Source organism: Lissotriton helveticus, chromosome 10 (assembly GCF_964261635.1).
Source record: "Lissotriton helveticus chromosome 10, aLisHel1.1, whole genome shotgun sequence".
Classification (NCBI taxonomy): Eukaryota; Metazoa; Chordata; class Amphibia; order Caudata; family Salamandridae; genus Lissotriton; species Lissotriton helveticus.
The window spans coordinates 557,257,231-557,401,409 of NC_136071.1; positions in this window are offsets into that span (position 1 = coordinate 557,257,231).

Consider the following 144,179-nt stretch of genomic DNA (forward strand, 5'->3'; position numbering starts at 1 on the left):
GCTACTGCTTTCTGGCATCCAGGTAATCCAGCTGCCACTGGGTCTAATGTAGAGGAAAAATATGCCACTGGATGTCTGGTTAAGCCATGAATTTGGGTCAGGACTGAAAGTGCACAATTGTCTCGTGTGTCACAAAACAGTGCAAACTCTTTTGAGTAGTAAGGCATTTCTAATGCAGGAGCTGTACACAGACATTCTCGTAATTTCACAAAAGCAGTCATGCTTTCGTCATCCCACTCCACAGGGACTTAGCTCCTTTTTTTGTCATTTTTATCAATGGTCTTACTAGAACTGCAAATCCCACATTCGATTGCCTGCAGTATCCTACGACTCCAAGAAACATTCTGATTTCTTTCTGGGTATTGGGCAGCTCCATGTTTCAAATTATTCTGATCCTTTCTGTGGTAACTTTCCTGACACCTCTCTCTATCTGGTGCCCCAGATATTTTACTGATGTGGTACAAAACTGTAGTTTGTCTGGCGACACTTTATGTCCACCTTCACCTAAATGGTTCAGTAAGGCAATGGTGTCATCAACACAGTCTTTCCTGCTTTTAGACGCCACCAATAGGTCGTCTATATATTGCACCAGGACTGATTTTCCGGGCAATATTAGAGATTCAAGGCATTTTTTTAGAATTTGATTAAAAATTGAAGGACTCTCTGTGAACCCCTGAGGAACACGATTCCAGACATAGACATGGCTGTCGAATTCAAATGAGAAAGAAATTTGCTATCTGGATGCAATGGAATCGAAAAGAATGCATGACGTAGGTCAATGACGGTAAACCATCCAGCATTCCATGGTATTTGGTATAAAATCACTGCAGGGTTTGGCACGACAGGACAGCAAGGAACAACAATTTTATTAACCTTGCGCAGGTCCTGTACGATCCTGTACTTACCACTTGGTTTCTTTATGCCAATTATGGGGGAGTTACAAGGACTGCTCAATACCTCTTGCAAAATGCCTGCTTCCAGCAACCGTTTGACTTCAACAGCAACCCCTGCTTTCACTTCTGCACTTTTTTTATATTGCCGAGTATTTGGGTAGTCTGCATCTTCTTTTATTGCTATTTTAATTGGGTCAACATTTGCCATTAGTCCTACAACTTTTCCAGTAAAATCCCATACTTCCGGTTTCACTGTCTGTTGGAGTTCTTCAGGTAAGTCTTGTATTGTCAATCGTTTAATTTCTGTGTCGGGTCTTGCTAACATTAATTTGTAAATTCCGTCTTCATCTGGGGTCTGAATTTCAACACCATTTGGAGTGCAAAAGATGGTACAGTTCATTTTGCACAACAAATCTCGTCCTAGTAGGTTCACAGGACTTTCTTTTTTTTGTAGAGTTTTATATAGCGCGAACTAGACCCGAACCGAATCAGGGATCAGAGCGCTTTACATAGCACAAGTTACGTTTTTACATGAGGACACACACTTCCATTTTTTTTTTTTTAGGCACGGGGAGATTAAGTGATTTGCCCAGAATCACAGGAGGTTTTGGCGTCGTTACCGAGACTCGAACCCAGATCCCCAGGTCCGAGGTCGAGCGCTTTAGCCGTTAGAATGCAACAAATCTATGCATTTCTTTAAAATTCCCTATTTTTATTTCCAAAGGTTCTGTAACTGGGGTACTAATTAGCTTATTAGAAACGCCCACTACTTGGATCGCTTCTCCGGAGAGGGGTAGGTTTGGAACGTCTGCTGTTCTCACAGTAGAACGGGTAGCACCAGTGTCCAACAGAAAGGTGACGTAATTTCCTTCAACCTTTCCTTCAATATATGGCCCTGACTCGTCCACCGGCAAGGAGGCGCCAAGCCCGCACTCCTCGTCCTCCCCCCTCAGGCACCGTCAGTAGGGTTCGTCATAGAGGAATGTGTCATTTAACAAAAATTGTGAAGTTGCTGCATTCCTATCCTCCCTTCCTTCCCAAATTTAGGTGTCTTCACCCTGTTGTGCTTTGCTCCAATAATTCGGCCTAGGTGCACGAGGCAACTGATTCTGTTTTACCTGCTGCTGGGTCTTCCATGGTATCTCATTCTGCGTCTGTGGATTTAAATCATTAATTTGCACATTACCATTCTGCACAGCCTTACACTCGTCCCTCCAGTGTCCCACCTTTCCGCACCCGTGGCAGGGAAACTTTTTTCTCGCCTCTTCTCTGCTCATTCTTACCCTCAGCTTTCCCCCATTCCCGGGGCCTTGACTCTGATTACTAGTCATTTTGCTCAACTGCTGCTCCTGGTGCTCTGCCAATTTTACCTGTGCCCACATGACCTTTTCTTTCAATTCTTTTCGTTTATTTTCTAACTCATCTTCACAGTACTTAGCATATTTAAGGACTTCGTCAATTGGCTTAGCCTGCCAGCAGATTTTATTATCTTTAATCCACTGTGAAATCTCAGACCTTAACCCTAACACAAATCGATATATGAAGTGGGTCATATCTTTCATTTCGATATTGTCCAGGCCGCTGTACGTCTTGAACACCTGTAACAGTCGTTCATAGTAAGAATGTACAGTTTCATCCCTATTGTGAGTAGTTCTTTCTATTCGGGTCCAATCAGTCTCTTTTGCAGGCACCTTTCCTTTCAGGTACAACGTCACCTGATTATATTTTCTCATGACGTCCTCTGAAGGTGCCCCTGTCTTTGGGTCTCTGGGGTATTCTTCACTTGGCCAATCAACAGTAATTTTACATTTTGTCCACAAATCTACCGGAACTACAATGTCAAAGAACCCATCCAAATCTTTCAGAAGGCATTTTGAAACCTTCACAAATCTCTCGACCTGTCTGTACCATTCTACAGGTTTTTCTCGCAATTGTGGGAAGTCATTTGTAAAGGATACAATATACTGTCGGGACCATGGAACATGTACATATCCTCCACCTGGCACTTCTCGCATAGGATATCATTTTTCCACCTTTTCTGCTTCTTTTAAAACATATTCAGAGGTCATTTGTTTTGATCTAATCTCTTCCTTTTTCTTTGCCCACCTGGCTTTCCATTTTTCTAAATCTCCCCATTTTTGTAACAGGTTTAGTAATTCTCTTATTTGTACCTTTTTCCCTGACACGTTCATATTTTCTAAATCTTTGTCTGAGAATTCTGCTCTGTAGGGTTTTTGCAACACTTTAGATCTGCCAATGTCTATTCCCATACTAGCTGTGGTGTCCATTAGTTTCTCATGGTACACTCTGGTATTTCGGGTGATACTTTTACAAATGAATAATAATTCCTCTTCACTAAGGGTGTTCAGTCTGTCCAAACCCACATTCCCAGCCATCAGTTCCTCCAATTCTATTCTTAGCTTATATATATCTAATAGTTTTGGCTGGGGATTTGGTTTTTCTAGTTCTCGGGTCCATCTGTCGATTTCTTCAGGAGTCACTACCGTAGCACTTCTGGTACCAGAAGATGACTCAATCTGAACTTCTCTTGAACTAAAAGGAGTGTTCTTTCTCTGTGAACTGCCTTCGGGTTCCCTTATTGGCAAGTCCATTAGGGAAATCACAGATTTACATTTACTTGCCTGATCGTCTATTACCATGGGCTCTTTTCTCGGCTGTATTACAGATGTGGTTATAACTGGAGCCTTTGGACTAGCTTGCTTATCCCCGTACAAGGAACAACTGGGCCAATAGTTACTGGGATTGTCAGGGCTTCAGGACTTGTATTTAATTGGGAGATTTTCTGGATTAGTTCAGTTCTTTGTTTAACTAAAGCCTCTCGTTCTCTATCCTGTAGTACTTTTTCCATGGAGGTTTCATGTACTATCTGTCGAATCAAAGGAGGGTTATAACTCGGGGCACTTGGATTTGCCATACTTGCTCCTTCATCATAATTAGGTTTCAGAAATGGGTTTCTCATACTTAGGGATCTAGGTTCCTCATTATAAGGTGGTGGATTCTTCATTAACAAATCCTCCAGATAATCATCGTCTGAATAACCACTGGTCATTAAATGTTTTGTTTTCTCTGTCCTTTTCCTTCGGATAAAATTTACTTAACCCTTTGTCAATTCTGGGTCTGTCTCGCTCAAAAGCCTCTATTTCCCATTCTTCTAAGGCCTCATATTGCGTCAGTCTAGGTCTGGGATGTAAATCATTCATTCGGGTCCTTAAATTAAACAAAATTCTCCCATTAAATGTACCTTCTAAGGGAAATGCTAAAATTCCGTAATTTTTAGTATATTCCACCCAATTTTCTAACCATACACAAGCGTGGTAGCCTCTGTCAAACAACATAAATAATTCGGTGGTGGAATTATAACTCCTTCTCTAGTTTTGATAGGCTTGTCTTTTTTAAATAATTCTTTACTTTGTCTACAAATGTCATTTTCCTCTTACTTCCGTACATAATGTTAGGTCTGCCTCTTATCGACTGATCTCTAGCAAAACCTTGATATCTTGGATCAGGTCGAATTTCTGGATGAGTTGGATACCACATATAAATTTCAAAGATCACTTACTCTGTTTACAAATTACTTCCAATACTAGCGCGTCTTTTATTTTTCTGTCACCAACCAAATATGCGGTTTCAAACAATTTCAACCAATGAGTAAAACGAGTTCCCACGCTCCTGTATTCACCCCTCCTTTACAATGCTATCTCAGCTACACACCCGCTGTTTTGACCAATACCAGCGCGGCACTGAGTGACGTCAGCGCAGCTCTGCAACTGACTCCCTCCTTCAAAAGGTAATGGAAAAAAAAAACCTTGATTTCTACCTTTAAAGTGCAAGTGCTTTGTTTAATTTACAACGCAAAACATTCGCCACTGTACTCGAGTGTCTAGAAAGAAAAGATTTGTTTCACTACAAGTAAATCCCTTCTGTTTCCTTTTTATATACTGCGAGTAGATCTCTTCTGCCTACCCTTCACACAAACATTAGAGAACCTGCTACTCCTTTGGACTCATCCACTCAGGGATATATACTAAGGCCAAAGGTTCACCAGCGACCCCCTTTGCTATCAATCAAGCTTAGACAAACCTGCTACTCCTTCCGTGTGACCCTTACTAGGTTACATCACAATAGAAGTTTTGCCAGCGAACTCTTTGCTATCATTTATTCATACATTCATACAGAAAACCCTAATTAGTGCTTCCAGTTCTGCCCAACCATGCACTAACCTTCTTGCAAGTAAGTGACCTCACTGCGACGTGGCTTCTATTTACCACTCGCTATTCTGCCCCCGGGGATTCCAGACAAACATATAACAATCACAAACGGGTTTTGTTAATACATAGATCAATATAGCAGCACATCAGAAAAAATGTAAAACCTTTCATAACATTTCAAACAATTTACATTTGTTCGATCGATTATTATTTAGCAGCATTTTTTTTTCACAGTTAGCAGCAGTTTACCTATCTACCTATCTTAACTAATCCCTAACCATAACTCTGCTACCAGAAAAATACTGATAGAGCGCGCAGGTCACCCGACTATATTTTTACCATATGCGCACTTGGGCCCTGTATTCAGTTTACCATAATTACTTATTCGGGTAACCTACACTCTTCTACCAGTCTTTTAATCCTAACTGATTCCTGTACCATCAACTTACCAATCCTTGTCACTGGTACCTATGATAACAATGGATCAGGGAGTTAGTTGTAAAGAAAGGCAGTCGAATAACATTTATAACATTATGCACTCATGTAATGACCACAGACTCGGGAAGTTTTGAAAACCTTTATCTAATCTTCTTCAATTGTTGTGAGTAAAAGGTTTACAGCAAGCAAACTATCAATAACCAAAATCATGAAAAGCGTATAGCCATGTAAAAGATATATGATGCCAACCATTTAGAAGTCGAAAGGGAAGGTAAGAAAAAGGATCATACTGAATAATCAGGAAATCAGACTTGAAAAGGTATTTTCTAAAGGACGGGAAAAATAAGGAACATGCTAAAAGGTCACAGTGTAATCGCCTTTAAGGGAATGAGTAAGAAGAGGGGATATGAAATTGTAATGACGAAACTGATTTACCATGTAGCTTATAGGGAGGTAAGAAAATGGAACACGCTAATAATTCAGAGCAACCACTTTAGTTCAGCTAAAGGAAGGTAAAGAAAAGGAACATCTATATTATCATGAACAGTTCTTTATTTTCAAGTCTAAAGGATAGGAGAAAAATGGGTCATGCTAAAATAGCAAGGTTCACGATTTATTATTCTCTCAAGGAAGAAGAGGAGAGGAAAAAACATATGCAGTTATGACTCTAGCAAGTTCCGGGAAGTGTAAGAAAAGGACGCAAGTGTGTTTCCCTCACAGATTTATATTTACCTAGAATGGTGTGGAGACCAACCCTGGCCACGGGTCAGTTAAGGACAGAAACCCCGAAAGTTGCAAACACCTGTAGGCCAACAAGTGCAGGTCAGAGACAGGACAGGAAAACCAGATGTGGATCAGAACCGGGCCACCAAAGTTGAGACCAGCACCCGCAGTTGAGTTGCAACGCCTGCGCTACACCCTTTCTGCAGCTATCAGTCAGTACCCCGATTGGGTTATCGAATTCCCCAGCAAAGTGCTTAGTCAGCACTTTAGGTCCCAAAACCCCGATTGGGTCAGCGAGTCTTCTGACAGAGGGCTTCGCAGCACCTCTGTTCTCGATCAGCTATTGAGTGCGTTGGGTCAGTGACAGGTCAGCTATTCGGACAAGTCGGACAATTTCTCTAACTAAACCTAGGCTAGTTATACTATTTTCCAGGTCAGTGTACCACCCCCCAATGTTGCAAGTGTAAATATCCCCAATTTCGATTGGACAAAGGAAAAGGACAGGTCATCATACCACTTAAAATTTGAGCTTTCTCAGGCTCCTCATTTGAATTTTCGTACACGCCCCTTGAATTTCAGGTTCTCATGACATATGCTTTACACATAACAATGGTGGATTTAACATTGTATACATTGTAATAATTTTAGTACACTGCAGCTTCTTCGACTAGGTGAGAGTTGTCTTCCCAGGCGCATCTTGGCTGGAGTTGCCATCTGGCTGGGATTCAAAGGTCACTGCTGTGGAGACTCGCAGATCTCGCGCAGACGCAGTTTCAAGCAAGATGGAGTGCAGCAAGGGACAATAGGCCATATTTCGTAATGTACCATGAAATGGAAAAGAAACAATTTTAGAACACAGAAAAAAAGAATACACTATATACCATGAACTTCTACTCTATACCCATTACTTTATAATAAACAATAGCATTAGGGTTAAGCGGAACGAACAGCTTTACAAAAGCAGCAATGCAAGCTTCTTGCATGTAGAACACAAAGCAGCTATTTTAGCTCTACTGCGCAAGTGCAAACAGTTTCCCACCAAGACAACGAATACGTCACATCACATGGGTATGACCGACGCATGCGCAGTCTAAATTTCCGCGTAGCAGCGGCCATTTTAGGTTGCAAGCGTATTAGATTAGAAAACACATAAGCAAGCGTCACTCGGACACCCAAAAAAATGTCGGAAAAGGGGCAAATTAATAAGACAAACATATTGATTAGTTAATTAACGTTATTCGAGGTTCATGAGTCAAGCAAGTCACTTTACCAGCGAATCCTTGCTCCATCACAGCCACATCACATATGGTTCTCAGTTAAACAAACAAGTAGATGGACTGAGTGTTCTATTTAATGCAGGTCTTCTTCTGTCAGTGTCTGTTTGAAACGAGTAGCATGGTGCAGAGCGGGCGGGCCAAACTCCGGAGGAAATGTGTAAAGCATCTGCGCAGCACACACAGGCGACACACAAGGCACACTACAAAAAGAGACTCCACACCAGGTTAGGTAAAAAACAGCATGTGTATTGTAAAATAAACACATCAGAATGGAATCACAGGTGCAGATATACTGTGCCAGCCGGCACCGGGGAATAATTCACAGGGGGACTATATTCAGGGCAGCGCCAAACGGGCCGCTGCCAGAACCATCACAAGTCCAAGGATAACTGAAAGTCCATCAGCAATAACTTCTCACTGGCCGTACCTACTGGTAAGTAGACATGCACTTGGCATAAATCACTTTAGGCATTTGTCAAGGTAGGCCTAAAAATGAAACCAGCCACGTAGGCATTAGGGAAAAACAGTAGCATAAAGGCATTAATCATGAAAACACATTATGCATAACTTCAGGCATAAATCATCGTTGCCGTAGCCTGGAATGGGAACCTCAGGTTAGGCATAGTACGCACAACACCAGCATTGCAGCCTATGGGGAAAAGAAACCATTGTCACTAGGCATAAAACACACAGTGGTCAGGCATAAAGCCTGAATCAACACCTTAGGCTTACCGTAACAGTGGACCTGAAAACACAAATACATTAGGCATAACGGTTGAGCATATTCTGCATATCATTAGGCACACCATGCTCAACTGGGGCCTAAACCATGGGAGAATTAAAAATCACCTTAGATTAGGCATTTTACGCAGGACCCCCAAAAGGTAGCATTAGGGTAAAAGCATTGCCAGCATTAATGTATTAAGCATACAAACAGTATGAATAACCTATTAGGCGGGAAAAGCATTAGGCATCAACCTGTGGGCATCAACAAAGTAGCCATGAAGCATTCTCATTAGGGCAAAAACGCTAGGCAACATCACCTTAGGCATTAGCAGATGCATAAGGCACCTCCTGCGGTACATGGGGCCTAATCATATTAGAATGGGGCATACACATGAGGCATTTCAACATTGCGCACATTAGGACAGAACATTGGCATAATGGTGCATCCCTAGTAACCCCCAAACATCCTGTAAGCATTAGAGGGGAAATAAACCATTAGCGATATAACCACATGCATTAGGCATAAGCAACATTAACAGTACACTTTATGTAAATACATCTGGAATAGCTGCCCCAAGGTTGCAGATTCGCTTCTGGTGCTACTGCTCCTGGGGAGCCCCTACTCGGGGGCTCTCAAATTACCAATGGCCCAAATTCAGCACTGCAAACCGGAGGGAAAAGCATTAGGTATCATCCTAGGTACAAATGCATTATGCAACAATAATATGCAAGAAATCACATGGGGCAATAGGCCTCGCCAGCATACACACAGTTTGCCCCAATCGAGGGCACATCACTCTGAAACTGGCCCTAGGCCAACTGGCCTTTCTCCGGGGCTCAAATGCCCTCTATCCTGCAAAGTCAGGGCTGGCTGCAAAAACAGCAAAAGCAAAGTGCACAAAGCACAGGGGCAGGGCAGGAGTGTCTCTCACTCCTCTCTCTCTTCTCCTGAGGAGTACATTGCCCCCCAATACGTCACAGCTGCCCACTGTTAACCAAGCAGGCAGAGGGGAATCCCACACGCCGGGATCCCCTCGTTGCTCTTTAGAATCCCAGCGTTGCAGACGTCCGCTCCTCTTCTCCTGGACACAGTTGTGGTGCCTAGGCAGCAGGCAGAGCACAGTCAATGCAAATTTGGCACTCTGGCAGCATCCCAATGCAGCACACACGCAGGGAAATTGAAATATAGCGCTTTCACAGCACAGCGCTGCAGGCGTCAGCTCCTCTTCCCCTGGCACCTTGAATATAGCACTTGCGAGGCACTAGATCCCACTAGAAGCTTCAGGGACAGAAGATAGTGTACCTCTTCTGGTAATCAGGAAACCAGTGCCCACCAGGCGCTAGAGTGTAGGCAGAGCAGCACAGTCAGTTCAAATATGGCGCTCACCAGGGGCTAAGTGACTCACAGTACCCGGGGTCCCACCCGTGGAAGTAGCGCCCACCTCGTTGTAGTGCAGGCAGTCAAAGTATAGCACTCACAAGGCGCTAGGGCAGCAGAGCAGGCAGGCCAGGCTGGGCAAGATCAGCAGACAGTGGGTACTCATCAGTACAGGACAGCAGCTCCTAGAAGCAGTCATCTTCCATAAAGTGGCACTCGTCCTGACACAGCAGTCTTCACTCCAGCAAAGGCTCTCACTGGCCCTGTGGACAGCAGAGGGGTACAGATGGGCTCAGGGGCCAGCACACCGGTCCATGTGGCAGTACCGCCTGACAGAGTGTCCCTTCTCATTCCAGTCCACCCTCAGTCTGAGCACATGGCATCTCTACTGCTCTACATATACACCAATCCTCCCACCTACCAGAAAGAGCTGGAACTTCGAGAAGGTCCGTGGCAGTTCCAGCCTCACTGTCACTGTGGAGGGAGTGTAGAGCACCTTGTCACTTCAAACACTAGACCGCCAACCCTCCTCAGGCAGGCGGCACAAGCAGACAGAAATGGCGTCCATTTTAAAAGTGACATTTTACAAAGGTGCATTTCTACTATGATGGAATTACAGGTGCATACACCATTGCATAACATTTAACATTTGTATTTCACATTCATCAACATGACATGTTCATTCCCACAAAAGCGAAATAATTCAGGAAAAAAGGGCCAAGTCCAATAGTGTCTATGGTAACAGATCTCAGCAAATAGGGCACTAGATATTTTGTTTTTCCAGAAATTATGAGAGAATACAGATGTACAGCAGCAATATATTAACTAGGTGTTACTAAAGACACAGAACACTCATTATACAGTTTTAATGAATCATGCTGTGCAAATCATCATATAGGAAATGATACATAAGATAATGAGAACTACTAGGTGTAGGAGTCAAAAGGCATCCATATTGGTAGAGAGTATAGTTTAAGAGTGCTGGGTCTGAAGAAACACAAACTCAAATTTAAAATATAACACAGAGCTTGGGGTTTGCTTCATTAATAAGAATTTATTTCTAACCAAACTAACCTTTTTTAAGCAACAATGGGATAATGAAAGACTGTGCAAAAACATCAAGTTCTAATCTATACCTTGCAGTTTGCATGCAGCTCTTTGATTACAGTTTATTGCTCACTAACTACATTAGGATTGTCATTTTTGAACTGCATGTAACAAAATGATATCTCTGACAAAAGAAGGAACCCACTGTAAGGAAATGCTTCTTTTTGCATGATCACCCCCAAAGGTTTGGACTGATGCTGCTGTTTTTTTGACTCTAAGAGTGCACTGAGGCCTGCTAACCAGGACAGGCCTCAGTGCCAGTGCTCTGACCCTCAAAAGTATATGTTTGATTGGCTTATACCAAACTGGTATAACTTTACTTACTTATTAGTCCTTGGTATAAAAATAACCCCTGCTCACCCCCTTGGTAGCTTGGTACAAGCAGTCAGGCTTATCTTAGAGGCAGTGTGTAAAGCATTTGCACATAACAGTTATACAGTGTAAGCACTACAAAAGGACACCACACCAGTTTAGAAAAATATCTAATAACGATAAATATCCACAATACAGTACTTCAGTTATCACAGTATCCTTAAAAACAGTTAGTTGATGTCGATAGCTCCGTCCAGGGCTATCACGGCATTGTGAACAAACAAAACCAAACAGTTCTGGCTGACCGCGACATCGCGGGTCAGCTACGGTGTCGGGAAGACCCGCAAACAGTACCTTTTAGAAATGCAGGGTGTTGAGGACCTCTCGTTGAGCTTCCGAAAACACGGCGTCCACCGGCGCCGGTTCCGGAGGTCGGTGCAGGAGTGGTCAGGCCCTCGAAGTCACACTCGTTGTAGATCGATCTCTTCTCTGGTGAAGTTAGGAGCGCTGGCTTCGGCAGGCATCGGGTGCTGCGGTGCGAAGTGCAGTGGTGCGGCGTATGGTGCCCCCAGGTCACTGTGCGAGCAGCAGCTCGGAGGCGGCATCAGATGGCGTCGTCGGTGAGACCAGGGTCGCTGTGTGAGATGAAGGCGGTGCTTGTCACGGTGCTGGCAAGTCACGCAGCAGTGGCGTCGTCGGTGCTGAAGCCCTGTCGTAGGCTTATGAACTGGAGTCGATGACACCGGCGTTGGTAGGCCAAGGCTGCTGTGCGGGATGAGGGCAGTGCGTCGTATGACTTTACGAGCGGTGCCCTTGAACCACGGTGCAAACAGCATTGTCAAGTCCGGCATGGAGCTGCATCGTCGGAGATACCAAGGCGTCGTCGTGAAGTGAGGCGGTGCGGAGTGCGGTGCCCACAGGTCACGGTGCATGCAGTGGCCCAGTGGCGGCATCACAGGCATCATCGGTGGGACCAGGGTTGCGGTGCGGTGCGGTGTTGTGGCGGTGCTCTCTGCAGTGCCAAAGCTTCGGCGTGAAGCGAGGCTGTGCGAAGTGCGGTGCTCACAGGTCGCGGTGCAAGCAGCGCCTCAATGGCGGTGTCGACAGGCATCGTCGGTGAGACCAGGGTTGTGGTGCGGTGTTGCGGCGGTGCCCTCTGCGGTGCCTTCAGGACACTGAGTTGGCAGCGGCGTTGTAGAAGGCGTCGGGCTTGAAGTCTTTGCTGTTCCTGAGACTACTTGAACAGGGGGCAAGCTCTACCTCAAGCCCTTGGAGACACTCACAAAAGTAGATTGAAGAAATTTCAGTCCTTTAACTGCCCAAGACGGAAGCAGCCACTGCAGGCCAACACAGGAAAGCGCACAGTAAGGTGGTAGTTCCTCCTCACAGCTTCTCCAGCTCATCTTCTTGGCAGTCTGCTTGATCCCAAAAGAGTTTTCTGAAGTCTTTTCTATCCCTGAGACTTCCAACAGGAGGCAAGCACTACTTCTAGCCCTTGGAGAAAATTCTAAAAGCAGGATGATGAAAGCACAATCCAGTCCTTTCCCTACCCAAGACAGAAGCAACCACTGCATGCCAACCCCACAACACGCAGCATAGTGGCAGTACTCCTCCTCCAGCTTTCCCGGTCCTTCTTCCTGTTCTTCCTGGCAGGTTCCTTAGTTCAGAAGTAATCTAAATCTCTGGGGTCTGTGCGCCAATATTTATACCACCAAATCTTTTGTCCTCTGGAGGCCTCTACCTAGTTCTAACCAGTTCTAGGTGCATTCTGCCAGTGTGCACTTCCTTCCTTTGTCAGTGTGGGCCAGGGTCATCAGAGGCACCACAGGAGGTGGAGCCAGCATTGTGGAAGGCAGACACAGCCCTATTCAGACCCAGGTGTGACTCCTCCCACCCATCTATGTGCAGGTAGGTCTATTCAGCCCTGTGCTGACTCACCCTGTCTCCTGGAGTCTCCCCACCCCTGTCACTCACAAACCAGACAGACAATACACAAGCTAGCAGAGGCAGGCTGTAAGGTTAGGTAAGAAAATACCTACTTTCTAAAAGTGGTATTTTCAAGCACAGAATGTTAAAACCAACTTCACTAAAATATGTATTTTATCATTCTGAGTTCAGGCATACCCGGGGTCAGTTAGGATTATAGGATGTAATAATCAAACTGCCCATTCTGGCCTATGGGGGACAGGTAGCCCTGCAATAGTGAAAAACTAAGAAGGCTGTAATTCACTATCAGGACATGCCACACACACCAGGGCATGTTCTACCTTTTACATACAATAAACCCTGCCCAAGGGGGTACCTTGAGCCTATTAGTCAACATAGAGAGTCCCCTTTGGATACCCCTGCTACTACTATAATTCCCAAATAGGATAACTATTTTCGGCTTTCCTGATTGTTTTATTGTCCTCTAAGCAGCTGCATTTTCAGATTGTGGGCGGCTTTGGACACCGAAGAGAGTTGGTACTCATATAAATTCCGGTGCCGGTATTAGTCTAAAGGAAGATACATATCGTGGCATGTTGAGCTGATTGATGCTCCTAAAAATATCGATATTCTCAGATACTGTATCTCTATGTGGGACACTTGTATTTTAATCCTGAAGAAGGTGCTGGCTCTTTATTTCCAAGCCCACCGAAACGCATCAATGCAATTCCTGAGTTAAACTGCATTAAGTTTTTGAAACAACCCCTCCTATTGCGAGTCTAAACGAATGGTGCAGTGTGATTGTGTTTTGGACTAGTGCAGTTCTCTCATTGCTATCGTAATTATTTTCCTTTTTATTTATGTTTCCCACTGTATGTGTCTAATTCACCTATGACGAGTATTGTATTAAGTACTTTTAACGTGTAATTTTTTTTATTGAAATAAATTGTATACTTTTTAATGCGATACAAAAAGGGATGATGGACGGAGCGTTTGAGAAAATCAAACACTCACCCCCAGTCAACTGATCTGGGTTTAATCCATCACCATTCTTTAGCTCACTCAGCCACCCCAGTTCAGACATGGCCATATGCAAATCAGTCTGACCCTGTGCCTCATGGGAACAGTCCAGCCCGAACTGCCGAGCCATGTCTTCCCTGGACCGGAAACAAGCATCCTGGGACCGGTTTCGGATTCACTTGTTCACTTGGCCACTGGATTCAAAATAGCCTGGCTGATGAGGATTATGCTTGTTTCGGTCCAGGGAAGACATGGCTTGGCATTTCGGGCTGGACTGTTCCCATGAGGCACAGGGTCAGACTGATTTGCATATGGCCATGTCTGAACTGGGGTGGCTGAGTGAGCTAAAGAATGGTGATGGATTAAACCCAGATCAGTTGACTGGGGGTGAGTGTTTGATTTGCTCAAATGCTCCGTCCATCATCCCCTTTTGTATTACTTTTTAATGCACCTTTTATTGTCACTATTTTTATATATGTTCACTCTGTGCTCCATTTCTTGATTTAAGTTGAATGTTGTGTTGGTACACATTTATGCTTTGATACTGTTTACCAGCAAAGGATACTAGTGTAAGCCTATCCAAAGGGGACTCTCTATGTTGACTAATAGTCTTTTTGTACCCCACCCCTTTGGTCTGTGGGTCCCTCTCTTTAATGAGAGGTACATTGAGCCTACCAGAGGGGCGACTCACATGTATGAAAGGGAAGGTTTAGGGACTTGCAAGTGTGTGCACTTGCCAAATCGACATGGCAGCCCCAGGCTGCGCACAGGCTCTGCATTGGCAGGCCAGAGTTATACTTTACAGGCTAGTTGCGTGGGTGGCATAATCCAGTGCTGCAGCCCACCAACATCATTTGATCTATAGGCCCTGGCACCTGCAGTGCACTTTACTAGGGACTGACACATAAATCAAATAGGCCAATCTTGGAAACACCAACCCATAACACAGTTTACACAGAGAGCATATGCACTTTAGCACTGATTAGCAGTGAAAACACCAATCCATAACACAGTTTACACAGAGAGCATATGCACTTTAGCACTGATTAGCAGTGGTAAAGTGCCCTGAGTCCTAAAACCAACACACACACGTCAGGAAAAAATAGGAGTAAAAAGCAAAATGTTTAGGGATAACCCTGCAAAAAGGGTCATTTCCAGCAATATATATCTAAGTTACCCTTACCGCAGGCCTATTGAGTCCTAAGGCAGGGTGCTGTATTTTTTAAAGTATTAAAAAGTAGGACATGTCCTATTATGGATCCAGTAAAAACCCCACATTGTCATTTTTTCTTGCGGAAACACTAGTAGCCCCATTGGCGAATGCACGATTACATGCCGACAAGTGAACTGTGCTAACTTCTGAAAGATACCACTAAAGTTGGTACATGCAGGTATCAAAATAATTGGTACATTAAGCCCAACTTGATGTCCAAGTAGAATTTAATGTAATGTTTAAAGAAATGTAACTTTTAGAAAGTTGCCACTCTGTTGCACAAGGTTTTCAGTGGCCATTCACAGATGCTGGCACCAGACAACCTGCTGACCTCCTGGAGAGAAGTGTGGATGACTTCCAGGAGTGGGAACAATAGGTGCCTGCTGTTGGAAGAGGTGTTGCCTCTGTCTGGCAGCAAGACACATATAGGTCGATTCCGATCCGGTAAAATGCGCTCCGAATCGTCGTACGGAGAGTTTTTTCCCCATACGAATCGTACCCGTAGACGTCCCGTACGTACGACGAAGTACGATCCGTACCAGGTGCCAAACTCCGTACGAGTCGTACAGGACTCCGTACGACTCAGATCTCCGTACGAGTTTCACTCGGAACCGGCTGTACGCGACATCACTACGGTTCGCGGCTGGTTTTTACGACCCAGCAAGTACGATCCGTGTCGGGTACGCGCCGTACGACCCTTTTCCTACGGGAGCCGAAAACAGTCGTAAACGCAGAGTTCGTGCCGAAACAGGTACGAAACGCCCCCCCCCGGGTACGGCACGTACCCCCCATGATCGCAGGGGTACGCGCCGTACCCCTGTGATCATGGGGGGTACGTGCCGTACACCCAGCGTACTTGGGGTACGCACCGTACCCCATGTACGGTGGGTGTACGGCACGTACCCCATGTACGCTGGGTGTACGGCACGTACCCCGCATGATCACAGGGGTACGGCGCGTACCCCTGCGATCATGGGGGGTACGCGCCGTACGGTGTGTAGGTGATCGTGCGCTTTTCCGTACGAATCGACTTGTACCGTACGAATCGCGCCCGGGTCGGACGATCGGGATCGGAATCGTCCGGTCGTACGGCGTCCGTACGAGTCGTACGGAAACGGCTCCGGATACGAATCGTACGGACGGGGATTTTACCGGATCGGAATCGACCCCATAGTGTGTAAGCCAAACAGGTGAGGTTTAAAGAGGAAGCCACCTTTGAAGGGTAAATTGTGGACACACATGAGATGGGCTGCTCTTTTGTTCAGGTAGATGGGTTGCCATCAGGGTCAGAGAGGGGAGACCAGTCGCCAAACCTGTTTTATCATTGGCGTGCAGCCCTTAGAGAACCACACCTCTAAGTTGCATTACCAAGCTCCAAACCCTGAGAGAGGGTTATGCCTTCTTGGAAGTGGGCAGAATAGTGCACTCTGGGATAGCTAGATGCCACACACTGCAGGAAGTCATCATGAGGTAGGAAGGGTCCCAGTACTCCATTGGTTAGTAATTGCTGCATCCCCTGAGGGCACTTTATGGGCATATATATGGCGCCCCTAGCACCCAGGCCTCAGATCGCATCTGGACTGGAAAGAGGACTGAAGAGGGACTGCCTTTCTGTTCCCTTGACATTACAAGAGAGGCAACACCAACCCCTGGATTGCACATAATGATCCTTGGGCTAGCAAAAAGAGCACTGTACCTGTGGTGCCTGCGTCATGGAAAAGACACTCCCAAGCTCCAGACAGAAGAGATGAACTCCAAGAGTCAGTTATCTGACTTCCTGTTACAGCGCCAAAGCCACAAAAGATGACAAAGCCTGTCCTGGCTAATCAGGAACCACAATCGGCCAATAACCCCTGACTGCCGACGTGCAACCAGGAAGGCCAAGTCCTGATGCTCAAAAGTTGCTGAACGAGGTGTTGGAGTGCAGTTTGATCACCCAAGATGGACGTTATACTTCACCAAAGGGAACCCCTGGTTTCACTGTGACCGGACCCCAGGAGTTCAGGGGCAACTTGAATTTTGCTGGACCAAAGAGGACTTCAAGGGACACTGACCCCTATGGTTAAAGTTGCCTCACCTGGACCATGGACCAAGGTGTAGCCCCGTAGCCCCAGTCGATCACACAGCATCCTCTGCATCATACATCATCTTCAGCAGCCTGTATCAGGACCACTCTGTTAAAGTCAATGGCAGAACTCCCATAGAGCCTGGAACTGGACTTGAGGCTACTTGTTCAACAAGGCAACTGTCCTACAACTCCTTACTAGCCCGCAGGACTTTCCTCCTCCCTGCTGGAGTTGGTCATCCAAAACGAGCCGAAGTAGGCGAACACAAATTTACAAAAGTTTTACAGAGTTTCTAAACTTTCTGCTTACCAATGCTTGTTACAATTTACGTAAACATCTGCATCTACGGAATCCATTGGTTGATTTTGTTGTCTAAAAATTCTTAAGAATAAAATCTATTTTTATAAATTTGTGTCAGATTTCTTTCATTTTTTTATTTCTTTATTTTGTTGTTTTGGAGCTCAAAATGCTTTAAATTTTGTTATATAATCGACAGGAACAACTTGAAGCTTTAAGAAGATTTATTGATAGCAGCACAGCAACAGAGAATGCAGCTTCTTGGCATACAGGAACAGAATAACTGACCTGATGCCTAGTAGCCAGAGGTGTTCCAAAGAACACTCAAAGAATAATAACAGGAACTTAAAGGTACAGTGTAAATTACATGTGAGAGAAAATGTAACACACTTGTTCCTTTCTTTAATCCGGGCTGATCGAAGCCACAGCATTCCAGGGTTTAGCTAAGGTTTAACAAACTAGCCTGGTTGAACCCAAGTTGGAATTGTGAGTGTATTACATGGTGAGGGCAGACGAACATATCATATAACACACCACTGTCCTCAAGCCCACTGTCTGCATAAATACAATTCTGTGGTCTACATAGTGTAGTGGTTTGCAGCAGCCATATTAACCCTCTGTACTATGTTATGATGAGTCAAAAATGACACTAGAAAAACTCACATCTCTCTCCAGCATGTCCATTAATGATCAGGGTTAATTTGACATTTTTATTGTTACATGAAAATTGCCAGACACATGAGCAACTTTATAGCAGGTGCTTTTAAACCCTTACAATATTTCAAAAACACAGCAGCCACCTCTAGCCAAAGCTCTGCGCCTGGTGCAGTGGCACCGGTCGCACCACCCTAAAGGTGGCACTGCTTAGCTGTCTGCCAGAGCCTATGTCATCAACAACACCAAATACATACACCACTAGGGGTTTGTGGCAGCTCTATTCAGCCATTGGTTCATCTGGGACAGCCCCCTTCTACCAATGCTTGAAGATATTGGGGTATATTATCAAGGGGTTTTATCTCCGCTTTTTTGGCTTTAAAAGCCAAGAAAGCGGAGATAAAATTATCTCCCTATTACCAAGCTGTCGCTAACACCAGTTAGCGACAGCTAATAGGAGATAGCGACCATCATGGGCCCCACTTTGCATGTCAGTGATATTTATCACTAATGATATGCAAAGTGGGCGTGCCAAGATGTTAGCGACTGGAAACAGTCGCTAACATCGCTATCTCCTATTACCAACTTTTGGAGATATTTGCGCTAAGGGCGAATATCTCCAAAAGCTAACACCTGCCCTGAGCAGTTCTTAGGCATGTTATCCAATGGGAGGTGGATAACATGGCTAAGAGCATTTGCTCGATAATGCATGAATATCGCTGACTTTTTAGCGATATTCATGCATTGCGGGCGTTTTTTATCGCATTTGCGATAAACCTTGCTAATAGCAAGGTTTATCTGCGATAAAAATCGCCCATGTGCGGCGATAATTTTTGTCTCTAAACAAGTTAGAGACAAAAATTATCGCTAGTTGTTGATAATATACCCCATTGTCATTCACATTTGGATCAGCCCAAAGGAGTACTTTAAGTCTCGTTTTTAGCTATTTGCTGTTATGTGTTAGCCCACAGTGCATGAACTGTGACACAAAACTTTGATGTGCTGAAATAGAGGCACAAATGAGACCCTAAAGGTGCTCCTAAAAGTTGATGTTGCACCATCGGATTTTGCACATGATTGTAATTTTGCTCTTAAATGTGATTTGTGCTCCCAAATGTTTTTCACTTAGAAACTGATGTTGCACCGTGGATGATTTTGCACCATGTTATCAACCAAACTGTAGTGGCATAGAGTTGCCCATCTTTTACACCAATCTGAGAAGTTATTGCTTCATTTTATTTTAGGACTAAGGGCCACATGTGTCATTATTGGAAAAAGTGATTACCAAATTGCGATTCTCTGTGAATCGCAATTACGCAATCGCTATTCCTAATGTATGAAACTCCATGACTTTCATTTAGCGATTCCTATTGAGTCGCAAACTGACCTAACTCTCGAATATTAATGAGGTAGGTCACAATTTGCAACCCATTAGGAATTGATAAATTCACTGTGATGGTGCCTGTTGAGGTCAACAGACAACCATGTCCCTGATTGCTTTTAAATAAAGCAATTTTTTTAATGCTGCCTGTTTTCCATAAAAGAAAACTGGTTGCGTGTAAAAAAGAAAAATGAAAAGTTTTCTTTTCATTTTTTAAGAGCAGGTGGTGGTCTTTGGAATCACTGCGTGATCTGAAAAAAACGTTTGTGCTTCTATTCCCGAAGATCGGTTTGCAACCGGTAAAATGCATGATACATGTGGTCCCTAAGTGGCTTTGCACCTTCATGTGATATCACTCTCCTTCTGACTTTTACTCAAGCCTGAATTTGCCCCTAAATGTGAATTATTGGTTTGAAAACAGTGTCCACACTGATGCTGATTCTGCACTAAGGGAGACTTAGCATGCAAATGTGATTTTCCACCTAACTGTATTTTTGCAATAAAATATTTTTGCACTTAAAAGGGCCCCATCTTGCTAAAATTCCATCAAGGATGAATTTACACCCAAAGGTTATTGTGCACCTACATATGATTTTCCTTCTAAGTGTGATTTGTTCTTCTAAGAGTATTCTTGATGTTGTACTAGGATGATTTAGCGAATTAAATTGATGTTGCACCTAAATATTATTTTGTTATTAAAATAATACTGTTATGCTGTTTACATTGCCCCAGAGGTGATTTTGAACTCCAGAACATGATTTTGATCATGAGTGCTTTGTGCTTCTCGACTTTTTCAAAACTCTAGCTGATTTTCCTTCCAAATGTATCTTGAACCTAAAACTGTTTCCAACCTACTGGTTGATGTTGCACTAAGGGCCATATTACATCTAAATGATATTTGTGCTGCTAAAAGTGCTTCCCCTCGCCTCATACTACTGACCAAAGGGTTATTTTGACCTTAATGTGATTTTGTTCCTAAGTGTGATAAAATTCTTCTTACTTTGCACAAAGGTTAATATTGCACCTAAAAGTGGTTTAGCACCTAAAAATGAGTTTTGCAAAAAAAATGTTTAACACTCATGCTGAAGTTGTGCCAAAGTGTTATTTTGCACCTCAATTTATTTATACTGAAGCACAACTTTTATACCTAATTTACAATCTTTCTAGCACATTTTCTCTCTGTACTCAGTTATACCATGAGGCTGCTTTTTGTGGGTACCTGAAAATGATTCTGCTTCTAGGGGTGACTATTCTATGCATTTTTTGTCTGATCCTATTATGAGCCCTGTACGAAATTGGGTTATAAGTTGAGTGTGGTAGCTACCCACCTCAAGTACTAACCACAATCCCTGCTTGGGTGACCCACTACAGTCACTAAATTAAAGTGGACTCAACCCCCTGGTAGATAGGGCATAGAACAAACAGGTTTAACTTAGAGGGAAAGTGTAAAATATTTATGCAGTACTAAAGTAGCTATAAAGTAAAAATGCAAAACAAAAAAAATCCCAAATTAAATGAGAAAATAGAGCAATATTTAATAAACAAAATGACACATATGTAATGAGGCGAACCAGAGATATGAATGTTAACGTTTTAAGTAGAGATAGAGCCAAGAAGCACAAAGTGCCAATGATAGTCACTGGTCGGTATAGAACAGGACCTAGGCGCAATTTGATGCTGACCGCAAACAGATGCACTAATCCAGGTTCATCCTAGGCAAAGATTTTCCCATCCGACTTTGGTACTTTAAGTAGCAATCTACCACAAGAGTGCACTTCTGAAGCCCCCTTGGACCTCAGGGGAGGCTCATAGAGACCCAAAGGGAGGCAGGCAGACACCAACAGGAAGTTCCTGCCCAGGTCTAGTTGCCAGAGATCAGTTGGACAGTTACAGGAAAAGGCCTCTTGTAGCTTGTTGTGTCCCTGTAGCTTTATCAGGAGGTCAATCTTATATCTCTTGGAGTTCATTGTTGTGTCATCGGTACAAGAGGGAGAGCATGTCTTCTCAGATCTCAGACAGCAGGTTTAGTCCTCTTCTGATCTTCTACAGGCCCAGGAGTGTTCGGAAGTGAGTACCTGGAGATGCCACATTCATGCCTGGCACAAACTAGTGGGCGGTAATGACCACTGGGAAAGCCCTTACCAAAGGGCTAAGGGTTCCCAGGGCTAACCCTACCCATATTGGGCATTTTCAAGATGGGTGAATTCTTCAGCCACACTAAACTTGGGCTCTGAGGGCTGAGGGTGTGTGTAGTTGTATAGTATGGTAATCCGAGTATCTTCCCACATCTAACACTAAAATCCAGTTTTAGACAGTCCCGGCAGGACCTCAAAAATACGGACACAGAAATCTGGTAGGACAAAGCTAAGCTTCCAGCAACCAAACAGTGCATACACACACATTGTTTTACCATTCTGTTCCTCTCCTTTGAGGTACACCCCAATGTCATATGAAAAACTTCAACAGATCTGTCAAGCATGACTTCACACTCCAGCAAGATATGACACACACTGCGATATCAACACGAGGCCGACTCTATTGGAGGCTGGACTGGCTGTGGAGACAAATGAAGGATGCAGGTCTCTGTATTAGCTATATCAGCTTGTGACAGAGTAGGCTTTTTTGAAGTTACTCAAGTATTTCCGCTCAGTATATATGCCGTTCTGTCAAGTGCACAACAACAACTCCCCAGAGCCTAGGCATTTTGCCCCTGTTTTGGGAGCAAGTTCAAACCTCAGTCACACCAATTGCAACACTAATTACTGGCAGGCAGAGAGCAAAATGCAGATATAGCTTCGAGGGATTGCAGCCTGGGCAAAGGTGAATTTTTTAAAATAATCTTTCCAAAATATTTATTTCAAATTCGACTTCATCAGTAAATTTACCTTGTAATAAATAGTTTACAAAGTCCAAAAATTAAATGTGTAGCAGTCAGAGCTCTGTTCAGAGTGTCACGGAGCAAGCAGGAGTTACTGGGGCCAACCATGGGTGTTGAGACCTTTTACTCCTGATGTACTATGGATCCGGAGCAACTGGGTCAGGTATCCCTTTCAGTGCTTTACTTTCAGCGGTAGTGCCGGTCAAGCAATCCAAGGCTTATCGAGGAGAAGTAGACACAGGGGATGAACACAGGCTTCAACTCAAAGTAAGCAACAGTCTTCATGGCGGCCCCACCTGGAATACGGGGTTGCCGACTTCACACTGCACACAGTTGATGACTTGTTTGGGGCAGCAACAATCAGAGCTCACTTCACAGCGGTCCTCCTCTAGCATATGAGGGTCATCGACTTCCCCTGCACATGGGCAATGACTTGTTTGATGCAGCAGTAGTTTCCTTTCCTCACACCTTGCTAAGGGAATCCATTCACCAGGATTCCCCTCTTGACCTTGCTCCCTCCAGCACTCTCCTCTTGCTCACAGGGCACACTGGTCTTGGCAAGCAGACAGGCACTGGTGCTCCAGGCTCCTGGGCAGGTGGTTTTGGATTCCCTGAATGGCACACATGCACCCAGTGCATGCATATAATACACACGCAGTACACAGCACTACATCCTTCAGGTAACACACCACTCAGAGACACACATAAACCCAGCACATGCAGATACTATACAGACACACTGCACAGTACTGCATTATTCATGTATTGTACCATACACAGGCACACATACACCCAGCTTATGCATACCACATATGCACTGCGCAGCACTACGCACCAAACCTATGGCACCCAAAGGGGAGTTAGACACACATCAAGAGAACATTAAATGAGTGAGTCTATAGGTCTCTATGCAGTGACACAGGTAAAAAAGCACCTGTTCACTACTGCTGATCACTAAACAGTATGCTACCACCACCGCGCTCATGCTGCTTAACTCCCGGCAGAAGCAGTAGGACATATTTAACATTAACGTTCACATGTGCTACTTTTAAATACTATGCACCTTCCTTCAATGGGCAATAGGATTCAAATAGGGGTGACTTATAAATATTTAAAAGGAGCGTTAGGCCTGTCAAATAGGGGTTATTTTGACAGGCTGGATTTCCAATTTAAAACTGCGGGGCCAGGCAACTGGCGGCAGGCCTGCAGCCCACAGGTGAAATTCAACTTACTGGCTCAGGGTACACTTTGGGCGCTATATTCTTGGGACTTATAGGTAAGTTAAATATGCCAATTTGGGGTACAAACATTTTGTCATGTTAAAAGGAGAAGCACAGACAATTTGCCACAGGTCAACAGAGGTGTAGTTCACAGAGTTCCAATATGTGTACCTTATTCAGTGACAAATACCATAATCTCAGACAAGATTCCATTGAAGGTGATCTAGTCCTTTATTACTAAGGATATTCTATGTTGGACCAATACAATATGATTTTTCTTCGTAGTCGAAGGACACAAAAATCCGTTATAGGAAAAACATACTATCTCAGGTTATCATAACCAGATATGTGATCTACACATGAATCCGTTTGAAAATGGAGTTGACTACAGCACATTATTTCAACAGCATCCGCTCCTCCCCACCCCATTAACACCCAAACACTCCCCCTGGAAGAAAACAGTGCAATGTCAGCATAAGCCAAGGCAATCTCGACCGTGACCTAAAATAAAGATACCCTTACACGGAAACCGTCTGAACATTTGTGAGGGACCAAAACTACACCAGATGAACGAATCTCAATCTGACTCTCCACAGAATAAATCGACCACCCATAGATATGAGTCATTTGAGAAATGTGATTATTTACCTCAAACATCGTTACCCATTACTCACAACAGCAAATTCTGTTATTCAGACACAAAATGAACTGCTTGGCAAGAAACTGAAAATGACTCTGCAAACCATGCTTTTCATTTCTCTGGTAAGAACTCTCCTACCAGTAACTGCTCTCCCATACCACTGATTACACCTCACCTGACACACTTACTTCTAAATAGACAAACATGCACAAAAACTCTAGTGCTTCTTAACTTTTGTGTAGGAGATGGGTTCCAGATTTTGATTCCATTCAACCAGGCCCACAGCAAGCACAGGCAAAGCTATCAGGTCTGGGTTTAATGTGCGGCTCCATTCAGACACAGGAATGCTTGATTCCGGCCTTTTTCTATGCTTCCCATACCTGTGTTCTCTTCTTACTCCCCAAGCTTGCAGAGCTGCAGTTTTTGATTCTCTAAGCTTGTGCTGCTGTTTTCATTCAGCAACTGAAGCTTGGGTAATAAAAACAATGGGGCACAGATACAAGAGAGACACTGCACACTTTGGTCACATATTTGTGCAGGCCAGCGTTTGCCTCCATTAGCACATTAAAGCAGAACTATAGCCTTTGCCAAAGCTTGTTCTTGTCTTCAAACCATAATATAATTTAGATTAATCCCCTCCATTTGGTCCTATCAACCTTTTTCCCTTCATTTATAGGCATACACTGTTTCAAGGGATGCTCTTGTTTAGCATGCACAAAGGCACAATAAACTGTAATTTAATGCTTGCTCCTGTTTTCATAAAATGTGCTAATATTTTTTAAGACTGGCCCTAAAGAGCTTTCACCCTCATCAAAAAAGACCTAGCGAGAAAGTGGAAGTACTGGAAGTTTGTGCACTTTTGCTATATGAGATCATTCTTTAATCAGCGTACCATGTTATACTTTCATTTAATTATCACTGCAATAGGTGTACAGGCACTGTGTGGCAGCAGAGCTGCCACATGCTTATAGCCATGGTTAGTCAGACACAAGAAACTCTTGCTGCACAAGGTCTGCAAGGCCTACAAAGAATAATGCTACTTGCACCAGGTTTAAAACAACCTGTGTGACAGCAGCATATTACTGCCTTTAAAAGGCATGACTGAACTTTGTGACAGGTACCCTCACAAATTTTGTGTAAACAGTTTTTTAGATGCAGTACCGCATGTGTAGTACAAAACAAAAGCATTTCCTCAAGTGCCAGGTTGCAGAGAAAGTGTTACAGCAGCACAACTACATGAATGAGGCGCACTATGATAGCCAAGGTTCTACCTCCACATGACAATTAATGGTTTATGCTGCAACATTATTTTAACCTTACATGTAGCAGTAGTGTATTTTGGGGGGTTGAATGTGTTAAATTGATAGGGCCATATTTAGAGTTTTGGCGGGATACCCATCACAAATGGGGCAGATATTGCATCCGCCATATTATGCATTATAGCCTATGACCCTTGTAATGCAGTGGTACATCCGCCATTTTGAGACAGAGTATCCCAGACGCCGAACCCTAAATAAAGCCCTTATTCTTCAACATTGTACCAGGATGTGATTAATCTCCAAATGAGTCAGGCTTGAGGAAACTCAATATTCTGAAATTAAAGATTAGTGAAATCAAATAATACTTTGTAGATTTATATTCGTGTTCGTGGGTTTAAGACTGAGACTTCCTGGTAATTAGCAAATATTTTTTCTGTATTTCTACAGTCTGTCTTAGTAAGGGAGATATTACACAGAGATTCCAGGAAGGTAATTAGTGAGCTAAGGTAAGTTCCTTAGCCTCATAACAATATCATATTTGCGAACTGTATTGCTGTTGGCTACATAGAGATCTTAGGAGTTGACCTTTTTTTCTTTTCTTTTTTTTTAGGAAATGAATTATGATGTGAATGGGATAACAATTGACTTTGTATAGTATATATTGTTCAGTGTAATTATTTGTGTAACACCTCTCTGAGATTAATAAAAAAAAAGAGACCTTAGGAGTTAAACATATTTAAAAGATAGAAAATGTCTTCATTTAAAAAATGACACTTATGGGAACTGACCCACCCCTCTTGCTATAAGAAACCTTGAAAATAAATCGATTTATGCTGACCAAATGAAAGACTTTTGCTAAGAGAAAAAAAATCCTTATGTTTCCTCATAAATGTATGGTATTTGCGTATTCAGATGAAGTGCCCTGATTACAAGAAATGCCCATTTATTTGTACTTTGGAAGTTCTAGCCATGGTCCATCTACGGGACAGAGGCTGTAAAGTGCAAAAAGTTGCATATAGCAAAAAGGTCCATGGAACTGCTATCTGACCTTTCCGTTCCAGATTGGGGCATCCTAGTCATTCTCGTAGTGGAAGATGCCCTTACTCTTCCATGGAAAGCCAGAGGATCTATAAGGAAATAGTGCTAGGAAGGGTGAATCGAGACACAAAGCCTGGAAATTTCTAATAAAAGCAAGCACAATAAAAGATTTGAGAGTCTTCTGTCAAGTGGTCAATTGCTAGAACCTTCTAGGAGACATACCCAAAGTAGAGACTCTTATATCAGCTGAGAATTGGGTGGAATATTTCTAAAAAATCTTTAGCACAAATGATCAGAATGATTATGTGGAAGGGGGAGATGAAATTTACTTTGCTCAGGACTTGGAATCTGCAGTTGCCTTTAGCCGAGCAATCGAAGTCCTGGATGTTATTCAGGCAATAAAAAGCAGCCCCACTGAGAAAGCTCCAGAGCTCAGATAGGATTCCATTTGAGATATATAGGTAATTTTCACAATTTTGGGGGCCCTTTATCACCAATGTCTTCAGATCTGCAATAGTGGGACCACTAGTTAAGACTTGGCAGGAGGCGATTATCGTCTCTGTCTCTAAAAAGGGAGATAAGAGCCAACTCCATTGCTATAGCTCAAATTCTCTGTTGGATAGCTCACTGAAAATCCTGGGCAGTGTCATCTTAGCAACATTAGAAAATTGGGCAGCTGAAACACAAGGCCTTTCTGATGTCCAGTTTGGGTTCCGTCCCGGCTTAGGAACAATAGAGCAGACTCTGAACTTATTGCTGAAAGCACCAAAGTACACAAAGCAAAAAAAGTGTGTGTCCATCTTGCTTTTATGGACCTCACATGTGCATTTGACACAGTGAATAGGTCAAAACTTTGAGCTATTATGGAACAATTAGTGATAAACACTACAATTATAACACTTCTCCCTAGGCTACATGCCCGTACTTCAGCAAGAGTCCATTATAGTAAAGAAGGTGACCTTACAGAGAAATTTCCATCAGTAATGGGGGTAAAGCAAAGCTGTATCCTTCCCTCCTTTTGCTCGTTTTGTACTTTAACGGGCTTGAGGATTATCTGTGCAGTACGTGGAAAGACCTACACAAAATTGTATCGTGTCATGTCCCAGTTCTACTCTATGCTGAAGATACTTCAGCGCCTCATCAGAGGTGTGAACCGCCATACAGATGCAACTACAACACAGTAAACAATCTGTGTACAGATAGGAGCCTCAAACAGCCTGGATCCCTGGTTCTGTCATGAGCTTTAGTGGTTATTTTGCCAGATTCATTTTCAGTCTTAGGTATCTTCCATGCTAAGGTAGGTACTGGTCACATATTCTGGTCAGTTAAGCAAACAATTAGATGGACTATGTGTCTTGTTCATTGACTGATCCATCTCCATTGGGTATTCACAGTAATGGAGCTCCAAAAATAAGTTATAATGGGATCAGTTGTACAAAGCCAGTTTGTGCTTGCAACCCCTGCATTGCTCAAATAATACGGTTTATGAACACAAAATGTTTTTGTTGCATTTGCTAAACCCAATTTGCAAGTAGGCAAAGCCTCTCCAGCTTTCAAAAAGTGCTTTGCAAGCAATTCTGAATTGCCATTATGAGGGTGTGTTTTAAATAAGGCGTCCCTTACTAATTGTGAGTCACAATATTGTATATCATTTATTTTCTAACATAATTGAATGAATGAATGACTGGATTTATAACGTGGATACTCGAAGAAGTGTCCCAGTGCTCAGAAACTGACATTCTAGCCAGCTGGACTTACAGTGAGGTAAACAGAAAAGTTTTTCAGGCTTTCCGGAAAAGATTATCATTTTTAATGCCTCCGAGACTTACTGAGTCTATGCCAAGCCCGGGAAGCTAGGACCGAAAGGGATAAATCCACTCTCCTGGAACAGCGATGGGAAGGATCACTGTCAGGAGAGCTTTGGCTGAATCAAAAGTTCTCCACGGAATAAGGCCTTCTTCTCTCCGAAGGATACTGTGGACCTGATTTATGGAACGTCTGATGCACTAGAGTCCAATATTTACACATAATCGTCTATTTTATAGGGAGCCAATAAAGTATGCACAAATGAGTAGTCATATAAATAGTGCTTCGAGGTTTCAATAAAATATGTGCTGCAGCATTTTGGACCACATGAAGGTGCTTAACTAAGTTATCTGGAAGGCCCAAGTAAAAGGCATTTGCATAATCCAGCCTAGAAGTGACTAGAGCATGGATCACCGTACATTGGGCCTCAAATGGCAGTTATGTTATGTTATGTTATGTTATAACAATTTGTTATGCGCACAGCGACTCCAGCGAAGGAGCATCCCGGCGCAGAGACACGGAGCAGTCATAACACAACAAGGCAAAAATGCTACAAAAAAGTGCTAAAACAGGGGGGCTAAAATAGGAAAGTTTTTATGGCTCTACGAAACGACAGCAAGTCCTCTATCAGCCGAATTTCAACAGGGAGGGTGTTCCAGATTGACGCAGCTCTCACCCTGAAGGAACGGCCTCCCATCCTGCTGAGCCTAAATCTGGGGACAACAGCAAGGGCCTGACCTTGCGATCGAAGGTTGCGGGTAGGGACATAGAAAGAAATAGAGTTGGCCAAGATCTCAGGGCCTATGCCTCTAAGGATTTTAAAGGTCAGACACAGGACCTTGAAGAGGATACGCTTCCTAACCGGGAGCCAGTGCAGGGAGCGGATGACATGAGACACCGGGGAGAACTTAGGAAGTCCAACAATGGCTCTCGCCGCGGCGTTCTGCACCCGCTGCAGGCGTGTTAACTCAGCCTGGTTAGCCCCCGCCAGCAGAGAGCTGGCGTAGTCCAGACGAGAGATGACAGTTGCCTGGACCACAAGCTGTCTAGTCGGGGCATCGAAGAACTTAAGCACCGGCCTTAACCCTCTAAGGAGACCGAAGCAACAGGCTGCGATTTTTTTGGTGTGCCCTATAAATGTGAGACCAGCGTCTAGCCAGACCCCAAGGTTCTTCACCTCCGACACTGGGGTCGGAGTGGGGCCAAGCTCCGAAGGCCACCACTGATCGCCCCAAAGCTCCACTCCCTTCCCGACAACCATCACCTCTGTTTTTGTGGCATTAAGCTGGAGACAGTTACTTGTCAGCCAGCTGGCCACCGCCTTCAGACCGGACTGAAACCTGGGGGCATCCTGTTCCGCATCCCCGCTGAGAGTAACCGCCAGCTGTGTGTCGTCGGCATATGAGACCATGGTTAGGCCCCACTGCCTTGAGACATCAGCCAGCGGTCTCACGTAAAGGTTGAACAGCGTGGGACTCAGCGAGGATCCCTGCGGAACCCCCATGGCCAGAGGCTGGAACCCGGACTTGAACGGAGGGATGGCAACACAGAAGGAGCGGTTGTCTAGGAAGGAGCGGAACCATTGCAGCGCCAGGCCGCCGATACCAGTCTCCTCGAGCCGCCCAAGGAGGATGCTGTGCGATACAGTATCGTATGCGGCGCTGAGATCTAACAAAATCAGCGCCGACGTCTGTCCAGCATCCAACCTTGCGCGGAGATGTTCCACCATCACCAGAAGGGCAGTCTCCGTGCTGTGACCAGCACGGAAACCATTCTGTGTGGGATCGAGGGCATTGGACCGGGCTAAGTGTTCAGACAGGGCCAGATTGACATGGGCCTCTGTCAACTTAGCTGGCCAGGGCAGCAGCGAGATGGGACGGTAGCTTTCCGGCTTAGACGGGTCAAGAGATGGCTTTTTAATAATCGGAGACACCACCGCCTGGTTCCAGCTGGTGGGAACAACCCCAGTCTCTAAGGAGAGATTCACAAGAGAGCGTATAGCCACACGCCCCACAAAGGTCTGATCTCGAAAGAGGGCAGGCCTCACTGGATCGGATGGGGACCCAGATTTAACTTGCGTAGCAAGTTTATCAAACCCTTCCAGGGTGAGAGGGGGAAGAGTGAGAAGAGCGGGCTGGTAGGGTGTCCCCTTGGGGCTACCCAGTGCTATACCCGTACTCGGGAAAGTCCGATAAATAGACTGGACTTTACCCAAAAAGTAGGAAGCGAGGGACTCACAATGTGTGACAGAACTCTCAGCCGTAGAGATAGGCCGCTTAGACATAAGATCTTTCACCGCCTTGAAGATAGCCTTCGACGGGTTAGTGCTGTTCCGGAATTCCTCGGCATAAAATGCCGCTCGGGCACGACAAATGGCCCGGTGATAGAGCTTGACGGATGCGACATAAGTAGCTTTTAGCTCAGCCCCATATGTCTTCCGCCAGGCCCTCTCCGCCCGTCTACAGGCTCCCTTCAAAGCGCGCAAAGCGTCGTCATACCAGGGGCTTGACACTCGAGGGTTGATCTTCGTTGTTGCAACAGGTATCAAAACATCCAAAGCCCTAGTGAGCCAAGAGCAGAAGAGATCATACCCCTCCTCTACGTTGTTAAATGGGCCCAAAGGTTCCATTGACAGGAGATGGTAAAAGTCATCCAGCCTGAGTTTACTCCAGGGTCTCCTGGGTACCTGCTTGGCTGGAGAGATGGAAATGTTGGAAGTCATAGGGCAGTAGATGGATACCAGAGAATGGTCAGACCACTCTACAGGAGCCACCAACGTGACTTTAGCCTCGGTCAAGTTGGTGAAAAAAGGGTCAAGAATATGTCCCCCGGAATGGGTAGGCTGGGAGACCAGCTGTAAGAGTTGAAAGGCCTCTAAGTCTGTAAGAATACTACGCGCTGTCAGACAGGATGGGGCATCAAAATGCAAGTTTAGATCGCCCAGAATGGAAAAATTAGCACAGGCAGTGACCAAGGTGGCAACAGTGTCCGGGAAAGCATTCCTGAACGCTACATCACTGCCCGGCGGACGATACACCACCATCCCAGAGAATGTAAATTCTGGGCTGACAGAGACTTTGAACGAGGCGCTTTCACAGCCAGCGATCTTAAGAATGGTCCACACACAGGAAAAACTAGATCTCACTATCAGGGCTATACCCCCACCTCTAGATAGCCTATTCGCAGTATACATGGAGTAGCCGAGAGGGCAGACTAGATTGGGAATGGCAGTGTCGGATTCCTGAAGCCATGTTTCGGTTAAGGCCAAAATATCCGGGGCTTCATTTTCAATCAGGTCGTACACATTATGTTGATGTCTAAGGATCGATCTGACATTAAGATTCAGAATCCGCAAAGAAGGCGGTAGCCCCCTATTGTGCCGAACGGCAGAGGGAAGAAGCCGAGAGAGAAGCAGCGGTGGATCAAGCGCTAAACCATTACAGGGACAGCGGTAAGGGCCGCATAAAGGATGAACGGGCTGTAGAGTGCAATGACCGCTCACCTTGCCAATGGAATACAAGCGCTCCCTGGAATAAGTAAGCAGTAACTTGACGAATTTCTTAAGTGACTTAAGGGTAGGGAAGCAGGACTCTACCTCCCTCGAAATTTTAGCTTTTAAAGGCACGTAATGGTCAAGTTTAATCCTAAATTCTGCACATCCAGTGCAGGGGGGAAGAGGTAGAGCGAGATCTCTAGGCCATCAATTATTTCACCAGTCAAAAAGACAAAGTCAAATAGTAGAACTTATGTTTTATCTGAATTACCCTATAAGTTATTGCCCTGCATCTAATTGAAAATTGTTCCTAACAGCAACCTTTAAAAATCCAAAGCAGCCAGTTTGCCGTTCTCACATATAAGAAGGAGTTGGGTGCCTGTCCGCACCCAACCGGGCCCAGGGACCAGACCCCCTGCCCCTTCACCTTCAGCCCTCTTCCCCTACACAAGGGAAGAACTAAAACAACTGAATAAAGCCCCAGAGTTAATTTGCATCCATTCTATCTCCCTGGAGAAGTCGCAGGGCAAGTGTTTACACTGCTCATATGAATTTTCTCCACCATCTACCCACCCTTCCACGGCAGGGAACTTTTTCAATTTGGCATTGCTTAACTGTAGATCCCTGCCAAAACACACCATGGAAATCTCAATGTTACTACAAGACACAGAACTAGACGTTCTGTTTCTCACTGAGACTTGGCTATCTCCAAACTCAGATCCAGATATTGTACAAGCGCTCCCCCTGGCTACCTGATTCAGCATCTAGACAGAAGTAGCGGGAAGGGCGGTGGGATCGCAATAATTCATAAAGACCACTTGATCTGTCGCATTCTGGACAGCCCTCTACTAGATTGTGGAAATGCCTATTTTTCTATTGAATTCACCCCCTCACTTACATTTATTGCCATTCTCATATATCGCCCCCATGGAGCACAGGGACAATTCTGCAGCTCGCTACTGGAAACTGTAATAAATCTTGCTAGTACTTGGTCCAATTTTACCCTTCTCTGAGACCTTAATCTTCATTGTGACGACTCCTTGGAAAGGTCGGCTACTGACCTAGCCCATGATCTTGCAGCTTACCAACTACACCTAAAGGCACAGCAAGCAATGCATATCAAGGGACATCTCCTTGACCCTATTTTTTCAAGTATAGCTGAACTAAAATGGAAGGACCCTAACCCCCTTCCTTGGTCAGACCAATTTTTAGTCCCCTTCTCTTGGCATACACCTATCACAGGCTTTCATTCGCTAGCAACACACACCCAAATTCGTCCCTGGCCCAAACTGTCCATAGAGGACTGGATCCGCGAATTGGAATCAACCAAACCCAATCATGACACCGACCCTTCTTTAGCTAACAAAAAGTTCTCCTCTTGGATTGAGCATTCACTCGATACAGTACTACCCAGAAAAACTATATTAACAAAATTGACTTAATAAATCTCCATGGTTCACCCCTAAACTTCGTCTCTTGAAACAACAGTGTAAAAGATTGGAAAGAGCATGGAGGAAAGACTTCTCAGTTGACAAGAAATCCGAATATAGGTCATCCATCGCATCATACAAAATAGAAATAAAAGCAGCTCAGGCCGCTTATAACGAGGAAAAGATCTTTTCCTCTTCTAATATTTCGGATCGCAAAAAAACTTGAAAGTCTCTGATCCTCCTGCGGCCCCTGACTCGTCCGGAAGCCGATGCAATGAATTAGCAGGTTTTTTTTCTATCAAAATTCAAAATATCCTTAGAAATCTCCCACACACAGACATTGAGCACACACCCATGCTGTCTGACCCAGAACCTCAGAATAACAACCACCTTTTAGAATCATACACTCCACTCACAGAGGAATTATTTTTTCCATCTTAGACTCGATTAAAATCGGGTCACCTCTCAACCCTGCCCCCCCTAACATTCTGAAGTTGGTAGCAACCACGGTCGCCTCTCCCATAACTAATTTAATCAATGTCTCTTTAGCATTGGGTACAGTCCCAGAGATTGGAAAAAGGCAGCGGTGAAGGCTTTATTAAAAAAAACACACTTAGACCCCGCCGAATTGGGCAACTATTGCCCTATTTCGCTACTCCCCGTAATTAGTAAGATCGCGGAAAAATATGTCAATCGCATACTCTCCGCACACCTGGAAACCTTTAAACTGCTTCACTCCTCACAATCAGGCTTCCGCCCCGATCAAGGCACCGAAACTGCACTGATAGCGGTAGTGGAAGAATCAAGAAAGATACTTGACTCGTGAGGATCTTCGGCCATTATCCTCCTGGACTTAAGTGCAGCTTTTGACACAGTGAACCACCGCACCTTGGTTCACCGTCTCAAAAAGGTGGGAGTGACAGATACGGCCTTATCATGGCTACAATCGTTCCTGGAAGAAAGACACTTCGAGGTATTCAAAGGCAACACCTTATCCCTTCCAGTTCCACTGCAATGTGGAATTCCCCAGGGCTTGTCCCTGAGCCCTACTCTTTTTAATGTATATATGGCCCCCCTTGCAGAGATCTTGGCCCCTTTTGGAATCCACATAGTCACATATGCTGATGATACCCAGCTAATCGTGGCATTGAACCAGGCGGAACAGTCACCCATAGATCTGTGCTCTTGTCTCAAGGAAGTTGCCAGCTGGATGAGCTCATCTCACCTAAAGCTCAATGGTGACAAAACGGAGCTCATGTTGCTGGGTAACCAAGCAAGCTTCAACTCAAGCACTATGTGGCCAATCTGCATGGGTCCAGCTCCAGCTATTAAATGCTACTGACATCACAAAAGCATATCTGTCAGAACTGGGAGTCTCTAGTTGGCAATGGTATACACCTTTGACCAAATAGGGAACCTTGCTTCTAAGTCTGGGAAAGGAGATTACACTACTGGATAACCCCTGCTCACCCCCTTGGTAGCTCGGCATTAGCAGCCAGGCTTATCTCAGAGGCAGGCATTTGTGAACACATACAATAATACAGTGAAAACACTACAGATGGACACAACATAGGTTTTTATAAAAATAAGTATTCTTTATAAAGACTTAACACAAGACCACAAACTGCAAAAATCCACAATACTGTACTCAAAATAGACTTAAAGATGGTAGAAGTAACTTAGTTCAAGTTGATGAAAAATGCAACACATTTCTCACAAAAGTACCTTGATGCGTAAGGCAAAACAAACAAAAGGTTCGCAGGGATGGAGATGCGTCGGTTCCTTGCTTCGGGGGAGACGATGCGTCGCGCCTCATTGCCTGTGCAGTGTAGGGAATGCCTCTTGGTCCTTACGGGAGAGAAGGTGATGCGTTGATTCTCGTACTGCATTCCTGTTACGATGCGGCAAGATGGCGCCTCGATGCGATGCGACGCGGCAATCCGGTGCGATGCGATAAGATGTCGTCCTCGATGTGATGACGTGAAGACGATGCATGCATGCCCGGCGGCGAACTCTGTAGCTTTGGAGCAGTGACAAGCTCTGCGACACGCTTCTCCGGTGATGCGACGGCGACCTCTGTGGCGGCGACACGCTTCTCCGGTGATGTGTCGGGTAACACTATGACGAAGACACGCTTTTCTGGTGATGCAGCGGCGACCTCTGCGGCGGCGACATGTTCTCCGGTGATGCATCGGCAACAGCTGCAACTGCGACACGCTTCTTCTCGTATTTGCACGTGCTTCGATTCTGCATTGCATTATACATGACCAAATGTATGGGCCTCTCATTCAGATATTTAAATATGTTTAAGTGTATTCTCAATGTTTTTCCGTACAGTTCACTATTGGATTCCACATTGTTGTCATTTTGCTTGAACAACTTACATATTACGACTCTTTTCTTGGTCCTATACTTTTGATGCGTTTATTTTGCGTTTATTTTGGGGGACACTTTTTTTGTTGTTGCCATGATCTTCACTCTTATAAGTGTATATAAAATTCCTCTGATTGATTTAATCCAAACTGAGTCATACTTCTTGCATTTACGATTTGTCTGGATTCTTTTTGTCGGTGGATTTTCTCCCTGTTGCCTCCTCTTATGTTGGATTGTACTGTCTCAATTCCATAGAATTTAAGACTTTTCCAATCGCTTTTGTATACAGCCTCCATATGCTTTGCTACTGAATTGGTTCTATCTTTGTTTATTGACGCACGTATGCGCTCAAGAATCCGTTTCTTCAATTCACATGTAGTGCTTCCAATATATCTGAGCGCACATAGGCACTCAATTAAGTAAATTACGTATTTGCTTTTACATGTGATTAGTTCGTGAATTTTCCAACATTTCTTGTTTGCCATTTGAAATTCTGTGGTCGGTTTGGCAATTTGGCAAACCTTACAATTGAAACACTCCCCAAAGCCTTTTTTCTGTAGCCAACTTTCTGTGCATCAGTTGATCTTTCAAATTCCGCGCTCTGCAGTAAGTTACAATTGGATGATCCCCCACAATTTTTGACAGAGTGTTATCCAACTTAAAGTTTTTCCTATTTTTCCGTAGTATTGACATTACTGCTTTTGAGTCTTGCGTGAAATCTGTAATTAATTTGATTTTCCTCTCTTTTGTTGGATCCTCATCAGAAGGAGGAGATTTTTGTTTCAGACATTCTTCTCTGGGTTTTTCATTAGCAAGAGTCCATCCTTTATTGATTACACTTATGTTATATCTCCTGTTCTTGAATTTTTTTTAGCAATATTACTGTGTTTTATCCATTCCGTTTCTTCGCTACAAATTCTCCGGATCCGGAGGAATTCTCCGTAAGGTATGTTTGTTATTAAAGACTTTTGGTGGAAACTGGTTGCCTGCAATGTGGCATTTGTGGCTGTGCTTTTCCTGTGGAGAGTGGTTTGTATTTTCTTTCCACTTATGTCGATTTTTGTGTCCATGAATACTATCCTCTGATTACTCAATTCAAAAGTGAATTTCAGATTGGTCAAGCTCTCATTCAGGATGTTAAAATATTCTTGAAACTCCTTTCTTGTTCCATTCCAAATGATTAGCAAGTCGTTGATGAATCTCATCCAACTGGCTTTTTTTCCCACAAATTTCTGATGTTTGAAATTCCAGGCCACCTCTTGTTCCCACCAACCTATTAGTAGGCATTCGTAGTTTGGACTGAAGGAAAATCCCATTGCGGAACCACTTTTTTGGCGGAACATTTTGTCTCCAAACAGGAAGATGTTCTCTGTTAAGCATTACTTCATCGTATCCCCAAGCATTTCATTGTGTTTTTTTAGATGAATGCTCATTTCACACAAGAAATAATTGCTGGCTGTTAGGCTTGCATCATTTTCAATGGTGGTATAGAATGAGATAACGTCCATGGTTATCATTTATTATGTTTCTTTCCACTCTATTTTCTGCAGTATCCTCAATGCATGGCTAGTGTCCTTTAGATAAGAACTTAGGGCCAGATGTAGGTAGGCTTTTACCGGTCGGTAACGGCCGATTTCGGCAGTTACCGACCGGTAAATAGGTTTTGAGATGTAGGGGGCAGAATCGGTAAATTTACAGATTCGGTAAATTACCGAATCGGTATTTTTACCGATTCGGTAATTTTGAGATGTAGGTGGGACTCTTCTGAGTCCCACAAGCCTTTCCGAATCGGTATTTTACCATCAAATTCAATTTGATGGTAAAATACCGATTCCGGTGTGCATGCACATGTGTGCATGCACACCTGTGCCATATGACAGGCAGACCTGCCCTTAGGGCATGTATGCCTGCCACATGGCACACAAACCAGTTTTGGGGGTGCTAGAGGGTGTCAAAGTGACACCCCCTGCACCCTTGTGAAATTCGGTATTTACCGAATCGGTAAATACCGAATCGGTAATGCCCATTCATTCCTATGGGCTTCAAAGCCCATAGGAATGAATGGGCATTACCGGTCGGTATTTACCGAATCGGTAAATACCGAATATTACCGATTCGGTAAATGCACATCTGTATTTACCTACATATCAGTACTTCTATTTTACCGATTCATAAATACCGAATCGGTAAAATTCGGTATTTATGAGTCGGTAAAATAGATTTACCTACATCTGGCCCATGGTTGTTCCACAAATGGCTGTAAGAAATAATCGATGTAGTTTACAACTGGTTCTAATAGCGAGCCTCTAGCTGAAAGAATTGATCGTCCTGGTGGATTGTCTTTATTTTTGTGGATTTTCGGGTATATATATATATATATATATATATATATATATATATATATATATATATATAATATATGTGTGTGTGTTTATAGTCATGTAAATATATAATTGTGCGATCTTGCAGTCCTGAAAAAGTTATATAAATGAAATGTGCTGGTTTTATATTATTTTATTAAAGAAGTTTATAATAAAGAAGGCCTATAAAAACAATGCTCTAGTGTTATTATATTGGATTTAATTAAGTAACTGAATTGTATTGCTTTTTCTGCTTCAGCAGTAGCATCGTTGCTAGATGGATGCTCTTTGCGGAGTAAACCAATTCATTACTTGGGACTGATTTGCAAATGCTGTTCTTTTTGCCTTAGCTGCTTTGTAAATTGCTTAGATTGTCCAGAACTGTTGATGTTTTAACCATGGCCCCAGGGTCCTGCCATACCTTATGGCTTTCCTATCTGTGATGTGCTACAGCATCACTGGGAAAGGTAGTTCAAGGCACTCAAGCTGAGCCCTGCAGTACCTGGGGCTACATGAACATCAGCTTCCCACTGCTTTCTCGGTCAGTTACAGAGTTAGGAAAGGGTGAAGCAAAAATGTAAGAGACCAAAACCTGGAGCCTACAAGTGTGCATGTTCAAAGTTTCAGTCTCCTGCTACAGCTCTGTATCTGCCCCAAGGGGCAAAGGAGAACCAGGAGTTGGAATTGACCTGTAGAGGCATCTGAGGTAAGTAAAAAATTGTTTTTAATTGTAGTGACCCTGTAGGTACGTTTGTGTGTGTGTGTCTGTATGAGAGAAAGAGTTAGAGAATGTGTGTGTGTGTGTGGCCATGTGTGTATAAGTTAAATGATGTGAGTGAGAGTAAGAATGAGCACATGATAGTGGTTGTGAGTGTGTCAGAATGAGTGAATGTAACGGTGACTGCAAATGAGTGATAGTGAGTATGAATGAGTAAAATTGAGTGCAGGGGATTGTGAGTAAAAATGAGTGTGAGTGAGCATGAGTGAGAATTAGTGACAGTGGGTTTGATTCACAAAGATAAACTTATACTTTGCTGTAAGTTTACTTTTTTGAGGACTCACAAATTATGAGTAAATAGTACGCTTATGACTGCAGATTACTCACATAAAAAGATAGGACTGGTGAGTGCAACTATGAATGAGAATGAGTAAGTCAGAATGAGTGAGAATAAGAGAGAATGAATGAGAGGAAGAGTGAGGTCAAGTAGGTGAGTAACTATGAGTGAATGAAAGTAAGAACAAGTATGATGGACTACAAATAAAGGAATAAGAATAAGTCACAGTAAGGGTGAGCGCAAGTGAGCGTGATTGAGGAAGAAAGTAAGAGTGAGTGAGAGTAAGATTGGAGGCAAGTGAGGGTCAGTGAGAGTAAATGGGTATGAATGAGTGAGAGGGAGGGAGGGAGGGTAAAAGAAAGGGCAAGAGAAAGTGAGTGAGAATGAGGAAGTGTGAGAGTTTCAAAGATTGAGAATGTGTGAGAATGTGGTGTTATGATTGTGATTCTGTCATTGTCCCAGAGATACATTTGACAAAATGCTGGCACTGGCATACTGGAGGCAATTCTTTAGATTACAGACATCTGTTGAAAATCACTGGCACAGGCACACTGGGGGATATTTTTGGGGTTTTGGTGCCCAGTGGGAAAATGCTGGTTCAGGGATATTGGAGGAAATATTGAAGGAGGACAACTGTGACTGTGGCATATGGAAGATGGACAACTGTTATAGCATAAATTATATGTGAACCATCATTCAACCATTTTTTTAAATGATCCTCTATTTTAAATCTGCCTGAAGTTTCTACAATATGCTCGCTTAATAGAAGCTTGTTGACAGAAACTGGTAAGTTTCCACTCTGTGATCACGGAACTGTGAGAAATGCAGGTGCAGGCACGGAAAAGCTACCTTATCACAGGAAACCTTGATTGGGGCATTAGGCACTGAAAGCTAAGTAAAGTAATTAGTTGCAGGCATTGTTCAGCCATTTGTGAAAGATCCTCCATTTTACATACTCTCAAGCTGCTCTTGCAAAAGTGCTTGCTGTGAATAAAAACGGTATGTTCCCTTCTTACAAATGTGAGAATGCAGGTGCAAGATGTAACCAGAATGTGGCTTGGGGGTGGCTAGTCTGTTTATACAAAGTAATGTTGATTGCTTCGACTGAAGGCCATGAAACCGAGTTAAGTAACCTACTACAAGTTATAGAGTTTGTGCCAAAATGCTCAACAGTTAAAATCATGGTTTTGCTTTTTCGAAGTTGAAATTAGGCAGCTGCATTTACTAGAGGATTGAGCAAGTACAATTAATTAATTTTTTATGTACAGTCTCATGTATATGACGTCCAACACAGCCCAATGAGGCAGAATACTTTGGCAGTTTGGCTAACTGTGTGTTCTCACTCTTTATTATACCACAACTGTGCTTTGACTGTTTATTTACTTTCAGATAAATATGCTTTCACACAAACAAGAGAAAATGCAGGTTTTATTAGGTTGGCACAACATAAAAGGACCCAACCCCACGAGCCAACTTAGAAGTCATTCATCATCATCATAATTTATTCGACAATTAAGTCATAAAAGCATACATAAAAACGTACATAAAACCGCAGTGTTTCAGTATAAAATTCCATTAAAAAACCGTTCAATAAATATCTAAGATTTGAAATAAACTACTATAGACGATTGCCGAATATCAATTATTTTGAGTGCATAAAAGCTAAATTCATAAAACGAAATCCATCAGTTTTAACAGTACAGGGGGTATTGCACATAAGTTACACAAATTGAGTAGGCCCTCATATTTACACACAGTCTGCAAACAATAATCAGAGCCCTTCCGCAACAAGGCGCATACGGATTACCCAAGCCCATTTCAGAAATTTAGCCATGGCAATAGGAATTACAGGGCAGGGGTCACTACTTAAAATTCTTAAAGCCTCAGTATAGCTTCGGGTACCAATCGCTCTGCAGATAGGCTTAACCCACATGGCTCTGGGTGCAGAATATAAGGGGCAAAAGAAGAGAAGGTGACTTATTGTTTCTCGTTCTTCACCACACTTAGGGCATTTATCCCTACCGTTTTCCCCTGCCCAATTGGCTGTAAAAGACCTAACTGGAAGGGAGCCTACTCTAAATTGAAAATAGAGTTTACGGTCCTGATTTTTCTCTATGGCATCCCAATACAATTCCAGTTTCGGTTGGGCCTTAAATTCTAGGAAATGGCCTGTTAGGTGTGAGGAAGAACCACGTATACATACTTCTGCATTTATCATCTCCCAATAGCTTACTTTCAGAAGTTTCTTGGAAGGGAATATAGCGTTTGTCGGGTCGTCCCATAGCTCTCGCAGTCCCAACCTAATTAGTAGGGACCGAATGGACTTCAGCCAGTGAATTTTTTGGGAGCCATCTTTTATCATAATCTCCCGTAAGCCCTGTGCATAATGTTGGAGTTCCTCTGTAGTCCACAGTCGGCGCCAATACAGCAAGGGCCGTAGAGAGGCAAGGTCCTGGACCGCTTTTTGTCCAAGATCCCACATTAGAGGTGTTAAAGGAGTACTTGTAGGGACGCTAGTTGCTTTACGCAAAAATTTGTTTTCTGCTAGCGTCAGATTTTTCAGATTCTGAAATCCCCATAGCTCGGCACCAGACAATGTCGAGCTTAGCACCTTCATCCTATAAATTTCCAATAGTGGGCTAATGGGCTTTGTTGTTGATAAGCTAAACTTTTTCAGAAGAATACCAGCCTGCTGATGATGTTTTAATACTGCAATATCTAATTGGCTGATCCACCCCAGATCTCGCTGGAGTGTGACCCCCAGATAAGTGAAGGCGTCAACCCGCTCTAGCGGGGCGCCATTCATATATATCTCTCCTATGAAAGGTTTAGCAGTCCCAGCTGATATACGGCCGTTAAGGACCATAAACTTGTTTTTTGCCGTGTTTATTTCAAGGCCTCTCTTCAGGCAGAAGATTTCAAAGCGATTTAAAGCGCGCTGGAGCCCACTTGGTGTTTTTGACATAATCAATGTATCGTCCGCGAACATGAGGATCGGGACCCGCTCACCACACACAGCCGGGGCATCGGTAGGGATCAGGGAGAGGAACTCAGCCACCCCGTTCACGAAGAGCGAGAACAAGGTCGGTGCCATGACACAGCCTTGTCTCACTCCCCGCTCAACCGGGAAGGTTTCCGTTAACTCTCCCTGACGACCCCACCGAACCCGGACGAAAGTATCCTCATGTAGGCGGACGATTAGGCTCAATAGCTCAGGCGCCATCCACAACTCTGCAAGGACTTTCCACAGATTTTTACGCGGAACAAGGTCGAAAGCCGCCCTTAGGTCAACAAAGACCGCGTACAAGGTGCCTTTCTCTAAGATCACCGTACGCCAGTATAACATGATAAACCTAAAGACCTGGTCTATAGTACTTGTTTTCGGGCGAAAGCCAGCCTGGAGGTGACTCAAGATGATATCATCATCCATCCAGGACTGGATTTTGCCCAATACAAGTCGACCCACAATCTTTTGGATCGAGTCGATGAGACTTATCAGTCTATAATTAGCTGCTGACGACTTATCCCCTTTTTTGTACACTGGCACTATCTCTGCACCTTTCCATGATTGGGGTACCTCCATCCCTTGTGCTATGGCATTTGCCACATACAGGATATACATCCTCCAACGGGCTCTGTTATTCAAAAATATGTCTGCGGGCCGACAGTCCATGCCTGTGGCACGACCCTCATTAACTAGGTCCAGTGCCCTGTCCACTTCTCCTAAAGTGAAATTGGCTTCTTTATAAAAGTCGTGAACAAACACCCCCTCGCTACTATTAGCTACACTGCTGGCATATTGGGGGCTAAAGTACTCAACCCATGAGTTTTGGTCAACATTATTTTGAGGGCTCTCTTTATGCCCTCCCCTGTCCCATTTAAAAATATTCCCAAAAAATTTGGGGTTTTTAGATTTACATGCCATTTTGAGATCTTGCCACCAGTTTTGTTCCCATTCCTTTTTTTACCACATATTGAGTTTGTCTATAATTTGAACGGGCCAGCTTTATTTTCCTTAAGTCTTTAGTCTTTAAAGCAAGGCCTAAATCTCCCCTAGCTTGACGGCAGAGGTCATTATACCAGGTTTCTTCTTTTCTGATCTGGGATCTAGTGCCTAGGTTAGGTTTGCAAAAGTTAGGTTTGCAGAAATATTTTTTTAATTTAGCAAACAGGCTATTATGAATCTCCATCAGAGGTTGATGCGAAGGGCCAAGCAAGGTGGCCTCCTCAATAGCTGCTAATGCTCCTTCCAGGTCCTCACTAATGTCAGAAATAATTTCCTGATGCTCCACAACCTGGCACCACTTAAGGTGGCGCTCATCATTTGATAATACCAAATCAGGCAAGATTGGTCTTCCAGGAACCACATTCTTTTTGCGAAGTCCCAAATTAAACGATGCCGAAAGAGGGTTGTGGTCACTCTCAACACGAGCAACTACCTCCATATCTAAGAGATTACTTGCCCTTACACCATTGTCAAACGTTTCCTTTCCCATTTTGTCTGAAAATGGGCGCCCATTAGCAGCCCTTAGCTGATTCCCCATACAGAGGCCCTTCATCTGTATCGCGGCCTCTGTCCATTTTTTTATAGGATTAGTACCCAGTTGTGGAATTCCCAACCTAAGGTCCTCCTCCTCCTCTGTTAAGCCAGTGTCGCCCAAACCGAGGGGCTCGAACCTAGTATTAAAGTCCCCCGCGATTAAAGGTAGTATACTGGGGGGAGTAGCCTGTAACAATGTATCTACCATTGTAACCACATCAGATTTCTTACCACCCGGGAGCCCCCTTGCATATACATTGTAAATATCAATTCTTAAGTCATTTGGAAATTTGAGTCTAACAACTAAAATGTCACTACTTGCCACCAAAAGCTGCTGAATGTGGCATTTAAGACTCTGTCTGACCCATATGACCAGACCACCCATAGGGCGACCTTGACTTTTTGTAACTGCTGGGAAAAAAAAGTTCAAGTATCTCACTTTATGTATGGCATCAGTTACCCACACCTCCTGGAACAGGCATATATCAAAGTGATCAATAAATTCCTGCCAATCAGGCGAAATAACTTTTGGCCCTATTCCTGCCACATTCCATGAAATAAAGGAGGTGGAGCATACTGGCTCTTTGGAAACTGGAATCAAATCGCCCCCAGTGGAATCATCACTTAACCTATAATATACAATGTTCTGGCATTCCAGGGAATAGGAATCATTGTGTAATACAGTATTAACAATGGTTGTAGCATTATAACCAACATTATAACCAGCATTGCCCACCTTCACAATATTATCAATCACTGTAACATTACGTCCTGCATTGCCCTCCCTCGCAGTATTATCGGTGGTTTAGTGGCTTTAACATTAGAACCAACATTGCCCTCCCTCACTGCGCTGTTCCCCTGTGTAATCGCTAAGTTTAGGCTCAGGTTCAGTTCTCCCTCATCCCTGTTCCTCTCTTCTGTGCTACATAAGGCGGAACTAAAATGTGCATGATGTCAGTCGCAATCCGCCAGGCCAGAGAGAGCCTCGAATCTATTAAACAACCTTACATTCCCCAGTGGGCAATAATTTGGTGTGATACCCTGCAGAAAAATATCCCTCTCAGAGGGAACTGGAGGGCCATAGAAGTAAGCAAGTGGAAGAGCCTGGATCCCAGGGGAGTGATCATTGTAAGGCCAATTACAGATGTGATTGACACATCTGTAATTTCTAAAATTAATAATAATACAGTCCCCTGCGACAGTCTTACATCTTCCTCCGATCCAGTTGACTCTTCTAACACCCATGATCTCAGCTCGCATATTAATTGGCAATGGGCGGTACTTATTAAGCCAAAAAATACACTTATGTTTAAGATCAAGATAAGATTCCTGCTTCCCCTGGGCAACTGGTGGGACCCCCACCAACACTACTACAAAAGGGGCAGATTGGGGAGGGAGATCAATGTACGGTAGTTGGGCGTCCTCATGTACCATGGGTACGTGGGGCAGATTTTGTTGTCTAACTTCCCTCCTTCTGCCATTGCCCTGTGTTGTTCCACTATTCCCTACCAATGATGGCTCAGCCCCTACTTTATTTAGAACCGGAGGTAAAGCTTTAGCAACATTCTTAGCCTGGGGACATCTATTGGTATGTACTGTACTTCCATCCCCTGCCGGCACCAGAGGCGGAGAGATAGCAGGGGGCACTCCTTTACTATGCTGACTTGCTTTGTCCCCCTCAATCATCTTACCACTAGAACTAAGATCAGTTGTAATATGCCCAGATGATGTTACCGGGCGTGCAGCAGTGGTACTGTTCCTCAGTCCTGCCTTCTTTTGGGCTTGTGAAAGGGAAAGTTCAAGACATACCAGTCTATTTTCTATTGAGTCCAACCGATCATGGATAGGATGGCATATCTTCTTCATTGTGCCCTCCAGTTTTTTCCAAAACAGAGGGCCCAAATCAGGGTAAGGTTCCACCCCCACAGAGGTCAAATTCGTATTATGAACATCTTTATCTAATGGACCAGTCTGCTTAGAACTGTGTGGTGGGATTACCACCGAATCCTGTTGAGTAGCAGAATTTTTAGCGCTTTTTGCCTTCCTTCCCCCATGTGTGGTTGTGCTCCTGGTCGCTTTCTTTTTGCCGGTGCACCCCCGGTTTGTCGTACCATTCCCAGTTTTGCTTGGCTTGCTGAGCGTGTTCTTATATTAGGTGATGGAGCTCTATTTGCATCCTCTTCGGGACCGTTGCTATTAAGCGAGGCATCACATGTATCAAGAATAATGACTGGCTGGGGCGATGGGGGTCTTGCCTCCACTCCCGACGGCGGGAGCGTCCCCTCTATGTCAGCGTGATGACTCCGTGGCGATCTACTCCTCGCCAGGGTGCCCAGGGAAGATCTTTTATCAAAGGCAATGTCTAGAGAGAGCCTTTTCTCGGTGAGCTCTATGTCCTTTGCCAGGGCTGATGACACTCTAATCAGAAAATTATCTAAAGTGCCCATTAGTGTGCCCCCAGTCGATTTCCTTCCAACATTCTTTTTCACTTTGCTGACTACAATTCACAACAAGTATAACACTCTACCACTTTCAAAGATCGCCAGCCCCCGCTGCCTAAAGGGGAATTACTACAATATTTACTCCTAGAAATGTCACGTGATGTCTTTAGAGCTTTGCCCCTTACTGTTATTTATGAGATCCCACCCCACAAATAAGGGCTGCTTGTTTTAATATACTATTTTCCAACATGTATGAAAGGAAATTATGCTCTTTCTAACCACAAATTGAAGTTTCGAAAATGTTGGTGGGACCCACCCACACAAGTGACACCTCCATGGATTGCCCTGAGTTGCTGTTTTAAAAACAATTTAATTGATAGGGTTATGTGAGTGCCAGCTAACCCAGGTGCAAACACAGCAGTGTCGCTCGTGGAAAATTGTTATAATTTTGGCTCTTTACAATGTCATTTAATTTGGTTGTATTTTTCTGCATTCCTGGTCCCACAATGTACCTAGCACACTTGTGGGCTACTGTTTTTATAAGATAAGTACGATTATAGCCATAGTTCGGTGTATCATGGACATTCTTCATAAAATAAGTTGTGGGATCCTCACAAGCTCCTCCTCCCTGATTTTCCCTTGGTCTCCAATTTTTAAAAATGTCTGAGGTTCACAGGATTCACTGTTTGCCATCCTACATAATGCCCAAATCCTAAGAAATCCTCTTTGGAAAATGCTGCCATGTTTGATGCTCAGAACATCACCTGTGCTTTAAAATTAGCAGGTACTGTTCATTTCAAGCACTGACGTCATGTGTCATTGGTGCAGTTTTGATCACTTCCTAGTGATTGTTGGAACATAAGATGATAGGATGCTTAGCATTAGCTGCAAATTCCTATGTTTTTTGGCACAGAACAAGAGGACATTTGGCCATATTATCAAGAAAGGGTGATACATTATCACCGCTTTTATCTGCAGGAAACTACAGCTAAAGCGGGGATAATGGGCTTGATAATATGCCCTTGTGAATTCCCATAGAAGCCCAGGTTAACACCAGAACCTGGGCTTCTATGGGAATTCACAAGGGCATATTATCAAGCCCATTATCGCCGCTTTAGCAGCAGTTTCCTGCCGATAAAAGCGGCGATAATGTATCACCCTTTCTTGATAATATGGCCCATTGTGTTTTGTAGACACAGTTTAACATGTATAGATTATTGAGAATAACAAATAGAGTTGAGACCCATACAAGCCAGAACTCCACGCATTCTCTTCTGTTTCTAGTTTTTCAAAATGTATGACATTTGCATGGGTTCTTGAATATCGGTGGGTCGCTGGCCCAAATACTGGATGCCCAGTCCTTGAGAAATTTCTACCAATTCCTCTTCTCAGAATGTCACTTGACATGGTTGCTGTTTTGGCTTGTTCCTCTTTCATACGATGTGCCAACTTACACAGAAGATTATTTTTATCTGGAGTAGAGTGGGTATACAGGATTGGGAGACGCTTGCTGTTGGCCATAATATCTGATGTTTGCTCACACATAAATAGGAGGAAATTGTTTTTTATTTGCAATATTTTCATGTTAGCTAAGCTTTACGTTAACAAAAAGAAGTTGAATCCACATAATGTAAATTTATAAAGCAGACGTTCACTCAGACACAACGGTACTCATTTTATCAACCTCAGATGGATGAAAGGCTGAGGAGATCCACCTGGATTCGAAACTGTGACCATGAGATTAAATACAGTCCTGTGTAGTGGATGCATTAGTTAACTGAGTCACCAGATCTGCTTCTAGGTTAAAAAAACTAGCTGACACCTAAGTTCTGTTCATGTTGTTTTTCATTTCCAAGTGATGCATGATTGCCACTCAGTGGAAAAACGTAAATCATAGCTTGGTTTTTTGGTTCCGGGTAGCATGTGTTTTTGGATAAAATAGAAAAGGTATCTCTTAGCTACTACAATAGTCTGGAAAACATACAAGTATTTTACTTCTTAGGATTGGCCTTCAATACAAATGTTGCATATGTAATCTCGATATTGTTGTAACTATATTCTGTCCAATTTATATTCAGGACTAGATGTTCCTAGGGTACACCCCCTTGTTTCGGCACGCAGACCACGGACCCAACCACTGAACTAACACCCCCCACCACCACCCTCTGCACCTGGACCCCAGTCAGCACTGAAGACACCACCCGCCTGATGAACACCATCCACTTCGGCTCCCCTACCGACCCTTGCCCACACCACATCTTCAACAAAGCCGACTCCATCATCGCACCCCAACTCCGGAACATCATCAACAGCTCCTTCGCATCCGCCACCTTCCCGGAGAGCTGGAAACATGCCGAGCTGAGCACCCTCCTGAAGAAACCCACCGCGGACCCCACGCACCTCAAGAACTTCCGCCCCATCTCGCTCCTCCCCTTTCCAGCCAAAGTCACCGAGAAGACCGTCAACAGACAACTCTCCGCCTTCCTCGAGACCAATGGATCCCTCGACCGCTCACAGTCCGGGTTCCGAGTAAACCACAGCACCGAGACCGCCCTCATCGCAGCCACCGACGACATCAGGTCCCTGCTCGACAACGGAGAAACTGCTGCCCTCATCCTCCTGGACCTCTCTGCAGTCTTCGACACCGTATGCCACCGCACCCTGATACAGCACCTCAGCAACACCAGAATCCAAGGAGCGGCCCTGGAGTGGATCATCTCGTTCCTCGACAGAAGAACCCAGAGAGTTCGCCTCCCCCCGTTCCGCTCCTCGGCCACCGAAGTCATCTGCGCGTTCCACAAGGATCCTCACTCAGCCCCACCCTCTTCAACATCTACATGAGCCCACTCACAGCCATCGCACACCAAAACAACCTCAACATCATCTCCTACGCCGACGTCACCCAGCTGATCCTCTCCCTCACCAACGACCCCGCCTCCGCCAAAGCCAACCTCCAGGAAGGAATGAAAGACGTCGCGGAATGGATGAAGATGAGCCGTCTGAAACTGAACTCAGACAAGACGGAAGTCCTCATCCTCGGACCATCTCCCTCCGCCTGGGACGACTCCTGGTGGCCCCCTGCCCTGGGCACCGTACCCAAGCCAACGGACCACGCACGCAACCTGGGCTTCATCCTGGACTCCTCCCTCACGATGACCAAGCAAGTCAACGCCGTCTCATCATCTTGCTTCAACATCCTCTGCATGCTTAGAAAGATCTTCCGATGGAGCCCCACCGAAACCAGGAAGACGGTTACCCAGGCCCTCGTCACCAGCCGTCTGGATTACGGGAACACCCTCTACGCTGGAACCACAGCCAAACTCCAGAAAAGACTCCAGCGCATACAGAACGCCTCAGCACGACTCATCCTGGACATTCCTCGCCACAGCCACATCTCTGCCCACCTGAAAGACCTGCACTGGCTCCCCGTCAACAAGAGGATCACGTTCAGACTCCTCACCCTCACCCACATAAGGCTCTCCACGACACGGGCCCGAAGTACCTCAACAGCCGACTCACATTCTACACACCCACCCGCTAGCTCCGTTCCGCCAGCCTCGCCCTCGCCTCCGTCCCACGAATCCGCAAATCCACCGTCGGAGGTAGATCCTTCTCCTACCTGGCAGCCAAGACATGGAACTCCCTCCCCACCCACCTACGGCTGACCATGGACCATCTCTCTTTCAGGAAACAACTCAAGACCTGGCTGTTCGAGCAGTAGCGACCCCCCCCCCTCAGCGCCTTGAGACCCTAACGGGTGAGTAGCGCGCTATACAAATTCTGTTGATTGATTGTTGATTGATTGTTTAAACTTTTTCTGAATTCTAACTTTGTTTAATCCTTTTTACACAGAAACGTGTGACTATTAGGACATGATCATCTGAGCTAACCACGTCAATGCACGGTGTTTTATATAATTTCAAAAGAAATAAATATGTACATAAATAAACACCAATGGATACTGAAAGGGGTTCACGAATAATAAAATGAAATTGGAAACACAATCTGTATTAAGCAAATATTCAGTTTTCTTATTTTAAACTCGCAACAGTTTCGCAACAATGCAGTTGTTCAACAAGGAATTGCTCTAAAAAAACTCAACACCTCAGCTAGTAAACATAATACTTCAATGTTTGTCATCAAATTAATTTGCTTTAATCCACTAAATGTAACAATATTTGATCGAGGTGGCTTCTCATAATAATGACATTAAGTTCTGTCAAGACTAAAGTATTCAAAATATACACAATTTTTATTTGCTATTTACTAGCATCAATCATAATCAAATGCAACAGGTTTGGCTTTTTCAGTGTTTTGCTTCAGTGCTGTTTGTTGATGCCTGCACGATGGATCTCCCCAATACACGGTCTACACCGTGCTTGCCTCCAGTCACTGCCTGCACGCTGCATGTCTCACCCAGTAACAGTCTACACAATACTGCTCCCCAGTCACTGTGAGCCCGATGCATCTCCCCAATGCATGGTCTAAATGACGTTTCTCCCCAGTCACTGCCAGCCAGATGCATCTTGTAGGAGAGTAGGGTCTGCTATCCTATGGTCACCCCAAATTTTTACTTTTTGCTTCACTGGTTTTAGACTACTGAGGCTGTGGGCCTGCCAATCAGACCCCCAGCCTGCTGTTCTCTCTCTAAAATATTAATACATGTGCTATAGATACATACCACAATTGGAAATGGACTCCTTGTCAGCCCCTGTACCATGCACTATAGGTGCTCAGGGCATAGGTGCCACCAAGGCCTACCAGGGGCTGCAGCATATCTTTTGCCACCCCTGGCTGTTTCTTAAATTGACACAACTGGCTGATCACTCAGCTGGGGCAAGGTGGTGTAATCACCCCTTGCTTAGATATAGTATACCTATATCTAAACCTATGTCTGGACACATATAAACCTGTGAGCCACTCCTATGGAAGGCCTTATCAATCCTGGAGGCAGAGTGCGTGGTTTAATGTGAGATGGAACTCTAGCATGAGCTGAGCCTGTCTGCAGCCATCGGGAACAAATCCCTAAGCTGTTTCAGGATAATGCCATACCATATACTATTAAGTGCATTATAATCCTCGCGGTTATACAGCAACTCTGGCTTGGCTTTATCAAAACATGTCGTGTGAGGTGTCATACGAATTGGAATACTATCCCCTCGCCAGTTCTGGCGACGGGGATAGCATTCCACCCCTCTAGAGGGGTAAGACATGTTACTTTACTTAAATGCGGTTAATTTCTAAAAGGGCCTCAGATCCACAAAATGGATGCTTCTGCCACAGACACAAGTCTGACCCCCTGAAGCTGACCGAACTCAGCCCAAGGGGCCTGGACAAAGGGTTTCCTGTCGCAGGGCGGTGTTACAACCCCCCAGACAGGAGATAGTGGATTGTAGCAGGGAGGTTTGAAAGAAACCAGACACTGCCTGGGGAGCACATGGCTGCCCCTTGCATAATCCGGCCAAACCGGTTCTGGGGCACTCCAGCCCTCGTGCCAGCGCGGCCTGGATCAAAGGAAGGGGGTGTATCCACCCATTTCCTGGGTCCCACCCATAGGAGGAGACCTAGCAGGTAATTCAGCCCCCCAGATTCGAATAAGAGTGGGAGCAGTGCCAATGCACTTCAGATTATCCTGATGAAACATAAGAAACGAAACTCTGGACCCTTTGACATCCTACTTGACGTAGAAGACTGAAGAATCTCCCTTGTGGTCAAGGAGTGACCACCCTGTACAAACAGGCACCATACAGCCCTCGACGTCTGCTTTGTTGCAGTTCCCGCCGGAACTCGAGCAACAGAGATTGACGAGATCAAGCTTGCCTGCCTTCTAACAGCCCGATCCACAGTCCCTGCAGAGCTGAGACCCGTGGAGGCGACCGGAAGCGTGGGGCACGCCATCTTGAAAAGACCACAAGACGCTGACCGTGCAGCCCACGAGTGACTCTCGAAGCTGTACAACGGGGTTTGAGAAGCCTCAACCCTGTGCCACTCTTGCACCGAAGTTCAGCCCTCCACACTTGACGAGTGCTGCGTAGGGCCCTTCTGCTTCTTTTGGCTTGACGCGTTGGCCAGTCCCTTACCAGCTGGCTTGTGGCCCCTGTGCCGCCGAAACTTGAAATTCGACTTGTGATTCTGGTTGCTCCAGATTTGATCCCATTTACATGCTCCAGATTTGCACCAGCCCCCCTGAAAAGGAGCCCCCACTCTGACCCTCCTGGTCCGAGTGAGAAGCAATCTTCCAGTTCCGCGTGGATTGCTTTTGCCAAGTGTTGTTTGCTCCAATCTTGAAGCCGACAGCGCCAACGGCGAGAGACTGCGTGGGACAGATCGTGACCTGCTCCTGGACTTCGTAGATGCCCCAGAGCCCACGTGACAGCGGAGAGAAGCTCCTCGACAACCACCTGATTGCGCCCAACATTGCCTGGTTCCGTCCTGGTTCCACCCTGGTCACTTCTGAGTGACCCAGACTCTGTCCCCTCTGCTTTCAGGTACTTTTCGACTTGAGTCCACCCTTGGACTCCACCGGACACTTCTCCTTCACCTCGCCTGCAGCCCTTTCAGCTCCAAGCACAAGAGCCTGCGTGACGAAACCCGACTCAACTTTGACCCTGTGCACCCACTTCCTGTGGGTGAGGTAACATTGCAACGCCGATGTTCCCACACTGGTACACACCTATAGGGTCTGTGTCTTAAGTTTTGATCCTCTAGGTTCAGCGGAAGTGTCCTTAAACTCTAACTTTGTAACTTTTACGCACCATTGGTTAACATTGATGCATGCGTGCACTTTCTGCACTGCACCCGAATCCCGCTGGCTTTTCCCGACTTCAGCATTGCTTGTCCCGACTGCTCCCAGCGATTCCCTAGGCCCTAGGCCTAACCACTGATCGAATGGTCTCTCTTATACCTTTTTTTAGTATATGGTTTGAGTGGCCCCTTGGCCTCATCCAAAATTGTGCAACTTTGTATGTTATACTGTGCTTTTGATTTAACGCTTGTGCCCCTTTATTCATAAAGAATACTGGGGATTGTTTTTAGTAATAAATACATATATTTTTATAATATATACTTGTGTGGTGTCCTTTCATTTGATATCACAGGATTGTATGTGGTAAAACAGCTCGCTTAACACGACCTCTTAAGTTAAGCCTTTAGGCTGCTTAGTCCATGCTACCCCTAGGATAGCTTGTCTAATAAGGTTGACTTACAACCAGACACCATAAGGGTTGTTTGGACTGATACAAGGTGGTTCCAGAATTGGAAACATCATATATCAGGCCAACTTCTCACATTGGTGAGCAGCGGTGCGGATTTGAGCTTGCTGTTTGTTTTACCATTGCAATCTTTTTATCAAATTGAAAGATCACATCTAGTACCTCCAGGTACATATAAATCAAAAGCTTAGCATATTTAAGTTCTACTGAACTTAGTAGTTGTAGATTAAAGGGATTAGCACACCCTGACTACAACTCACTAGCAAGGTACAGTAGGGAAACACTTAGTGTAGGTAGGTGCATCACTTACACAACACTAGAGTCATGTCTGACACAGGAAAAGCCTCATGGTCTGTTCCTTTGACAGTTGACCTTACCCAGGCAACTTCCAGCTATGCCAAACTAACCCACAAAGACTTGGTTGCCTTGTGCATCTCAAGAGGGTGAAAAAGGGGCAGAAGTCCCACCAGTCCTTCCCTGATAGCCATTCTAGAACAGGATGACTTGGACAAGGCAAATGCAGTTCCCTTAGAATCAGGAGATGGAGTGGACCCCACAGCCACTGAGACCACCCCAGAGGAGGAAGAAGAGGAGGTAGAAGAGGAGGAGGACTCAGAGGTAGATGACCCTGGAGATCAGGATCAAGGGGTTAACCAGGTTGTAGTTGCCAGGCTTAACCAGGCCAACTTAAACCTACTGGGAAATGGATAGGGCCAGCACCTCCCCAGGTCCCACCAGAGCATTCTCCCAGGCAACAGAAGAGTGAGATCTCCATCAGGGGACTCTCATATTTCTAGTGCCTCAAGAGAATCTCAGAGAGGTATGACTGCCTCTCAAAAGATAGAGCATAAGGCCAGGATGAGAGCTGTCAAACTCCAGATAGAGAGGGAGGAGGTAGCCCTGGCTCAAGCTAGACTTGCCTTGGCAAGAGAGCAGAAATTGTGTGGCTTAGATGTCACTGGTGGCAGCAACATTCCTAGAGAAAAAGACAGGAGCTATGATAATAGAAACCTGACAAAAATTGTGGCCCCCTACAAGGAAGGGGATGACATCCACAAATGGATGACTCCTCTTGAGAGAGCCTGCATGGTACAGCAGGTTCCTCAGGATCAGTGGGCTGCAATTCTATGGTACTCCTTTTCAGAGAAAGGGAGGGACAGGCTCCTCACAGTTAGACCTGAGGATGCCAAAAACTACTCTGTCTTGAAGAGTGCTCTTATTGAAGGGTTTGGCCTAACCACTGAGCAATACAGGTTGTTGTTCAGAGACACCCAAAAAGCACAGACTCAAGACTGGACTGATTTTGTAGATTGTGCCACTAAGGCTCTGGAGGGTTGGTTGCAGGGAAGTAAAGTTTCAGACTATACAGGATTGTACAATCTTATCATGAGAGAACAGATCCTTAATAACTGTACAAACCAGCTGTTGCATCAATACCTTATTGACTCTGATCTGACCTCTCCCCAAGAATTGGGAAAGAAGGCAAACAAATGGGTCAGAACAAGGATTAAGCAGAAACCCCTGAACCAAGGTGGTGACCAGAAGAAAACAGACCAGAAGGGTGGAAATCAGAAAGATAAAGAAAAGGACCAGAAGTCTTCAGGCCCCCAAAATAGTAATAAGGAGGGTGGTTCCCAAAATGGAAACAAGAAGAAGAAGAATAATGGCCCAAAGAAACCTTGGTGTAATACCTGCAAATCAGTTTCACACTGGGGCAGTGAATGCACCAAGACAAATCCAGTCCCCACCACTGCAGCTCCTAAAGCACCTGCACCCCCTAGTTCAGTAAGCAGTGGTGGAACACAGCCAAAGGGTGTAATAGGGTTGACCCTAGGTACTGAAGTAGGATCTGGCCTAGTCAGAATCCCTACTCAGGCAGTTCTCCTATATGATGTGGACTTAGCTTTGTCCACTACAGTGAGTCCCAGTAACCTGGGCAAATATAAGCAGACGCCTTTAATCAATGAGAAACTGGCTCAGGCCTACAGGGACACATGTGCCAGTGTCACAATGGTGACACCTGACTTTGTGGACCCTGGACAGATTGTACTAGGCGAAAGTTACCTAGTGACCAATGCAAGCAACTCCTCTACTTCCCATAGTGTGGCAGTTGTGAACTTCTCCTGGGGAGGGGTAGATGGCCTAAAGAAAGTTGTTGTGAGTGCAGACCTCCCAGTAGACTGTCTGTTAGGCAATGATCTTGAAAGCTCAGTTTGGTCAGAAGTGGAGTACAGGACTCATGCAGAAATGCTAGGGATTTCAGCTCATGTCCTTGCAGTGACAAGGTCTCAGGCTAAGAAGTGCCTTCCTGAACCAGTGGTGGATCTTGAAACAATAGACCAACCACAACCCAAGAGAAGGAGCAAGAGAGGAAAGGCTGAGCCTTCCACCTTGCCCCAGGTTGAGGATCAGGTTTCACAGGAAACTGATTCTGCAGTCCAAGAGGAGACTGTCTCTGAGGAACTTGAACCTGACCAGGTTGAGTTTCTGGGGACAGGGGGACCCTCAAGGGCAGACCTGAGGCAGGCTCAATTAGATTGCCCTTCACTTGAACCCCTCAGACAGCAGGCTGCTGCTGAGGCTGCTGGGGAGGCCCAAGGTACCCATACTGTGTATTGGGATGATGGACTCCTTTACTCAGAGGCTAGAGACCCCAAGCCTGGTACAGCCAGGAGGTTGGTCATACCTCTGAAGTTTAGGGGTTTCCTTCTTACCTTGGCCCATGAGATTCCCCTTGCAGGACACTTAGGCCAGAACAAAACGTGGGACAGGCTTGTTTCACACTTTCACTGGCCTCACATGTCAGAAAATGTCAAGGAGTTTTGTCGCTCCTGTGTCACTTGCCAAGCCAGTGGTAAGTCAGGTGGCACAACAAAGGCCCCCCTCATACCACTACCTGTGGTGGGGGTACCCTTTGAAAGAGTTGGAATAGATATTGTGGGTCCCATGGATCCTCAAACAGCATCTGGGAACAGATTTATACTGGTGGTAGTGGATCATGCCACCAGGTATCCAGAAGCTATCCCCCTGAGGACCACCACAGCACCTGTGGTGGCAAAAGCCCTAATTGCAGTTTTCTCAAGAGTGGCCTTCCCAAAGGAGGTATTATCAGACAGAGGTACTAACTTCATGTCTAGTTATTTGAAAGCAATGTGGAAGGAATGTGGAGTAAACTACAAGTTTACCACACCCTATCACCCACAGTGCAATGGGCTTGTGGAGAGATTCAACAAGACCCTCAAGGGAATGATAAAAGGTTTACCAGAGAAGCTTAGGTGGAAATGGGACATCCTTTTACCCTGCTTGCTCTTTGCTTACAGAGAGGTCCCACAGAAGGGGGTTGGCTACAGCCCTTTTGAACTTTTGTTTGGCCACCCTGTGAGGGGTCCACTATGTTTGGTGAAGGAAGGATGGGAGTTACCTCTCAAAAAGCCTAAGCTAGATGTAGTGGACTATGTACTTGGTCTCCGCTCCAGGATGGCTGAGTATATGGAAAGAGCATCCAAAAACCTGGAGGCCAGTCAAGAATTACAGAAAGCTTGGCATGACCAAAAGGCTGTTCTGGTTGAGTTCCAGCCAGGGCAGAAGGTGTGGGTGTTGGAGCCAGTGGCCCCAGCAGCACTCCAGGACAAATGGACTGGACCCTACCCTATCATTGAAAAGAAGGGAGAAGTCACCTACCTGGTTGACCTTGGAACGCCTAGGAGCCCCCACAGGGTGCTCCATGTGAATCGTTTGAAAGCATTTATGGTCAGGGAGGACATGAGCTTGCTCATGGCCACAGATGGGGAACAGGAGGAAGAGAGTAACCCTCTCCCAGACCTGCTTTCGCAGAACCCTGATGATGGTTCAGTTGATGGAGTAGCCTTGGCAGGCAGCCTCACTGACCAGCAACAGATGGACTGCAGACAGGTTTTGCAGGCCCACGGACACTTGTTTTCACTCACACCCAGCCAGACTAACTGGTGCACCCATGAGGTGGACACTGGTGACAGTCTGCCTGTCAAGAATAAGATCTACAGGCAACCTGACCATGTCAGGGATTGTATCAAGGCTGAGGTGCAAAAGATGTTGGAGCTTGGAGTGATTTGAGCCATCAGAGAGCCCATGGGCCAGCCCAGTAGTCCTTGTGCCAAAACCTCATACCCAAGATGGAAAGAGAGAAATTAGGTTTTGTGTGGACTACAGAGGTCTCAATGCTGTCACTAGGACAGATGCACATCCCATTCTAAGAGCAGATGAGCTCATTGACAGATTGGCTTCTGCCAAGTTTCTGAGCACATTTGATTTGACAGCTGGCTACTGGCAAATCAGACTAGCTGAGGAGTCAAAAGCCAAGACAGCATTCTCTACCCCCAGTGGACATTATCAGTTTGTGGTGATGCCCTTTGGTTTGAAGAATGCACCTGCCACCTTCCAAAGGTTGGTGAATCAAGTCCTTGCTGGGTTGGATGACTTTTGTGCAGCATATCTAGATGATATTGCTGTCTTTAGCTCCACCTGGGAGGATCACCTGATCCACCTGAAGAAGGTTCTGGAGGCCCTGCAAAAGGCAGGCCTGACTATCAAGGCTACCAAGTGCCAGATAGGGCAGAGTAAGGTTGTGTACCTGGGCCACCTAGTAGGTGGGGGTCAGCTTCAACCACTGGAGAGCAAAATCCAGACCATACAGGACTGGGCTCCTCCAGTTACCCAGACACAAGTCAGAGCCTTCTTGGGCCTGACTGGGTATTACATAAAGTTTGTGAAAAACTATGGGTCCATTGTGACACCATTAAATGACTTGACATCCAAGAAGATGCCAAAAAAGGTTCAGTGGACAGTTAGCTGTCAGAAGGCATTTGATGACCTGAAGAAGGCCATGTGCTCTGCACCTATCCTGAAGAGTCCTGACTACTCCAAACAGTTCATTGTACAAACAGATGCTTCTGAGTTGGGGGTGGGAGCTGTGCTTTCACAACTTAATCAAGATGGTCAAGACCAGCCCATTGCTTTTATTAGCAGAAGGCTGACCCCCAGGGAGAAACGTTTGTCAGCTATTGAGAGGGAGGCCTTTGCTGTGGTTTGGGCCCTGAAGAAGTTGAGGTCCTACTTGTTTGGAACTCACTTCCTAGTTCAGACAGACCATAAGCCCCTCTTTTGGCTCAATCAGATGAAGGGTGAAAATCCCAAACTGCTCAGGTGGTCCATTTCCCTACAGGGGATGGACTTTACAGTGGAGCACCGCCCAGGGACTGACCATGGTAATGCAGATGGTCTCTCCAGGTACTTCCACTTAGAACATGAAGACTTATCTGGTCAAGGTTAGTTTAATGTCCCTGCGTTTGGGGGGGGGGGGTTGTGTAGGAGAGTAGGGTCTGCTATCCTATGGTCACCCCAAGTTTTTGCTTTTTGCTTCACTGGTTTTAGACTACTGAGGCTGTGGGCCTGCCAATCAGACCCCCAGCCTGCTGTTCTCTCTCTAAAATATTAATACATGTGCTATAGGTACATACCACAATTGGAAATGGACTCCTTGTCAGCCCCTGTACCATGCACTATAGGTGCTCAGGGCATAGGTGCCACCAAGGCCTACCAGGGGCTGCAGCATATCTTTTGCCACCCCTGGCTGGTTCTTAAATTGACACAACTGGCTGATCACTCAGCTGGGGCAAGGTGGTGTATTCACCCCTTGCTTAGATATAGTATACCTATATCTAAACCTATGTCTGGACACATATAAACCTGTGAGCCACTCCTATGGAAGGCCTTATCAATCCTGGAGGCAGAGTGCGTGGTTTAATGTGAGATGGAACTCTAGCATGAGCTGAGCCTGTCTGCAGCCATCGGGAACAAATCCCTAAGCTGTTTCAGGATAATGCCATACCATATACTATTAAGTGCATTATAATCCTCGCGGTTATAGAGCAACTCTGGTTTGGCTTTATCAAAACATGTCGTGTGAGGTGTCATACGAATTGGAATACTATCCCCTCGCCAGTTCTGGCAACGGGGATAGCATTCCACCCCTCTAGAGGGGTAAGACATGTTACTTTACTTAAATGCGGTTAATTTCTAAAAGGGCCTCAGATCCACAAAATGGATGCTTCTGCCACAGACACAAGTCTGACCCCCTGAAGCTGACCGAAACTCAGCCCAAGGGGCCTGGACAAAGGGTTTCCTGTCGCAGGGTGGTGTTACAACGCCCCAGACAGGAGATAGTGGATTGTAGCAGGGAGGTTTGAAAGAAACCAGACACTGCCTGGGGAGCACAAGGCTGCCCCTTGCATAATCCGGCCAAACCGGTTCTGGGGCACTCCAGCCCTCATGCCAGCACGGCCTGGATCAAAGGAAGGGGGTGTATCCACCCACTTCCTGGGTCCCACCCATAGGAGGGGACCTAGCAGGTAATCCAGCCCCCCAGATTCGAATAAGAGTGGGAGCAGTGCCAATGCACTTCAGATTATCCTGATGAAACATAAGAAACGAAACTCTGGACCCTTCGACATCCTACTCGACGTAGAAGACTGAAGAATCTCCCTTGTGGTCAAGCAGTGACCACCCTGTGCAAACAGGCACCATCCAGCCCTCGACGTCTGCTTTGTTGCAGTTCCCGCTGGAACTCGAGCGACAGAGATCGACGAGATTAAGCTTGCCTGCCTTCTAACAGCCCGATCCACAGTCCCTGCAGAGCTGAGACCCGTGGAGGTGACCGGAAGCGTGGGGCACGCCATCTTGAAAAGTCCACGAGACACTGACCGTGCAGCCCACGAGTGACCCTCGAAGCTGTACAACGGGGTTTGAGAAGCCCCAACCCTGAGCCACTCTTACACCGAAGTTCAGCCCTCCACACTCGACGAGTGCTGCGTGGGGCCCTTCTGCTTCTTTTGGCTCGACACATTGGCCAGTCCCTTGCCAGCTGGCTTGTGGCCCCTGTGCCAATGAAACTTGAAATTCGACTTGTGATTCTGGTTGCTCCAGATTTGCACCAGCTCCCCTGAAAAGGAGCCCCCACTCTGACCCTCCTGGTCCGAATGAGAAGCAATCTTCCAGTTCCGCGTGGATTGCTTTTGCCAAGTGTTGTTTGCTCCAATCTTGAAGCCGACAGCGACGACGGCGAGAGCCTGCGTGGGACAAATTGTGACCTGCTCCTGGACTTCGTAGATGCCCCAGAGCCCACGTGACAGCGGAGAGAAGCTCCTCGACAACCACCTGATTGCGCCCAACATTGCCTGGTTCCGTCCTGGTTCCACCCTGGTCACTTCTGAGTGACCCAGACTCTGTCCCCTCTACTTTCAGGTACTTTTCGACTTGAGTCCACCCTTGGACTCCACCGGACACTTCTCCTTCACCTCGCCTGCAGCCCTTTCAGCTCCAAGCACCAAGAGCCTGCGTGACGAAACCCGACTCAAATTCGACCCTGTGCACCCACTTCCTGTGGGTGAGGTAACATTGCAACGCCGGTGTTCCCACACTGGTACACACCTCTAGGGTCTGTGTCTTAAGTTTTGATCCTCTAGGTTCAGCGGAAGTGTCCTTAAACTCTAACTTTGTAACTTTTACGCACCATTGGTTAACATTGATGCATGCGTGCACTTTCTGCACTGCACCCGAATCCCGCTGGCTTTTCCCGACTTCAGCATTGCTTGTCCCGACTGCTCCCAGCGATTCCCTAGGCCCTAGGCCTAACCACTGATCGAATGGTCTCTCTTATACCTTTTTTTAGTATATGGTTTGAGTGGCCCCTTGGCCTCATCCAAAATTGTGCAACTTTGTATGTTATACTGTGCTTTTGATTTAACGCTTGTGCCCCTTTATTCATAAAGAATACTGGGGATTGTTTTTAGTAATAAATACATATATTTTTATAATATATACTTGTGTGGTGTCCTTTCATTTGATATTACAGGATTGTATGTGGTAAAACAGCTCGCTTAACACGACCTCTTAAGTTAAGCCTTTAGGCTGCTTAGTCCATGCTACCCCTAGGATAGCTTGTCTAATAAGGTTGACTTACAACCAGACACCATAAGGGTTGTTTGGTCTGATACAAGGTGGTTCCAGAATTGGAAACATCATATATCAGGCCAACTTCTCACACATCTCCCCAATGCATGGTCTAAATGACGATTCTCCCCAGTCACTGCCAGCCCGATGCATCTCCCCGATGGATGGTCTGCATGATGTTTCTCCCCAGACAATGCCAGCCCAATGCATCTACCCAATGCATGGTCTAAATGACGTTTCTCCCCAGTCACTGCCAGACTGATGCATCTCCCTGATGCATGGTCTGCATGATGTTTCTCCCCAGTCAATGTCAGCCCGATGCATCTCCCCGATGCATGGTCTGCATGACGTTTCTCCCCAGTCACTGCCAGACCGATTCATCTCCCTGATGCATGGTCTGCATGACGTTTCTCCCCAGTCAATGTCAGCCCAATGAATCTCCCCGATGCATGGTGTGCATGATGTTTCTCCCCAGTCAATGCCAGCCTGACCCATCTCCCCGATGCAAGGTCTGCATGAACGTTTCTCCCCAGTCACTGCCAGCTCAATGCATCTCCCCGATGCATGGTCTGCATGATGTTTCTCCCCAGTCAATGCCAGCCCGATGCATCTCCCCGATGCATGGTCTGCATGACGTTTCTCCCCAGTCAATGCGAGCCCGATGCATCTCCCCGATGCATGGTCTGCATGACGTTTCTCCCCAGTCAAGGCCAGCCCGATGCAACTCCCCAATGCATGGTCTGCATGATGTTTCTCCCCAGTCACTGCCAACCCGATGCATCTCCCCGATGCATGGTCTGCATGATGTTTCTCCCCAGTCAATGTCAGCCCAATGCATCTCCCCGATGCATGGTGTGCATGATGTTTCTCCCCAGACAATGCCAGCCCAATGCATCTACCCAATGCATGGTCTAAATGACGTTTCTCCCCAGTCACTGCCAGACCGATGCATCTCCATGATGCATGGTCTGCATGATGTTTCTCCACAGTCAATGTCAGCCCGATGCATCTCCCCGATGCATGGTCTGCATGACGTTTCTCCCCCAGTCACTGCCAGACCGATTCAGCTCCCTGATGCATGGTCTGCATGACGTTTCTCCCCAGTCAATGCCAGCCCAATGCATCTCCCCGATGCACGGTCTGCATGATGCTTCTCCCCAGTCACTGCCAGCCTGATGCATCTCCCTGATGCATGGTCTGCATGATGTTTCTGCCCAGTCAATGCCAGCCCGATGCATCTCCCTGATGATTGGTCTGCATGACGTTTCTCCCCTGTCAATGCCAGCCCGATGCATGTTCTGCATGACGTTTCTCCCCAGTCACTGCCAGGCCAATGCATCCCCCCGATGCATGGTCTGCATGATGTTTCGGCCCAGTCAATGCCAGCCCGATGCATCTCCCTGATGCTTGGTCTGCATGACGTTTCTCCCCAGTCACTGCCAGCCTGATGCATCTCCCCGATGCATAGTCTGCATGATGTTTCTGCCCAGTCAATGCCAGCCCCATGCATCTCCCCGATGCATGGTCTGCATGACGTTTCTCCCCTGTCAATGCCAGCCCGATGCATCTCCCCGATGCAGATTCTGCATGAAGTTTTTCCCCAGTCACTCCCAGCTCGATGCATCTCCCCGATGCATGGTCTGCATGATGTTTCTCCCCAGTCACTGCCAAGCCGATGCATCTCCCTGATGCATGGTCTGCATGATGTTTCTGTCCAGTTAATGCCAGGCCGGTGCATCTCCCTGATGCATGGTCTGCATGACGTTTCTCCCCAGTCAATGCCAGCCCGATGCATCTCCCCGATGCATGGTCTGTATGATGCTTCTCCCCAGTCAATGCCAGCCCGATGCATCTCCCCGATGCATGGTCTGTATGATGCTTCTCCCCAGTCACTGCCAGCCTGATGCATTTCCCCAACTCCTGGTCTCCACAATTCTTCTCTCCAGTCACTGCCTACATGCTACGTTGCTCTCTCAACGAACAGTCTACATGAAGTGTCTCTTCAGTGACTGTGTGTGTGGTGCAGCTCTCCCATGCACGGTCTGCATGATGTTTCTAGTCAGTCACTGCATGTGTGCATGCAGCTTTCCCATGCACGGTCTGCATGATGTTTCTCCTCAGTCACTGTGTTTGTGGTGCAGCTCTCCCATGCCTGGTCTGCATGATGTTTCTCCTCAGTCACTGCGTGTGTGCATGCAGCACTTTGACGCACGGTCTGCATGATGTTTCTTCTCAGTCACTGCATGTGTGGTGCAGCTCTCACACGCACGTTCTGCATGATGTTTCTCCTCAGTCACTGTGTGTGCATGCAGCTCTCCCACGCACCGTCTGCATGATGTTTCTCCTCAGTCACTGCGTGTGTGGTGCAGCTCTCCCACAAATGGTCTGCATGATGTTTCTCCTCAGTCACTGCATGTGTGCATGCAGCTCTTTGACGCACGGTCTGCATGATGTTTCTTCTCAGTCACTGCATGTGTGGTGCAGCTCTCACACGCACGGTCTGCATGATTGTTTCTCCTCAGTCACTGTGTGTGAATGCAGCTCTTCCACGCACGGTCTGCATGATGTTTCTCCTCAGTCACTGCGTGTGTGGTGCAGCTCTTCCACGCGCAGTCGGCATGATGTTTCTCCTCAGTCACTGCGTGTGTGCATGCAGCTCTCCCACGCACGGTCTGCATGATGTTTCTCCTCAGTCACTGCGTGTGTGGTGCAGCTCTCCCTCGCACGGTCTGCATGATGTTTCTCCTCAGTCCCTGCGTGTCTGGTGCAGCTCTATCTCGCACGGTCTGCATGATGTTTCTCCTCAGTCACTGCGTGTGTGCTTGCAGCTCTCCCTCGCATAGTCTGCATGATGTTTCTCCTCAGTCACTGCGTGTGTGTTGCAGCTCTCCCACGCATGGTCTGCAAGATGTTTCACCTTAGTCACTGTGTGTACATGCTGCTCTCCCACGCACGGTCTGCATGATGTTTCTCCTCAGTCACTGCGTGTGTGGTGCAGCTCTCACACGCACGGTCTGCATGATGTTTCTTCTCAGTCACTGTGTGTGCATGCAGTTCTCCCACGCACGGTCTGCATGATGTTTCTCCTCAGTCACTGTGTGGGTGTTGCAGCTCATCATGCAGACCCACGCAGGGTCTGCATGATGTTTCTCCCCTGTCACTGCCTTCCAAGTACACCTCCCTAGCTGCGCGATTTTTAGCCCAAATACTGCAGCCATTATGCATGACAAGTTGCTTCAGTTTCTCTCCTGTGAATTTCTTTCACGCCTGTGGTTTTGGCCCATTGCTCTCCAAACAATATTTCAAAACACACTTTTATGTAATGTAGTTATTTATTTTTTTAACTTATTATTCCAGTTTCTATTGTCAATGAGTTTCCAAAAAAACACTTTTTTAAAAGCCTCCACTCTACTGAACATTTTTATGAATAGATATTCCAGTATTCTGTAGGCTACTTGACCCTAAATTTAGAACCTTCGGTGCATTTAAACATGTAGAGTGTAACTTGATACCCAATTTCTATTCACTTTGTGTTTTATTGCCAAGTAATGCCACACAATTGAAAATCATTGTAAATTACACGTCGGGTGTTGCTCGGGGTAGCATTTTGTATGAGGACAAACTAGAAAATCTGAAGTACTAAAAGAGTCTGGGGAACATACAAGTATATCACTTTTTTTTTTAATAGGCCTTCAGTACAAGCGTTACCGAGTTCACTGCTCATTTTATTCGGGAAACCCTTGCCTAATCCACACCAAGGATCCCTTCCGGTTTAAGTGAACTAGAGCTCTCGTGTCATTTCCATCGAACTCTTACTTCCGTTAATCCTTCACACTTAGACTATCACTTTTTCCACAGGATATGAACTTTTTTATAAAGCTGCAAAATAATCAAGACCATACCTAAATAACTGTGCATGGATATGAAAGACGTTCACCAGCAATCAACAAAAAGTTAACAAAAACACTATGTTAACTTTTCCTATTTTAAACCAACTTGTTTGAAGACATTGCTGGTGTTGAACAAGTAATCATGCTAAAAGACTTCATCCCTCAACTAGGAAAATAATAATTCAATGTTTGGCAGCAAATCATATCGCTTTAAGCCACTAAATCTAACAGTATTGTATGAAAGGTGGTTTCTCATACTAATTAATCCAGTGACTCCACACTGACAATGAATTGCTTTGTAGGCTGACATTAAGTTATGTCAAGACCGGAGGCGTCATAACATGCACAAACATTTTTTAATACTTGCCAGCATCAAATAAAAACAAACATTAGCAAATGCAACACATTTGGCTTTGTTTGTGTTATACTCCAAAGTGGTGTTCAGACTCACACATGGTGCATCTTCTTACCCACCATGTGCACCATGCTTCTTCTCAGTAAGTGTATACCTGGTGCAGCCCAGCATGCTTCATCTTTCCAAAACACATGGTCTGCATAATGATTCCCCCAGTCACTGCCTGCCCGCTGCATTCATCTCCAACTCACCTTTTGCACCATGCTTCTCTCCAGTCATTGTCTGCCCAGTGCATCTCCTCAAGCCACACTCTGCACAATACTTCTACCAAGTCACTCAACACCCGCTATATCAAGGTCTGCACAATATTTCACCGTTGTTACTGCCTGCCTGGTGCTATTGCTCAACTCACGGTCTGCACACTGCTTTTCCACAGTTACTACTGGCATGGCGCACTTCTCCAACTCACAGTCTCCATGAAGCTTCTCCCCCACTCACTTTCCACAGGGTTTCACCTGCCCCACTGATGGAGCACTGGGCTGGCCTTACCATTTGTCCTGAGATGAATCTTCTCTAGTTGCCAGAGAGAACAAGCATTGGAAATGCAATCGAGCTTGGATTTATTTGAGTTTGAGCTAATGGCATTGTAAATGGCAATGTCTTTTCGCCATGTGTTATGGAGTGTGTGAATGTGGTGTGTAGTGGAATTATGTGAGTTAGATTGGAATTGTAGCAATGGTGGCATGCTGTGCTTTACATGAATATGTTTAAAAGTAAAGTGTACCATACTGAGATTGCTACAATAGTTAATTGTGGATGCGTTAACAATTGATGCATGCACTGATGGCTGGTGGTGTGTGTGACTGCCTGTAGAAATTGTGCACTGATGGCTGGTGGTGTGTGTGCTTGGTAAAAGACTGCACTGCCGCCTGGAGGTGTATGTGCCTGGTGGAAGGGTGCACTGGCGGCTGGTGGGTGTGTGGTTGGTAAAAGCGTGCACAGATGGCTGATGGTGTGTGTGTTTGGTGAAAGCGTGCACTGACGGTTGCTGTTGAGTGTGCCTTGTAAAAGAATGCACTGACGGCTGGTGTTGTACGCCTGGTGGTGTTTGTGGTTCGTGAAAGCGTGCATTGATGGCTGGTGGTGTTTGGCCCTGGTGAAAGCGTGCACTGACGGCTGGTGGTGTGTTGTTGTGTGTGTGGTTGTGTGTCTAGTGGTGAGTGTGTGGTGGTGAGTCTGTGGGGGTGAGTGTGTGGTAGTGAGTGTGTTACAACAATGTGGCACACTGGTGCCACCGCACCTGCTGCAGCAATGGTAGCTACGCCACACTGGTGCCACTGTACCTGCTGCAACAATGATAGCTACACCACACTGCTGCCACTGCACCTGCTGCAGCAATGGTACCTACGCCACACTGGTGCCACTGCACCTACTGCATCAATGGGGCCTACGCCACACTGGTGCCACTGCACCTGCTGCACAATCATAGCTAAGTAACACTGATAACACTACACCTGCTACACAACGCCATCTACCACACAGTGGTGCCACTGCACCTGCTGCACAATCATAGCTAAGCAACACTACCACTGCAACTGCTCCACCTATGGTAGCTACCACACACTGGTACCACTGCACCTGCTGCACTAAACTGGTACCACAGCACCTGCTCCACCAATGGTAGCTACGCCTACGCCACACTGGTACCACTGCACCTGCTCCACCAAATATACTTACACCACACAGGTACCACTGCACATGCTGCACCAATGATAGCTACGCCACACTGGTGCCACTGCACCTGCTGCACAATCATAGCTAAGTAACACTGATAACACTGCACCTGCTACACAACGCCATCTACCACACACTGGTGCCACTGCACCTGCTGCACAATCATAGCTAAGCAACACTACCACTGCAACTGCTCCACCTATGGTAGCTACCACACACTGGTACCACTGCACCTGCTGCACTAAACTGGTACCACAGCACCTGCTCCACCAATGGTAGCTACGCCTACGCCACACTGGTAACACTGCACCTGCTCCACCAAATATACTTACACCACACCGGTACCACTGCACATGCTGCACTAATGATAGCTACGCCACACTGGTGCCACTGCACCTGCTGCACAATCATAGCTAAGCAACACTACCACTGCAACTGCTCCACCTATGGTAGCTACCACACACTGGTACCACTGCACCTGCTGCACTAAACTGGTACCACAGCACCTGCTCCACCAATGGTAGCTACGCCTACGCCACACTGGCAACACTGCACCTGCTCCACCAAATATACTTACACCACACCGGTACCACTGCACATGCTGCACCAATGATAGCTATGCCACACTGGTGCCACTGCGCCTGCTGCACAATCATAGCTAAGTAACACTGATAACACTGCACCTGCTACACAACGCCATCTACCACACACTGGTGCCACTGCACCTGCTGCACAATCATAGCTAACCAACACTACCACTGCAACTGCTCCACCTATGGTAGCTACCACACACTGGTACCACATCACCTGCTCCACCAATGGTAGCTACGCCTACGCCACACTGGTACAACTGCACCTGCTCCACCGAGGTACTTACACCACACTGGTGCCACTGCACCTGCTGCACAATCATAGCTAAGTAACACTGATAACACTACACCTGCTACACAACGCCATCTACCACACACTGGTGCCACTGCACCTGCTGCACAATCATAGTTAAGTAACACTGATAACACCTCACCTGCTCCACGAATGGTAACTACGCCACACACTGGTGCCACTGCACCTGCTGCACAATCATAGCTAAGCAACACTACCACTGCACCTGCTCCACCAATGGTAGCTACCACTCACCGGTACCACTGCACATGCTGCACCAATGATAGCTACGCCACACTGGTGCCATTGCACCTGCTGCACAATCATAGCTAAGTAACACTGATAACACTACACCTGCTACACAACGCCATCTACCACACACTGCAACAGAGCATATCTATGTATATCAAAATCATGCTTTGAATATCAATTCCAGCGGTGGGGGCTGAAAGGACGAGCAGGCTGGGAGAGGCGATGTCAGAGGCTTCTGTGAGCTCCCAGCCTGTCGTTTCCAGTGGTGGGGGCTGCAGTGAGGAGCGGTGGGGGCTGAAAGGACGAGCAGGCTGGGAGAGGTGATATAGAGGTTTCTGTGAGCTCCCAGCCGGTCGTTTCCAGTGGTGGGGGCTGCAGTAAGGAGCAGGCGGGGAGAGGCAATATCAGAGGCCTCTGCGAGCCGGCATCTGGCGAAAGGCCAACACTTAAACATGAAAGGAGGCAAAGGGACGCGCGCACGCAAAACTCATGGCAGACTGGTGAACGCGCCCCGACCATCTGGATTCTATTACCGCAGCACCCTGACAGCTATAATTGTTAATTTATTGCACTGCCGTGCGCATAACCACACAGGATATGGCGGAAGTGCTGAAGCAGAAAAACATATGGCCTATTGCGTGAAGGCTACTAGAAACAGGGCACTGCGCGGACCAATTACCATGCACCAGGCAAAACAAACTACTGAAAAATCTCGCGCACTGAGGAATTTTTCCTCCACTATCCAGAACCCCCTAACTAAAGGAGTCAGACATAATTCATCCCTGCAGCTCTGACTGATTGTATAGGTGTGGTAGTGTAAGTAACATTTCAGTCACATACCTTCGAAAGATTGCTATGATGAATGAAAGTCATACGTCTAGCTGGTGCCTCAGAAAGGACAGTCAGTTCTCTGCTACCATTTCTGTCCCTCAGTTGTTTGCTATGCCTATTCCATAATTTTTCTCAGAAGCTATTGACACAAAAGGGCACTGCCTTGATTATCTTTTATAGAAAGGTTCAATCCTCTGTATTTACTGAAGAGCATGGCGTTTACATTACTTATTACTCGGGCAGCTATGTGCACAGTGGTGAATAATGTGAGAAGTTTGCCGTGCTGTGCCTCTAATCCTCTAAAACTTACAGCTGCCAATACCAACAAAAGCACACCTATCTCTAACATTAGGGGCCCGAGTCTGAGTATGGCGGAGCAAATTCTACTCTACCTGATTCAAAGTGGGTAGGATTTTCCACACCCAGGGGCAGATTCACTAAAATCTCATGCAACTCAGACCAGCAGGCAAAAAAGAGAGCAGGAGAGCGCAATATTTTCAGAAATATCTCCTCCCCTCTCGCTAAAATTAGCCGCTGTGCACCAAGAACACTTCTTTGCACCATAGTGTAAGGGGGTCGACGTGAGTCCAGCATAGGTTTTGTACTGGAAGGATAGCTTTCTACTACAAAAAACTACTCTCAGACTAACTTTGAACATTTTCCCACTTTGTATGTGTGCAGCACACATACAAGGTCGGAAAAAGGAGAAATGATAGCATTTCTCCTTCACAGCACCTATTTAAAATGGGCGCTATTTTCTCATGCTAAACCCTGTGTACGTTTTATAGTAAATAGGGTTTCGAATCAAAAACCTTGGGTGGTTGCACGGGAACGCCCATGCACCACCCATGGTACGCCCCTTTTGCGATAAGTAACACAAAGCAAAGGAGATGAAAATATTTCTTATTTTTGTTTTTTCTTTTCTTCACATGATATACTGTGGCGCTGGACCCGCAGCATTAATTGCGTACTTTTCCTTTTCACTGTCAACATTCTGTATTGTTTTGCGTTGTTATCAACACAGTGTCATACCTGATTCATGACCTTGTTTGATTTTACACTCCATGCCCGAACAAATATTACGGTAATGGTTGGCTGCCACGTTGCTCTCCTCCGTTTGGATGTGAATGTCTACCTATTATGGTTTGTTGTTTTATGCTCTATCCTTGTACTAATCACTTGAATCGATCTCATTTCTTTTGTTTATGGAAAACAATAAAAACAATTAAAAAAAAAGTAACACAAAGCAGCGCTACTTTCAAGGGTTTTCCAGTGCTAAACAAGTTTAGGGCTGGAAAGCAGGCCAGGACTGGCCGTTGCGGGCACTGGGCAATCCCCCGGTGTGCCGCAAGGGTAGGGGCCGGTTTTGGGCCCCTGGGGGCCTTTTTTGTTACAGGGCCGTTTTTGCAGCATTGCTGCAAAATCGGACCTGTAACAAAATCGGCCGAAAACCACCCCCGCAAAGAGCTCGGCGGCACCCCCAACACCGGGGAGGGGGGGAGGGGGGCTGGCCGAGCACTTTGCCAGGGCCGGTTTTGGTTCCCAGTCCAGCCTTGCTGGAAAGTAAATTAGTAAAATAAGATTTAGATTAATTTTGCATCAATTTTATGATGCAAAGATGGCGTTAAATCTCAGTAAATAGACCCCCCAATTTTGAGTGGTGTAAGAGTACCAAACCCAATTTTTCCAGGTGGAATAATTTCATGGGGTGTTAGCTGAAGCAGCAGTCAAGCCTCTTTCCCTATTTTTTTGCGTACAGTGTTACTCCTGCCAGCAAAACCTTTCCCTTCCCATATCCATTTTTTTGCAGTTTTATTTATTGCAAACGTGGCCCAAAGGCATTAGAGCCCTGTACATGAGCACCAGGTTATATCATACAAGGTTAGCTATGGGGAGAAGACCTGATTTACAAAAAGTGATAAAGTGCTACTTTGCATCAGAAAAACATGGGTTGTATTTTGCCCCATGTTTACTATGTGGTGTATTATGGTGCAAACCCCTGTGCTGTAGCACAACGTGCCATAACGCAACTTGACCTTCCATGACGCAATTCCTCCGTGCATGTTAAATGTCATTCTTGTGCCACACTAGATGTCTTTGAGTTGCTTTTCAGTTTAAAATACCGCAACATTTTTGCTTTTGAACATGGCAAGTGAAGAAGATGCTACCACCCAGGAGGGTTGCCATCAAAAGGGGTGGGTTGTCCCGGAGCAGAAAAAGCAAGGTCAATTTTACACAGGAGGAGACTTACATTTTAATTTTGGAGATGACAAAACACGAGTAGTATCTGTTTGTGGGCCCCAAATTACCATTATCCATTAAAAAAGCTTTATGGAGAGATATAGGTGTTAAAAAAATGAAGTAGCACCAACACACATAACTGTTGTAGAATGCAAGAAAATGTGACATGATTATAAGTGCAAGACCAAGGAAAAACTGACAAAGAATGTGAAAGCTGCAGCACAAACCGGTGGAGGACCTGACATCCAAGATAATTTGTGAGCAATGAAGGAGCCGGTAATGGTTGGCTGCCACGTTGCTCTCCTCCGTTTGGATGTGAATGTCTACCTATTATGGTTTGTTGTTTTATGCTCTATCCTTGTACTAATCACTTGAATCGATCTCATTTCTTTTGTTTATGGAAAACTATAAAAACAATAAAAAAAAAAAAGTAACACAAAGCAGCGCTACTTTCAAGGGTTTTCCAGTGCTAAACAAGTTTAGGGCTGGAAAGCAGGCCAGGACTGGCCGTTGCGGGCACTGGGCAATCCCCCGGTGTGCCGCAAGGGTAGGGGCCGGTTTTGGGCCCCTGGGGGCCTTTTTTGTTACAGGGCCGTTTTTGCAGCATTGCTGCAAAATCGGACCTGTAACAAAATCGGCCGAAAACCACCCCGCAAAGAGCTCGGCGGCACCCCCAACACCGGGGAGGGGGGGAGGGGGGCTGGCCGAGCACTTTGCCAGGGCCGGTTTTGGTTCCCAGTCCAGCCTTGCTGGAAAGTAAATTAGTAAAATAAGATTTAGATTAATTTTGCAACAATTTTATGATGCAAAGATGGCGTTAAATCTCAGTAAATAGACCCCCCAATTTTGAGTGGTGTAAGAGTACCATACCCAATTTTTCCAGGTGGAATAATTTCATGGGGTGTTGGCTGAAGCAGCAGTCAAGCCTCTTTCCCTATTTTTTTGCGTACAGTGTTACTCCTGCCAGCAAAACCTTTCCCTTCCCATATCCATTTTTTTGCAGTTTTATTTATTGCAAACGTGGCCCAAAGGCATTAGAGCCCTGTACATGAGCACCAGGTTATATCACACAAGGTTAGCTATGGGGAGAAGACCTGATTTACAAAAAGTGATAAAGTGCTACTTTGCATCAGAAAAACATGGGTTGTATTTTGCCCCATGTTTACTATGTGGTGTATTATGGTGCAAACCCCTGTGCTGTAGCACAACGTGCCATAACGCAACTTGACCTTCCATGACGCAATTCCTCCGTGCATGTTAAATGTCATTCTTGTGCCACACTAGATGTCTTTGAGTTGCTTTTCAGTTTAAAATACCGCAACATTTTTGCTTTTGAACATGGCAAGTGAAGAAGATGCTACCACCCAGGAGGGTTGCCATCAAAAGGGGTGGGTTGTCCCGGAGCAGAAAAAGCAAGGTCAATTTTACACAGGAGGAGACTTACATTTTAATTTTGGAGATGACAAAACACGAGTAGTATCTGTTTGTGGGCCCCAAATTACCATTATCCATTAAAAAAGCTTTATGGAGAGATATAGGTGTTAAAAAAATGAAGTAGCACCAACACACATAACTGTTGTAGAATGCAAGAAAATGTGACATGATTATAAGTGCAAGACCAAGGAAAAACTGACAAAGAATGTGAAAGCTGCAGCACAAACCGGTGGAGGACCTGACATCCAAGATAATTTGTGAGCAATGAAGGAGCCGGAGGCAGAACTCATAGGACCTTAAATGGTTACTGGTATTGAGGGCACTGGTACTGCTAATCTTGAGGAGTTAGCCACATCTCAGGGTAAGTTAGCAATACAAAATAGCATTGAAATGAACATTGCCATATGTATTTCATATCATATAAATGTATATTGCATATGTCACCAAGTATCAACATTGTTATCAGTGTGTGGAGTTGCATTTTAGGAGCATTATACTCACATTTGATTAATAGACCAGATATTTTTGTGAGTAAACATTTTATCTTGAATAATATTTCAAAATGTATTTGACTGTGACAATAAATTATCCATTGCCTTCTTTCTGTCAGACTTGAAGTGAAAATCTTAATGAAGGATGTTTGTACTTTTCAGAAATAACATGAATTGATGTCTGATATTTGTCATGTGTCCCTTAGGCCACTTTTGCTTGTGAAGAAATATTGCTAATGACAGCATGAGTGTCTATAATATTGCTGATACCTTTAAAATATGTAATATGCACAATACCTATATACGTTAATAGTACCATAACCTAAATATTGTTGCACACGTTTAACCTTTCGAGTGCGTCCTTCGGCCAATGGCTGACAGACACACTACCTCCCAAGTGCGAATGTCCACCATTGGCCGACAGTCGAGAGGTACGAACAGGCCCCTCTGACGTCATTGCAGTAAAAGTGAATGCAAAACAAGACGATGGGCTCATTTTACTTTCACTGATTCAGTGCTCTGGGGCATATCTCAGGCCCCTCGCACTGATTCTCATGGGAGGGGTATTAATGGAAAGGGGAGAACCTCCTCTTTCCAGTGGTACCACTGCCCAGTGGATCCGTGATTGGGGATCACCACCAGTGGTAGATTTGTAAAAAAAAAAGTGCCGGGCTCTCTTCAGGAGGCTGCTTCCACCAGCCTATTTCTCTTGTTAGCAACGCTATAATAGAAGCCATGAAACCGTACAAGTTGGGAGAGGATGTGGTGTAATGGCCAGAGTTGCCAAGCTCAGAGCTGGGAAACCAGGTTCTAGTTTAAGCATCAGCTCAACATCTTGTGACTCACTTAATCTCACTGTCCTTACCAAAAATAAATGTATTCTTAATTGGTGCTCAAGCGCTGGTGTGAATGATTTAGTGCCGGTGCTGAGCACCGGAAACCACTGGATCAAATTAAGCCCTGATCGCCACAAGAGAGGGATGCCCAAGCAGGGATCCACCCACTAGACACCAGGGACTGGGGGAATGGCTCCTTGGACAAGGACTTGTGATCACCCTTGGCAATATGAATATATTTGTCTTTCTGCCCCTGCCTGGGGCAGATGAGGCAATTACCTTGAATCCTGCCTCCCCGAGGGGACAGAAAGCCCACTACACACCAGGGATGTTTTTAGTGATATAAAAATATAGGGATGGGGCTGCCCAGCATGGGCATGGCCAAGACCCCAACCCCCCCCCCTTCCCCCCCCCCCTCCCCCCCCCCAGGACAGAGCAGTGTAATTGCCCCTGATATGTCTTTGGATGGGGCAAAAAGCCCACTAGATGCCAGGGAAAGTTTATTTTAAATAATATAGGGAAGCTGCCTGCCATCAGCATGGCTATGCCCCCATCCCAAATAAATGGGGCAACAGTATTTCTTCCCCTCAGGAGACAGATTAGGGTAATTATCCCCGATCTGTCTTCCTGCAGGGGCAGAAAGCCCACTAAACGACAGGGATTTTTTTTATATTGGGGTGGGGGCTGCCCAGCATGGGCATGCCATGCTCCCACCCCAAGTGAAGGGGGAAATACTCTTGTTGCCCCCCTGGGGCGCAGATGAGGTAATTACCCCCAATCTGCACCCAGTGGAGGCAGCAAGCCTACTAGATGCCAAGAAATTAAAACAAAAATAGGAATGGGGGCTCCTCTCCATGGGCATGACTATGCCCACACCCCAAATAATGGGGTAATTATCCTTGATCTGCCCCCTGGGGTGGCTGAAAGTCCACTACACACCAGGGAAAATGAGGAAACAGGCTTCCTGCCCTGGGGCAGATGGGGGTAATTATATGCGATCTGCCACCCTCAGGGGGGTAGAAAGCCAACTTTATGCCAGGGTAAGTTTAACAAAATAGGTGTGGTAGCTGCTCAGCATGGGCATGGCCATGCTCCCACCCCAAGCAAATGGCTCAATAGACTTTCTACCCATCAGGGAGGCAGAAGGGCTAATTACCCCCAATCTGCCCCCCCTCACCCAGAAAAGGGCAAAAAGCCCTTGAGATACCAAGAAATGTTATTTTTGAAATAAAGGAGTGGTTGCTGCCAGAATGGGCATGGCCATGCCCCCCCCCCACCAAGTCAATGGAACAATAGTCTTTCCCCCCCCCCCCCCCCCCCCTGCCAGGGGCTCAGAAAGCCCACTGTATGGCGGGACTATAAACGTTCAATATGAAATGATGGGATGGATCTTGCCCATTCTAACATCACACCCCACCCTCACCCCTAAAACCTCATCAGTCTTTCTGCGCCTCTCTGGACTAAAGCTTCCTAGTCCATTGATAAGTGAGAGTACATTCAATTTTTTCGTGGTGTTGTTTTTACATATGGCCCAGTAGAGTGTGCCCAACTCCAAATATTATCTGACTTGCAAAGGTGAACAGCACACTCTTTGGGTTTGGGTAGGCTGCCACCTGGAAAAACCTACCAGACACAAACAGTTCAGAATACTAGACATTTGGGGGAGTCCAGGGCGGTGTGCTCCATGTGCATTCCACGCCAATTTCTTACCCGCAATGCCCTGCAAACCTCAAACCTTGACTAAAACCAAATTGTCCTCTCTGTGAAGAAAACGTATGGAATCTGCAAGGAGCCTTACATTTCCGACCACACATCATTCCCCCAAGTCTCCTGATAAAAATGGTACCTCACTTGTGCGGATGGGCCAAGAGACCTTGACACAAAAAGCCTTAAAGTGCTTTGTGGAGAAGAGCAGCAATAGGAGTCGCTGTGGTATTTGGGGCCGTGCCACCCATGGAAACCTACCAACCACTGACATTTTTTAAAAGTAGACAACGAGGGGATTCCAGGGTGGTGGGCCCTGTGTGAATCCCACAAGAATGTGTTCCCCACAATGCCCTGCAGACCTCAAAATATGCCTGAGATCATGCATTTTCGTCACTTTTCTGTGATTGAAACCTCTGGAATCCCCAGAAATCCACCCGGTGTAATTTTTAGAAGAATGCTCTTCCCACGCAGTTAGGCATCACAAGAGGTTATATAAGTGCACCTCATCCATTGCTGGTTGACAGCAACTGACTCAGGATGACACACATATAACTGACATAGAACACTTTATTGAACCTTCCTAATTCTACTAATCTGCATGTGCTTCTACTCATAGAACCACATACAGGAGACACCACACATCTCCCTTCTTCCTTATTTTTTACATGACTAATAACCCCTAAACTAACACCAGACTATTCACGTTTGAGATAGTGAAATCACTAACATCCTGTTCACCACAATCTCTTTATGCCATGACAAAATCTTTAAGATAATGAGGTGGCACTTTCCTCCGATAACTCACCTTTTTTTCTCTCCTTAATACCATTCCGATCATCCCAAGAACTCCCATCCGATCTTGGAGTCACCCTCTCACCTTTGTCACTTCTCTACACACCACTTGAACTTCCACCACCATCACAGTCACTCTTTTCATCACCAATGTCCACTTCTTTTCTCATCTCTTTTTTAACAAGCACAACACTGTTCTTGTTCCAAATCCTTCCGTAGGCTGTTTTTACTGCATTACAAAATATCTTAATAACTTGTGCCTATGTGAACTTGGACCATGCTACACAACCTACAGGTGCTTTCATTTTACCCACATCCCCAACTGTGACTTCAACATTTTGGAAATTTTTCCTCCTATCAAAACCCTCCTTTCTTTTCAACATAAGTCTTTCGTTGGGCGCTCTCCCTTTAAAAAGTTCAAATGGAGACTTCCTGGTGGTCATGTGCTGAGACATACAGTAAGCAGTTATCCTCTCCTGTAACTCATGCTTCCTGTCCAGACAGTTCACCTTGTCCAACTGTGTACTCTCCTTCATGAATTTGTTACACCGCTTAATGGTACCGTCCTTTTCCGGGTAATAAATGGCACATTTCTTGTGTTTAAGGCCACTTAACTTAAGGTCATTTTCTAGTTTCTATGAGCAAATTTGAGGGCCATTGTCAGACCAGATGCTTTTTGGAAAACTCTCCTTTCTGAACACACCCTCCATGAACTTAATGATGCCACCAGGTGAAATATCCCTGACATTAATTACCTCTACCCACCTTGAGTAGAGGTCCATCATCACTATTAGATAGGGAGTGGCTTGCTCACCATTCAATGGGCCCACAATATCAATGGACACCTCTTCCCATCGTTGACTCAGTAAACCCCTGCAAAGCATAGAAACCTGATTCGTTTTTAACACTTTATCGCTACAAGTGCATTCCACACACATCTATACTGCTCGCTCAATCTCCACATCCATCCCAGGCCACCAAAAGTTGGCTCTCAAACTTCTTTTGATTTTATTATAGACAGATGGCCTGCATGAGCCTGTTTTATTAGGTTGTCCCTCAACTGTGAATGTGGAAACCCATTCGCACGCTCCCATGACACACAGCGGCCATATTGGGAGAAGAACCGATCATGAATAACAACGACGAGACCTGCCTGATCTCCCTCATAGCTGTGAGGCTAAGTGTGAGGAGGGAACTATCCAGGCGCCAAGCAACACAGCTGTGACTGGGACACCACAAAATGAATACCTGCTGGTCAATGAACAAATAGCAGTGACTAGCACACCATGATGGGCGGCCCCTCTGCAGCCTTCGGAATCTATCCTCTGTGGTTGTTCTGTGATGCAGCCATTTCCAAGTGAGCATTTACTGCGAGGTAATAATGCACTTAAGAGTATATGGTATGGCTGCAACACAGAAAAACCCCGGAGGATAGATTCAGAAGGCTGCAGAGGGGCCCTGCTCATGCATGGGCACCCTCTCACACAAAACCCAGCACGCTGTCTTCAGGATTGGTAAGGCCTGCCATAGGGGTGACTGGTAGTTTTATATGTGCAGTGATATAAGGTAGATATAGGGAACCTATATCTAAGTAAGGGGTGCATACACCACCTTAAACAGGCTGCTGTAGCAGACCTGTTGTGTCATTTTGAATGGTCTCTTAGCAGTGGCATAATACATGCTGCAGCCCATGAGAGGCCTCTGGGGCACCTATGCCCTGGGTATATAGGATACCATATACTGGGGACTTATAAGGGTACCTCAGAATCCAATCTGTGATGTACTTAAAGTACATGCAATCATTTTAGAGAGGAAGCAGCTAGGCAGGGGTCCTGGATTGCAGGGCCCCAGCCAGACTATAGTCGAAAAACAGTGAAACATCAGCAAAAAGTGGGGGTAACTGTAAGAAGCAGATCCTACTCTCCTACACCCACCCCCAAACATAAGGACATTAAACTAACCTTGACCAGTTGAGTCTTCATGTTCTAAGTGGAAATATCAGGAGAGTCCATCTGCATTGGCATGGTTACTCCCAGGTCTATGTTCCACTGTATAGTCCATCCCCTGTAGGGAAATGGACCACCTTAAAAGTTTGGGGGTTTCACCCTTCATCTGTATTAGCAATATGAGGGGCTTATGGTCTGCCTGAACAATGAAATGAGTGCCAAACAAGTATGGCCTTAGCTTCTTCAGAGCCCAAACCACAGCGAAGGCCTCCCTCTCAATGGCTGACCAACGTTTCTCTCTGGGGGTCTTCTGCTAAAAGCTACTGGCTGATCATGACCTTCATCATTCAATTGTGATAACACAGCCCCTACCCCAACTCAGATGCATCTGTTTGGACAATGAATTATTTGGAGTAGTTAGGACTATGCAGAGTGGGAGCAGTATACATGGCCTGCTTCAGGTCATCAAATACCTTTTGACAGCTAACTGTCCACTGAACTTTCTTTGGCATTCTTTTAAAAGTTAAGCCATTAAAAAGAGTCACTATGGATCCATAACCTTTGACAAATCTTCTATAGTACCCAGCCAGGCCCAAGAAAGCTCTGACCTGAGTCTGGGTGGTTGAATCAACCTAGTCCATGATAGCCTGGATTTTGATCTGCACTGGTTGAACCTGACCTCCACCTACCAGGTGGCCCAGGTATACAACTTGGCTCCGCCCTATCTGGCACTTGGTGGCCTTGATAGCGATGCCTGCTTTCTGCAGGGTCTCCAAAACAGTTCTCAGGTGGACCAGGTGATCCTCTCAGGTGGAGCTAAAGACAGCAATATCATCAAGATATGCTGCACTATAGTCTTCCAGGCCTGTAAGGACTTTGTTCACCAACCTTTGAAAAGTAGCAGGTGCATTCTTCAAACCAAAGGGCATCACCATAAATTGGTAGTGCCCACTAGGGGCAGAAAATGCTGTCTTTAGATTTGCATCATCAGCTAATCTGATCTGCCAGTAGCCAGCTGTCAAGTCAAATGTTCTCAGAAACTTGACTGAGGCCAAAGTATCTATATGCTCATCTGCCCTTGGAATTGGATGAACATCTGTCCTAGTGACTGCATTGAGACCCCTGTAGTCAACACAAAACCTCATTTCTCTCTTGCCATCTTTGGTGTGAGGTTTGGGGACTAAGACTACTGGACTAGCCCAAGGGCTATCTGAGGGTTCAATAACTCCTAATTCTAACATCTTCTGGACTTCAGTCCTGATACAGTCCATGACATGGTCAGGTTGCCTGTAAATCTTATTTTTAACAGGCAGCCCGTCCCCCGTGTCCACTTCATGAGTGCACCAGGTAGTCTGACTTGGAGTCAGTGAAAACCTATGTCTAAACTGTTGTAGAACTTTTCTGCAATCAGTGTGTTGCTGGTCAGTGAGGTTGCCTGCCAAGGCTACACCATCTACTGAACCATCATCAGGGTTCTGTGAGAGCAGGTCAGGGAGTGGATCACTCTCATCCTCCTGTCCCTCATCAGTATCCATGAGCAAGCCCATGTCTGCCCTGTCAACATATGGTTTGAACCCGTTGACATGAAGCAACCTATGGGGGCTCCTGGGAGTTCCTAGGTCCACCAGATAGGTAACCTCTCCCTTTTGCTCAATTATAGTATGAGGGACACTCCACTTGTCTTGGAGAGCTGCTGGGGCCACAGGCTCCAACACCCATACTTTCTGCCCTGGCTGGTAAACAGTCAGCACAGCCTTTTGGTCATGCCAGTCCTTCTGTAATTCCTGGCTAGCCTCAAGATTTTTAGTCGCCTTCTTCATGTACTCAGCCATCCTGGAGCGGAGACCAAATACATAGTCCACAATATTCTGTTTAGGAGGTTTGAGGGGTAACTCCATTCCCTCCTTCACTAGACAAAATGGACCCCTAACTGGATGTCCAAACAGAAGTTCAAATGGGCTGTAACCAAACCCCTTCTGTGGAACCTCTCTGTAGGCAAAGAGAAGGCAGGGCAAAAGTATGTCCCTTCTGTGCCTATGTTTTTCTGGGAGACCTTTAATCATGCCATTGAGGGTTTTGTTGAGCCTTTCAACTAACCTTTGCATTGTGGGTGATAAGGGGTGGTAAATTCCACACTTCTTCCACATAGCAGTTAAGTAACTAAACATGAAGTTTGCAACTCTGTCTGAAACTACCTCCTTACAAAACCCCACCCTGGAAAAGATTCCCAGGCTGGGCCTTGCCACCACAGGAGCTGTGGTGGTCCTAAGTGGGATTACCTCTGAATACCTAGTGGCATGGTCCACTACCACCAGTATAAATCTGTGCCCAGATGCAGTTTTAGGATCCATGGGACCAACAATGTCAATCCCAACCCTCTCAAAGGGAACCCCCACCACAGGTAGTGGTATCAGGGGGGCCTTTGCTGTACCACCTGCCTTACCACTGGATTGACAGGTGACACAGGAGCAACAAACCTCTTTTGTGTCTTCAGACATGTGAGGCCAATGAAAGTGAGGGACAATTCTATCCCAAGTCTTGGTTTGGCCTAGGTGACCTGCTAATGGGATATCATGTGCTAGTGTTAATAGGAAGCCCCTAAACGTCAGAAGTATAACCAACCTCCTGGCTGCACGAGGCTTGGGGTCTCTACTCTCTGAGTAAAGGAGTCCATCATCCCATTAGATACTATGGGACCCACTAGCACTCCCAGCAGCCTCAGCAACAGCTTGTTGTCAGAGGGGTTCAAGAGAAAGACAGCTCAGCTGCTCCTGGCTCAGATATGCCATAGAAGGGCCCCCTGTCCCCAAGATCTCAACCTGATCAGGCTCAAGCTCCTCTGGGACAGTTCCTTCTTCAGGACTGAGATCATCTCCCTCAAGAGACTGATCTTGACTCTGAGTCAGGGGGAAAGACCCTGCCTTACTCCTACTGATTATTTTCTTGGAAGGTGCCTGGTTCATTTTTCCAGGATCTATGACCTTTTCAGTGGATGGCATTTTTGCCTGTGACCTATTCATGGCAAACACATCCGCAGGGATGCCCAGCATTTCAGCATGAGTCCTGAGCTCAACTTCAGCCCAAGCTGAAGTTTCTAAATGATAGCCCAACAAGTGTTCAACAGGGAGGTCTGCACTTACCACAACCTTCTTAGGGCCAGTTACCCCTCCCCAGGTGAAATAAACAACTGCCAAGGAATGGTCTGTCCTGGCATTGCGAGCATTGGTCACTTGGTACATCTCACCAAGTATGATTTGCTCAGGAGCCACAAGATCTTTTGTCACCATTGTGACACTTGCTTCTGTGTCCCTGAATGTCAAGGCCTCTTTTCTATTTATCAAAGGCTGCTGTCTGTATTTGCCCAGATTACTGGGGCTGACAAATAAGGAGCCCATATCTATGCCTCCATCACAGATCAGTGCAGCCTGAGTTAGAGCTATGACTAGGCCAGAGTCCATCTCAGATCCCAGGGTTAACCCTACTACACCCTTATTCTGAGTACCACCAATTGGAGCTGAATTAGGGGGAACAGTTGCCTTAGAGGCAGTGGTGGAAGTCCTTGGACTTGGTACAGTCACTTGTCCAATGGGTCTTCTGTTTACAGATATGACACCATGATTTCTTCTTGCCTTTTCCCTTGTTGGATTGTGACTCCCCAACAGTAGTAGATTTTTGGGGCCCTTGAGAAGACTTCTGGTCTTTACCCCTTTCCCCACCCTTGTCTGAGGGTTTTGAATCTTGCTTCTTGGAGTCACCACCTTGGTGCTGAACCATCTGCTTCACCCTGGTTCTGACCCATGTGTCTGCCTTCTGACCCAATTCTTGGGGAGAGGTCAGATCAGAGTCCACTACGTATTGACACAACAACTGATTATGACAAATATTATGGATTTGCACCCTCATAATTAAATTGTACAATCCTATAAAATCACACACTTTACTGCCAAGTGCCCAGCCTTCCAGAGCCTTAGTAGAACAATCTACAAAGTCAACCTAGTCTTGAGCCTGTGCCTTTTGGGTGTCTCTGAACTTAAACCTGTATTGTTCAGTGCTCAAGCCAAACCCGTCAATCAGAGCACTCTTCAAGACTTTGTAATTATCAGCATCCTCTTCTCTTACAGTGAGGAGCTTGTCTCTTCCTTCATCTGCAAATGAGAGCCACAAGCTTGCTGCCTACTGCTCCTGAGGGACCCTCTGTACTTTACAGGCCCTCTCAAGTGCAGTTATCAATTTGTGTATGTCATCCCCACTCTGATAGGGAGGGACAATCTTGTTCAGGTTCCTAAGGTCATGAGTAAGTTCTCTACCTCTAGGGACACTGTGGCTGCCACCATGGGGCTCTAGCCCCAACTTTTTAGAAGCTCCCTGGAGCTCCAGGGATTCCCTGTCTAAAGTCAACTGCTCTCTCTGGATCGTAAAGTTTTCTTTTACAAACTCAAGCAGTCTGCACTTTCTGTCATAGGAGGACACTCTCCTGTAAAAAGCTGAGGTCCTATGAGAGACAGATGTCCCTACAGATGTACCAGAATGAGTAGACTCCTGAGAAGGAGATCTGGATCTACTAGGTACACTGTTAACTCTTCCTGGAGGGGTGAAGAGTGGGCCACTGGGGTTCTCTTCTACATCCACAAGGAGAATCGGATTGTCCAGGTTATAATCATTATGATCCTCCTGGTCAGCCTCAGAGTCTAGGTCTTGGATGTGTTCACTTCCTAGCCTTTCCTCTTCTGTTCCCCCACCCAACTTGCCTGCCTCATCAGACCCTGGGGTCTTTCTGAGGTCATCTAACAGCAATACCTATATGAGGCGTTGAGCCCTAGGGTTTTTCTCTGTCTTCAGTTTCCTAGATGCACACATTTTCCTCAATTCCTGAAATGGGACATGGTCATACTTAGTCAGCATGGAGCCACTGGCTTCAGCTCTTGGAGACATACTGGTGGTATGTGGTGTAGGCACCTACCTAACCTAGTGGAACTACTAAAATCTCTTTTGAGTTGGAGAAAGGGTGTGCGAGACCCTTGACTTACCCAACTCTAAGTTCAGTCGAACTTACTTTATTCTAGACTTGTTTTATATGTACCTAAGTACCTATAGTGGTTTTCAATGAGATTATCTGGTAAAGCAATAGCAAGCTTGAATCCAACCGCTACACACCAATGTGAGAAGTTGACCTGGCATATGCTGTCCACTAGTTATAGTGGGCACCTGGCACCAGTCCAAACAACCCTTATTGATTATTAGGTTTAAGAGTTTAAGACAACCTTTATTGAAGGCTATCCTAGTGGTAGCTATGGAGAGCAGTCTTCAGGCTAAGTCTTGAAGGAGTGTAAAGCAGCTTGGTTTACCAGATTATAACCTCTTGAATGACCAAATGAAAGGAGAACCACACAAGGTATATATAAAATATATGTATTTATTACTAAACACTCTCTACTAACCTCTTTATGAGATTAGAGAGCAAGATACACAATATCAACACACTAGAACGTAAGTAAATAGCACAATATACAATGGGCCTCAGGAGGAGACCAAACCATATATTAAGAAAGTGGTATAAAGAGCCACGACTTGACTAGACACAGTGCTTAGAGCACGTAGAATCGCTGGGACCCCTTGGAACCACCCAAGGTAGTGACACAGGGGACCCACGGGGACGCATGCAGTGTGAGAACACAACCGCGAGCTCCGTACAAAACTTAAGGGAAAGTCGCAGCTGGAATTTTAAGATTAAGGACTTGGAGCAAACCCTTTTAGACTTAGAAGGTTCTAAGGCCAGCACCCATGTGAGCACTGAGTATTCGTGTTACCTCGCCCAGGGAAGCCGGTGTATAGGTGCCAAATGGTGTCGGGAATTGTCACTGTTTTCAATGGCGAGTTGCTGCAAAGTGCTTCTGCGGTGGAAAGGAAAAGTGTCCGGTGTGATCCAAGCCTGGATCTATGATGTGAAGAACCTGAAAGCAGAGGGGTCAGAGTCTGGGTAACGTCAGGGTGACCAGGGGCACGATAGACCAATGCCCACCAATGTTGGGTGTTTCAGGTGCAATGAGGTGAAGCTTTTCTCCACTGCCACAGGGACCAGGATATGTTGACGATGACCAGAGTCTGCAGGCGAGTTGTCCCACAAAAGATGTCGAGTGCTGGGGGGGTCGGTGTCCGGATCTGAGACCAACAAGCCTTGGCAACAGCAACCCACGCAGTGAGAGTAAAAAGACTTCTGTGTAGACCAGCAAGGTCCTGGTGACTCCCCAAGCAATGGAGAGTCAGGGCATATCAGGAGCAACCAGGTAAGCCCATTGAAAGTTACAGTACCCTCCTCAGGGACCCACAAGTCGACAGACAAGGGATCGCAAAGGGACCTCGAGAGGAATCACTAAATACCAGCCCACGAGTCACTTGAGGAGTGTAGGCCAGTAATCTTCAGTGGAACCACTGCTCAGGGTCTGGACTACAAGTAGCCCAAAGCACAGTCTTAGGGATCACCAAGAAGCATATGCTGCTGCAAATGTGCACAGTGTCCAGGGGTTCGGGTTGCATAGTCCCCAGAAGATCTTAGGTTTGCTGAGAGCACGGATTGGCCTCGGGGAAGCTTGGAAACCCACCTCCTGTGTTACAAAGTCTTGAGAGTCCTTCAGGAGCTGCATAGTTGCAAACCGGACGGATGCATCTTTGGTGCCTGCCTTGCAGGTGAGTAACTCCTTTATGCCAAGGGAGATTCTTTGGTCATCCAATGAAGTGTAGATAGTTGAAGTTCTGGGATTCTGTAGCAGAGTTTTGTCCAGGTAAAATCTAAAGTCCTATAGTCAGGGGTTCCTACTTTATACCCAAGGAAGGGGTGTGACAAACCCTGGGGACCCACCTATGGGAGGGTCACGACAGAGAGGTGGTTACACCCATATCCTTTATCCCGTTTCACACGAGAGCAGGGGCTGGTAGCCCCTGCAACCGGTTTGAGCTGCATCATGCACAGGGACACCAAATTTTCCCCCAGGGCAGGCATCAAAGCACTCTTGGAGTGCACCCACCCAGCCCCAATACACTAAAGCGTGTCTGGGAGGTGGTTACACCTCCCTGTGACAGGAAACCTATTGTCCAGCCTCCCCTGCTGGAGTTTCATCCAGCAGCAGGAGGGCAGATGCGTGCCTGTGGCTGGCAGCATCCATCTTGTGATGCCAGGGTTCTGTTAAGCTGGTACCGGGGGTACCGGTGTAGTCATATTTCTCCGTCTAGGGGGGTGGAATCATACCTCCCCCGCCAGGACTGTCAAGTCAGGCGCCTTCCAAGACATCACAATTCATTTGAATAATATTTGGGTTAGGACGACCATCCTGCACTCTAGTTTATTCTTTTTGGAAAAGGAAAACACCCCAAAAGGCAGAGTCCAGGATAAAGGAACAGGTCTTTTCCCACCAGTTCTGACAACTTCAAAATTACTGCTTGCAGGCATTCACCACCTCCAGGTGTTACTTCACTGTTTGATAAAAAAAGGTGCCTCAAATGCACCACACCAAGGACAGGGGCGGTTCCTCCTTAGGAGCGTAAGGGCGCCCACAAGCATATAATTTTAAAATTACCGAAGCCCCAACTCTTTAAAGGACCGGAATCGGCCTATCTGATGTGTTAGTTTGTATGGGGTGACTCCGGGACGGGCCCAATCCTGATGATTGGAAATGGCATCAGGCTGAGGTCCAGTGCGCAAGTGGGGTTGAACAGGGTTCTAACTGTGTCCAACCAGACATGCGCACCTTAGACCTCTAAAATCCACTCTCTTTGAGGGAGTCTGGGAAACACAGCACAGGCCCTCAGTCTATGTTGGAGCGCTGGGCTCTCCTGCTCACACCAATCCTGACATTGCTCTCAAGCCTTTTTTACTTGAAGCTGCATGAGAGCAAACTCTGGTTTGGTTGTATAGAGAGTAACCTTTCCCACTGACCCACGTTTGGAGGCAGTGTGGGGGTTGGATGGTTAAAGAACATAACTAATCAGAGTGTAGCTTTATTATCAACCAACACAGTGATTGGTTATGTTTCTTTAGGAGTGACGCAATGCTTTTCCCTCATTCACAGCACCAGTGAGGCATTAAGCATGCTGGGATCACATTTTCTGTTTGGCATACTGAGATTTTGGAAAAGAGGAATTTCTTTTTGCAGAATGGGAGCAGATACAAAGCCTGCCAGCTCTCGGATAAAACAGCTTAGAAATACTGGTCAGCTTGATGGGTACAGTAAATAACTATCATACCGTATTTATGCTTTATGAAGTGCGTGCTCAGCTGTAGAGTGAGAGAGAGAGAGATTGGAGCACAAGAGAAAGAAAACACTTTTTCAGATGTGAGAAATGTGCTGCAGCTCGGTGGCTCCTTAGCATCCATCCACAAGTTGCTTTTGTGTCAGGGGAAGCATATCCTCTCTGCTCTGACTGTCAGGCCTGAGAATTAACTCTGCGTCAAGGACACTGACGCTTCACTCGAATAATAAGTGTGCTTGCTTAGTGGCTTGAGTTATTAAGGCCTGGAGTGCGATTATCTTTTGTCACCTTCCATTGGTGTTAATGGCCGTCAAATCATCTATTGTTGAGCTACAAAGATGTGCTTCACTTGGTGGAGTTTTGGGTTAAACTCTTGTTTTTGGTGGCTGTGACATCTGCTCTTTGCCTGGTGGAGCTATGGGTTCTGAACTGTATGGATCCGTAATTGATGGGTTTTTCAAAACATCCAATCTGTGTTAGCCAGGGGCAGCAAGTGCCTCATGATATATTGCCACAGATTATGTTATGCACATTTGAGCAGACCTTTAGATGAGTGGATGGGGCTAATGGGGTGCTGGGCTGCAAAGTGCCAGTCCCCTCTCTGCTCTCTCGCTGGCCCTACTCGCTTCTTTTGTGCTGCCAATGCTACCACATGGTCTGCCCTGCCACACCCTTTATTTTTGCTGCCTTCCCCACATCTGTCCCTCGTTTTTTGCTGTTTCCTTCTTCCTCTTTGCTGCTCCTCCACTTTGCTCTCTCCCCTCAGGTGTCCCTGTCCCTCTCCCTTTCTTTGTTTCTATCTCATTCTTTCCTATTCCCTCGCTGCTCTTCCGCCTTTTCGTGCTTACCTCTCCTATACAATAATTTCAAAAAGGGGTTGGTGATGGACAGAGTATCTTAGTTAACCAGAACACTCCTACCCAGTCAACAGATCAGGGCTTGATCCATCACCGTTTTTTAGCTCACTGCACCATCCCAGTTCAGAACCTGGCTATATGCAAATTAGTCTGTCCCTGGCCCAGTGCATCATGGGAACAGGGCAGACCAAACTACCAAGCCAATTCTTCACTGGAAAGGAAACAAGCTTCCGGGGACCGGTTTCTGGCATTACAGCCGTCTTCGGCCCGGCTTGCTTGAATCCTGATGGTGCAGTGAGCAAGGGACTCATGTCTGAGCATACCCTTCCACACTTATGGTGGCCAAAATAATTTCAAAAAGGGGGTGGTGATGGACAGAGTATCTGAGTTAATCAGAACACTCCTACCCAGGCAACAGATCATGGCTTGATCCATCACCGTTTTTTAGCTCACTGCACCATCCCAGTTCAGAACATGGCTATATGCAAATTAGTCTGTCCCTGGCCAAGTGCATCATGGGAACAGGGCAGACCAAACTACCAAGCCAATTCTTCACTGGAAAGGAAACAAGCTTCCGGGGACCGGTTTCTGGCATTACAGCCGTCTTCGGCCCGGCTTGCTTGAATCCTGATGGTGCAGTGAGCAAGGGACTCATGTTTGAGCATACCCTTCCACACTTATGGTGGCCAAAATAATTTCAAAAAGGGGGTGGTCATGGACAGAGTATCCGAGTTAATCAGAACACTCCTACCCAGTCAACAGATCAGGGCTTGATCCATCACCGTTTTTTAGCTCACTGCACCATCCCAGTTCAGAACCTGGCTATATGCAAATTAGTCTGTCCCTGGCCCAGTGCATCATGGGAACAGGGCAGACCAAACTACCAAGCCAATTCTTCACTGGAAAGGAAACAAGCTTCCGGGGACCGGTTTCTGGCATTACAGCCGCCTTCGGCCCGGCTTGCTTGAATCCTGATGGTGCAGTGAGCAAGGGACTCATGTCTGAGCATACCCTTCCACACTTATGGTGGCCAAAATATTTTCAAAAAGGGGGTGGTGATGGGCAGAGTATCTGAGTTATTCAGAACACTCCTACCCAGTCAACAGATCAGGGCTTGATCCATCACCGTTTTTTAGCTCACTGCACCATCCCAGTTCAGAACATGGCTATATGCAAATTAGTCTGTCCCTGGCCCAGTGCATCATGGGAACAGGGCAGACCAAACTACCAAGCCAATTCTTCACTGGAAAGGAAACAAGCTTCCGGGGACCGGTTTCTGGCATTACAGCCGTCTTCGGCCCGGCTTGCTTGAATCCTGATGGTGCAGTGAGCAAGGGACTCATGTCTGAGCATACCCTTCCACACTTATGGTGGCCAAAATAATTTCAAAAAGGGGGTGGTGATGGACAGAGTATCTGAGTTAATCAGAACACTCCTACCCAGTCAACAGATCAGGGCTTGATCCATCACCGTTTTTTAGCTCACTGCACCATCCCAGTTCAGAACCTGGCTATATGCAAATTAGTCTGTCCCTGGCCCAGTGCATCATGGAAACAGGGCAGACCAAACTACCAAGCCAATTCTTCACTGGAAAGGAAAAACGGTGATGGATCAAGCCCTGATCTTTTGACTGGGTAGGAGTGTTCTGATTAACTCAGATACTCTGTCCATCACCACCCCCTTTTTGAAATTACTTTGGCCACCATAAGTGTGGAAGGGTATGCTCAGATGTGAGTCCCTTGCTCACTGCACCATCCGGATTCAAACAAGCTGGGCCGAAGACGGCGGTAATGCCAGAAACCGGTCCCCGGAAGCTTGTTTCCTTTCCAGTAAAGAATTGGCTTGGTAGTTTGGTCTGCCCTGTTCCCATGATGCACTGGGCCAGGGACAGACTAATTTGCATGTAGCCAGGTTCTGAACTGGGATGGTGCAGTGAGCTAAAAAACGGTGATGGATCAAGCCCTGATCTTTTGACTGGGTAGGAGTGTTCTGATTAACTCAGATACTCTGTCCATCACCACCCCCTTTTTGAAATTACCTCTCCTCCACTGCGCCAGGCTTCCTCTCTTCTCTCCCGACTTCTCACTGTCAGCCTCCACCACTCTCCTGCAAAGTCTAGTGGTCATTTACTTCTACCTCCCCTGCAGCACTCCCTGCCACCATCTTTGCTCTCCTCCCATCTGCAGGTCGCACCATGCCCACCCTGCCCCATCTCTGTTCGTCATGAATCTCCTTCTCAATGCAGTCCTCATTTATGAGGCCCTATCAGCACTATTGCGCCTCTGGAACGTCACTTTTTTACATTCCGGTGGCGCAATGTGCCACCAGCATATTTATAAGAACACTCAAAGCCATGTTAAGTGGCTTTACATGGCCTTATAAATATATGCCCCTTTCACGCAGAAAACTGCATGAAAGGGTAGTTCCATGGGTGTTGCTTGGGGTGTTTTCAGCAACATCCATGACTTTTTGAAACTGCCCCAGATTTATGAGAAATCGTAAGTCTGAGGCAGCACCAAAAACTTTTGCCTGCCGTGGGGAGGCATAAGGGAGGCACAACGATGAGAAATATCTTCATTTCTCCTCATTTTTCCACTTTCATAGAAAGAGGAAAAAGCATCTTGTGATTGTTTTTGTTCAGGAAGGTTTCCCTTTCGATTTCGAGAGACGACCACAAGGGAAAATTAAATAAATTATTGATTTTCCCTCGTGGTTGTCTCTCGAAATCCCCTCCTGCCAGCCCCCCGCTCTAACCTGCAGCGGCCGCCGCTGGATGTGACCGCTGCAACTGTAGGGTGATGGAGAGGATTGTAGCAGCTTTACACCCACTGCTATGTGTCAGCAGGGACTGCAACGTGATGTTTGTGGGCGGTTACGACTGGCCCTACGGGGAATACAGTCCATGTGTCAATGTGCTGTTTCCCATGCCCTGGTCGGTCCTATACAGAATCTCTTGGAAATGTTTGAGAATGCACACAACGTGCTCAAGCCATACATATCTCCCACTCGGGCAATGCCAGCCTGAGTCCACGGTCATCTGTCAAACATTGTTGAAGCCTCCCTACGTTCTGGTAGCACCCACAGTGGTAGTTGTGCAGCGTATAGGCATGGGGCAAATATTGGATTGGACATATTTTGTCCAGCAGACCTTTGCAGCTCTGTGAAGTCAGGACTTCCCCAAAGTCGGCAGCCCAGAGGAGACCAGACAATTAAGTATGCGATTTAGTCCTAATACATGTGCTAATGCCTTCCCTTGTGGCCCACTTCCATCCTCCACCCATCTCATGGGACACTGGCGCGGCGCTGCGCTGCTACCTAGTACTACTCATAGTTCATGGTGCACAGTCTATTGTCTACCAGTGGGAGCTGCCTTTTATAGAGTGCTGCTCTTTTCCGCTTTCCTACCCATATAGGTCTGAGAGCATGGTGTGTAGCTCTATAAAAAAAAAAGGTTTCAGCATCTTTGAGATGGCTGACAACAGGCAATCGTGGGAGGATCAGCATTTTGGTTATAGCCACCCAGCCTGCTGGGGATAGTTGGAGAGTGCACCAGAATGCTGTTGACTGTTTTGTCCCCTCCCGAATGCTTCCTAGGTTTTCTCCTACTAGGTTGTCAGTAATCCCTTTTTTTCATATTCTAGATTTTTTCCAGATTAGTAACTGTGAATCCCTTACAGTGCAGGTGAGTTGCGTTCCATTCCACTGCAGCAGAAATAAGGTTCAGTGGCTTTAGTAAAAACAAATACAGGCCTCTTTCTGAGTTGTTATCTGGATTGTTTGGGTCAAGGGTGGACATTTTCAGAAGAAGCTTTGTGCAGGAGGTCTTTGTGCCATCTGGCTAGGCAAAGTAGGAAATGTTGAGAATGGATTGTAACTGAAGAGGAGACTGTAGGGAGTGACTAGTGCTGCTTGAGGATAGACAGTGGGCAGGGATCCGTTGGTGATCCTAAATCGAGGCTGGAGTCTTCAAGGCATCAGTGGTTGAAGTTTCAAGACGTTATTATGGTATTACTGGCATTTCTTTATGGAGGTCAACAATGATGGAAACAGCAGACATTTCGAGGAAAGAAGGCACCATTTTCCAAAGCAGTCAATGTTTTGGCGAGGTGGGACACAATTTTCATAACTTTCTTGGGAAAGCTGTCAGTCAACAAGTTGCAGCAGTGTTCTGATGAGATGGATTCAGTTGTGCTTTTTCTAGGGTTTTGGAAATGAGACGAGATATTTAAAAGTTCTTTCCAGGCTCATATTTGGTTTGACATGGGAGTTACACTGCTTTGACATATTTGAATGACATTCTCAAGTGCCTACGTATTTGCCAGACAGTAAGATCACTACTGGTTAAGTGCTTATTTTTCACTTCTAGGATCAGTGCAAAGTTGATTGGCTACAGATATCAGGGCACAGTAATGGAGGTTGCTCCAATAGACCAGGAATAGGGAGCTGATGTCTTCTAAGATCCAATAGCTAAAGAAAAGAACTGCCTTTTCTACGGAAGTGAACACTTGCACCAATGACCTCAAGAGGTTTTTGAGGATGGAGTAACACCAAGTGCCTCAAAGGCAAGTCATGCTGCATGTGAACAAATTCAGATGAAGAAGGATATATTGTGATCATTTAAGAGGAGTGAGTACACCGCTTTGGTGTCTAAGGCTTGATTCCTGGAGAAGATAGTCCCATAGCAAGCCTATAGGAAGTCTAAGTTATAGGCTCCACAATTGTGGAGATCATGGAATACCAGAGATGAAAGTTTGTTTTTGTTAACCTTTGACCTGAGAGGTCAAGCTAGGTATTTAAATCACCAAGAGTGATCAATAATGGCTGGTGAAGTACTACTAATGCAAAAAAGTTACAGAAAGAGTCAGAAATATCAGGGTTGGGTAAAAGGCCAGTAGATAATGTGAAAGGAGAGAGTGGATTGGGAAGAGAACTGGCGCCTCTTCTGGATCAGGACCTTAAATCCGCACGGGATTGTTTCTTGGATAATGAGAGCAACATTGTTCACAAGTCAGGTCACAGTAAGGAACAATTAACCTTATATAATGAGAGATCATGTATGAACTAACTGTTGGTAAATCTAGGCCCTACATTAATCAGGAGATATAGGGGCTGATTACGATGGAGGATTTTCCGCATCCTCCGGGCCGGCGGAAGCCACCGCTGGCCCGGAGGATGCGGAAAACCATCTGCAGACCCACCAAAGACCCACCGCCACATTAGGATGGCTGGTGGGTCTTGGTTTCAGTCCGCCGCTTTTCTGCCGCGGTTGGCTTACAACCGCGGGGGAAAAGGCCTAATATGGTGGCGGTGTCTCTCAGACACCGCCAGACATATTAGGATGGTGTAAAATGTATGCTTTTCCGGGGCGGCTTTTCCGCCGTGGAAAAGCATACGGACCTTCACTTCGGGGGCCCGTTGCGGGCCCCCTGGGTGAAGGGGGGGTGGGGGGTGCACATTGGGGGTACCTATGGTACCCCCCTGCATTTGCGTGAACAAAGCAGCAGGCACCGCGCGGTGCCTGCCGCTTTGTTTCGCAAATGCGGTACATGCATCTCTAACATTGCGGCGGGTGCAGCTTGAAGCTGCACCCGCCGCAATGTTAAAGATAGAGGATGTGACTGCCACCCTGGCGGTCACATCCTAATCTGCACGGAGGGAACGCCGCAGCCCATGTGGACGTTCCCTCCTAATCTGGGGTCGCGGACGGACTCAAGTCCTAATGACCCCCATAGTTTGGGGGATGTCTGTTTGAGTTTCATACCTGGGAGATGGAGAATGAGTGTGTGAGAAGGATGTGTCTGGTTTTGGGAACAGGGTGTATGAACGAGGATAAAGGGGGAGATATTATCACGGATGGGTGATGTGGTGAGCCTGTGCAGGTTTCAGTGGGGCTGTTTGTTACTTATCTGAAGGAGTAAGAGTGGGGTATTCTGCTAAAGGGAGGGAAGTATAGCCAGCTGTCTAAGCAGAAGTACTGTTCTGCAGGCAGTCAATGCCTGAAAGGAGCATATAGGACATGCATTCCCGAAGCAGTTGCATTTTTGGACTCGACTATTCCATGCCCGGGGGCTGAGAGAGAAGGTTGCGAATGAGATCTATTTGTGTGGCATGCTGCCATCAAGCACTGCTTAATTTGTAACAAGATAAGTGCCAGGGCTCTCGTAAGGAGGCCACTGCAGCTTGCACCCCCACTGCCGCTGCCAATGACAATACCAACACAACTACTAACCATCACACTCCAGCAAGTGTGACAATTCAGACTATTCTAGGCCACCAAAAGCTACAATAATGGCTTGGGCTGCAGTTATTATTAATTGTGAGTGTATATTGAATTAACTGTTGTTGTACTCCTCTTTAAATTAGACAGCCAGCGCACCTGAAACCACCGGTGCAAATTAAGCACCGCTATCAAGATTGCCATGGTGGGGCAATGCAGGACGGTTGGTGGCACCAGATTTTGACTTGGTACTGGGGTAGGTAGGTCACTTGAGAGCAGAGTTTGCCGCGTGGATTGCTGCCAAAATAAACACAACTATTCATCAATGTGTAGATATACTCTGGTTTCTTATCTGTGGATGCCTGAAGGGTTGAGAATAACTGCCAGTGGTGCTGATATGTTTTTATCACATCCCTCCCGTCCCCTCCCCCGCCACAACTCTCGATTTATCCAACTCCTCTAAGACAACCTGGAATGCGATGCTTGCAGGGCTGGCAAAAATACCCTCTTTGCACAAATTCTCAGCCTTCTCTCGTATCTCCTCGGGAGACCCAGAGGAGGCTGGCTTGATAAACCCCAGCTTATTCACTAATCAGTACCCGATGAGGCGAGGATTTTTTCTTTAACACGTGCTGTTTTCCAAGTAGATGGTTTGATCACGCAAGATATCTGGAGTGTAGGGCCTATTTAAAAAGCTGTTCCTCTTGGTATGAGATGATCTGCAGCTGCATAATATACAAGCGGTACTGCTTAATTCATCCATAGCACCAGGGCTTTAAGTGGGCCGGGTCTTACCGGTGCTCAACACCGGTAGTTCTATAAAGCAGGTTCCGAACAGGGGGACAGATTTACAAGGACTGGCGCATCCCTGTATATTAGCAGGGATGCGCCAGTAAAAATGTGACACACAGGCATATCCTTGCACCACCACGGATGCGTCGCATTCACAATGCGACGCACCGTGGCACAAGGATAGTCAGATGCGTGTCGCATCTTATGTCGTAAGGGCAGCTCATTGTTGGAGTCGGGTCGCAAGCGCGACGCAACTCCAGCAATGCTCAGGGGCGCCCTCTACTTAACATGCTGCGTCACTCCTTATGCCTGCTTCAAGCAGGAGTAAGGTTTTGACGCAGCATGGACGTAAAAGTGACTCCGTGAAATCGCATCACTTCTACGGGACTTCCTTGCGATGGAACTCCCACCCTGCATACATTATAACTGACGTAGGTATAATATAGCACAGGGCTTTACATTGTGACGCAGCTCACTAAATGCGTCACGTTGTAAATCTGTTGCATAGTGGCTCATTGTTTACGACGCCGCTGAGTCACAGAAGTGACACAGCGGTGTCGTAAACATGTCGCAAGGGGCTTGTAAATCTGCCCCAGGGTCTCTATTGGGCTCTCCATTTTTGCCCTCGGGTGAAAAAAAAATCTTACCTCTGCAGCAGCACCACCCTTTACTGCTTCTGAGGTAACTTCAAAAGAGACTCGCTATAATACTTTCATAGTCTCATCTTTCAGAACTGAAGCATTTTCAATATTCTACACAACAAAGCCATAGTTGTTGCTGCTTTATCTTACACAAACAACAACCATTGGCAAAGCCAATAGCCTTGGCTTGTTGTATGTGTAATGTTGCTTGTTGCATCAGTATTATATATCTATATGCAATGACAAAAGCAGCAAAATACCAATTGGGGCGGCACACTATGCTAAGCACAGATTTTTAGCTTGCGTATATTTAAGCCACGCCCTTAATCACATCGACCACGCCCCTTTTTAGAGACCCCCTAGTTTTTTTCATTCCACTTAAAGCCCTACATGGCACACCATTGTACACTAACAATAGATTACAGTATTCAGTTTGCTACAGAATGCAGAGGTGTACCTAGGGTTTTAAGTGGGCCGGGTCTCACTGGGTCTGAGCACCAGCAGTTTTCTAAAGGGGGCCTTGAAACAGGTCTCTATTGGGCTCTGTTTTGTGCCCTGGCACAGGCGGTCTGTTTTTTTCCGGACTCCAGTGATAGCAGGCACATTGATGTGCGCCGCTCACACTGCTCACTTCTCACTAGTGGAGACCTTATGGCATGACGTCATGCCAGGTGAGCGTTGTAGGGGAAGGAAAACCCTTTAAAGAGAGTCATTTTCTCTCTGTGTTCCCCTTTTGTATTTGAAACTTAGGAGCAGCAACATTGTCCTGGTGTCACCAGGGCTTTAAGTGGAAGCTTTTTCAATATTATATACAAGCCATGGTTGGTGCCTATTTATCTTGTGCAACTAACAACCATTGACAAAGCCAATAGTCCTGACTTGTTGTAGGTATGATGTCACTTGTTGTATCATATGTTGATACAATGCCAGAAACAGCAAATTACAAGTCGGGCGGCACACTATGCTAAGCACAGATTTTTAGTTTATGTGTTTTTAAGCCACGCCCGTAATTACATTGGCCAAGCCCCTTTGAGAGACCCCCCCCCTCCAGTTTTTTCATCCCACTTAAAGCCCTGGGTGTACCCCAGATTTAAGCTGCTACACTGCTGTGCACAGTACAATCCACAGGTCTCTCTCAAGTGCCCTTTCCTCCGGGGATAAACTGTGTCCCCTCACTACACAGAGATGTTCCCTAAGTGACAGAATATGAGTGAGATGGTTCCTTCAGAGGAACAAGGTTCCACTTTGTAGCTCAACACACTGCTCACAACCACACCCATAATTAGTAGGGTTTGATAGCACCGTGAGAATTTTATGATGCTTCACGCAGCACAGCTGGTATATTGCCACAGAATGAACCACCCTTCTCCCTCCCACAAACACCAACACCTCACGTCCCTTCCCTCTGGTACAGGCTGTAGTGAACTTAGCAGATAATAAATGACAAACACCCTTTTCTTTTTACTTACTCGAGCGTGTGTGTCACGATCAGGGATGGACCGATTAATTGCGATATGCTCGGGAGCTTGTTGCAGCTCCTATCAGAATTATGATTTGTGTGATAAGCACCGCACCTCGCATTTACCCCAGGTAGATTGAAAATAAACCATGGAAAACATGCCAGTAAATGACGTGACATGAATATTTTGGTACGGTAAACACCAAAAATCGCATGTTATGGCCTGTTTTTCGGGCAAAAATCCTAATTGGGTGCTATTTATCGCTCCCAATACATTAAGATTCCTTTGATGTCGATATACACATTGAGTGCAACAATGGAATTCCCCATCTTGCTCTTAACTCATCATGCCTTTTTGCCTCTTTTTTGCACGTTTACCTCTTTTCTACACCCATATCCCATGTATATCTCTCTTATCAGCAGTTTCCGCTTCACTCTTGGGTGCACCTCAACCCTACTGCGCCACTCACCTACCTAGATATCTCCAATGCGCCTGTCCCTAGATACACAATGTACTACTGTTGAGAATCTGCACAGTGCCAGGCTACTTTTTGCTATTAAACTATTCCGTGTATAGTAGGAAACATTTTTGTTCTGTGTTTTAAAATTTCATACCACACAGTACATTGTTTGTTTCTTAAATCGTTGTTTGTGACTTTTTTTTAATTTGTGCTGGTTGCTACTGTGACCCCACAATAGAGGCTTCATGATGTCCGGACTCTCATGTTTTAAGGCACAGGAAACCACACAAAGCTTAAAATCAATCAGTGTATTTCTAAGTGCGCTACTCACTCTTGAGGGTCTCAAGGCGCTGAGGAGTGGGGGTAAGCAGCTCCGTTCAGTCGAAGAGCCAGGTCTTGAGTGTCTTCCTGAAGATGTTCAGGGAGGGGCCGCGTCTGATGTAGCTCGGGAGTTCGTTCCTGATGCTGTCTGGGGTTCCATTGGACCAACAATGTCAATCCCCACCCTTTCAAAGGGAACCCCCACCACAGGTAGTGGTATGAGGGGGGGGCTTTGTTGTGCCACCTGACTTACCACTGGCTTGGCAAGTGACACAGGAGCGACAAAACTCCTTGGTATTCTCATTCATATGGGGCCAGTGAAAGTGTGAGACAAGCCTGTCCCAAGTCTTTGTCTGACCTAAATGACCTGCAAGGGGAATCTCATGGGCCAAGGTGAGAAGGAAACCTCTCAGAGACAAGGGGATGACCAGCCTCCTGGTTGCACCAGGCTTGGGGTCTCTTGACTCAGAGTACAGGAGTCCATCTTCCCAGTATACCCTGTGGGCACCTGTGGCATTCCCTGCAGCCTCAGCAGCAGCCTGCTGTCTGAGGGGTTCAAGGGAAGGGCAGTCTAACTGTGCCTTCCCCAGGTCTGCTCTGGAGGGTCCCCCTGAGCCCAGAAACTCAACTTGATCAAGTTCAAGCTCTTTAGGCTCAGTTTCCTTCAGTTCTCTCAGATCAGCCTCCTCAGAGACTTGATCCTCAACCTGGGGCAAGGGGGAAGGCAAAGCCTTACCCTTACTGCTCTTCTTCTTGGAAGGTGTCTGGTCCATAATTTCAGGATCCAGCACCTGTTCAGTGGGGCATTTTCTGGCCTGTGACCTAGTCACAGCAAGCACATGTCCTGGCAAGCCTAACATTTCCATATGAGTCCTCTGCTCCACTTCTGACCATTGTGATGACTCCAAATCATTGCCCAACAAACAATCAACTGGGAGGTCTGAACTGACTACAACTTTCTTTTGTTCCTTCACTCCACCCCAGGAGAAAGCCACAATTGCCACACTATGACTAGTAGTGACATTGCTGGCATTGGTCACCAGGAAATCAGTACCTGGCATGATCTGTCCAGGGTCCACAAAGTTAGGTGTCACCATGGTGACACTGGCACAAGTGTCCCTATAGGCCTGAGCCATTTTGCCATTAATCAAAGGCGTCTGCCTGTATTTGCCCAAAGTATTGGGACTTATCTCAGGGGTTATATCCATATCCCCTGTACAGACAAGGACAGCCTGAGTGAGTGTGCCAACTAAGTTGTCAGACCCCTCAGTTCCCAAGGTTAACCCAACTAATGCCTTGGGAGGTACACTACCACTACTGACTGTACTAGGGGGTGCAGTTGCCTTAGGGGCTGTAGTGGCAGGAGTTTGTCCTCCTCTTTTGGTGCACTCACTAAACCAGTGAGATTTACTTTTGCAGTACTGGCACCACCTTTTTGACTGGCCTTCTTGAGTCTTCTTCTTCTGGGAAGCCTGACCCCCACCCTCTTTGGTTTGTTGGGGACCTGGTGAAGACTTCTGGTCATTTTGTTCACTCTTTGCATTACCCTTCTGGTCTGCTTTCTTCTGACCACCCTGGTTCTGGTTCTGGTTCTGCTTGATCCTTGTCCTGACCCATTTGTCTGCCTTCTTTCCCAATTCTTGGGGAGAGGTCAGATCTGAATCAACAAGGTGCTGGTGCAACAACTGGTTCTGACAATTGTTTAAAATTTGTTCTCTCATCATAAGATTATACAATCCTGTGTAATCTGTAACCTTGCTACCCAGCAACCAGCCCTCCAAAGCCTTAGTGGCGGTGTACAGTCATAATATCGAGTCTTTTATTTCGACTGGACAGAATATCGAGTAAAAAATATAGAATGGACATAATATCGACTAGACATAATATAGACAACAAAAATATCGACTAGAGAAAATTAATATCGAATAGAATGGACATAATATCGAATCAAAAATATAGAATGGACATAATATCGACTAGACATAATATAGACAACAAAAATATCGAATTTAAGGTAAGTTAATAATAATTTTTATTTTTTGTGTAATATAAGTCTGTAGCGGGTTGTGGGTTTATAGGGGAATAGGGTGGGAAGTACTTTAATTCTAATTAATTAAATATGTTAATTTATTTATTAATATCTATTTAGAATTAATTGTTAATTAATTATTAATTGGTAATTAATTAAAATATAATTGGCAATTAATTATAATTGATTAATTGATAAATATTTTAATTTTAGTAATTTATTTTCTGTAGCGGGTTGTGGGTTTATAGGGGAATAGGGTGGGAAGTAATTTAATTATAATTAATTAAATATGTTAATTTATGTATTGATATTTATTTAGAATTAATTGTTAATTAATTATTAATTGGTAATTAATTAAAATATAATTGGTAATTAATTATAATTGACTAATTGATATATATTTTAATTTTAGTAATTTATTTTCTGTAGCGGGTTGTGGGTTTATAGGGGAATAGGGTGGGAAGTAATTTAATTATAATTAATTAAATATGTTAATTTATTTATTGATATTTATTTAGAATTAATTGTTAATTAATTATTAATTGGTAATTAATTAAAATATAATTGGTAATTAATTATAATTGATTAATTGATAAATATTTTAATTTTAGTAATTTATTTTCTGTAGCGGGTTGTGTGTTTATAGGGGAATAGGGTGGGAAGTAATTTAATTATAATTTATTAAATATGTTAATTTATTTATTGATATTTATTTAGAATTAATTGTTAATTAATTATTAATTGGTAATTAATTAAAATATAATTGGTAATTGAAAATAATTTATTAATTTTTAAATTGTAAATTAATTTATTGTTAATAGGTAATTAATTAGTATGAGAAGGCAATTTTTATAATTAAATAATTTTATTTTGTATTTATAAATAAATATTTAATATTTGTATACACTTTTTTAATATTTTAATTATTTGTAATTGGTATTACTATTTATGTTATTTATATATATTTGTGAAGTATTTACTTTCCCTACTATTGCACTCTCTGAAGTTGGAATAGTAATTTTAACCCCTACGCTATCCAACACTTTCCCTACTGTTGCACCCACTGGAGTGGGTATGCAACGTTTACAACGCTACTTTTACTATGCACTACCATTACAACAAAACTTTTAAATTGCAAAAACTTTTACAACGCATACATTTACAAAGCATGTTTTTACAACGCAGATACCGTTACAACGCATACTATTACAATGTAAGTATTAGTAAGTATATAATTATTTTTAAAAGGTTATATGTTTGGGATTTTGGGTAAAGGGGTATTTTTAGGGTTCAGGGTCAGTTTTCAGTTTTTGGGTAAAGGGGTATTTTTAGGGTTCTGGGTCAGTTTTCAGTTTTTGGGTAAAGGGGTATTTTTAGGGTTCAGGGTCAGTTTTCAGTTTTTGGGTAAAGGGGTATTTTTAGGGTTCAGGGTCAGTTTTCAGTTTTTGGGGTAAAGGGGTATTTTTAGGGTTCAGGGTCAGTTTTCAGTTTTTGGGGTAAAGGGGTATTTTTAGGGATCAGGGTCAGTTTTCAGTTTTTAGGTAAAGGGGTATTTTTAGGGTTCAGGGTCAGTTTTCAGTTTTTGGGTAAAGGGGTATTTTTAGGGTTCAGGGTCAGTTTTCAGTTTTTGGGTAAAGGGGTATTTTTAGGGTTCAGGGTCAGTTTTCAGTTTTTGGGTAAAGGGGTATTTTTAGGGTTCAGGGTCAGTTTTCAGTTTTTGGGGTAAAGGGGTATTTTAAGGGTTCAGGGTCAGTTTTCAGTTTTTGGGTAAAGGGGTATTTTTAGGGTTCAGGGTCAGTTTTCAGTTTTTGGGGTAAAGGGGTATTTTTAGGGTTCAGGGTCAGTTTTCAGTTTTTGGGGTAAAGGGGTATTTTTAGGGTTCAGGGTCAGTTTTCAGTTTTTGGGGTAAAGGGGTATTTTTAGGGTTCAGGGTCAGTTTTCAGTTTTTGGGTAAAGGGGTATTTTTAGGGTTCAGGGTCAGTTTTCAGTTTTTGGGGTAAAGGGGTATTTTTAGGGTTCAGGGTCAGTTTTCGGGTAAAGGGGTATTTTTAGTGTTCAGGGTCAGTTTTCAGTTTATGGGTAAAGGGGTATTTTTAGGGTTCAGGGTCAGTTTTGGGTTTTTGGGGTACAGGGGTACTTTGTAAAAATAAAGTAAAATTACATTTAAATTAAATTTATTTAATAAATTATATTAAATTATATTATAATATTTTTTATTAATTTATATTCAAAAAATTATTATATACTTACCAATACTTACGTTGTAATGGTATGCGTTGTAAAGGTATATGCGTTGTAAAATCTTGCGTTGTAAATGTATGCGTTGTAAAAGTTTTTGCGTTGTAAAAGTTTTGTTGTAATGGTAGGCGTTGTAAAAGTATGCGTTGTAACGTCATACATCCCTGGAGTGGGAATAGTAATTTTAACCTCTACGCTATCCAGCGCTTTCCCTACTGTTGCACCCACTGGAGTGAGAGTAGTAAATTTGACCTCTACGCTATCCAACACTTTTGCTAATGTTGAACTCACTATAGTTGTAACAATAAATTTTCTAAAATGTTATATATGTTTATTTAATAATATGTTTATATATATATATATATATATATATATATATATATATATATATTTCCAAGAGCAGCTCCATTTTACTGGGGGCCACCGACCCTGCAGGGCGGACTCAGACCGGAATGGAGAATCCGGTTACAAGGCTTTTACCAAGAAACAAGAACTGAGCCCAACACCGACTTATGCACAGGCTGGATATATTTATTTCATCCTCGTTGCAGCAACCACCCATTTCCTAACGCGTTTCAACAAAAATGTCTTGATCACAGGTGAGTGGTATAAATGTGTTCCCAATGGTCACATGACCTGTCTCACGAACTGCAGGTCCCAGAATGCACCCATGTATGTGGCAAAATGCAGGGTTTCAGTAATGGAAAATAGCGTGTTTCTTAAAGCAAATTGTCACGAAAAGTTAGGTGCAAACAAAGTAAATGCACAATGCCTGATGATGCTGCTCACGCTCGTACTTGCTTGTGCTGCGGTGTTGCCAAAGAAAGGAATCACCTCTCTCATCTCCCTTTCTCTCCGAAAATACACCAAATAGCCTCGGAAGTCCACTGGCTGGTGTCGTCGTGCGAGCGGGTCATGCCCCCTCCGTTTGAATTTCCAAGAGCAGCTCCATTTTACTGGGGGCCACCGACCCTGCAGGGCGGACTCAGACCGGAATGGAGAATCCGGTTACAAGGCTTTTACCAAGAAACAAGAACTGAGCCCAACACCGACTTATGCACAGGCTGGATATATTTATTTCATCCTCGTTGCAGCAACCACCCATTTCCTAACGCGTTTCAACAAAAATGTCTTGATCACAGGTGAGTGGTATAAATGTGTTCCCAATGGTCACATGACCTGTCTCACGAACTGCAGGTCCCAGAATGCACCCATGTATGTGGCAAAATGCAGGGTTTCAGTAATGGAAAATAGCGTGTTTCTTAAAGCAAATTGTCACGAAAAGTTAGGTGCAAACAAAGTAAATGCACAATGCCTGATGATGCTGCTCACGCTCGTACTTGCTTGTGCTGCGGTGTTGCCAAAGAAAGGAATCACCTCTCTCATCTCCCTTTCTCTCCGAAAATACACCAAATAGCCTCGGAAGTCCACTGGCTGGTGTCGTCGTGCGAGCGGGTCATGCCCCCTCCGTTTGAATTTCCAAGAGCAGCTCCATTTTACTGGGGGCCACCGACCCTGCAGGGCGGACTCAGACCGGAATGGAGAATCCGGTTACAAGGCTTTTACCAAGAAACAAGAACTGAGCCCAACACCGACTTATGCACAGGCTGGATATATTTATTTCATCCTCGTTGCAGCAACCACCCATTTCCTAACGCGTTTCAACAAAAATGTCTTGATCACAGGTGAGTGGTATAAATGTGTTCCCAATGGTCACATGACCTGTCTCACGAACTGCAGGTCCCAGAATGCACCCATGTATGTGGCAAAATGCAGGGTTTCAGTAATGGAAAATAGCGTGTTTCTTAAAGCAAATTGTCACGAAAAGTTAGGTGCAAACAAAGTAAATGCACAATGCCTGATGATGCTGCTCACGCTCGTACTTGCTTGTGCTGCGGTGTTGCCAAAGAAAGGAATCACCTCTCTCATCTCCCTTTCTCTCCGAAAATACACCAAATAGCCTCGGAAGTCCACTGGCTGGTGTCGTCGTGCGAGCGGGTCATGCCCCCTCCGTTTGAATTTCCAAGAGCAGCTCCATTTTACTGGGGGCCACCGACCCTGCAGGGCGGACTCAGACCGGAATGGAGAATCCGGTTACAAGGCTTTTACCAAGAAACAAGAACTGAGCCCAACACCGACTTATGCACAGGCTGGATATATTTATTTCATCCTCGTTGCAGCAACCACCCATTTCCTAACGCGTTTCAACAAAAATGTCTTGATCACAGGTGAGTGGTATAAATGTGTTCCCAATGGTCACATGACCTGTCTCACGAACTGCAGGTCCCAGAATGCACCCATGTATGTGGCAAAATGCAGGGTTTCAGTAATGGAAAATAGCGTGTTTCTTAAAGCAAATTGTCACGAAAAGTTAGGTGCAAACAAAGTAAATGCACAATGCCTGATGATGCTGCTCACGCTCGTACTTGCTTGTGCTGCGGTGTTGCCAAAGAAAGGAATCACCTCTCTCATCTCCCTTTCTCTCCGAAAATACACCAAATAGCCTCGGAAGTCCACTGGCTGGTGTCGTCGTGCGAGCGGGTCATGCCCCCTCCGTTTGAATTTCCAAGAGCAGCTCCATTTTACTGGGGGCCACCGACCCTGCAGGGCGGACTCAGACCGGAATGGAGAATCCGGTTACAAGGCTTTTACCAAGAAACAAGAACTGAGCCCAACACCGACTTATGCACAGGCTGGATATATTTATTTCATCCTCGTTGCAGCAACCACCCATTTCCTAACGCGTTTCAACAAAAATGTCTTGATCACAGGTGAGTGGTATAAATGTGTTCCCAATGGTCACATGACCTGTCTCACGAACTGCAGGTCCCAGAATGCACCCATGTATGTGGCAAAATGCAGGGTTTCAGTAATGGAAAATAGCGTGTTTCTTAAAGCAAATTGTCACGAAAAGTTAGGTGCAAACAAAGTAAATGCACAATGCCTGATGATGCTGCTCACGCTCGTACTTGCTTGTGCTGCGGTGTTGCCAAAGAAAGGAATCACCTCTCTCATCTCCCTTTCTCTCCGAAAATACACCAAATAGCCTCGGAAGTCCACTGGCTGGTGTCGTCGTGCGAGCGGGTCATGCCCCCTCCGTTTGAATTTCCAAGAGCAGCTCCATTTTACTGGGGGCCACCGACCCTGCAGGGCGGACTCAGACCGGAATGGAGAATCCGGTTACAAGGCTTTTACCAAGAAACAAGAACTGAGCCCAACACCGACTTATGCACAGGCTGGATATATTTATTTCATCCTCGTTGCAGCAACCACCCATTTCCTAACGCGTTTCAACAAAAATGTCTTGATCACAGGTGAGTGGTATAAATGTGTTCCCAATGGTCACATGACCTGTCTCACGAACTGCAGGTCCCAGAATGCACCCATGTATGTGGCAAAATGCAGGGTTTCAGTAATGGAAAATAGCGTGTTTCTTAAAGCAAATTGTCACGAAAAGTTAGGTGCAAACAAAGTAAATGCACAATGCCTGATGATGCTGCTCACGCTCGTACTTGCTTGTGCTGCGGTGTTGCCAAAGAAAGGAATCACCTCTCTCATCTCCCTTTCTCTCCGAAAATACACCAAATAGCCTCGGAAGTCCACTGGCTGGTGTCGTCGTGCGAGCGGGTCATGCCCCCTCCGTTTGAATTTCCAAGAGCAGCTCCATTTTACTGGGGGCCACCGACCCTGCAGGGCGGACTCAGACCGGAATGGAGAATCCGGTTACAAGGCTTTTACCAAGAAACAAGAACTGAGCCCAACACCGACTTATGCACAGGCTGGATATATTTATTTCATCCTCGTTGCAGCAACCACCCATTTCCTAACGCGTTTCAACAAAAATGTCTTGATCACAGGTGAGTGGTATAAATGTGTTCCCAATGGTCACATGACCTGTCTCACGAACTGCAGGTCCCAGAATGCACCCATGTATGTGGCAAAATGCAGGGTTTCAGTAATGGAAAATAGCGTGTTTCTTAAAGCAAATTGTCACGAAAAGTTAGGTGCAAACAAAGTAAATGCACAATGCCTGATGATGCTGCTCACGCTCGTACTTGCTTGTGCTGCGGTGTTGCCAAAGAAAGGAATCACCTCTCTCATCTCCCTTTCTCTCCGAAAATACACCAAATAGCCTCGGAAGTCCACTGGCTGGTGTCGTCGTGCGAGCGGGTCATGCCCCCTCCGTTTGAATTTCCAAGAGCAGCTCCATTTTACTGGGGGCCACCGACCCTGCAGGGCGGACTCAGACCGGAATGGAGAATCCGGTTACAAGGCTTTTACCAAGAAACAAGAACTGAGCCCAACACCGACTTATGCACAGGCTGTAACGTCATACATCCCTGGAGTGGGAATAGTAATTTTAACCTCTACGCTATCCAGCGCTTTCCCTACTGTTGCACCCACTGGAGTGAGAGTAGTAAATTTGACCTCTACGCTATCCAACACTTTTGCTAATGTTGAACTCACTATAGTTGTAACAATAAATTTTCTAAAATGTTATATATGTTTATTTAATAATATGTTTATATATATATATATATATATATATATATATATATATATATATATATATATATATATGTGTGTGTAATTTTTGGTGATATAATTTTTTTAATTATATAAATTATTTATTAAAATTACATTTTTTTATTAATTATTTCTAAGTTTATATTAAATATATTTATTACTATATTAGTTTTAACTTAATTTTAAGACATTTAAAAAAATCGATATTTTGACAGTCTATATTTTTGTAAGTCGATATTTTGGAGTCGATATTTTGGTACTTACCTGTTTGAAGAAAGGGAGTCGATATTTTGTCAATCGATATTTTTTACTCGATATTTGTGTATCTCGATATTTGTGTCGTCGATATTATGTCAGTGATCCCTTAGTGGCACTATCCACAAAGTCAGACCAGTCCTGAGACTGAGTTTTCTGGGTGTCTCTGAACAGCAACCTGTACTGCTCAGTGGTTAAACCAAACCCATCAATCAGTGCATTTTTCAGGACCTGGTAATCATTAGCATCCTCCACTCTTGTAGTGAGGAGCTTATCTCTACCTTTACCATCAAAGGAGAGCCACAGTATAGCTGCCCACTGACTTCGGGGAATGCACTGCACAGTGCAGGCCCTCTCCAAAGCAGCCATCCATTTCTGGATATCATCCCCTTGCTTAAAGGGGGGCACTATTTTAGTCAGGTGTTTAGTATCTAAACCCTTCTCTTTTTCTCTTGGGAGATTGCTGCCACCAGTGGGAGCTAGCCCACTCATCTGCTGCTCTCTAGCAAAGGCAAGCTTTTCTTTGGCCAGGGCAAGTTCTTCCCTTTCAATCCTCAGAGCAGCCTGTCTCATCCTAACTTCATGCTCTATTCTCTGAGGGGAAGTCACTCTCCTCTGTGGAGAGTTTCTCCTCCTCTGGGAAGAGGCATTAGAGTGCAGAGATCTATTGGAGTCCCTAGAAAGAGATCTATCTCTCCTAACTCCAAGGTTAGGCCCACTTCGGGTTAGTACTGGGGGGCCCCCAGATCCTAGCCCAAGTAAGTCTAAGTTGGCCCTGGTTAGCCTTCTGACTACCTCAAGACCTTTGTCTACCTCATCCCCAGAGAGTTCCTCTTGATCCTCCTCCTCAACTGCAGTAGCAGTGTTGTGGAGGTCTGGATCCCCAGAGGTTCCCTCTAAGGCTGGCATATTCTCATGTAACTGAGAAATCTTTCTGGCATCATATGTCTCTAAGAGACCTATCAGAAAGGGAATGGTGGGGTTAGACCCCTGCTTCAGTTTCCTGGAGGTACAGACTTGTCTCATCTCCTGAAAACTGAGAGCTGCATATCTTGAAGTGACCTGTGGAGGGTCAACACTGACCAGGGGAGTCTCAGTAGATTCTCCCTGGGTAGACATGCTTTTCTAGTGAGGTGTAAGTGGTGCAATTACCTACACTATATGTTTGCCTACTGATCCCTTGCTAGAGTTGTAGTTTAGGGTGTGCTAGGCCCTAGGAGCTACAACAGCTGGTTCAGTAGAACTCAGAGTATTCTAAGCTAAGTTATATGTACCTTTAGTACTTATGTGATCTTTCACAAGATATTCTTAGGATATGTGTGGTAAAACAACAGCAAGCTCAAATCCCAACCGCTGCTCACCAATGTGAGAAGTTGGCCTGATGTGCAGTGTTCACTATTCTAGTGATCATTATATATCAGTCCAAACAACCCTTATTGATGATTGGTTGTAAGTCAACCTTATAGACCAGCTATCCTAGTAGCATGGATACGAGCAGTCTAAGGCTAAGACTCTCGAGGGCGTGTTAAGCCAGCTGTTTTACCATCACATTACCCCTTGAACACCCAGTGAAAGGACACCACACAAGTGTTATGAAAATAAACAATATATTTATTAGAATCACAACAACCTTGTACTCTTTATGAGGACAGGGTGCTAAGCACACAACAAAACTCTTACAAAAATACTTAAGTTAGCACGGTATACACAAATGCCCGAGGGGCACGAAAAACCATATACTTTAAAAGTGGAATGCGAAATTACTAGCAGGTAAGTACAGTACTAATAGGCTTTGGAATCGCTAGGACTTGACTATAGAATCGTTAGATTACTTCTAGGAGACCTAGGGGACTCGGGTGCAGAGTGTGCACTCTCACGCGGGATGCGGGACAAAGTCTATGGAAGCTAGCAAAGTTAAAGTTAGTGTTTACGGGCGAACCCGACCTGGTAGGAAGAAAACGACAGTGGATCCTGACCCTTGGATAGTGAGGCTATGCTGGGGCACCGAAATGCCGAAGTTACCTAGCCCAGGGGCTGCAGCTGCATAGGTCTGAAAAGACGTCGGGAATCCTCGTTGCCGGACCAGGAGCCTGGAAGAAAAGATGCTGGCAGGCGACCAGTGAAGAGAGTTCGAGTTGATCCAAGCCTGGAACTGGAAGATGGATGACACCTGAAAGCAGAGGGGACCAAGTTCGTGACTACTAGCCAGTAGTCAGTGGGCACCAGGAGGGCACCGGATGGCAGTCACCTCGACTAGGTGAGTGGGCGACGCTGGCTCTGCAGATCTCACGGACCAGGAGGCGTTGTCGGCGACCAGGATGGAGAGGCGAGCTGTCCCACGATGGATGAAGCTGTCGGCGTCGAAGTTACCCAGGATTGGGCAACAAGCCTTGGCTAATTCAAGCCCACGCGGTGGACTCAAAATGGCGTCTTGAGTGGACCAGGAGGGTCCGGGGTGCTCCTCTTCGGAAAGGGAGCAAGGGCCAGTCTGGAGCAACCAGACCAGCAGCAGTGATGTCGTCGGGCGTCGTTCAGAAGGCCACAAGCCAGCGGGCTAGTAGCCAAACAACGCGGTGAGCAGCAAAAGGCAGAAGGGCCCCACGCAGATCGTGGAGATGCTGGGAGGCTGCACTTCGGTGCTGGAGCTGCTCAGGGTCGGGGCTTCTCGGACCCCAAAGCACTCACCAGGAAATTACTCGGCGGGCTTGCTGTGCATTAGTCGTGCAGTCTTGAAGATGGCCGGTCCCTCGAGGTCTCGTCACACCCACGGTTCTCAGCTTGGCTGTAGAGGTGGGTAGAGGTCAGAGGTGCCAGGGAAGCCGGTTCTCGTCGAGCTGGGCAGTCGGATTCCGGAGGAAGGACTTGCAGCAGACCGCAGTGTTCTTTAGATGGTGCCTGCGGATGCAGGGTGACTACTCCTTAGTCACAAGGGAGAAATCTTAGGAAGAAGTCTTGAGTTCCTTTCGTGGAAAGTAGTTTCAGGATTCAAAGATGATCTAATTTGGAAGGGGGCCTGCTCCTACCTTTATCTGGGAAAAGGGGGCTGGCACGCGACTAAGTCCTGCCCTAGGGGTGGGACCAGGAGGGGGGTGGTTACACCCACTTCCTTGGCGGGCTTTTCCCCAGCACAGGGTCTGGAGTGTCCCTGGAACTGGTTCAAGCCAGCCTATGCACAGTGAGCACCGGGGTGCCACGTGCAGTCACCTTCCTCTGAAGCCCTGCCTACCTACAATACACAAAATCCTGTCTGGGACGGTGCTGGCACCGCCCCTGGCAGGAAACCCTTTGTCCTTATCTCCTGCTCTGGGAGGACTCCCAGCAGCAGGAGGGCAGACTTGTGTCTCGGTGGCAGCATCCATTTTGTGGATGCTAAGGCTCTGTCTGACTTTAACCGGGGTTAGGGGTTACATACATGTCGGGTCCCTCTAGAAGGGTGGAATGCTAACCCCGTCGCCAGAATTGGCGAGGGGTTAGTATTCCAATTCGTATGACACCTTACTCGACATGTTTTGATAAAGCGATACCAGAGTTGGCATATAACCGCGAGGATTATAATGCACTTAAGAGTATATGGTATGCGATATCATGGAAACGGCTAAGGGATGGATCCCGAAAGCCGCAGACAGGCTCAGCTCATGCCAGAGCACCATCTCACACGATTCCAAGCACTCTGCCTTCAGGATTGTTAAGGCCTGCCATAGGAGTGACTGATAGGAGATCTGTGTGTCCATTTTAGGGTTAGATATAGGTATACTATATCTAAAGCAAAGGGTGAGTACACCACCTTGCCCCAGCTGTCGTGCAGCCAGTTGTGTCAGTTTAGTTAGTCAGCCCAGGGGTGGCATAATACATGCTTCAGCCCCTGGGAGACTTCTGGGTACACCTCAGCCCTGGGTACAGGGACTTGGAGAGGGCCCAGTGCCAATTCAGTACCTGAGTACAATTTGGATAGAGAGAACAGCTAGGCTGTGGGTCTGATTAGCAGGCCCACAGCCAGGGAAAGTCGTAAACCAGTGCAGCAAAAAGCAAAAATCTGGGTGATCATAGGATTGCAGACCCTACTCTCCTACACTATGTATAATTGAATGGTCATTTCCTGTACTTATGGAAACCTTCTGTGTTTAACAAAACTGTTCACTGTATATATTCACTGATGGTTCCATGTTTCACCTGGGGATACATCGCACAAAGTATACCGCTTTTTGAATTTAAGGAGGTGACTTATACTATTTTGGTGTGCATTTATCATCATATATAAAAAAAAGTCAGATGATCAAACTGTGAAGAGAGTTCATTTGGTCCACAGACATTACTCGGTCCCTTATAAACGTATCACCATTGGGCATGTGTATTATTTAAATTGCTGTTCTATTTTCTCCATTGGAACCACTGTTTTCCTATATAACACTATTACCCTGGTTCTCTGTGAGTAGTGTTCCCCTGTATTCAGAAATGACTTATAAGAACATGCCAGCGGAGGAGTTTGAAGCTACGTGCTGGTCCATCAATACAATTTTTGTAGACACATGCAACCTCTATATTAACATTTCAACCACACCATTCAAGAAGGCGCTACTTAGAACCAGGAAGCAAAAAATCAGGCTTCAAATCTACAAACTTGGCTGAGAAGCAGTGAACCATCTGCAACCTTAGAAGGCAGTGGAGTAACATCTACGTCAGAGATGGATCTTAGAAGCTCCCACTGTGCTATCAAAAGATCTAAGAATGCCCTACCTGCTCAAAGGTATCAGAGAGGACACTTGGGGATACACCGCACAAAGTATTCCGCTTTTTGAATTTAAGGAAGTGACTTATACTATTTTGGTGTGCATTTATCATCATATATAAAAAAATAAGTCAGATGATCAAACTGTGCAGAGAGTTCATTTGGTCCACAGACATTACTTGGTCCCTTATAAACATATCGCCATTGGGCATGTGTATTATTTAAATTGTTGTTCTATTTTCTCCACTGGAACCACGGCATGTTCTTATAAGGCATCATAAACATAATTTAGCTCTCCCTGAGGATAAGGCAGTAAAGCAAGTTTGAGAGGTACAGGAGATGAGGGAGTGATCTGTACAGGACTGTGCATGTGATGACAGTTAGATGTATCTAAATTGTGTGCGAACATGAGCTCCTGTGTGCGTCCAGCAGTGGGGTCTGGCCATTAATTGCCTTGATGACAGCTGCACCTGCATGTTTCTGAAGCAGTGGCTTCTTGAGTCTGGCCTGCCAACCCATAAGCTGAAATCATACAGTCATCATTTTCTTGGTCAACATCTATCGCCGCATGATCTATTCTGGGAAAACATCCAAGAAGGAGGAAGTTCATCCCAGTGGGGGACACAGCACTGCTAAGATGAGTGGTGTATTTGAATTGATTGTACAGAGGACAGCTATACATCGAAATTATGATGTTTAGAAGTTCAAAAACTGTAGGCAATGTGTCACCGATGAGATGTAGCGCCATATTGATCCTGCATTCTTTGCATGTCTGTTCTGGTAGATACATTTGAGACATGTTGAAAGCGGTCATTTAGAAACCTAATTAAATTGCTACTGAGCAAAGTTTCAGTTTGGTCCACCAAGCGGCAACTGATTTTGGGCTTTAAGCTGTGTGTACCCTGGACATGGTTTTGGGCTGACTAGATGGTGAGAAGGCCCATTATATTGTGAGGGCTATAAATCCATGATCTATTGCAATTATGCAGCCTGTTAGAATGTTGCTGGAGTTGGGGGGAGGGTTGCAGCACCGTTTTCAAAGAGAACGCTGGAACCATATGTGGACGTTTGATGGGGGAGGATGCAATGTGGTTTGTTGTGTACATATGTCTCCGAGGGGAGCTAGTTCTAGATAAGTGATGTCACTGTTGCTGTATGGGTGGGTGAGTAAACAGATGATGATGTCGGCTGGTAGTCACCGAATATTAGAATCTTGAGGTCAAAGGGCATTCACTTTGGCACTACCAGACAGACGTATGGTTCAAGTGCTTAAAAGATTCAGGGCCTCTTTTATGAGTTTTTTGCCGTAAGGTAGGGATGCGGAACTTGCTGCTACACTGCCCTACAGCAAAAGAAAAGGGCGGGAATGCGCATTCCTGACCATTTCCACGGAACCGGTGCACAATGGGCTGCCATGCATCAACGAAGGCACCTTTGAACCATGGTGCAAGGGTGCCTGCGTTGCGGGGATGATCATTTTTGTGCAGGAAGGGAAAACTTCCTGCTCAAAAACAATCACAAGAGGGTTTTCCTCTATCTATGTGTGTTGCAGAATGCAGCACACATAGAAAGATGAAAAACGAGGAGAAATAAAGATATTTCTCTCTATTGTGCCTCATGTTATATCAGCGGAGCAACCTTACCGCTGATCGTGAAGGCAAGGGGACTCCGCAGCCTGTGAAGACACCACACAGAGCCAGGTATGCTGATGCAACTACTGACACGTCCGAGCATCTACTGACGTCACGTCCGTGGCAGTTTACTTTATTAAACTTTGGTCATGTGACTGGGACCATTCTATCTGGTCCAGTCCGAGGGGGAACCACTCTTGCGCCCGCCCTCTAGTGCAGGCCTACCCTGCTAGTCGCGACCATGTCGTCAAGGGTGCGACATCACACCTCCCTTCAGGGGAGGTGTAAGTTTGTGACACTGCCTCAGACTTTCTATTTCTCAGAAATCTGGGGCAGGGTCAAAAAGCCATGGCCTTATAAAATGCCAGTGGCATATTGCACCACCGGAACGTCAAAAAAGTACCGTTATGGTGGCACAATAGTGCCGGTAGGGCTTCTTACATGAGGCTCTCAGTAACTGACCCTTTAAAGTTCACAAAATATTCCTTCAAAAGCTGTCATGTCTTTTCCATTGACCTGGATCATGAGAGTCTGTTATTTTAATTGTTGATAATGATAATTCTTTCATAAATGGAAACGAATGTGGCATCGAATCTGACACACCTTTGATAAAACAGACTATTATGCGGATTGTTTGGCACCATGTTTTTGGCCTGTCTATGTAACGGGAAGTCACTTTTGAGGGTACCTTTCTTCAGGCTTATGTATCCATCAGCAGCAAGGATTTCTGGGAGAGTTCCAAGGTTGTGCTTTTGAGCAAGATCTTTGGCCAAATTTTACTCATGGACTTAGTGGGGTCCTGCTTCTTCTAACTGGTGTCTAGGATGGCCAGTATCATTCATTACAACAGAGGGGGCGGTCCTCATTGAGATGGACTTCAACAGCGAGGAGTGACTATCTATTGAAGTGAATTGGAGGAAGAGAGGAAAGTGAGATTGCCAGTGTCTGAAGAGTGTAAATCAGACAGCTGAATTAAATACTTGATATCTGTATAAATAAACTTCAGGTTTTGGTCTTACTGTGGGTGTTCAGCTGCAAATCCGGGCAAGTCTTATTTTTACTGCCTGTATCCATTCTAAACAGGGTGAATTAGCAGCGTTAGCATCATGATTGTTGTTTATTCAATTCAATTCAAAATAAGCTTTATTCGGTTGGGACAAACAACCATAAAAGCACACAAGTTATACATAACAAGTTAATAACAGTTCATTAAGAACAACATCCATTTAAAAAGCGTGCAAATCTGATTTCGTTAAAGATCATACATTATGGCACTACTCTTGCTTAATACAATAAACATTAGACAACTTGACAAAATCTCATTAAAAAAAGGACCTAAAGCACAAAACATTCAAAAGTTCAATATAAAGTGCATAAGTTTGGCATGAAGCCTGATGTAAACAATAAACACTTAGCAGCTTTAGATGCAGTAGACATTAAACAATTTGGCAAAACTTCAATATAAAGTGCTTACATTTTGGCATAGAACCTGGGGTAAACAAATAGCAGTTTACCCATAGCAAAACTTCAGTAAAAGGGACCTAGAGCACAAAACTTCCTAAAGTTCAATATAAAGTGCTTATATTTTGGCGTAGAGCCTGGGGTAAACAATTAGCAGATTACCCATAGCAGCTTTAGGGGGTCAGAGCATAATCGCTATGTAAACAATAGACACATTGTAAATTTACACTTTTAACAATAAAAACTAATACATAACGGGCTCAATCCTAATGTAACAACTGACCCGTTATAAAAGAAATAAGGTCACGTTGATAGAAACCAAATTACAGAAACAGTATAAAAAGTGCAAAGTGCTTTAAACATCCTGTTCACCTCTGACATTATGGGGATTAATAATTACATTAAAACGACATGCTCTTCCTAGCCTTAATTGAACTCAGGATAAATATAGCTGTAAAAAAACAGATTTCAGGTTCTTCAAGTGCAAATAATAGGGTCATAGCAGCATTAATGGTTTTGGCCTCATATTTTTTTTAAAGTGGTTTAAGGAACGCAATTCTAAAAGACAAAAACAAGTCACATAAGAGTAGGAAGTACAAAGTACTCTGCTTTGTAATCCCATCGCAGGGGCATGAGGAGGTTGGGTGATTTTTCATAATAGGAACCGCAACCAGATGATGCACTAGGCCTAACCTCACTCTAGTCAATGTATAGCAATGGGAAGATCTAGTAACAAAGGAAAGATACCCTTGAAAACCCGTCGTATCAATGTACATATGGTAAAGCTGGTACGTGGTCTGTTTCCTGACTATTTCCATCCTCTGTTCAATCCTATGGGACATAAAAGTTCTTTTCAACTCCTGTTTTGACAGGATTGGTAAATCGTTAAGATTACCAGAAATAGATCTGTCAAATAAGTCCCCATAGGTTTAGATTAGATAGCTAAGCCAGGGTATCTTTATGCCGTTATCCAAACTCAAACAATCGTTAATAATGGCCTTAGTAAAAACGGTCTCCTCCTTTAACCAAATGGATCTCCATAGCTGTAGAGGTCTCATGGCGATTAAGTCCATCAAATATTTAAGACCAACTTCACAATGGATAAGTTCTGTGGATGCTGAAGCTGGGAGACATAAAAGCTTCTTTAAAAAGGTATTGGTATTGTAGATTCCCACAAGATTGGTAACCCCAAAGCCCCGCCCCATAAAGTGCGACCGATGTGCATCTGGCTTTATAGATATCAATCATATCTTTTATACGGCGGTCCCCCAAATTGATGGCAAATTTAAAAACACCTTTTATGCTCTTTCTCAGTTTAGCCTGAGCGTGTGACCTCTCATAATTCCATTCCCCATCTGATGAAAAGGAAATACCTAAGTAACAAAAGATATCCACATTTTGTACTTTGTTACCTTCGATGGAGAATGGTTTCAAACATTTATATTTCGGGCTGCCTACCATTGTAAATGTTTTGGTCTTATTTATCAACAACTTCCTCTTGTTAATAAAGGCAGCAAACCCATCAATTAACTTTTGAAGGCCAACCGGTGTTCTTGATAAAGCACAGCATTGTCTGCATAAAGCAAGACTGGTGCTTCCTTGCCGTCCACTAAAGGGGAATCCGCCCGGATCGATTTAAGGGCCGCATCAACTTCGTTAATAAATAAAGTAAAAAGCAATGGGGCTAACACACAACCTTGGCAGATGCCACGTTTAACATTAAAATTAGGGGTACTTTCTCCCTGTTGGCCGTACCGTACTTTAGTTGTTACATTTTCGTACAACCTAGCTAAAAAATAAATAATGGGGTTAGGTGCACCAAGGTTAAGTAAAACAGGCCATAAAACACCATGGTCCACCAAGTCAAATGCGCTGCTTGAATCTACAAAACATTAAAAAAAGCAGACCCTGTTTAGCTTTGGTATATTTCCCTATTAAAGCTCCAAATTAATACTCTGTTCTAACGTACCTAAGCCTTTTCTAAAACCATATTGGGACTGGGACAAAATATTATTATCCGAGACCCACTCCTCCAATCTTAACAATAAGAATCTACTGGAAGGATCTCTTGGATCCCAGCACCAAATCGAACAGTGAGAAATTCTGGGGTATTGTTAACAGACCACTGTTTGACACAGGGAGGGATCCTGATTTAGGAACTAACATCACAGAGAATGACTGGGTACAGCATTTTAGGTCTATATTTAGGGCCAACACATTACAGACAGACCTGCACCAGGAAGGGCTGGATGTAATATCACCACACTTCACTCTAGGTGAAATTGAGAGAGGAATAGCTGGATTAACGAGCAAGAAAGCTCCAGGCCCTGACGCCATACCACCGGACCTTTTTAAATCAAACATGGCATTATGGGCGCCGGTTCTGACAGCGGTACTAAATGCAGCGGCATCTTTTGGTTGTCCCAGGTCATGGGTACCTCTACAAATGTCCCAGTGTTCAAGAAGGGAGATCGCAACAGTACCACCTGTTGTAGGCCGATCTCCCTGATTGACTCGATAGTTAAGGTTGTGGGAGGAGTGGCCCTGCATAGATTGTCATCATGGGCTGAGGAGAATGGGATTATCTCAGCCATTCAATATGGGTTCCGCCCGGGACATTCGACATTAGCACAATCCTTAAATTTATATATGATACTGTGGAAGTATACCATGAAGCGACAAGGGACCATCTACATGGCGTTCATGGATCTCTCCTCCGCGTTTGATTGTGTAAACCGGGGGAGACTGTGGGATCTAATGGGCGCCATGGGGGTGGAACCTGCCTTGGTCTCGTTTTTAAGGGACCTCCATAGGGACACCAGAGCAAATATTAGATACTCACAAGATCTTAGGGTATCAAGAGATTTCCCTGTTGAGAGAGGCGTGCGGCAGGGCTGCATCCTGGCCCCTTTTCTTTTTAATTTATATATTAATGAGTTGGATGCGTTTCTAGTAAAAACAGGTGCCGATTTTCCCTATGTCGGGCGCAGGGGCTTGCCCGTCTTGCTATATGCAGACGATGCTGTCCTCCTGGCAAGAACTCCGAAGGGCCTGCAGACCCTATTGAATGCCTTTCAGGGGTTTATGGCTGATCGAGATCTCGCCATTAACAATACTAAATCATTTATTATGCAGGTAGGAGTGCGCCCGAAGAAACAGTACCCATTCATGGTCAATGATGTGAAGGTACCTCTATCCACAACCTTCTCTTATCTGTGTGTCTTGTTCGACGACCATTTAAATTGGGCCGCACTGGTATAGCGGAAAAGAGGAGAATTAATACGGGCTAATGCAGCCATATTTAATTTTGCGTCTAAAATGCCCAGTAACTGCCCTATTGAAGATGTACCAGGCAAAGAGTGTGGCACTAGGCAGCTATGGGAGTGAACTATGGGGTTATGTTCCAGTAAAAAGCATCGAGGTGGCTGAAAACAATTTCCTGAAGCAACTACTGGGACTTTCAAAGGGAACAGCCAAACTAATAGTCCACGAAGAAACAGGAACACCTTTTATTGGTGACACCTTATCATTACGGCCTCTACTGTTTTGGCTTAAGTGCTGGCTGAACAAAGATTTGGTCCTAACCACCAGTTGTTAAGTGAAGTGCTTTCCCAAGATCATGCGCTTAATGTCCCCTGGCTTAAATATTTAAAGGGATGCTTCACCAAACTGGGGCGCCCAGACCTGTTTTCTAAACCAAGTACAATTGTAAAGGCCGATGTAGAGCTTGTTAAAAGAAGTTTTTCTTTTAGGAAAAACCTGGAACGTGAAGAGGCAGATTTGAGAAAACCAAGCATACGCAAATTTGCTATACCTAAAACTATCCCACTAATGGAGCCCTACTTATCATGGCCTATAACAAGCCACAAGCGGTTCCTACTAACAAGGTTCCGGCTGGATTACTATCACTTATTACTAGCCGTTCCCAGGGGGTCTCATAGAGGTCAAGTGTTACCCTCATGCGGCTGCGACAACCTGTCACCCCAGGATGTGGTACACTTTTTATTTATCTGCCCACTTTATGACGTTCCCCGCAGGTTCTACCTGAAGCCCATACTAAAAAGATTAAATTAAATTTTAAATTTTAAACAGGTCCACCCGACTCTGTGCTACTTACAAATGGCAAAACCTGAAAGCACTTTATATCTGGTTGGGTTCCTTAAATCAGCTCTAAAAATTCGAAATAGGCGAGAAGAGTGATGACCCTTTTAAGCTATATTTTAACATTGTATTTTATACTTTTATATTTGAAATGAATTGTATAAAATCTATGGGAAATTTGTTCAAAACATCTATTTTATCAAAGTTTTATATTTATATTGTAACATTGCTTTTATGGTTTTTAACATGAAAAACCGAATAAAGTATTTGAAATGAATGAAATGACTCTACTCATTATTTTAACTGAGGAGTCAAATAGGGAAATGGGTTGATCGTTTTTTGCTTCCGATTTATCTCCCTTTTTATAAATAGGGATGATTCCCCCCCATGAGGAGGGGCAACCCTCAGTTACTGCAGCATTAAAACCACTGGTAAGTATAGGCCCTATATATCTGGAATAGATTTATATACATCAATGGGGACACAATCGGCACCTGGTGCTTTCCCCCCCTTGCTATTGCTTATGCCTATAATTACTTCATCCAAAGTAATATCTAACTGGATAATAGGCCAATTGCATAGGGTTGTTAGTTCTAGCAATGGTGTATGACTAGGGTTAAAAATGCTGGAGACATGGTCCACCCATTCTTCGCAACTCACATGAGCCATAAGTTCTGGCACGGATTCATTTTTAGGAAGTTTGGAATTCACCGTGTCCCAGAACAATTTATTGTTAGAGGTTGCTGCAGGAAGGGTAAGGTTATCCCATGCCTCCTGTTGCAGCACCTTCTTCCGACGTTTTAAGTTGGAATTATATTCAATTCTAAGGGCGTGAACTACTGCACTGTCCCTTGGTTTGCTCGATAGTGCTATTTTCAAGCTATTCAAGGAGGCAGTGCAGGAATGGTCAAACCAACCCCTTACCTGTTTTTGTTTCCTGGGTGAGGCCAAAGTAAAAAGTTTAGAAATAGATTCGTTAACCGTAACAAAGTTGATCAAGATCTTAGTTGGTTCGGTCCTGGCAATTAAACTATCTGTTATTTCATTACCACAGGCCTGTACAATTGTTTTAGATAATTCACCTGAGTTGGCTCCCTTCCATTTGATTCTAGTACCATTAGGGCGTGACGGGGCAATGTTATTCACAACAGTACACAATTCACCTATCTTATCCCCCCATAGGTTCAGTCTCATTATGATTGGATTGTGGTCACTCATTAACAGATCAGCAATCTGTGGAGTGGTACATGAGTTCACGATATTAGCAGAGACGATTCCATGGTCAATACTGCTCTGGGCTGACCTTCCTGTGAAAGTTGGAACCACCTGCCCATTCCCATATTTTGCACATTGCAGAATATCCCAATCAAATTCTATCAAGACTGCATTTAAGGTGTTACCATAAATGGTATGGGGGAAATGTAGATAATCATTACCTTCAACATTTTGGAACCCACAGACTTTTGTTATCGACAGTGGACAAATAGAAACATAAAAATCACCTAGCCAAACAACATTCAAATTGGTAATATCCAAGTTTGCCACTTTTTCTAGTTCCTGTCTCAGTTCTGTAACTATGCTATGGCGGGTGGAGTTAAATATATTATTATAAAAATTAATCAGTAATACATCCCGGCCATCCCTATGATGTATCCAAAGTAACTGTGAGAGGTACCCTACATTAATACTTTTCTTAACTTTCACTGGTAGATTATTTTTCAATAGAATTAACAAGCCTCCCTTAGCTCTACCAGAAGGGGATGGTATTGCAGGCAGATTATATGTGGTATACCCCTCGAAATGGACATCTACAGTACTCCATGTTTCTTGCAAACACACTATATCGTGTGAGCAGATAAATTCCTTCCATCCCAGCAAGTTGATCTTATTCGCTGGTCCAGCAATATTCCAGGTAACAATGGAATAACCTCCCCCTTGATGGGATACTGGGGGGTTAGTTCCTGGGCTGGGCCGTACACTAGTGATAACATTGCTAACAACCTCCCTACGATCTTCTGATAAAACTCTAGTAGGTGAGTTTGCTACTGATCCAAGCACATTGCTCACTTCCGCTTTAGCCCCCTTCCCTATCGATACTGACTCTCCTTTATGTACAGACGCTACATTAGTATTTAGTGGCCTATTGAACTTAGTAAAAACATCAGGGACTTTGGAGTACCGGTACCTAGATGGCATAACTATTTCCAAAGGCCTAGGATCATCTCCCCCCCCTTCTTGACATACTGGGTCCAGTCAATCATTACAATCTAATGTACTTAGAGCATGGAATCTGTTCGATATAGGGAGGGCAGGGTGGAATTCTGGATTAACTGCTAAGTTAGATCTACTTAATTGAAAATTCCTACCCCCTGGTAATGCATTACCAAGGTGTCTATAAAAGTAACCAAGGGGATAGAGCGAGGCAATACGTTCTGTATGCGAACTATAGGCTGCTCTTTCAAGGGACATTTGTGCCCAGGACGGGTTCTTAAAATTGATGATGATACAGTCCCCTTGCAATATCTTTCTGGAGGGACCTATCCACTTCACTCTTCTTGTTAGGAGGATCTGGTCAGCATGGCCCACAGGGAAATCGCAGTATTGGTGCAGCCAATGCACCACCTTATTTTTCAGGGTGCCATGGCTTTCTTTTTGTTCCGCCCCAAACGGAGGTGCATTGACCATAACTGCCACATATGGGCTGCATTCAGGCGGCAAATTAATTGTTGTCTCTACCTGCTCTACCGTTCACTTGGGTTTATTCAGGCTTGAGTAGGATTCTTGTTTCCAACTATATCCCCTCTATCAGGTCGTAAAGAGCTACTCTGTGGCCCTGTGTATATCTTTACTACTGGTCGAATTTTCAATATCCCTGGGGACCATAGATATTCGGTTACTGGACCCTGACTCGCCAGCACCCCTATTTAGGATGTTTGGTTTAGCTATAGCACTAGTTGTTTTTTTGGCTAGCTCTGGCTTTTGAGTTTGTTTAAGTTTACCCTCACCTTGGGAGTCAGTTACCTTATTCCTGAATGGTCCATTTACATCTTTCAGGATATTACGCAACTTCGTAACCTCCGCACTTAAATTGTCTATCTTATCAACCAATGGTTTAATCATTGATTCCATTTTTTGGGTTATTATTGATAAAATAAAATTAACTTGTTCATCAGGCATCAAATTAGGGGCACAGGTTTTCTCGGAGGCCTTATTTTGATCTTGAGACAAGGGCCCTTTTTTAGATTTGCCTATATTCCCTGGTTTAATCTGATCTTTCTTACAGTTCCTTTTCCTTTTCGGGGTTGGGGCCCACTAAGGGGTGGTGATTGGCGATGTTCATCTAGCAAGGATACATCCTGAGGATGGATAGAAGACTCTTAGTCAGCCATATAGGGGTGGATTGTTGTGTATTATTCGGGATAGCATCTGCCTCCAGGACCAATGTATTCTCTAGACTGTGACCTGCCCCGAGGGAAAGGCGCCGTTCTGTCCTATTAATTTCAACATTGATTGCACTGACTGCCTTGACCAAATAATCATTAATGGTAGAACCGTGGCTATCCTTGTTTTTGGATGTTTTCTGTAATTTGCGTTTTGACATTTCCACACGTATTGCCACAGTAAGGCCTAAATAGAGCCCCCTAACACTAGACCTAATGGATAAACTACCTGCTACTCAGGGGCATGAATATCAAAAATATTAATATAACATCAGAACAACACCAATACAGATCTCCACTAAGGCCTCATTCATATGACTTAAAAATTAAAAATGTGAATAAAAAATATATATATATATGAGTTGCAGGACGCAATACTAATACCAAAAGCAGTTGGGTAGGCACCAGGCTTCAATGCAATTACTACATAGATTGAAACAACCCAACAACGGTCACTCACACAATCACTATAACTTGTTGGTAACACCTACTATTTCGACTGAGTCCATTTGATCAATATTCAATATCAACTGATAGTCCTGTTAAACAAGGAGTCAATAAGGTGTTCCAGCCCTGCCGCGTTCTGGCGTGGACGGGTGCAGACGGGCCCGCCCTTGGCCCGGGCTTTGCCCGGCGCGTGCCCGCACACGTTGCGCGAAGCGGGTGTCGCAAGTAGTTATATATCCGCCGGTGATGGGAGGGGCTGGTAGGAGGCTGCTGTCGGGTCCCAGTTGGTTGCTGGGACCTGGAGTCCTCGCCTGCCGCACAATGCCCCCAACAAAGCTCCTAGCGTAGCGTCATTGTTGTTTATTCTTCTATTAAGACCATGTTGTTATCCTGTAATACTTGTAATTGCCTTTTAAAAAGTTGTCATGTGACATACTGTTGCCTATGTGCCCATAATTGAAATAAACATCTAACAACTTAACTCCACAACGAGTGTAATTCTAAGGCTTTATATTGGAATACACTTGTTCAAGGGAGTGTATGTATTCACCAATCCAGCATGTAATTTACCTACTTTTAGTTTGATGAGACAACGCAAGTCCTTAAATGGGATTTACCAAGCTACACACCTGCGTTTCACTGGATGGGTTAGTAAATCCAGAGTAATGCAAGACAACGCATATCACTGCCTTGTATTATCAAGGGTTAAGGAGGTGTCCCATGGGTGGAGTATGGGCGTTCCCATACATCCACCCAGGGATTTTGATCAAATCCCAGAGTTACTAAAGCCAGTAAACCTGGGATTGCGCCCGAGGTGTAACAAGGAGACTTATCTTTTTTGTCCTTGTTACTTCGTCTTTGTGTGTGTGTTGCATTCTGCAGCGCACATAGAAAGAGGAAAATGCATCTACGGATTGTTTTTGTGAAGGATGTATTCCTTCCTTTACACATACAATCCTGTGTGTAATGCTGGCACCCTTGTACAATGGCCATGGGTGCCAGCATCGGTGCTAGGCTGCCACGAATGTCTCAGTGCTCGGGGATAGAAGAAGCGCACCACATGTTAGTAGATAAGGTGCACTTCTACTGTCTCCCTTTCACGGAACAGAGCGCAGCCAGTTGCCTTGCTGTGCTGCATTCAAATGTTTGTAAGTCTACCCCTATTATATATAAGGAATATAATTTCTAAATGAGAAGCCTATATCTTTGATGCAGGAAATAAAAGGCAGCTAATAAGGAGTAATAGCTTGTAAGAAACTAGGACAATGGTTGGGAGAAAGGAAAAGGGCACTTGTGAAAAAGGAAGAAGTGAAGGAGAATGGATGGGTGGAGGAATTAGAGAAAATGGAAAGGCCTGGGGATGAAGGGGTTAAAAGGGAATGACACAGAGAGAGTGCGAGAGATACACCTACATGAAGAAAGATGGAAAGGAACAAGTTAGTAAATATCAAATAATAATGACATTATGATATACAAGGCAAAAGGAAATGATGGAGACAGAATGTAGTGGAGAATTTGAGGTGAATAAAAAGTAAAAAGAGAATAAAGTGAAAAATATCTAACTGAGCCCACTCATGCCTGATTTGAAATTCACAGCACCCATAGAGGACAGACAAAGGGCTTGATTTATGGTTGGTCGGTTGGGCTATCCTTCGTCAGAGCCAGTAGTGCTCGGTGGTGGGAGTAGCTGCCGGGCGGTGATGTGGGGAGGGGTGGGGCAGGGTGGGGGTTAGTAATCTATGGATTATGGAGGATTACAGGTAAGTAAACATATAAATAAATAAAACGAATTTCGTTGCGTGCAATGCATCGCATTTGGGGAGGCCGTGTGCGCAACAATTTTTTTCAATGCATTTATATGTTTACTTACCTGTAATCCATAGATTACTATCCACCACCCTGCCCCTGCCCCTCCCCCTCGCCACGTCATCGCCGGCAGCTACTCCCACCACCGACCACCACTGGTCAGAGCGATTGAGTATTTTACTTTGTCAGCATGGCAGAGGTCCCAACTTCCAAGCTTAGAAATTACATTTATGCTTCAGAGGAACCGCTTTCAAGGTGGTTCCTGACAATGCATTGTTTTTAATTTTTTGTAATTTTCAAAAATAAAAATCCAAAGCGAGGCTCCCTCCCCTAAGCCAATCACAACACTGCAGTGCAGTGTTGTGATTGGTCTGAGCGCAGTGACATGGCGCTCAGCAGGGGCTGTAGGTTGGGCATGTTCTCCATCCAGTCTGTAATGCAGCCTGCATTGAGAACAGGGAAGTGCGCATGACTGCTTTGGGTGGCCCGAGAGGGCCGACCAACCAGTTATTGCCCACTTGAGAGGGTAAACCACGCCACCCCTGATCTGCTCTGTGAGCAGAGCAGCCCAGAGCAAAGGAAACATAACAGTTATTATCATGTTATGTTTCCTCGTCTCGAACTGCTTGAAAGTAATGGGGCGACGCTCCTCCGCCATAGCGGTGGAGCCGCCACTGCGCGAATGGATCATTTACTTTTCTTAAATTGGAGGACAGACTGAGGACAGAAAGAATAGGAATATTTTGAATTATGTTATTTTTAGAAAGTAGATCATAATCAAACAGATTAGAGACAAAAACACAACTTCAGATGCTTGCCCTCCGGATGGGCGGAGTGACATCTGAAGAAAAAGACTTGAGTCGATCACTGCACGTCTTCTGTGGTGAACGCAGCAGTATGTGGCTAGCATATGTGTAAACACTGCAAGTCGCTCCAGGCCTTTCTCTCTTTTTCGCCGGTCATCAGAAGCAGACAAGGCCTGTCTGCTCACGTCCGAGGATGGAAACGTGACGCTAGCTTGTAAGAGCACGCGGCCTCGGAGACAACTGCAAGAATAGTATCTTGGGTTTGGGAAACTAGTTGACTTTTTATTTAGCCAATTTTCAAAATGGAAATTGAAGCCTTTTTCAAAAGATGCCCGTGTCTGAAGTTGATAATTTGACCAGCCATCACTGTCGCTGCTGTTGTTCAGATGTAAGCCTTCAAGTTTCCTGGGAAAAATTAGAAGTGTGTTGCAGCTATATGGGAATAAGGGGATATATTATTTTCAGTTGAATAATAAAACTATAAAATGAGTTGTAGAAAAACAAATGTAATGTGTGTGGAAAATGACAATTCAAATCATATCATATGTTCATTTCCTTATTTATTTCTTTATTTACTAGCGGGTTTGCATAGCGCATAGGCACTGTGAAGTATGAAGGCGCTTTACAATATAATAAGAATGATGACAATAGCGTCCTACATTGAAGTACAGAGACTGGTATGAATGTTGAAACAGGTGGCTTAGGGTGAGGGGAGCTTAAAATGTGCACTGGGAGAGCAGAGGGGATTAATTAGGAGAATGGACCAATGAGAGGAGGAGGGAGACCGATGCAATGACATAATTAGAGGAAGAATAGGAGAAGAGAGCCCCTCAGGGGTCCAGGGAAGGGAGGACACAAGGAGTGCAGCTGGTTTGCAGATAGGAGATTCACATTTAGAGCCTTTGTGTTAGATACAGACCGAAAAGATAACTCTTTTGATGTTGACTGCATGACAAGAGGGTGGGTTTACTCCTGAGGTCATCGGAAGAGAGTTTCACAGCTGAGTAGCCACTCCTGAGAAGGACTGATGCTCGGGATGAGCAGCTTCAAAGCCTGGGGTTTCCAGTAGAAGAATGTTTTTGCATCTGAGACCTCTCGACTCCCCTGATAATTTGAGGAAGTTAGAAACCCTGGGTAGCGAATTGGACTGTTTTGCAGGCTAAAAACTATACAAAAAAGTGGATGGAACGTTGAATTAATCTTATTCACTGGTAATTACTCTGAGCCACATCCCAGTCTGCATCACACATAGAAAACGAAAAAATGCCTTGAAAGATTTGCTTTTGTGCAAGAAGTTAACCCTTCCTGCACAAACATAATCCTGTTACTAACAGGGGCACCCTTGCAGCAAGGTCATGAGGGGCCTGCGTTAGCGCTAGGCAGCACACACTGTCCTAGAGGGAGAGCAGAAGTGCAACATACCTTAGTAGATATGGTGCTTTTCTGGTCTCTCTCCATTACTCACAATGCGATACCAAAGGGGATGATGGACGGAGCGTTTGAGCAAATCACCCCCAGTCAACTGATCTGGGTTTAATCCATCATTATTCTTTAGCTCACTCCACCACCCCAGTTCAGACATGGCCATATGCAAATCAGTCTGACCCTGTGCCTCGAGGGAACAGTCCAGCCCGAACTGCCAAGCCATGTCTTCCCTGGACCGGAAACAAGCATCCTGGGACCGGTTTCGGGTTCATAACCCTCATCAGCCAGGCTATCTTGAATCTAGGCCAAAGTGGGTATAAAATACTGGACCTCTGACACCATCACGTAAGTACACTTCTGGACATGTAGCTACTCTGCCAGGAAGAAAGACTGCTGTGCAGCAACAAAAACTGAAACTCGGCTGAACTACTGCTCTAAAGGAACAGGTGTCCTGATATGCTGACCTGATGCCTGGGAAAGAACTGGACCTGCAACTTTATCTTGAACCCAGGACTCCAGAGTGACGCCAAGGGTTAGTCTGCTGGCCTCCTGATCTTAGCCTTCGGGACATAAAAGGCTCCCCAAACAGCGCCTGGACCCCGCTGCAGCAGGTTCCTGACCCCCGAGTGGTGCCTCTCAGGTCCTGGACCCTTGGTGTGGCTCATGGGTGCTGAAATCAAGCTTTTGGGCTCCTCGCGACCGCAGTTGGTACCATCTGTACAGAGACCGTGCCGCTCACATTGAAAATCAGCACAAGTCGCTGCCAGCCCATATCTTCCCACTGCAGCATTGACTGCTCGCGGGGGACCGCTAACCTGAAGCATCAGCCCGCATGTCGGTGACTCCCATCCTGCTATTCACATTGCGGATCCGTATATATAGTCTATGCCTAAGGCCAATTTCTTTTTCAATTCTTCCTGTTTATGATTTTTCCGAAAATGCTGATTAAGTGGAGGTCTTTTGTCTGCCTTTTTGATAGCTTCAACATGTTCTTTTAATCTTACTTTCAAAGGCCAAATAGATCGATTCATTAATCAAATCAATCCGGCCACATCATTTGGTGCTCTTTTGCTGCACAATTCCAGTGGAGCTGAACAACAGTAAGGATGCAAAGCACTATATAAAAGGGAAGTGATCCCCTGCACCCTCCCCCGCGCCTTGAGACCGTCAAGGGTGAGTAGCCGCACTTTACAAACCCTGATTTGTGGATATTAATGGAAAGATACTCACCTGACAATTTACATAGCCCGTTGGGCTTCACGGAGGGTAGGAAAGCGGTATACAAATACCCAGGGCACAAGTCCTAAAAAAAGAAGTGGGGGGACGCTGACGTCACAAAAGGAAGTAACGTCACAAAAGGTGGCTTGCACAATCAGAATCATTGCTTCCCCTCGCTCACCCATTAGATGCGACTGCATCAGAGAAAGAAGCCAGCGCGTGAGCAGTATTCTAAATGAGCTCCCATCTCGCCCCAGAGAGGCCAAAGAGTGAATGTGTGGCTCCATTTGCTCCAGTTATCGAGCTCCCGGTAAAATAGGTGGAGGGACGCCGTACCCCGACTCGAGCCCTGCAAATACCAATACAATATAAGACAGTAGAACACACACCGCTGTGCAGTCTCTTACTCAAAGTCCCGCATGCGCAGTGGAAATATAAAACTTTAAGTACCAGAATGCAGCGCGATAGACTGAGTGAACGTGTCCGTGCTGCAAGAGACCCGCTTGAGATCGCTGTGTTAGTAGCCCTCCTATTCATTAGTATCGAGAGAAATCAAAATGACCGGATAACATCTATGTTTTGAACTTTGCATTTATTAATTGTAAATATATGCATTCTTTTGTGAAACCAAGTACTGTTTTTTTGGCTTGGACTTCAATTACAAGTGTTTAACACATTTTCATTAGTCAAAATTGTTTCTCAACCAGATGCGAGGGAGTCACAAACAAGTTTATTTTAAAGATAAAATTCCCTGAGCCAAGGACACTTGTAATATCAAAGTGCATGAAAACCAAGCCAGAAGGGGGGAAAAACACCTCTCGCGCGGTTGTATCGCTAGACGTGTCCAACTTCAGTGAAACCAAATACTTGTGCTAGCGTCACTGTGTGTGTCTCCCTGCTGCCACGCCTTGCTTGCACCTGGCGGAGTTGCTGGCACTTGCCAAAGCAGAACCTGTTCTGCACCTGCCAGGCAGGTTCTGCAAAAAAAAAAAAAAAATAGAATGCATTTAACATGCATAAAATTCAGCTCTCTTTCAATGTGGCATAGTTTTTGACGACACAGCTTTGCTACTCAAGCGATGTGCAAGTAAAGATGGCGCTAGCAAAGTCAGACTCACGAATTTTCGAAAAACTCGCGTGCCTCATTTTTTTAACCGAAAGCAGGCGACACCACATTGAAAACAAGCACTGGCCAACCGAATATCTCTGGAATTGGCAAGCTTCTCACGTTTTATTCTAAACGTGTGCTACACATATTAAAAAAACCAAGAACAGTCGATGCCTAAGCGTGGCAGTCATATACTTGCAATACAAACTTAACTACCAGATATTAATAGAGCAGTACTACTTTTCCTAGCAGACAGGTGTACTAGAAATCCATTTTAGCTTTAATGGTTATTACTGGAACTACTGAGTTTACATTACAGTAGCCTGGAGTTAAAGCCAAAAAACAATACGAACTAAAATAACAAAAAAAGATAAAAAATGGAAATAAAACAGAAATGGCAAAGTAAAGTATAGGTGCACCAACCCTGGCACTGAAGTACCTTTATTTTTAGGCAGATGTGACATGATTAGAAAAAATGCTGTCACAGTGCAAGAGAACGAATGACTGGAAAGTTGATCCATTACCCCAAGATATATGTCTGGGTGGGTGGAATCAAATTGTGACTGACTGGTAAACAGCCCAATGGATGAATAGGACTGTCCCTAAATCCACCTGTACATGTGCCTATGCATGTATGTTTACTTATGATTTGTTGTTACCCGTGACTGTAAGGCAGCTGGGACTGTGTCTATGCAACACCAATAAAAAACTTTCTTTTGCACTTTATGCTGTTTAAATAGGCTGAATAATTAAACTAAGTCGGGAAGCAACCCGTTCTAGATTGTAGAAAATGCTGATTTTCTAGCTCTGTGAGTCTATGCTATTTCCTTTAATTTGAGTTTGTGTAAGTGCACCACACCCATTTTGCCATTTGCAAGGTGAAGCTAGTCAGACCCCTAAGGCTTCACGAGTAGAGGTCAACATGTTGACCTTGCAAACAGCCAGTGATTGCACTATGCTGGGGGCATGGACAGGGTCAGGGGCTCACATTTTAATTTTGCTTATGGCTGCAAGCACCGTTGGACCTGTCCTGGTGGTGCAGAGCGGATAGTATTGAAATTAAATGCAGCTTGATGCTATTAGTTATTTTTTCTTATCACAGTTCTCTTTGTCTCTCTCCAACTTCAGTAAACTAATATTTATTGCTCAAAGCTTCTATCAGTGTTTCTAATAAAGCCCTAAACCCTGATAAATTTGGTTATGCTGTCTTGTGCAAGGTAGCAACACTTGGATGTCTCCAAAGAGAAATATAAAATTGCAGTTTTTACATCATGATGGGTATTAGAAGGCATGTATCTAATGAGGTGCCATTTATATTTTTTACTATTTACTATATTTTAGTCTTCCTATTATCAAATATCTCATCAGTTCCAGGTTTTTTTTTTGAGTGATGTGAGTTGGAGGTTTTTCGGAGTAAGGATAACTGTAAATTGATGCCCTTGAGCACTGCATTTGTTTGGATTGAGACTGATCAATCAATCAATCAATCAATCAGTTTTGTAAAGCACTGCTTATCACCCGTGAGGGTATCCAGGCATTGTGCGGCGGGTGTACAGTTGAACAGGCAGTTCTTGAGTCCTTTCCTGACATCTGTCAGAGATGGTGCGGTTTGGAGATGGAGGGGGAGAGCGTTTCAGGATTTGGCGGCGAGGTGGGAGAAGAAGCACACTTTGTTGCGGCTTCGATGGATGTGTGGTGTCTGGGCGAAGGCGAGTTAAGCAGAGCAGAGGTTTCTGGGTGGCAGGTGAAAGTTCAGGCGGTGGTTCCTCTATTAAGGTCCTTGGTAGTGAAGGGCTTTGTAGGCCAGGGTCAGGAGCTTAATTTGCCATCTTTTCTGGATAGAGACTTTAAACCATGGACAGGGCACTTAGTTTAAGGGATAAATTTGTGCTCCACTATATACTTGGGTAGGTTTGTCGTACTTATTTATTTGATGTGGTGCAACTAGGAAAGGGGTGACCCTAACTAACCCCTCGACGTTGTACAGCAAAGCATGCACTTATAATTTGAGAAAACAAAACCTGTGCACACACATTCTTAATATCAACAATTAATATTTTTTTAGTGTTGTTCGAAGCAATGAAGAAGGGCAGTCTGAATTGGCACTTGTATTTATTGCGCCAGCCGACACGTGTTTCATTTGAGTGGGGTACACTCCAAATCCTCAGGGCTAGATCCACAATGGATAAGGTGGGTAATCCCCACGACTGGTGATAATTCCAACCCAGTCAGGGTGTCGGTAGATTGGTCAGATGAAACGGCCAGATGGATAGCGACGCGAGTGTCAGTGGTAAGCTCGATCAGGAACCGCTGCCTCGGTGGGCACTCTGGTCCCGAGTAATGTCTGGTTCCAAGTCGAGGGACGCCGGGACGAGTAGCGGGACTTGGAACCAGACATTACTCGGGACCAGAGTGCCCACCGAGGCAGCGGTTCCTGATCGAGCTTACCACTGACACTCGCGTCGCTATCCATCTGGCCGTTTCATCTGACCAATCTACCGACACCCTGACTGGGTTGGAATTATCACCAGTCGTGGGGGATTACCCACCTTATCCATTGTGGATCTAGCCCTGAGGTTTTGGAGTGTACCCCACTCCAATGAAACACGTGTCGGCTGGCGCAATAAATACAAGTGCCAATACAGACTGCCCTTCTTCATTGCTTCGAACAACACTAAAAAAATATTAATTGTTGATTTTCTGGATAGAGAGTCAGTAGAGGTCTCTCAGATGCTGGGTGATGTGGGTTCTTTTGGGCAGGTTGAGGATCAGTCTGGCTGCTGTGTTCTGGATTGTCTGAAGTCTTCCCATGAGTTCATTGGTGGTGCCTGCATAAAGTACGTTGCCAAAGTAGAGCCGGCTGGTGATGCAGGCCTGTGTCACTGTTTTTCTGGTGTTGATGGTTAGCCACTTGAAGAATCTGCAGAGCATGTACAGTTTGAGGAAGCAGGCTGATGAGATGGTGTTGGTCTGTCGTTTCATGGAGAGACACCGTCCAGCATGATACAGAGGTTGTGGGCATGGTTTTTCAGCGTGGCTGCAGGAAAAAAGTTCCGACAGCCACCAGGTGAGAGTGGTGAATCTGCCGAAGATCAACACTTCAGTCTTTTATGTGTTGAATTTTAGTCAGTTGTCCTTCAGCTAGGCTGAAACGCTCCTCAAGCAGTTGTGATAGTTGGCTTTTGTCGTGGTGGGGTCCTGCAGATAGTGAGAGGACGAGGTGGGTGTCATTGGCGAGGAAATGATGTTGTCATGGGCTCTAACGATGTCTGCGATCTGCATCTTGTAGATGTTGAAGAGGGTAGAGGGATGAACCTTGAGGAATGTCGCAGATGGTGTACTTGGGCTGTGATGTGAAGTGAGGGCGGTGAACTCTCCGGGTGCGCCCTGTGAGGAGCGATTCCATCCATATGAGAGCGTCGTCTTTGATTTCGATCAGGTGTAGTCGGCCGATGAGTGTGTGGTGGGAGACTGTGTCGAAGGTATAGAAGGATCAGGGTGGCCAATTCTCATCTGTCAAGGTGTGTGCAAATGTCATCCCTTGTGGCGATCAGTACTGCCTCAGTGCTGTGGTTGGTTCTGAAACCTGATTGGGAGGTGTGGAATAGGTTGCTTCTCTCCAAGTATTCAATGAGTTGAAGGTTAATGGCCTTCTCCAGGATTTTGTCGAGAAACAGGAGAAGTGAGATGGGGTAGTAGTTCTGGAGATCAAGGAGGTTTGCAGAGGGTTTCTTGAGGAGGGTCTGACTTCTGCATTTTTCCATGCATCTGGAAATGTGGTCCTGAGGTTGAATAGTCAGTGGGGGCATGGGTTGGTTTGTGATCCGGAGTGGAGGGATTTCATTAAGATGGTGTTTTCCGGTGTGCTACGTTGTTCCCATGAGGTGGGGAGGTGGCCGCCGGCAGTATTTGTAGGAGTGGGAATGCTGAGAAGGTCGGTGGATTGGGAATCAAAGTTTTTATATATGGTGGCGATCTTGTTATTGAAGTGGTCTGCCAGGGCATCGCAGAGATCCTGTGTGGTGGGGATCGAGTTTTCGGTGGCTGGGGGGTGCGGGTGAACTCTCTGATGATGGTGAAGAATTCCTAGGTCTGCTTGGTACTGGCCTCAATGCAGAGTTTCAGTGCCTCCTTTTTCATGACTTTGAGTTGGTGGTGGTAGCGGTTGAGGGGGTTTTGAGGGTGGCTCGGTTGATGTTGTTTCTGCTGGAGCGCCATTTTCTTTCCAGCTGTTTGCATCTTCGTGGTGATTTCTGGGGTGTACCATCAGGCTTTTTTGGTGGTATCTGTGTGTTTCGGTAGGTCTGGTGGGGCGACTTGGTCAGCCACTCTGGTGACCCAGGCTTATTAATTCTATACTGTTTGATCCAGGCTGGTGGAGACATCAGGCTGGGAGCTGCTGAGGTCAGTCCATTGGTGCTGTCTGACCTTTGTCCAGCTGCGGAAGGGGCTTCTGTATTGACTGGAGTTGGTGCATGGGACTCCGTTGATGGTGAAGTGAACAACAGAGTGATCGGACCAGGTGAGTTCCGAGGTGTGGCTGTATTTGACTCTGTTGGTGGAAATAATGATGCAGTACTACACACATGGCCAACCACAGGTACTACAACACCATCCCATAACAACTTTTACAGGTAGGGATTTACTACCAAAGTGTAAGTTACTGCAAAAGTGTACTTTACTACAAAAATGCAGGCCAGTGAGTCCAGAATGGGCATCAAAGGTGTAAACGTGATGAGGACACCAAAAAATATCAATGAAGAGTCTTTAGTACTGGTGCGATATGAGCAAATCACTTAGGGCCTGATTATGATGGCAGGGAGACCGCCATCCGAGACATGTTTACCACACCCCATATTACAATGGCAGGAGTGGGTGATGGCGGTGAGAAATCCGACCGCCATGCTTCCCACAGGCTTCTTGAGCCCGCCGATGCGATGGAGGGGCTTGTAGTCCCTACCATGCTGGCAATGCCTGCCAGTCACTGCAGTAGAGATTACAATGTCCCTTTCCGCCAGACTTTTCAGGAAAGGCCCGTAGCGGGCCCCCCTTACCCTTGACTTTGGTTGTTATGCCCCCCATCAAATCCCTGCAAAATGTGGTAGGCACCGCTTGGTGCCTGCCATAGTGCAGGGATATGTTTGGGGTGTCTGTTTTGTATTGCGTAAAAACGGTGATGGATCAAGCCCTGATCTTTGGACTGGGTAAGAGTGGTCTGCTTAATTCAGGCACTCTGTTCATCACCACCCCCTTTTCTGAATCATTTTGTCCACCATAAGCGTGGAAGGGTATACTCAGATCTGAGTCCCTTGCTCATTGCACCATCAGGATTCAAGCAAGCCGGGCCGACGACGCCTGAAATGGCAGAAACCGGTCCCCGGAAGCTTGTTTCCTTCCCAGTATAAGAATTGGCTTGGTAGTTTGGTTTGCCCTGTTCCCATCATGCACTGGGACAGGAACAGACTAATTTGCATATAGCCAAGTTCTGAGCTGAGATGGTGCAGTGAGACAAAAAACGGTGATGGATCAAGCCCTGATCTTTGGACTGGGTAAGAGTGGTCTGCTTAATTCAGGCACTCTGTTCATCACCACCCCCTTTTCTGAATCATTTTGTCCACCATAAGCGTGGAAGGGTATACTCAGATGTGAGTCCCTTGCTCATTGCACCATCAGGATTCAAGCAAGCCGGGCCGACGACGCCTGAAATGGCAGAAACCGGTCCCCGGAAGCTTGTTTCCTTCCCAGTATAAGAATTGGCTTGGTAGTTTGGTTTGCCCTGTTCCCATCATGCACTGGGACAGGAACAGACTAATTTGCATATAGCCAAGTTCTGAGCTGGGATGGTGCAGTGAGCAAAAAAACGGTGATGGATCAAGCCCTGATCTTTGGACTGGGTAAGAGTGGTCTGCTTAATTCAGGCACTCTGTTCATCACCACCCCCTTTTCTGAATCATTTTGTCCACCATAAGCGTGGAAGGGTATACTCAGATGTGAGTCCCTTGCTCATTGCACCATCAGGATTCAAGCAAGCCGGGCCGACGACGCCTGAAATGGCAGAAACCGGTCCCCGGAAGCTTGTTTCCTTCCCAGTATAAGAATTGGCTTGGTAGTTTGGTTTGCCCTGTTCCCATCATGCACTGGGACAGGAACAGACTAATTTGCATATAGCCAAGTTCTGAGCTGGGATGGTGCAGTGAGCTAAAAAACGGTGATGGATCAAGCCCTGATCTTTGGACTGGGTACGAGTGGTCTGCTTAATTCAGGCACTCTGTTCATCACCACCCCCTTTTCTGAATCATTTTGTCCACCATAAGCGTGGAAGGGTATACTCAGATGTGAGTCCCTTGCTCATTGCACCATCAGGATTCAAGCAAGCCCAGCCGACGACGCCTGAAATGGCAGAAACCGGTCCCCGGAAGCTTGTTTCCTTCCCAGTATAAGAATTGGCTTGGTAGTTTGGTTTGCTCTGTTCCCATCATGCACTGGGACAGGAACAGACTAATTTGCATATAGCCAAGTTCTGAGCTGGGATGGTGCAGTGAGCTAAAAAACGGTGATGGATCAAGCCCTGATCTTTGGACTGGGTAAGAGTGGTCTGCTTAATTCAGGCACTCTGTTCATCACCACCCCCTTTTCTGAATCATTTTGTCCACCATAAGCGTGGAAGGGTATACTCAGATGTGAGTCCCTTGCTCATTGCACCATCAGGATTCAAGCAAACCGGGCCGACGACGCCTGAAATGGCAGAAACCGGTCCCCGGAAGCTTGTTTCCTTCCCAGTATAAGAATTGGCTTGGTAGTTTGGTTTGCCCTGTTCCCATCATGCACTGGGACAGGAACAGACTAATTTGCATATAGCCAAGTTCTGAGCTGGGATGGTGCAGTGAGCTAAAAAACGGTGATGGATCAAGCCCTGATCTTTGGACTGGGTAAGAGTGGTCTGCTTAATTCAGGCACTCTGTTCATCACCACCCCCTTTTCTGAATCATTTTGTCCACCATAAGCGTGGAAGGGTATACTCAGATGTGAGTCCCTTGCTCATTGCACCATCAGGATTCAAGCAAGCCGGGCCGACGACGCCTGAAATGGCAGAAACCGGTCCCCGGAAGCTTGTTTCCTTCCCAGTATAAGAATTGGCTTGGTAGTTTGGTTTGCCCTGTTCCCATCATGCACTGGGACAGGAACAGACTAATTTGCATATAGCCAAGTTCTGAGCTGGGATGGTGCAGTGAGCTACAAAACGGTGATGGATCAAGCCCTGATCTTTGGACTGGGTAAGAGTGGTCTGCTTAATTCAGGCACTCTGTTCATCACCACCCCCTTTTCTGAATTGTTTTGTATTGCGGCGTGAGCTGCAGAGCGCAGCACCTGCCGCAATACAAAACATGGGCAATACGACCACCATAGTGGCGGTTTCATCTCTCCAGAGCCCCTCTGTCACATGGATTTCATTTGCTTTTATATCACCTCTCATACCAGTGTAAGGTGTCAGAACATTTTACATCACACACACATACAGAAACAATGAATCATATATGTGTAAATCAGTGTATAGAAAATGTTACATAAGACAAAGGGGACTACAATGTGTAGGATTCACATGTCATTCATACTGGTAGGCATTATTTAAGAGTCCTTGGTCTGGGGAAGCACAAACTCTGGATTTAGGTGACAGTGGTTAGGGTTGACTTTACTAATAAGAATTTATTTCTACTCAAACAAACCATTTTTAGCAGAATTAGAATAATGAAAGACAAGGGAAAAAAACGATTTATGTAACCTAGATTACTATTTTAACTAATGAACTGTACAGTAACAAAAGGATCTCTGTGACAAAAGCAGTAATACACCGAGGTATGCACATAAAATATTGTTCTGTGATCTGCATAGTACATATCAACCCTCTGCACTACCTTAGATGAGCCACAACTGACACCCGACAAAACTTTGATATCTCTCCTTCAGGTACATTAATTACCAGAAGTATCTTGGCACTTTTATTACTGCCTGAAAACTGTTGGATAAACAAGAAACACTGCTGTTCTTTTAAAACTGCTGCACTGCTACAAAAGTGGCCCTCAGTAACAAAAGCAGCCCCCATCTTTCCAGCCTCCTAGGGAAACACCTGATACCCACAACGGCCAGTCCGGCCTTGATCATTGACAGCATAAGAGTTTGGTTCAAGGTCTTGAGATCAGATTCTGGGATGAACTGACAAATTCCCCACAGAAGGTGTAGTTGGAAATACGCTACAAAATTAATTTGCGTATGTAGTTTGAGTTTATTATCAAGAGTGATCCTACAGATTCTACATTATTAATGATCTCCGGCTTGCAATCAAGGATCCCATAGGTGTCAATTCATGATTTTCCATGTAAAGTTGATTGTGTGGATGAGATAATTAGAAATTCACATTTAAGTTTCAAATGTTCAGTAGTCATTAAGTCCTCCACTACTAGTGAATATTTGGGCAACATCATTGATGAAGGAGATCTTGAGACATATCTGTGCACTGATGATATTGGGACACTGAGTTCTCCAGAAGGACTCTATAAGGTTATATTAAAAACATTAGCAGCAAAAATAAAACCCTATAGGACACCCACCTTCAATTCACAACCGGGCTGAAGAGGCAATTATCAATTCTGATCTGTTGCGATCAGTTTGAGAGGTACAAATCAAACCATTTGAGAACTACACAGCCAATCCATTATTGTTTTGAAGAAATCTGATTCACAAGGAATAATTCCCAATACTGAATGCATGTTTAAGTCAAAGAGCATAGGTAGGCCGACATTACCAGTGTCAAGAATCTGAAGGCTGTGAACTGTCAACAACTTGGAGCAAGGTATCTTATGTGCTGTGGTCTTGTCTGAAAACTGCCTTATGCTCATCAATAATATCATTGATTGACTTCTACTGAGTAAGTTATGATGCAACACAACTTTTTAGCACCTTTTCAAAAGAAAGGGGAGACATGACAAAGGATGGACATTTTTCAGATGAACTACATCGCCTGTGGGGTTCTTTAAAAGAGGACTGACTTGACCATTTTTAAGGCAGTCTGGGAACTCTTCGTGTCAAAATCAAAGGATCACTAACTATGCCCAATGGGGCAGAACTGGATTGAAAATTCTTTGAAAATGTTCACCGGGACCAGGTTGGTGAAGTGATTTTGGTCACTTAGAGGGCCTAACACTCACTTGAAGTGCTGCAGACCTTACTAAGAATCAGACTACGGTTGCCCCCTCTATCCCAGTCAGGCTCACACCATTGCACACCAACACAGGCCACTAAATTCATTGCAGCAGTGGTAGTCTCTTCTATATCTTCACTACAGTGGGTGGCTAAATCCAACCCAAGGTCTCACATCAACTGTCCAGTTGCTAGTGCTTCCGTCTGCAAAAAACGTAAGGTCTGTTATTCTGCCTTCTGCAATTGAGTGAAGACACCTTTGGCTGGGCTGGGTCTGCCCTTAGATTGGGCCATGCCTGCAGCACATCAGATGCTGCTCCATGTCCTAATATTTAATAAACATCCCCTATGAAGTTACACCCATTCACTGTGGTGATACTAGCTAATTTTCAGGGCCCCCGCGACTTTTGAATATTGCCTTCTTGTGTTTCAGGTTGTAAAAGGAGGCTGTTAGCCATCTTGGTTCATCTCAATAATGTGTTGAATGTTTGGCTCATTTGTGGCCTCTGTAAATTATCTAGTTTCTTGCTATTCCTCTCCAGTTTTGTTGTCAGTGAAATTGTGAGACTATGATTATTATTGAAAGCCAAAGTGTGAATGTTTTCTTATTTAAATGATTCTGTTAACTAGTGTCTGCTCAAAAAAGACAGTTGTTGCCTGAATCACTTAAAGCTCTGAACCATCTTTTCAGCATCTGAATTGTTTGTTCTCACCTTTACAAGGACTTTATCGTTAAGTTCTGGAATTATGTAATTTTGATCTGTAAATTACATCTTTTTTATGTAACTATGACATTATCTAACTATGGTCCGGATTTCTTAACTAAACTTCAGGATCCAAACTGGACCCTGTGTTTACGCAGCACTGCAATGTGAATGAATCCTTTATTTTGCACTATGTTGGATTTGTACAAGTGCTGCCTTATGAAAATGAATGAGGTAAATTTCCTCAGTGAACTTTTCTGAATAGTTATTAAAGAAGGAATTAAGGAATTAGAAGAACAGCAGACCATCATTCCTGAATTCACAAAATGCTGCGATTACAGTCCCAGTCTGTAAGAAATTGGATTATTATTTGGGATGGGTGACTGCCCACCACAATCAATAATCACAATCCTTGTCAAGGTGACCCTTCAAAGTCATGAAATTAACCTTAGCCCAACCCCCAGGTAGCTATGGCATGAAGCAGACCACAGAGTATTTATGCAGGACCAAAACAGATATACTGTTGAAATGCAAAAGAATGAAAATCCTAAATTAAACTAGAACACTAGAGTAAACATGTATAAACAAAATGACACCAAAATGACAAAAATCCAATAGAGAAAACCAGAGATATGAATTTTTAATGTTTTAAGAATGAGTAAGTAGAAATAGTGTGAAGAAGCATAAAGTCCAAATGATAGTCAATAGTTGTGGTAGACCAGGACCGAAGTGCAGTTTGATGATAACCACAAAGGATAGTGGGGTGGACACACCAACTAGGTTCATCCTGGTCAAAGATTTTACTTTCTTATTTAGGGACTGATTTATATCTTGGTGGTTTGCATACTCTACCTCAATGACAACAGAGTATACTTAAAGCTAAGAAAATGGTCCTCCTGGCCTGACAAATATAAAAGTTGTTGGACCTTAAGTTTAATCAAGGCAGAGGCTACTCCGTCTCCGCTGTTATTAAACCTCTCTGATGGCCATGTGGAGATGGGGCTATCAGAGGCAGACCTCAATCAATCAATTAAGATTTTTTTGGGGGGGAGTTCTATGCAGCGCAAACTCGACCCGAAGGTATCAGAGCACTTTACATGAGCACTAGTTGCATTACAGATAGACACATTCATTTTTGGTAGGTAAGGGGAGATTACGTGATTTGCCCAGAATCACAGGATATGGAGTGTCCCTGTCGAGACTCGAACCCGGTACCCCAGCTTCAATGCTGATAGCTCTAGCTGTTAGGCCACACCCTCTCCCAGAGGGTGACCAAAATGGCCATAAAATCACCTACAAAGATAATAATCAGAAAAATAAGACAGTAGCATTGAGGTTAAAAATCACCATTCATAAATAAAACAAATAATATCAGAAAAATATAAAATGTGTTAAAAACTCACATTAAGAGATCAGGGAGTTACATAGTTTTACAACTGATTTTAAAAAGAATCCAATTCTGAGACATATATCCTGAGAGCAAAATGCCTTTAGGTAAAAAAACGCAGCTCAACAGTTTTTAGTCATTGCTTTTTGAATCGCTGGGATAAGCAGGCCCTTAGATAAAGCTCAATAAGACCTACAGATAAACAGAGAGTGCAGTATAGTTTGATCAGATGATTCATCGCAAGGACAACAACAGATGGTGGAAATATCATACTAACCTAGAGGAAAACACAATTTCCATCTAATGGAACCAGGCGAAATCTAGTAAGGCGTGATCTCTCCCAAGGGTTGTTAACCCGCTCTCAATATGGTTCAATCCCAGAGTACGTTTGAATAACTGCATATTTCTAAAGGAGTCCGAAGTGAATAAAGCCAATTTCCGATCCCTGGACCGCCCCGCCAGAATTGTTTTTTCCTATACCGACCTCTTAACCTCCTTGATGGAAGTTGGGCCAGTGAAGAAACTAGGTCTTTTAAGGCTAGAGAGGTTAGTCTGTTTACACTGTATCCATGATAGTAAGGGATCCTCCATGATAGTGGAAAACCTCTAATTTTCCCACCTAATTTAAATTGGTAGAATTAGATGTCACTTTTCACTGCCCATCACCACCAGAGACACTCTGTTGGTATAGAGCAATAGAAACCGCTGAATAACCCCCTCTCCAAGAGAGAGGACTCAAATGGAGGACCTCAGGGGAGGAAATTAAAGACTCACATAGTGTCAGGCAGAGGTCAGCAGCAGGTTTAAATCCAGACACAGTTGCAACTAGTCACCTGGGCAGTTGCAGGAAATGCCTCTTGTAGCTTGCTGGGTCTCTTTAGCTTTAACAGGAGATCCGCCTATTGACTCTTGGAGTCCTGGGTACAAGAGGGGGCAGTTTCAGTCCTCCAGGACTCCTCTCAGGTTACAAACAGCAGGTCCAGTCCTCTTCTGTTCTTCCTCAGGTCCAGGAAGTGTTCTAAAGGTGGTGCCTGGCGATGCCACATATATCCCTGGCATGATATAGTGAGTGGGAATGACACCTAGGCATGCCCAAGCTAATGGCGTAAATGTTCCTGGGGTCAGCCCTATCCACATTGGGCATTTCCGTAATGGCAAACATCTTCAGCTACACTCAGCTTGGTCTTTGTGAACTGTACGTGGGGAGTGTACTATGATAATCCTAGTGACAATAGTAATACCAAAATCCATTTTGAAGCAGCCACATTACCTCCATTAAACCCAGAGAAGGAAGTCTGGCAAAACAAAGCAGGGTATACCAGTAACCAGACGGTGAATACACATGAATTGTATTGGCATCCTGTTTCCCTTCCTTTCAAGTGCCCCAAAACTGTTGTATGTGAACCCAGCAAACCTCTCAATCAGGATTTAACATTCAACCAGGAGATGACAGTATAATGTGAGAATCGATGGTCACAGACCCACACTGCGTATTTTGGGAGGTTAGGAGGAATCTTCTCTGCCAAATCAGGGCAGCTTATTGTTTGCTCTAGGCAGGCAATTCCAACTTTTTTTACGCTTCTCCAAATGCTAGTTACTGATTGTCAGGTATGAGACGGCAAATGTAACCTCCAGGAACTTCAGGCAAGGAAAAGGTAACTTCCTAAAAGTTACTTCTCCTTAATACTTATTACAAATCCAACTTCGTCCAGCAATTGGATTTTTAATAGCTATTAAAAATATTTGTTTAATTAGCTTTCTAGCTGGTCCAAATTCTGAGATACAGTATACACATTTTAATCTGTAATTTCTGTTTTCTACACAGGACAGCTAGGCCTGCTACAGTGAAAAATAGCTTTTGGGGGCTAGTCCCTGTGAGGACATGTTAACATTAAAGTTCTACATTTCCTACTTTTAAATACCATGCATCTGGCCTTGTGGACGACAAGGCCTACATAGGGTTATTTATTAAGATTTAAAAGAGAGCTTTTGACCAATCAAAAGGGTTTATTTTGACAGGGTAAATTTCATTTTCTGTACTGCTACAGTCAGGATACACAATGTAGGCCTCAAGCCATGTTTTACACTGTCACTGTATTGGATGGCACAATAGGTGCTGCAGTCCACTAGTGGCATTTAACTTTCAGACCCTGAGTACACCTTGTACCATATACCAGAGACTTATAGGCACATTAAATATGCTAATTAATAGAACACCAATCTGACCATGTTTAAGGGGGGGCATTAGCACTTTACTCCGGGTTAGCACTGACTTTCAAAGATTGCATTGGTTTCATAAAAAGTCGCAATTTGACCTACTTCATCAATATGAATGAGTTTGTTTGTAACTTGTGGCCCACTACAACTCACTACCATCACAGGTATGGTGGCCTGCTGGGAGTCAGCAGACCACAATGTCTATGATTGCTTTAAATGAAAACGGCATGCATTTAAACAGAAAGGAAAAGTTTTGAAACATTTTTTACAACTAAGCAGTGATCCCAGGAAACACTGACTACTCCTAAAAATGTTTTTTTCAAAATTCACAAAGGAGAAGGGGTCTCTAAGGGACCTCTTCCTGTTTGTGAATGGGTTGCCACATCTTTTGAGAAGTCGGTGGCCTATCAATGATTCGCGACCGCAATCGCGGTTGACAACCATTAGTACATACCATATGCAAATTGGAAGGGACGTCCTAAACACACCCCTTTCAATTTGTAAATCAGTAGGGAATCACAAACCTATTTTGCGATTCGGTAACAAGTTACCAAATCGCAATTTGAGTTCGGAACATACCCAAAAGCTATTTTGCGGTCACAATGGCTGCGATTTTGTGAATCTGAGTCTTTACGACCACAAAATAACCTGGAAGATGAGGTCCGTAGTTCTCAAACCAGCAGAAATATAGGGTCAATAATAAAGCAAAACATCGGGGGTGACCATGAAGAAAAGTTGAATTTCCTTCACAGTCCTTTAAAGTGACAGCAAGTTGGCAAAATTTCGAAGATGTGAAAAGACAGCTGAGAGCGTATGCAGCATATGCAGCGGGTCCCCAATGCGTGAAGCTGACATTTGTATAGTGGAAGATTTCCCTCTTGGAAAGCTTCCACTTTCAGAATGAGTTCTACCTGTCTCAAAAGTTCTGTAACCAGTTAAGATTTGCAGCAGCAGAAGCTATTACAAACCACCGATTCATATCTGAGTTACAAGGATAGGATGAAACTCTGTTCTTCCCCTGTTCCTTGATTTGTCAGGGCTTGCAGTGTGGATATTCTGAATCACAAAGTCAATTGGAGATTGAAATGTGTCATTGGCACACTGCAATTGGTTTTTTGGACTCGTGAATCCTGCAATTTAGTGCGCCGCAGGCTTTGCAAGTGAAAAAAAGTTTATAATATAGCCCAAGAATTAACTTTGTTCTTAGTCAATACCTTTTCCTTTGAGTTTTAACATTAGGCAAATCAGACCTGCTGTTACTTGAAACTAAAATGATGTTAATTCTGACTTTATTGATTTCTTGCATACTCGCTGTGAGTTACATTGACTTCAGGGGCGCCTTTTGGTTCCTCTGAAGTAAAAAATAAGAATATGTGCCAAATGCTTGAATTAATCTCAGTCACTGCTAATTACCCGGGCTGCATCCCATCCCATTGTTTTTTGCCCACTATGCCTCTTCAGATTCTACCCAGACATATTCAAATCAGCCTTGGTCCTGCTCCAATAAGAACAGTACAGCCCAAACTGTCAATCACCTCTGTCATTGGTTGTCTGGCCACATTCCAAACAGACCAGTGATTCAACTTATATATTTTTTGGGGGGTGTAAATAATCTTTATTGCATGTCATCACAACACATCTTACATACCAACAACTCATATATCTTTAGAAACATAAGTCCATTTTTTTTTCAAGCACAATGTTT